At 44.3% G+C, this 121,896-nt stretch overlaps 1 protein-coding gene across 1 annotated transcript; it reads right to left on the reverse strand.

Moving 5' to 3' along the window:
• Positions 1-47,714: 47,714 nt before the first annotated feature.
• C8H12orf75 (chromosome 8 C12orf75 homolog) lies at positions 47,715-106,947 on the reverse strand. Its single transcript, XM_060245578.1, has 7 exons — positions 106,737-106,947; positions 65,498-65,522; positions 57,095-57,130; positions 55,153-55,232; positions 52,466-52,508; positions 50,128-50,218; positions 47,715-48,832 (listed from the first exon to the last, which is right to left on the reverse strand). The coding sequence occupies exons 1-5, from the start codon at positions 106,777-106,779 to the stop codon at positions 52,504-52,506; spliced, it is 189 nt and encodes a 62-aa protein (XP_060101561.1). The 5' UTR covers positions 106,780-106,947; the 3' UTR covers positions 47,715-48,832; positions 50,128-50,218; positions 52,466-52,503.
• Positions 106,948-121,896: the final 14,949 nt, after the last annotated feature.

Genomic DNA, 121,896 nt, shown 5'->3' on the forward strand with positions numbered 1-121,896 from the left:
GCCACTGGCCTGATCCAACAGGGCTTCTCTTATGTTGTTATGTGATGCAGAGTGTTGGACTGGATGGGCCACTGGCCTGATCCAACAGGGCTTCTCTTATGTTATTATGTGACACAGAGTGTTGGACTGGAGGGGCCACTGGCCTGATCCAACAGGGCTTCTCTTATGTGACAATACTGACTTTGGTGGACCCAAGCACTGATTCAGTGTAAGGGAGCTTTGTGTTTGTGTCTTCCAGTGCAATTTTGTTCTCAGATCCTGTATTTACTTCATCAGTATATGGGATAAGGCACTTTCTCAACTGTGCTGCATAATGCAGCCTATTTATTTTGTCCTGTTGGCTCTGTTGGCTCTATCTGCGCCACCTTCATCATTTTCGGGGTGTGGATCCCCCAGTGGAGTGGTCTCCCGACTCCCTCCGCCGGCTGTTTCTGATAGCCCTGCGCCCCCTCTTTCATTTGATATGTGTCCCGTGCGGGTGCCACCCTCCCGCCGGGAGATGCCGCAAAATGAGCCCCCTTGAGGCTTATGGCGGCAGGGCTCGGGGGAAGCGAGCTAGACTGCTGTTCTTTTGAGGGGTTATAGAGTGTTTCGAGCCCGTCCCTGTGGCATCGGTCCCATCATTGTGGGGCCCAGGGGGCCGGCGCAGCGGCACGCTGAAGCAGCCTGTCGGTCACTTCCAGGTTCCTGTCCTGCATCTTGACCGGTGTTATTAGTGACAGGCTGCTTCGGCGTGCCGCTGCGCCGGCCCCCTTGGTCCCACAAGGATGGGACCGATGCCACAGGGACGGGCTCGAAACACTCTATAACCCCTCAAAAGAACAGCAGTCTAGCTCGCTTCCCCCGAGCCCTGCCGCCATAAGCCTCAAGGGGGCTCATTTTGCGGCATCTCCCGGCGGGAGGGTGGCACCCGCACGGGACACATATCAAATGAAAGAGGGGGCGCAGGGCTATCAGAAACAGTCAGCGGAGGGAGTCGGGAGACCACCCCACTGGGGGATCCACACCCCGAAAGTGATGAAGGTGGCGCAGATAGAGCCAACAGAGCCAACAGGACAAAATAAATAGGCTGCATTATGCAGCACAGTTGAGAAAGTGCCTTATCCCATATACTGATGAAGTATATACAGGATTTGAGAACAAAATTGTTTCCGGCGGTGATATTTGGGGGATTTTTGGGGACGTCACAGGAAGTGCTGTGAAGTCACTTCCTGTTTCCGGCAGGTGACGCGGGGGAAATGATGTCACAGGAAGTGATGCCACTTCCTGTTTCCGGTGGTGGCATGACATCACCGGAAGTGACGTCACCGGAAGTGACATCACTTCCTGTTTCCGGCGGCGCACACGCTTCGCGCGCACCCCCCCCCCCCCGTGTCCCTGGCTGGCCTTCAGACATTATGGTCACCCTAGTGTAAAGTACTGGGGTTGGCGCAGTAAGAGACCAGAGTCAGAGAGTGATTTCAGCAAGCTTTACTTCAGGAACATACACACAGACTGAGCTCTATTCAAACTTCCCGCTCTTTTATACAATTCTTGCCCCTTTCTGATTGGTCCTTAACTATCTACATGGATTGGCTATTTACAGGGCCCTAAGGGCCTATCAGGGTACAGTATGAGCCTAGATGTTGATTGGCTACTTATGTTTCAATCCTTCCCCTGATTGGGCACACTTAGGCCTTCTCTGGAACCCTGGTGTGGAGTACAAGCTTTGGCTTGTTCAGCTTCCCTCCAAAAGTAACAGTTCCCTCCAAAAGTAACAGTTCTCCCATTTAAGCCTAGGACACAACACACAGTAACCCTTGATGGGGGGAGGAAGGGGTGCTTTGCCTCTGGGGTTGCCAGGCTCTAGGTGGGGCCTGGAGATCTCCTGCTTTTACAACTGATCTCCAGCTGGCAGAGATCAGCTCCCCTGGAGAAAATGGCTGCTTTGAAGTGTGGGCATTGTACCATGCTGAGGCCCCTCCCCTCCCCAAACCTCACCCTCTCCCAGCTCCACCCCCAAAGTCTCCAGGTATTTTCCAACACAGAACTGGCAGCCCTATTGCCTCACACCTTTACTATTGTGAACCAGGAGAAAGCGTGCAAGCAGTTCACAAGGTGAACACAGGAACACATGAAGCTGCCTTCTACTGAATCGGACCATTGGTCCATCAAGGTCAGTATTGTCTACTCAGATTGACATCAGGCCTCCAGGGTCTCAGGCTGAGGTCTTTCACATCACCTACTGCCTGGTCCTTTTAACTGGAGATGCTGGGGATTGAACCTGGAATCTTCTGCTTGTCAAGCATAGGCTCTGCCACTGAGCCACAGCCCTCAATCTATACCTGCTCACAGCTATGAAAACACAACAATTGTTCTGATTGGGTGCAATTCACCATGAACTATGGCTGGACAACCATAAACCTCGTATGAATGTTCTATATAAGGTATGAGCCTTATTAAATCCATGAGGATTTCATAATGGCAGTGCTTGGTCAGATGGTTCCTTAATCAGCGTTAGGACAGTCCCATGGATGAAAGTGGAATCATGTCCCCAGAGCTGTTAGGCATTGATCACTATGGGAAACATTAATTTTTTCCCCCTCACCAGGTTTTTGAGGTAGTTTGGACTCTTAGCTGCATGAGGTTTTCTCTTTCCCTTATGGACAGTACTGTTTGCCAGTCTCTATTCTCCTACTCCCCTCCCTCTCAGGAATCCCCATGTTTTTTCAGTCCACCTAAAAGGTTGATTCAGAAAAAATGTGGGGAAAACTTGAAGAAAAAACTAAAAAACAATACTGCCTGATGCATTTCTGAAGCTGAGGGGCATAAAAAATCCGGGAGTTAAAAAGCTCATACTTAGTCTCCTCTGGCCTGGTATTTTTACACTATCTGGCTGTGGCTCTCCAAGGTCTCAGGCAGTGACTGGAGTTTGCTCAGTGAACTGAAGAGAACAGGAATTGTGCCAGGGTCTTTCTCCATGCAAAACGTGCCATGGACTATACCTCCCCTCTTAGATTTACATCAAGGGTAGGACTCTAATAATGTTGGGGAAATGTGCTGCCTATTTTGTCTTCAGCCTGAATAGCCCAGACTGCTTTGAGCTGCTTTGAGCTGTCATTGCTAAGGAGAGTTGGCAATGATTAGTTCTTGGATAAGAGACTAACAAGGAAGTTCTTGGGTTGCTGTGCAGAGGAAGGCAACGATAAACCACCTCTGCTCAAATCTTGCCTTGAAAACCACAAGAGGGTACTGTAAGTCAGCTGTGACTTGATGGCACTTTCTTCCACCATTTTTTCATCAGTAGAAAGAGGGCAGTCTTTGGAAATCCAGCCTACACTGAATTGAGTTGGGCACACGAGGCTTTTATATGACAATAGGAGCTGACACAGATGTATAGGCATTTATCCTCTGCTTTATTTTGATGTTACCACTAATATCTAATTTATCTCACAAAAACATCAAGTCTCACTAACTTCTATAAAAATTGCAATTCACAGAACTGGTACCTACCAAATATTGCCTAGTAGTGTGTTGGGATGTCAGTGCAGCAACTAGAGTTACAAATGCCTGGAGGGGGGGGAATTCAATGGAGGATTAATGGCATGTTATGTTATAAGAAAACAAGAGTTACTGGAAAATACAATAATGCTAGAAATTGAAGGCAGGAGGGGAAGGGAAAGGAGAGTGTAAGCTGCTCTGAGACTCCAAGTGAAGGGTGGGGTATAAATCCAGTCTTCTCCTCTATCCTGGTTTTAGGATTGTCACTTACTCAGTTCTTCAGTGGTACGAAGGGGTCGTTTCAGCAATCCAAGTTTGGAGTTTTTCAAGAAATGAAGGAGACTTAATATTGGAATTTGTCAAGTAATGAACAAGATTCTGCATTACAGCCCAAGCACTTTATTCCATTAAGAAATAGGAGTCAAAAAGAATTGTGTATTATTTTGACTTTTTGTATGAATTTTGGGAACATTTATGATGCGTATTTTGTAAACTGGATATGAATTTTTACACCAAAAATATGAACTGAGGGGTTATTGAAATATTGTATTAAGGGTATTCTTGTAGTTATTTTTCATGGTAGTCATTTTGGTATTACTTATTCAGTTCTGGCAGGAACCACCTGCTGATGTTCCCCATCCCCCACCTTCAGTCAATGAAACAGGAGGGAGGAAATGGGGGAGGACAGCATTGATGGACACAGGGATGTTATTTCCTGTTTTGGAACAACAAGTGATACCTGATGCTATAGATAAAAGAAAGTACTTCTTCACCCAAAGGGTGATTAACATGTGGAATTCACTGCCACAGGAGGTGGTAGCGGCTACAAGCACGGACAGCTTCAAGAGGGGAATGGATAAGCATATGAAGCAAAGGTCCATAAGTGGCTATTAGCCACAACTTATTATTGGAACTCTCTGTCTGGGGCAGTGATATTCTGTATTCTGGTGCTTGTGGGGGGGGGGCACAGTGGAAGGGCTTCTAGCCCCACTGGTGGACCTCTTGATAGCACTTGGGTTTGAGGTTTTTTGGCCACTGTGTGACACAGAGTGGTGGACTGGATGGGCCATTGGCGTGATCCAACATGGCTTCTTTTATGTTCTTATGTTCTTATAACTGGAAATTTCTAGAGAGCATCATGATATTGCTTGCTGTTCCAAATCCCTGTGCCCAACAATGCTGTCCCCTCATCAGGATGCTCAAGGAATTTCCAAGTCTCTACAGTTTTTGACATAGAGATTCGTAAATTCCTAGAGTGACATGATGTCATTTCCTGCTTCAAAACAGAAAGTGATATCCCAGCAGTTTCTACCTCCAGTGCTCCTTGGGATTGCCAGCAGAGGACTGGCAACCCTATCTGTTCTTCCAACAATCCAACCTACCTGTGAGAGAATTGTGACTGCCTTTTGTGACCCATAGTGTTAGGAATACCACTTTAAAATTAATGACAACTTTACCTTAGGCCACTCCTGCTAACAGAATCACCTCAGCTTGAGGCTGTTCCTTCATGTCATTTTTCCCTTTTCTCTCCCCCGCCCCCCCCCCCATCATATGTGAAGAACTGATGTGACTGGAGGAAAATTGCAAAGGCATCGAGGGCGCTTAAGGCTGCAGCATTCTGAGATACTTTGCCACCCATCAATGACTGAAGAAAATTTTCCCACCCTATTTAATCATACTTTATACGTGGTGATGAGTGAAGAGTATGACAATTTTGTCTTCATTAAATAACAGTATTATTACGTTATTATTATTTGCTGGCATAGGGCAAATTTTAGAATGCACTGCCTGTTACGTGTGTTTGGCCTTTGGGTAATTTGAAATTTAAAGAGACGACATTATTTTTCATAAGCTTGAACAATAGCTCTTAGATCCATTGGCATATGCTTTTGACAAGGCGCTGGCAGCAGACAGCTTTCAGCAAGCCTTGCCAATGCCTGTATGCATACTTCTAAGAATAACTCAGTGTCCAAGAATTTGGCCTTCCCTATCACAGCCCGTGGCCAGCAGACAGCTGTTTTAAATTAGGGCAGGCTGAACTGATACTGGCTTTATTATGGTTGGACTGACACCCTGCTTTCTCTTAATCGTCTTAATGTTCCCTTTCCCTGCTTGGCTGGCAGCTTGCATGGCACTTATTTATTACACTCTGTGTTTTAAAGACACAAGTGACAGGCTGGTGGGATCATCTTGTACACATGGAACAGGATCAAAGGGAAGCCAATGTAAGCTCCTTTCCCAAGGAGAGCCTGTGGACTGAAAGCCTGGATTTTCTTGGAGAGCAAAACAAAGAGATCTGACTTTTAAACAGGTTCTCTTCTTATTTTTCTTAGGAAAAACACATGTTGTAAACTATTTTCTCATTATTAGTTTTAGTTTCACTTTGAGTTTAGAGGAATTTCATCAAGGGTTTATACTAGGGATCAGCAACTGGGTGGGACCTCCTTGTGTCAAGTCTGACCTTCTAAAGTGTACCTTCTAGCCTCCCCCCACCCCTCCCTCATCTGCCAGCTTCCAACACAGAGGCAAAGGAAATTCATGGAAGAAGTGGTAAGACTGTTAGCTTGCTATTAGCCAACTCTGAAAAGCAATAGTTGGGGAGGGAGAACTCAACTCAGCTCAGCCCCCTCTACTCCCTTGTCCTTTGGTGATGGTGGAAAGTTCCATCAAGTCAGAGCCAATTTATGGTGACCCCATAGGGTTTTCAAGGCAAGAGACAAAAAGAGGTGGTTTTTCACTGCCTGTCTTTGCCTAGCAACCCTGGATTTCCTTGAGGGTCTCCCATCCAAATACTAACCAGGACTCACCCTGCTTAGCTTCTGAGATCTTGTTAGCCAGAACCATTCAGGTCAAGATATTTGCTAGCTGCCCACCACACCACTAAAATATGTTGTGCTAAACATGTATTTATGGATCATGTTCTTGGGATTCAGATTCTTTGGAGCATATCAGGGTAAGGAAAAATATATTTACTTCATTATAGCCTCGCTAAAACTCAAGGCAGATTGAAAAAAGGAAAGGTCCCCTGCGCAAGCACCAGTCGTTTCCGACTCTGGGGTGCTGTTGCTTTCACAATGTTTTCACAGCACACTTTTTTTTTACGGGGTGGTTTGCCATTGCCCTCCCCAGTCAGATTACTAAAGCAGATTACTAAGTAAAAAATCAATCAAACAGATTAAGGTATCCAATAAAAAATGAAACAGGACTAGGATTACAGAACTAGAAAACAAGGGAAGCAAAACAAACAAAAAAATCTAAGAAAGTGACATAGCATCTATAGCAAGCTGTGCCCCATTTAAAGTGTGATTCAAAAATGGAAGTCTTCTCTCTTCCACTGGACTCAATTTGTTCTGTCTTCCACTTTAGCATTCCATCTATCGTGTGCCTTTGGATTGGTGTGGGGCGGGGAGGGAATCTTTAGAAATAGGAGGCTGGTGTTGAATGGCTTGCACAAAGCAACCCAAGATTCATGGCTGAGCAGGGATTTGAATACCAGCCTTTCATGTCAAAACCTAATGCACCTAGTAGATTTGCCAGGTCTCATAAAATGTAAAAATTTCTGGCACTCTGGGCAGGGGTCAGTGCCCTTGGGTCAGGGGGGTAGAGCAGCCTGGTAGACAAGCCAGGGGGAGGGAACACAGATGTTTTTAGTGGGATGGAGCTCAGCAGGTTTCTAGAGAGCTGAAGGCAGGGCTCAGCAGGTATTTAGCAGATCGAGGGGCACAGCTTTGCAAAAAGCTGTTTATTTACTTAAGGTTTACAACTTTAAGAATAACAGCTGAGCACCAAAAGAAAATGAAAAGCCAGACTTGCCTCTTGCCTTTTGGCAATTGGCCCCAAAGCAAAAACAAAAAAGCCAAGCTCTTTCCTTCCCCTTCCAACTCTCTATATTAATACTATACTGGTCTGGAGGGGGGCGGTGGGGTTATAGTTACTGAAATTTGCTAGCATCAGGGCCAAACTAAAGCACCTGAAGCCATAATGAGAAGTGACACAGTCCACCTAGGGTCATAAGACTGCAAGGCTAAACTGGACTGGAAATGTGTCATGCAGGGAGGCCCACCTTTGTTGACCTGGCATGAGCAGAAGGCCAACTTCATGCTGCCTGCCAATGAGACAGGGGCAGATGGGAAAGTAAAAATTGCCTTGGAAAAAAGGCATTGTATTGACCACCTCCGTTACCATTGCATCCAAAACTAGAGAAGCACCTCATCAGTCAGCTATGGGGAAGGACCGCCACCCCCATCCAGTACAACCAAGCTGGCTTGGGGAAGGGCTGTGGCTCAATGGAAGAGTGTTGGATACACAGTGCAAAGAGCAAAGTAAAGCAGCCTCAGACATGTGTGTTTCACTTCTAATAAAAAGTTTACTAAAAGGAAACTAGGGAAGGGTTACATGGGAAGAAGAAACAATAACAGACTAACTCATCTTTCTAGATCTAACTCCCATCTTGTCTTTTTCAGCTTTTCCCTGACTCTGTGTGAGAACAAAGAAGAGGAAGTTTTCCCCCAAAGCTCCATCCCTGCTGTACCTGCCAAACTGCAGGTACCATCACCAATATATTGATTAGCCAATAGTTGATCTTATGGTAGCCTAATTAGGAATAATGCGCCCCCCTTTCTGGCAGAAGAAGAAGAAGAATTGCAGATTTATACCCCACCCTTCTCTCTGAATCAGAGACTCAGAGCGGCTTACAATCTCCCATGTCTTCTCCCCCCACAACAGACACCCTGTGAGGTGGGAGGGGCTGAGAGAGCTCTCCCAGAAGCTGCCCTTTCAAGGACAACTCCTGCAATAGCTATGGCTGACCCAAGGCCATTCCAACAGGTGCAAGTGGAGGAGTGGGGAATCAAACCCGGTTCTCCCAGATAAGAGTCCACATACTTAACCACTACACCAAACAGAATATTCTACTCAACAGCTAATAGGTCTTAAGCTAACTGACTACTTTAAGCATACAGACTAACTCTTTCATGACTGAAGAATAATTTTTTAAATAAATAAATAAATAAATGAAAATATTTTATTGAGATAAAATAATGAATACATGCAAGCAAAATGTAAGAAGCAACATAGTAACTTCTCAGGCAAGGTTTGACTGAAGAATGATGATTCTTGCAAAAACTCAGCAAAGAGTCTGTGGAAAAGGTCCCAGGCTCAGTCTCCAGCATCCCCAGTTAAAAGGACCAGATAGTAGGCAATGTGAAAAACCTCTGCCTGAGACCCAAGAGAACCATTGCCAGACTGAGTAGACAATACTGACTCTGATAGATGAGAAATCTAATTCAGTACAGGACAGCTTCATGTATTCATGTGGAAGGGAAGGAGGCCCAGGCTGGGCTGGCACGTGGGAGTAGGTGAGGTAGGTGGCCACCTAGGGGCCACCTCGTCGCAGGGGTGGGAGGTGGGGGCGGGCACCCCCTCCCCTCCCTGCTCACTCTGACTCTGCCATGTTCTTTCTTCCCTCCAAGTGATTGGAGCGAAGAAAGAACAAGGCAGCCCATGCTCAGCTCCCTCCAAAGCGGGAGGGAGCTGGGCAGGGAGAGAGCAGAGCATTCTTTCTTCGTTCCGGTCGGAGTGAAGAAAGAACACGGCAGCCCCTGCTCAGCTCCCTCTGAAGCAGGCAGGGGACTGGGCAGGGGCACACGCCATGCGCTGTCATGATGATGTCACTTCTGGTTGATGTAATTGTGCCACATGTGCTCTGCATGTGCGATTGGAGTACGTGGGGGAGCAGAGGCGCAGGATTCTATCTGGGGAGGCAGAATCCCTAGTGCCAGGGCTGGGCCCAGCAGCAGCATTACAGCCTTATTGCCTTGGCCACAGCCTGGGATACACAGAGCCAAAGGAGAAAGAGGGAATTTATTCCCTTCCCCACAGTTCTTCATACCCCACCCAGCTGGGTCCCTCTGATAGCAAACATCATGGTCAAGTGCATATCACAAAGGAAGCTGCAGGCAAGGTTAGAGTTTCTTCATATTCTTCATACTTAAAGTTATCCTAAGGTATGCTAAAAATACTCATTTATAAATTTTAAAAGATCCCTACTCCCCTAGCCCAAAAATGACCAATGAGGATTGAATGCGGCTTCTGAGATGGCGTTGTGACTCAGTGGCAGAGTATCTGCTTGACATGCAGAAGGTTTGGATTCAGTCACTGGGGCTGGGTCCACTCTGGCATTTTGAGCTGGCACATGAACGGGGACACAGGCAGACCCAAAAAGCATGACTAAACATGCGCGTCCGCCTCCCATCCCACCCTCAACCCATCAGAAGTGGTAGCTTTTCGTGGCACAACTGGGATGGCCCTTGGATGGGTTGGGGGCAGGAGCAGGACGGGCAGCGGATTTGTGTGTTTAGTCACGCTTTCCTGGTCTGCCCATGTCCCATCCTTGTGCCATTTCAAAATGTTGGTCTAGACCCAGCCTAGCATCTCCAGTTAAAAGGAGCAGGAAGTAGAGGAAAAGCTTGGGAGAGCTGCTGCCAGTTAGAGTAGACGATTCTGACATTGACAGACCAATTGGCTGACTCAGTAGGTCTTTGCAGATGATCTGTCCATGCATTGACTCATTACAAAGGGAGGGAGAGCAGACACACAGTAAGAGGAGGAAACTGTCCTTCTCAAGTCCATAAACGCTTACATTATCCTGGATGGGTTTTTTGGGTCAGTAGGGATTCCCATTTGTTAATCTCCCCTTCCTGTGATTCCTCATTGATTTATACATTCTAGATTAAGCAAACTGATGGTATCATAGGTTTTTGCTGCACTCTAAGGGGAAAGCGTGGCAAAGTTTATAGTGCTTACATTTTGTAGAAGAACAATGTAACAAGGAATGTCTTCAAAAACCCATTCCAGGAGTTTTCTGGCTTTATCAGGGAATTTGGTCTCTCCAGTTCACTGCCTAGTAAAAATAGTTCAGATTTAATAAGGCACAGATGTTGACATACACACTCACCTTCATCATTGCATGGATGCATTTCATACTAAATTTCACCTAAGGAATTTTAGACTTTCAAGATAATAATCAAAAACACTTCTAGTTTCCCTTTGGGATTATTCCTTATATAAGATCAGTGAGGACCCAACAACTTAATGTTTTAGTGGAACGTTAATTTAAAAAAAAAATACTGAAAATGTTTGATACTGTTTTAATTACCGTTATTTTAGTACCTTGGTATTTGACACTTGCTTAGTATCTGTGCCATTGAAATGTATTTCTTTCTTAAACATCCTTCTTTGTTTCTGCTTCTATAATAAAGTTAGGATCCTGTTTCAATATAATTAAATATAGTTCCTTGCTGACTACATTCCAGGGATTCTTTTGGGGAGAAAATGGTACTCTTTTACCGTTGAAAAATCCTGCTGTGTTTAGCGGTACAATCCTAAAGTCCATTCCTAAACAGTTTAGGATGGCAACTGACTCAGACACTGGGCTTATTCTTAGATACACTAGTACAAAGTTGCTTTAGCCTTTTTGATAGCACAGAAATGGGTAGAATTGGGTTTGGTAGGGTTAGTTAGTACACTTAGCCTCCTTTGCCAGCTCCATTCATTAGTGCAACATTATGCCAAATACTAGGGATGGGCACAAACCGGCTCATGAGCCAAAATTCAGCATGAACTTGGGTTTGTTCAGCTGTTTGGGCCATTTAAACCTAACAGCTGAGCAGCAGGAGGAAGTGAAATGGACCGGTGAAATGACTGCCAGCCATTTAAACCCAGGGCCAGCTTGCCCACTAGGCAAACTAGACATTTTTCTAGGGTGCTGAGAGGTGTGCTAAATATGGCTCTCCCCCCCCCCATGCCCAAGACAAATGCCTAGTATACCTACCCCCCATGCTGATGATGCAGATGTGGTTGTCGCCTTGCCTCACCACCTGCCGCCTGCCGCCTCCTCCCTCCCTTCCTTTCTGCAGTGATGCACTCCACCACCCCCCGGCACACTCAGAAGAGTGCTGCTAGAATCGGCCTTACCCACTTAGATGTGGCCAGGGCATCTCAGAGTTCTCTTTTAAGAGAGTGTTGGACAAGGCTTCACTCCCCCCTCACTTCCAGTTCTGGAAAGAATTTATTTATTTATTTATTTATTTATTTATTTATTTATTTATTTATTTATTTATATTAAGATTTATACCCCGCCCTTCTCACCTAGGTGTCTCAGGGGAAGTGAAGGGGAAGTGAAGCCTCTTCCAGCGCTCTCTTAGAAGAGAATGCTGAGATGCCTGGGCCGCATCTAAGTGGGTAGAGTCAATTTTAGCAGTGCTCCTCTGAGCGTACCGGGTGGGCAGGTGGCAGAACGTGGCACCACAGAAGGGAAGGGAGGGAGGGGACCAGCATTTTATCTGCGGGGGGTGCTTTAAAGAGCCCAGGAAGCGTGGCACTCCACCACCCCTTCCTGGGTGGGAGGAAGGGAGGGAGGAGAACGCGCCACAGAGGGTGGTGGCGGGGCGTGGAGGGGGGTGGCAAGTGGCCAGTCTGCCTGGGGTGCCATGTGCCCTAGGGCCAGCCCTGTTTAAACCTAACAGCTTTGAAGCACAGGGAAGCAAAATGGACAGGTAAAATGGCTGGCTGCCATTTAATCCTTCCTGGGCAATCCCGTCTTTCTCCCAGCTGCAGCAAACCACAGTTGGGAGAAAAGGGGATCTGAACTCACTGGTTTGGGGCCTTTTGGCTTGGTTTGGTTCAGGGTTCAGTTCAGGAACCAGCAAAAACCCTGAACAGAACTGGATTTTTTGGGGTCCTGCCCATCGCTACCAAATGAAAGCCCTGGTACAATTTTCATAGAAGTCATTAAGAGTTAAAAAAAAAGTTGACCCTCCATACTGCCTTATACCACTAGGAATGTTGAAATATCCACTAATAGGGTTGCCAACAGGTCTAGGAGAAAATGTTCAACACCTTTAGAGACTTAATATGTGGAAATGGGCATGAAACTTTTTGTGGCATGGAAGTTACCTATATCACCTGGCTTATAACATCCCATTAAGCCTCTATTAAAGGGACAGGAGGGTTTTTTTCCTCCAGGCAGTAGAAACCCTACAAACCAGTTAGGTCATATTCTGTTTGCTAGTCGTGAACAGGGAGTCAATTTTTCATTGATCACTTCAGCAGTTTGCAAACAGTGGAAGCCTGTTCGTAGGGTAAGTTGTGAGCTACATTAGTGTGCTCTGGGGTCATCCTTCCTGAGCTAAGACAAAAATTTGTGAGCTGCAGGCTAAAAATGTGTGAGCTAGCTCACACTAACTCAATTTAGAGAGAAAATTGATGCAGTCCTAATGGCTTTAAAGGTAATAGCCAGCACTTTGAACTGGACTTGGAAGTAAACTGGGGAACAGTGATACTGAGAAAGCATGTAAACAATTTGATCACAGATGGGCTCCTGTCAGTATTCTAGCTACCACCTTCTTTATCCCAAGAAATTTCCTAATTCAGAAACGTCCCCATCTGAAGCTCATTGCAGTAATCTAAACTGGAGGTAACCAAGACATTTGTGACAGGGCCAGATCACTTTTTTATAAGAATGGACATAGTTGGTATACCCACCAAAGCTAAGCGAAGGTGCTGTTGGCTATAACTGCCACATGTGCATACAGAAGCATTGTATTCCCAAGAAAGTATCTTCCAGTGAAATATTTATCTGATTTACCCCACTTGGATTTAAAAAGAAGGCTAAACTGCAGTTAGCTTGTGGCAGATGGAAGAAATTTACTGTTATGAAAGGCAAAAGGTAACCTTACACAACATCTGACTCACTTCACAGAATCCTATTGTATTTCTTAGGAAAAAATGTTTCCAGTCATATTAGAACTGACAAAATGTCCAGTTTATGCAACAGGAGAGAAATTGTTGCTTCTTCTAACAACAATAGACAATAAATTCTTATTATTCAGGCTCTGTCACTGGACATTTTGATGTCGAAAGACTGTGGTAACTGAAGCTGTTTCGGGATGGCAATGCTAATAACATAAGCAGCAGCATAAAGTATTACTTGGCTCTGTACTGTGGCAGTCATGCAATCTAATTTTGGTACTGTTGTGGGGTTTGTATGCCAGGGGAGCCCAAGGCTATGCCTCACAGAGTAGGTGGTGTCTCAGCAAGCTTGTCCTGTGTGGATTTCTGTGGGCACCAAGACTGGCTTTGTTAATTTGAGAATCTGGTGGAAAGAAGGGATACAGTGGACAACCTGATCCAACATATGGCTTACACAGGCACCTTTAAACCCAAAGGAAACCGAGCAAAAGGAAAAAAAAACAAGTGTTTCCAGACTGTTAATGTCACTGAGAGCTTGGTACTGATAAGTCAGCAGCTATAGATGGCAAGCATGGGGGGAGGAATCACAATGAGCATGAAAATTGTACTAACCACCAAAGCAAACTAATAGTGTTAACCTTGTAAACCTTTAAGACAATAGTCTAGATTATTTAAATTGAACTTGATCTGTTACAGTCTCTGGAACAATGAAAGTCAGTCACAAAGCTAGTTACAGATAAAGTGGAAAAGAAAAATTCCTTCTGGTATGAATTGACGGGACCACCTAAAATACACCTAAAACCCACCATGGTTCTCCCTTTTTGTCTGCAAACAGCTGGCAGATTTTTCAGAAATGACAGCAGCTTGCAAGGATGCTCCTTAAATTATTAGGTGAGAAACAAACATTTCAGGCTGTTGTGTTGATCCATTAAAACAACAACAGCAGCCTTGCTGCCTGCCACCCACACCGTGCCCCCTCCCCCATCTGCGGCACCTCCCCCTCCCTCCCAATTTTAATGCCTAGGAACGGGCAGTGAAGCGCTGTGCTCCTGGGGCTCTTTCAAGGCCACCCCCCCCCATGATTAGCTGATCAGCGGGTGAAGCCGTGTGGAGGCCAACAGCTACTATGCCCTCCCTCCAGCATGCTCACTCGTCCTTCCTGCTGCCGCTGCCCCAGCACTGATTGTGAGCGCACTGGAGGGCATAGGAGCTGCCAGCCTCTTTGTGACTTTGCCCACCAATCAGTTGATCACCGGGGGGACAACCCTGAAAGTGCCCCAGGAGCGCGGCACTTCACCACCCTTTCTCAGGCATTAAAATTGGGAGGGAGGGGGAGGCAAAAAGGGATTTGCCTAGGGGAGGGGCAAGGGCCGATTTGCATGCCCCCATCCTGCTGGTGCCCTAGGCAAATGCCTAGTTTGCCTAATGGGTGGGCCAGCTGTGCTCAGCATTGGCAAATGGGATTGGTGGAGGCACAGTGGCTGCTTAGATAGACTCTAGATACCCCTCTCCAAGATACTGAGATAGCTCAATAATTAGTAGAAATGCTGTGCAGAGAAACCCACCCACTTAATGCTGTTCAGATGAAAAATATATAATTCACCTGGTTGGAAAATGTCCCTGTCACATTTCTAGCAAAATCACTTTCTCACACTTCTTTCCTTCTACAGTAGCTTATCATCAGTACATGTTAACACTGCACACACTGAAGTTGCTGAAATATATTTTGAAGTTCAAAATATATTTTAGCAACTTCAATGTGTGCAATGTCAGCATGGTGAATTAGCGTTCACATGAATTAGAGACACACCATGCAATTGTTCAGAGGTATAAATGCCAACCAGGGCTTTTTTTTTTGGGTAGCAGGAACTTCTTTGCATATTAGGCCACACACCCCTGATGTAGTCAATCCTCCTGGAGCTTACAGTAGGCCCTGTACTAAGAGCCTTGTAAGCTCTTGGAGGATTGGCTACATCAGGGGTGTGTGGCCTAATATGCAAAGGAGTTCCTGCTACAAAAACAGCCCTGATGCCAACAGTTCATCAGACCTGTTCCTAGAATAATCTAGAACACACGGGTCCACTGTAAAGCAGAGGCTGCAATCCTTAGAGCCCTTTCCTGGGAGTAAGACCATTGAATTAAGAGGAACTTAGACCTGTTTAGGATTGCTTTTACAGAAAACCTTGAGAATCCTTATATTAACAAAGGTTAATATAGCTTTAAAGAAGGCACTTAGGTAGACAAATAGAGGCCAAACTTGGTAGCATTACCTCATGGTTGGAACATTTTGGGATTAGTTGCCAGTGGAGATAGTGATGGCTGTGAGCACTGAAGGCTTTAAAAGGCATTAAACAAATCCATGAAGGATAGGGACTTCAATGACTTCTAGCCATGGTAACTGAAGGGAGCCTCCATGTCCACAGGCAGCAGACTGGAGAATATCTGTGTTGGGAGTCAATGGCTGGGTCCAGACTGGCATTTTGAGCCAGCACGTGGACAAGATGTAGGCAGACCAGCTTTTTGCGACACGACTGGGACAGCCCTCAGATGGGTTGAGGGCAGGAGTGGGACAGAAGGTGGCTGTGTGCGTTTGGTAGCATTGTTTGGTCTGCCCGTGTCTTGTCCCTGTGTCGGCTTAAAATGCTGGTCTGCCAGCCAGCCTCAGCCAAAGGTCTCTATGTCCTGTTTGTTTTCCCTCCAGGGAAACTGGTTGGGTGCTGTGTGAGACAGGATGCTGGACTAGATGGACTACTGGTCTGATTCTTTGACCTAAATGCCCAAATTGTCCCACCCTTATACAGATACTTGTTTAGGCTTATTACCCAGAACCTGTGGGAAATGCAGGAGCTGTCTTTAAAACCCCTATTAAATGGCACCTTGGGCAGAATAACTTTCAAAACAGAATGGATCTTGTTTAACTGGCAGGGGAATATATATACATATATATATCAGAGAAGTCAAGGATTAGAAACTCTGTGGTAAAACTTTTTCCTATGTATTGTGGCCAGGAGACACTGCCTGCCTCTATAGCGGTACTCCATCTGAATAATGGGGTTCCCAACTAAGGAAAACAAAATGGATTCTGGTCAGAAAACAGGCCAAGGAAGCACACTTCTCTCTACAAAATATCAGAGAAACATGCTGGGGCTTGGCTCTGATTACAACATAGGCATCCTCCTGGTCTGGCTACTCTCCCCCTCCCAACTGAATGATGAGATTATTATGAGTTCAACAGAATTGTGTCTGTCACAATTCTTGGGCCACTGATTATTCAGCTATCTTCCTGACTCCTTTCTGCAACTCAGCTTTCTTTTGTTTACTTCTATGATAATGCCTGCCACCTGGACAAATCCTTTGTTTTCTATGCTTACTCCTCCTCAGGGTATCTCAGACAAATTGATTAAAACATTAACACCTATCCTGATACACCCTGACACATATTACTCAACCTGGGAATCCATTATTGTGCCCAGGAAAGCCTATCATTGCCCATTAAGGAGCAATCATAGCTCTGGGACAGCCTTCAACCCTCCAAACATTATAAAACATGACAGCAAGCCACACCTCCTTGTTCAGTCTGAGCACATGTACACAGATTGTTTCCTCCATTTCTCTAAGTAAGGGGACCCTCAAACATGGCACAATGGCAGAGCATGTTTCCATCTCCAATTTGTAAATGGACCTCTGCACATCTGGACAAATAGTATTGCCTTTATAATAAACCCTAAAATTCCCTACCTCTCACCTCTATTTTTCCTAGCCCTTGAGTGTGTGTATTTTATTGTTTGTGTGTGTGATTGTACCTTTTACATATTTTTCTAGTAAACATTATAAAATATATTTACTCTGGAGTCTTTCTTTATGAAACCAGGCCTCTGTATCATTGCTGAATAAGATCCATGCTCCTAATTTGCTCTGCCTAAGTCTCCCTTTGCTAATTTCCCTATCTAAAAGAGGAGACCCAAGCATTTATAATAACAGTACAGAACTGAAATCTTAAAACATACGAGAATGTTATTGTAGCTTCTTTTCAGAGGTTTATAGTTCTTTTCAGTATGAGGTACTTTTCTTAGTATACTTCAGCAATAAAACAAAATCTTAATAGTGTTTCCTGGTTAATAATTTCTTTCTTAAGATTTCTAGATTTCTCCCCTTAGAAAATTACAGCTTTCCACTAACTTTTGAGGTATCTAAATCTTATTCCCCTTTACCACAGACTTAGGTTCTCCTCAGAGTGCAACCACTTTTTACTCATGGGGATTATTCTTCCTTACTTTAAAGAAGCAATAACAACACTTTACTATATGGCTTGACTGGGAGTTACTGCTTAACCACCCATTTACTCTAGACAAATCTCTCTTCCAGTAACTGTTGTCTGTTTAAGGCAGTATGGGTGCAGTCAGACTACAGGCTTGACTGTGCCTCTAACTTCTCTGGAACTATTTGTGATCACACATACCACCCCAATCCTGCCTCACCCTGTGGTTGTGTGATCAGACTGCTGCTGTGCAGTCACCACAGAGAGGGTGGGCAGTGAGCTTCTTCTTTTTTTTAAGTCTGCTTTGCATGTGTGCATAACTACTTACTCACCACTGGGTAAATATGTGCACATCACTAACAGTGAAAAATGGCAGCCAAGGAGTGGAAGTCAGACCTCCAAAGGGCTCAAGTGCGCTTCAGAGAGATCAGATGTCAGAAGTGCTCAGTAAGAGTGCCTCAAGCAAAGAACACTGGTCTTTATCTGGTGTTGGGAAAGTTGGGATAGGTGGCTGATGAGTAGGGAACAGAGGACATATGTGGCTGTATGGATGAGTGCTTTAGATCTGTTGGGAAGAAGCAATGACAATGGATTGAAGTGCTCATCTGGTTGCACTTTTTTTTTTTTAAAGCTTTCTGGACTCAGAATCACAATTCTCCCTCAGAGTTGTTCTAATAATGAGAAGGCAAAGGAGTCTCTTCCATCTGTAGGAGAACCTTTCTGACTAAGTCTGTCAGAACTCTGACTCCAGTTATCCCTTTTTTTATCAGGAACTGTATTTTTGACTTTCTCACTCCAGATCCACAGACCAAAGATGAACGACCCCTTTTCCCTCCAGAACAGCTGATGTTAAACCTTTTTTAGCGTGAAGAGCAACCAATCACACAAGCTTTCTACTCCAGGGCAGATTAACTCCTGATCTCCCAGCCTCTCTGAAATAGCAGCACTTTAAAATGTGCTTTTCTGTGCAATCCGTCACACCATCGTACCCTGAAATGTGTTTTTCTGTTTGTGCTTTACATGAGTCTACTGAAAAGCACCCAGGGGATCTGAAAACTTATGCTCACTGCTTTGTAATCTTTTAGTTGGCCCTTAAGGTATTACACTACTGTTGCTAATAAAAGATATTATGTTACGAGGATCTTCTGTTTATTCACTCCTGGCACAAGTGACCACGTTAGGTACCATATCTCTCTGTGTGAATGCTGTAAAATACTGTGCACTCTGGTCTATTGAGTGGAGTCCTTTAATGAAGAAGCATTCATAGGCTGAAACAAGTGATCCTCTTGTAAAATAATTCTGTTCTCACTGCAGTCAACAAAGCTCAAGTTGATTTACTTGAGCTGAGAATTTGGCACTGGGAACAAAACCAGGCTAATAATAAGCCATTTTTATTTTCTTTGACTGAGCCTCCGACTGCCTGACTTTGTTTTTCCTGTTTCCATCATGTTGTCAAATGGAATAATCATCAGAATGTTTTTGAATTTAAGCCTCACTCCCAATGGCAAAATAAAAACACCCACTGCTTTATTTCACTGCTTCTTGCCTGCAACAAGGAGCTTAAAAGTTTGCCATTTATCTGGAAGACAGAGCTGGCAGCTGGAGGCGGGGGAAAGATAACATTCTGGACATTTTTCCTCACATTGTTTTACCTGCTCTAACTGTTCACAGATGGTTTCTCAAATTCTAGTTTTATATGTTATTAGAAAGAGATATACATACCTTGAAGACCACACCTCACTTCAGAAGCATTCCAGTTATAACACAATCCTATTCTGTGCCAAAAACAGCTGAAGAATTTACTTTATAGTATCTTCTTTCTTTCCCATTTAGCATCCTTGGAGATCTGGGGGAATAGCCTGTTGCTTGGTGTTCCCTTCAAAGTGAAGCCCATTCCTTGGTTTTGGTTTGAGCTACAATGGCTCATTCAAGAGAACGTTGGTAGTGCTTAAGCCCTTTTGCCATCTGTGGAATTTAAATTTAGTCATGACTAAACTGTCTGAAAAAGTCATGGCATTTAAATTTAGTCATGATTAAACCATTGAGCCTGACCTGGATAGCCCAGGCTAGCTCAATCTCATCAGATCTTGAAAGCTAAGCAGGGCCAGCCCTGGTCAGTATTTGGATGGGAGACCACCAAAGAAATCCAGAGTGGCTAGGCAGAAGCAGGCAATGACAAACCAACCTCTGATTGTCTCCTGCCTTGAAAACTTTCTGGGGTCACCACAAACCAGCTGTGACTTGATGGCAACCACCCCCTAAACTGATTAAACTTGGTTCACCTCCTGTAAATGAATGAGTGGGTGACTTTCATGGAACATAAATGCCTCTAATTCTAGTATATATCTTTCAGCTTTCCCTGTTCATCATGTGCAATCCTAATTTTCTGGTCCAACAAGTATCACTTGAGTGAAATTTACCCTTATCGTATCACTCCACTGAGCAAACTTTATTTAATTAATTAAATAGTTATGCCGCACCTTTCCTTTGGGCTTAACTGTGAAATTTTCTTCTAGTTTAAGGACCTGCCCTCCAAATTAAGTGACTTTTGCACAGGACAAAGCATGACTTAAGTTGAAGCAAGGCTCCTGGAAGAACGTTGGATCCACCCTGGTGTCCTGATTTTATCCCAGTTTTTACCTATGAGGAAAGGAAAGGTCCCCTGTGCAAGCACCAGTCGTTTCCGACTCTGGGGTGACATTGCTTTCACAATGTTTGCACCGCAGACTTTTTACGGTTTGCCATTGCCTTCCCCAGTCATCTACACTCCCCCCCCCCACAGCAAGCTGGGTACTCATTTTACCATCCTCAGAAGGATGGAAGGCTGAGTCAACCTTGAGCCGGCTACCTGAAACCAGCTTCCGCTGGGATCAAACTCAGTTGTGAGCAGAGAGCTCCGACTGCAGTACTGCAGCTTTACCACGCTGTGCTACAGGGCACCTATGAGGATGCCTAATTAAATTTTGCAAATGGGAATTGTCAACATGGTCACCTAGACTTTGGCTCCTATGTACAAGTTAGATCTCTGAATGAGTGGTTGGGTGACATTTCACACACTAACACTGCTGGAGTGGTGCTGATAAGCTAGCTGTGAGATAATTTTGTGTTTCCATATTTTTAACCAAAGGAACAGATAGTCTCTTGACTCTGAAAGTGGTAACAAACAGTGAGTACAGAGTAAATGCAGAGGTAGAGGGGGAGAGTATTCAATAATATGTAGCAGTAGCCCTAAGCCTAAATGGAGTTATTAAGAAGTAAATTCCACTGAGCTCAATGGGGCTTATTTCTGAGTAGACATGTTTAGAATTGCAGAGTTAGTATATATTTTGGGGAGGGTTTAAAGAGTAGGGAAGAGCATGAGAAACAGGGTGTTAGAATTCTTTCCCTGTTTTCATCTGTGAAATATTGGAGGGTTTTTGTTTCAGAGAGGGAAGGTGTATCTTTCTGATTTTTGTTTCAGAAGGGGAAGGTGTATCTTTAATATGCTGAAACCCTTATCAGTAGGGTTGTCAACCTATGGCTGGTGGCTGGAGACCTCCCGCTATTACAACTGATCTCCAGGTGACAGAGATCAGTTCACCTGGAGAAAATGGCTACTTTGGAAGGTTCAAGCTATGGCATTATACCCAATTGTTCTTCCCCAAGCCCCACCCTCCTCAGGCTCCACCCCCAAAATCTCTAGATTAGAGCTGGCAACTCTATTGATCAGGGAGTAAGCCATACCTACTGTGGGAAAAGGAACAAATCATGTTTTCCTTGTTATATAATTCTTACATAGTTGTATAATGTCATATAATAAAACCAAATGAGAATTTCAAGAATATCAGGAAACCAATCAATACTCATTATCTCCTGGGACAGATTCATGGGGGAAATTTCTTTTTTTCTATCTACAGTTATGGTAGAATTAGGTCCTTTTTCCCCAATCCCAAATGCTATATATAGTATTTGCTGGGACAATCTGGTCTCTTAGAATACAATTTATGGCAAAACTATGATTGTTTTGTATTTTTGTTTTTTTTTTTTGCTTGTGTGCATGCCCGCACACATGGAAGTCATGGCAATGTCTGGTGACTGATCTCTGCTGGGGGCCTGGAGGATATTTAGAGAGTTCACTGAATAAAGCCTGCCCTTGTCCTCCTGACTGCTGGTATTTCAAGGAGGTCTCCCATCCAAGTTACTTGCCAGAATTGACCCTGCTTAACTTCTGAGATCTAATGTGATTGAGCTTGCCTGAACTATCCAGGTCACAGCATGGCAATCCTGTACAAATTTCAAATTTTTATGAAGTTTGGGTATAGAAAGGATGAATGTGGGGATACAGAAGCAAAATAAAGGAAGAAAAGGGGGCGGGGACAAGATAGAAAAACAATAGACAGAAAAAGCAGAAAATATATCAGTTACATTTCTACCTCAAAGCATAATACCAAATTCTTTCTACCTGCAAGTCTTTGAATTTTAACCCAATATAACAGTTACATTCTACAGTCTTATTATTTCATTATATACTTTTTACTATTCTATTGCTTATGATATAAATTCAAGCTATTCATCTTCAGTACATACAAACGAGAAAAGCAGGGGGGGAAAACCAACCACAAGAGAGAACTAACCGGTTAACTTTAGCAATATTAAAAATAAGAGCTAATTAGTTAATTTGACAATATTGAGAGTAAACATAAGCAGAAAAGATAAATATAATTTCTTTATCCTTATTTATTTATTCGATTCGTCCTTAATACTAACTTAATTATTTCTAGCAGAAGAGCAAGAAGAAAAACAGAAAACACAGTACTTTGTCTTTTTCGATATAAACAGATTCTCAAATAAAAAATATCAGGAGCAGATCTTCAAAAATCTAAAATATCTATATTGTCTACCTTATTATAAATTGACCCAAATTATTTGTCTATTTTGAATATTTAAGATATTTAAGATTCTTTAAAAACTTTTGGAGATTATAACTCTTATTTTCATATTACTCTAAGAAAAACAAGTTAGATAAGCAATAACAGCCTCATCTCCCACACATATATTTTTGCCTATGGAAGAAATCATACCATCTCTATAACCCAACTCTATTAAATTGCTCTATTTAGCTTTAAAAATATACAGTCCATAGATGAAAATAACAAACAGAAAAGAAATATCCAGATTCTAAAAGTCTCACTTGCTATTTCAAAGTCGCACGCCAGTTTCCTTTTATTAATTCAATGTTGACCAATTACGTAAAAGAGAAGCAGTATATAGTTCCTTCTTTTTGAAAGCTTTCCAAGTCTTGATCTTCTTGATGAAGTCTGCCTCTTCTCCCTTTGGCACATTCATCTGTTTTGCTAAAAGTGATGAGACCTCTACGCCATCACTTGCTCCTGAAACAGTCTTGATTTCCGCCTCCTCTTTGTAACTGCGTACAATGTCTCCCTTTTGATTTCTTTCGGCTCCTTTCCCAACAGATCTTTATCCACTTCTCTCAACTCCATAGACATCACTGGGGTCTCTTTACCACTTTGCTCATGTAAATTTTCAGTTTTGCTATATTTCAAAATAAAAATTTCCACCCTGTTTTGTATCAACTCTGTCAGCAGATTGATTTCCTGCTTCAAGGAGAATATGGTAACCATAACATCTTTTTTATCAAGCGCTTCAAGTTGCAATGGCATGTTCTCCACAGTATAACTAATAATCAAAGTTAAAAAATAACTCAGAGTCCCAGATAGTCTATCTTTCTAAATCTCCTCCAGCCATGTGCTTTTCTCTTACATTCTGGTTGTAATCGTTTCAGTCCCGATCAAGTATCAAATGCATTTCTCTTAAAGGTATATCCAGCTTTTATTCAGACCGTATTGTAATAAAATAATGCTCTCATGATAGCTTTTTTAATTGTAAGCCAAATCCATTCAAATATCTACATTCGGTCCAATTTAAATTATTGATAATTCTTAAGGTTGTTCTTTGTCTTTTTGAAGCCTCCCTTGTGAGGAAGGGGAGGGATATCTTCATCTTCCCCTTTTTTTGGACAGTCTCAATTGGTGTTATAGTAGAAGATCCATTAGTTGGTAGTTATAGTTGGTAGTTATGGTCGGAAGATCCATTAAAAAAAAAGACTTACTTGCATGGTAGTATTTCAATGATTAAAGAAGAAGTATGATGTATTAAAAGCTTGTTAGAAGAGAAAGCAGTAGGGCATTCACCTCTTGCTGCCATCATGACCACCGTGGTGGTGGAGCATCGGAGTGGATAGGAGGAACAGAACCAGCTGCTGCTGTTTCCCTGGCTCCTGTGAAGCCCCTTGCTGTCAGGAGACCCCTCCAGGGTCCCCCTCAAGATGCCACAGCTGTGGCACCCCTCCTCCTGCCTGGTTAGGGGGGCCGCTGAAGGAGAGCTCCGTGGACCCCACCGAGCTCGAGATGCCAAAGTCCACAGGATGGCAATCCTATGAATTAATGACTTCCAGGGCTTTTTTTGAGCAGAAACACACAGGAATGCAGTTCTAGCTGGTTTGGCTAGGACTCTGGCTCAAAAAAAGGTCTCCAGAAGAAGGAAGGCACTAGGCAGCCACACGCTTCCTCTCTGCCACCTCCAGCTTCCAACGGGCTTGCAAGGAGAGTGAGAGACATGGAGCAGCCCATGAGCGTCCCCTCCTGGGAGAAGCTGGGCCTGCTGCTGCCTGCTCCACTGCATGTGGCTCTCTCTCTCCGGCCATGTTCGGAGGGAGGGGTGGACGAAACTAGGTCTCTCATTGGACTGTGTGAGAACACACATCCATGAAATGTAGCTGATGGTATTGTACTGTTCTGTGTCAATATGCAGGTGAACAGGTGACTGAACAGGTGACGTCACTTCCATAATAATATGTCAGGGGGTGTGGGTAATATCCAAATGAGTTTCTGCTGGTATTTTCCCACAAAAAACAACAACATTCTATTGTGAACAACCTTGCTCTGGTCTTGCAAACTGAGGATGTCTTTACTGAGTCAATCCGTCCCATGTTGGATCTTCCTCTTTTCCTGCTGTCGTCATTTTTTCCTGGCATCATTGTCTTTTCCATTGACCATTGCCTTTTCATAATGTAACCAAACTATAATAGTATCACTTTAACTTCTAGGGAGAGCTCGGGCTTGATTTGTTCTAGAAGCCACTTATTTGTCTTTTGGAGGTCCACAGTATCTGTAAAACTCTCCTCCAATACCCCATTTCAAATGAGTCAACTTTCTTCCTACCAGCTTTTGTCACTGTCCTTACTACACCTTTACATTATTCAGTGGGTATTGAGGCTGCTTCTTCCACTCGTTCCCACACACTTCAGCTGTTTCTTTTACCCTGGAGACAGTCTCTGTTTTCTGGTCCTTGTTCTTCATAAATCATGTTTGGTCCCTATTTTTGACTTTGGAGATGCCATGTTTAAAAAAAAAAAAATAGTGTTTGGTCTTTAACTTCTAAAGAGTTATTTACATCCATCAAGGTCCAGCTCTGTTCTCAAGAAGAAAAGTCTCAAAGTGGGAAGTGACTATAAATAAATGAAATAACAAATAAAAACAGAATTCCATGAAAGAACCCAATTTCAGCAACAGGGGGGAAATGAACTGCTGTTTAAAGCTTGGCTAAAAGGGAGATGGTATGAAACTTAATGATGGCTGGATCCAGACAGGCAGTATAAGCTGCCCCAGGGCTGGCTGGCAAACAGATCAAAAAAGCGCATCCAAACATGCACCTCTGGCTCCTGCCTCTGCCCTCACCCCATCCCTACTTGTTGTTTGGCCACCTCAAAAAGGCACCACTTGGCAAGGCATTTCTGAGGCACCTCCCCGGGCCATCTGGATGGCCAGGAAGTGCCTGGGGAATGGTGGACAGGAGTATGAGCACTGTGGACACTCTTCCAGGGTGCCCTTGGCCTGTCTTTGTTCCAGTGGTGGGCTGTGTGCTGTCTGGCCATCCCAGGGCACTTCTGTTTGTGCCAGCTCACTTCTGGGTCAGCACACTGCCGCCCCAAGCCAGCAGTCTGGACTCTGTCAATGAATTCCGATTCAGTTTCACTCTTGGTCCTTTTTTGCTGAGAATGGTGACAGCAGCAGTGTGCCTCTGGGATTAAGAGGTTCTCTCATTGGTTTCTAAATATTGTCATTTTCAATACCAGATTCATGTCCATGTATTCTCTTGCATCAGGATGGACCAGTTTGTCCTTTGGAAAAGCCAGAATGTCACTGCTGACACATGATGTCATCTGTCATGTGCTGTCATGTGATGTCATCTTATCCACTTGCTTAGACGATAAGCAAGTGGATAAGCCCATTATGGCACAATTTATTTTATTATGTTCTATATTATTATTTTTGAAAGGATATGGAAACAGAGTTGCCATTTGGGTTTGTGCAGGGTTTGGTTTCTAGCTTTGTGCCTATGTTAGATTGTTAGGTTGGTGTTGGGACCAGTGGGTCTTAGATATAAGGTAGTCCTTATGTGTCCATCATGTACTACAGTGAACCTGTGTTGTGTGTGCCTTGGTCTAAGAAGCTATAAGCAACTACAGACCTACCATCCAAGGCCTGTGAGACAGGAATGTCATTGTCCTGGAGGAACTATCAATAACTGATGATCTGTTGGACGGGAGAATTTGTTACAGACATGTTGGACTGGTTTGAGCTGGGAGCTAGTACAGGTGATAACCAGTGGTATTCTGTTGTTATTTCTTTGGGACCTGTCTTGTAGTAGTCTATTTTTGTGTACCATTCTGGTCTTGTCAATCTGTTCCTTTGCGTCATTGGTTGGGTATTGTAATCCCAAGAATGTTTGACGTAAATCCTTTAGCCCTGACTCCCTGTCCAAGGAATTAGAGCGCATGTGGTTGTAACGTAGAGCTTGTCTGTTGGCAGTGAATTATATGGTGTACTCAGGGTGGAAGCTGGAAGCATGCTGTAGGTTGGTGTTGGGACCAGTGGGTCTTAGGTATAAGGTAGTCCTTATGTGTCCATCATGTACTACAGTGGACCTGTGTTGTGTGTGGCTTGGTCTAGGCTAAATCTGATGGTTGGGTGAAAATTGTTGAAGTCCTGATGGAATCTCTCAAAACCATCTTTCTCTCCAGATTATTAACACCTTAATGATACATCTCAAATACAAAAGTAGTGCTTGCAGGTAACAGCTAAAGGAAGTACTGTTTGCACACTATGGGGCCAGGTAAGTGACTGTGCCATTACACATGAACATAATAAAACTGTCTTATACTAAATCTGACGATTGGTGCATCAAGGTGAGCACTGTCCACTCCAACTGGCAGGAGTTCTCTAGGGTCTCAGATAGAAGTCTTTCACATCACGTACTACCTAAGCCCTTTAAATGGAGATCCTGGACATTGAACCTGGGACATTCTACATGCAAAGCAGAGACTCTTCCACTGAGCCACAGCCCATCCCCACAGCAACATTTGATCCAACTCTTTCCCAGTATAGATCACACCATCCCAGCACACTGATTCACTGTGCAGGGAGGGAAAGCATTCTGAAAGCAGCATGGCTAGTCACAAGGGTCTTATTATGTCCAGATTTTTCCCCTTGCTTTCTTCATGCACAGCCATCAGGTTTTCTTTTCCATTCTGCATAGATTTTCCTCTCTTCAGCTCTCTGTTCACTTTCTGGTCAGTTTTCCCAGGTTTTCTGAGCATGTTTTTGTGCCAATTTTTCCCTTGTCTCACCTAAAAGCCTAAGATAATGCAAAAGCATACAGATTTCCTCTGATTCCCCCCAACCCTTTTGCTGCCCCTCGAAGATCACTCCCCTGCCCACATCGAGGTCTTCCTGACCACTCTGCACCTTCCACCATCTTCGTCCCTTCATCGGTGTACAAGAACCATTGATTACTTTTTCCCTCATTGTTATAATTTTTTAAATTTTTGGACAAGCAGCATGAATCTAGTGACATGAGATTATGGCTAGTCTTGGACTGCTGATAAAAAGTTTAAAATAAACTGCACAAGGTTTAGTTCCCTGCTGGTATTGACTTGAAAGGGGGATTGGAGAGGCAGCAAATGGCAGCATCCCCAGTGCAAAAAAAAAAAATAAAAAATGGATTTTAGTGCTGCATGCAAACAAAATGGGGAGGGGGGGCTGTCAGCACAGAATGAAATTGATGTGAGATGTAAAAAAAGAAAGACACTGAGATGGAAAGCCTAAAGCTTTGAAAACATTTTTTCCTGTAATGCTTTAGTGAACAAAGTTTAGGAGGAGAGCCATTTTGGCAGTCTCTGGAAGCCTAACATTAAAATGGTAGCTAAGTCACATGGACCTCCTGCAAACTGCTAAACTTAATCACTTGGGATTGATCCATTTGGAGGGGAAAGTGCAATGTGCACAGGAGAATCTTTTAAAAACTGCCAAGTTCATGACTAGCGCGCACGATCAAATTAGAGAATCACAAAGAGAAAACCATGCAAATTTGCAAGGCAGGGCAGGAACTTTTCATTATTATACAATTACTGTACAGCTGCTATAATACCATTTTTTAAAATTTAGTGGCAAAAGACTAAAAAAGCTCTCCAGAGCTTCTACCAAAGGACTCTTCCCCCATACAAATTGCAGCGCTGTGTAAAGTGTGGTGAATTTGCAGCCAGCTTTGAGCAGATGTGCATGTACACACACACACACACACACACACGTTGTGAATAATCAAAGCTTGCAATGCCAGTGCCATTGGGTTTTACTGTGCATTCTGTACACTTAGTGTGTTCCCCCATATTATGAGATTGTGTGACTCTTACCCATTTTTTGCAGTGGCCAATAACACAGCAGAAAATCCCCTAGTGCTTGGCAATATGGAAAACAGCTGCTTGTCAGTTTCAAAACTAGTCTTGCCAGTTTCAATATTGAGTTTTCACTCCTTTGCCTTCCTTCCTTTGTGTTCCCTTTCATTCAATGAACTAACACTAAAATGCATGCACAAAACCTGAATCACAAAGATTGAAATAGAAGATGCTTGCTGGAGATCATTGCACAGCATTGATAGGGCAACTGTGTAAATTTTAAAACTTTGGATGCCACCCTACCCGCCCCCCACACACACCACAAGTAATGTTCCCACCCCAATTTAGAAAAGTGCATTTTTAAATTGTAGTTGCACAATAGATACACTGGAGGAAAAATAATTGTAAGTAAGGTGGGCACAGAATCCGAAGAAGCTTGAAGGCTTAAAAGGGGAAATGGCCACTTTCTCTAGGCAGCTGCACTCTACAGATGATGCAGCAATCCTGCAGCAGCATGGGGTGGTTCCAGCACACGTGTGCCTGCTCTCCTGCCACACATGGTGGGTCAATGCATCCAAGGGGGGTGGTGCCTGTACCAGGCTTGTGTCAAAACAAAAACAAGTGGAATTGTGCACCTAGAGCAATCAGCTTGAAATAAAAATAGATTTTTATGTGGGTCAGGACTGGCCCGTCCATTAGGCAGCCCTAGGTGGCTGCCTAGAGTGCAGCCCTGGGGGGTGTCAAGTAGGGCCCTCCCGCCCACCCTTGTCTCCTTGGCAAGAGAAATGGGTCAGTGTGGTATGGCTCCTGTGCCTCTCAGCTCATGCATCACCCAGCAGTCATCGCTCAACCTCCAGGAGCTGTGCTTCTGGAAGCTTCCAGAAGATGTTTGTCTTCTTTGGGGCTCTTTTTAAAAACATTGATGAGAATGTCCTCTTTTTAGATTGGAAGGTTAGAAATATTCCTAGCTAATAGCAATTATCTCCACTTAAGTATTAGGGGTATTTAAAATGAGATTTGTCATAGTGATCACTTGTTTGAGGTAGTCAGTCAGGAAATATGTCCACTTTTGTGCTTTTCAAAATATGGTAGCCCTATTTGAACTGTAAGCCAGCCACTATGGGAATCAATCAAGCAGCAAAGTGACTTGTAAATACATTAAATATATTAAATAATCCTAACTGGAGACCACATGATAGTTTTTATTAGAGAATGTACTCAAAATGGAATGAGAGTGTGGCCAGTAATGAGTCACACATATGCAACTTGTGTCATAATTAGCTGAATTGTTTTTTTGTGTGTTTTTTGAAAAGCTTTCTAAGAATAGAATTCTCGGGGAAAGTTCTGGGTCTTTCAAAGTATTCTCAGAGAAAACTCAGAAAGACTGTGCTGGTTAGAAGAGTAGTCATGGGGGAGAGAAGCGTTGTGCCGCTACCTTATCTTTTCCGAACACACAATTGGCAAAGCTAGCAGAAAATACACTGGCTGGTTAAGTTTTTATTATTTATTTGTAGCACAGTACTTACCCCCAAGTGTGCATGGACCATGATGTTTTGCATTTGCATATGTACTCAGAATGCAGAGTTAATTGGGGTTAGAATTTCATGCTCCTTGGGGACTAATTCACCTTTTAGTCAGGTTAAAGGCTGAGCTGTTTGCAGAGCTGCATCAAATTAGCCTCAGGAATTAGATCTTGGTAAAAACAAACTCCCCAGCTGGCACCAACACCTTTGGGTTGGTAATTTATTCATGGTGAAGTTGACTCTAATTGCTCAAACTGTTGCTCAAAACACACAACAGTTTTTATAGTCAGGCAGAACTGAACAATGCAGAGGGGAAAGGGAAAAGCCATCAACACTCAAAATAAAAAGAGACAAAACATAAACTAATGGTTGGATGGTCACCAACTGGTTTCCATGGGTTCTGAATCTACTCTTCAGATCAGAGCTTACTGAACTCTGACAAGGATCTCAGTTTTAATGGAAATGGTGGGTTTTAAAAAATCTCTTAAATAAAATAAAAATAATTAAATAGCACATAAGAGCAGTGCCATTTTGTGCACAGAGGATGGAAGTAGACATCATTAGACCTTTGCAAAGTGATTTGATCCCTTAAAACCTTTGGATTAACTTGTAAGAACTGGATGTCTTCTAAGCCAAAGACTGTTCACATATTCCAGGCTTCATTGTACAGACCTTGAGGACCACAAAACAGACTATATTGCTGAGGAATGCCTCAGTTTCTCTGTCATCTGTGAAATCTATTAAACTCTACTACTGGGTGGCATGTCTAGTGATTTACGTCACATCATGGACATAATAAAGATTTGTGGGGCTCCTTATTTATTTATTTATTTTATATCCCGCCCTCCCCACCGAAGGCAGGCTCAGGGCGGCTCACAGGTTAGGGTCAAAAAATGACCAAACAAGATAAAAACATCCATAATACATAAAACAACATTAAAATATCAGTTAAAACAATATGACAATAGATGCTAGTACAATGATTCATGATGCAAGTTTTGATGGTAGCAGTATGACTGGATAGTCAATGTTAGATGTTCCAAGGGACCCCAAATTGCCATACCGTGGTAGGAGGACCAGCTGGGTGTTCACAGTGGCATTGGTTTAGAACATTTATATGCCACCTCTCCAGAGACCTGCCCACAACAGCTTGTGAAGTAAAAATCATACAGTGAAATAATAAAACCAACAACAAAAGAAATTATTTTTAAAAACCACAGACCACTTTAACAAAGCAAGGTGGGGCATAAAAACATTCAGTGGCCTACACCGATATTCATAAAATGGGCTAGAAGCAGGCCTTGAATTCAGCAGGAGCTCCTGAACCTTTCTTAGGCTCCCTCTCCTCTTTCCCACCTACCTACCTTGTCCATTGAATAGTAGGTGCAACTGCATAACAATCCCTGGATGAGCTCCACCACCTATTTTTCTAGAAAACAACCCCTGGCTAGAAGCATTGAGGTATCATTTCCCTGGGATAACTTTTAATATTCCTTTGGGCCTGTGTAGTTTTAGCAGCTCATTGCTCTGATTCATGTCTTCCCATCATGATTGGACAGCATTGCCCTTATATTAACTTGGCAGCCAGAATAGCCTAGCTTAACTGGGGCTCATCTGAGTTAGGGAGCTAAGCAGACCAGGTTCAGACACAGTCAGTACTTGGATGGAAAACCACCATGAAGACTGGAGTTGCTATTTGGAGGAAGGCAATGGGCAATCAGCTGTGCTCTTCTCTTGCCTGGAATGGTCCATGGATGGAGTTGCCACAAGTCAGTTGCAACTCAACAGCATGTTCTCCTCCTGTAAGTTGTCTTTATCTGTCTATCAGAGCCACTGAGTACTTGTAGCTCACAGGCTCCTCTTCTCACTCTGCCCTTGCTTATTGCTTCTTCACTGTTGCATATTTTTCTCTGGTTTCTCAGTCCTGCTGATCCTTCACCTTGTCTCTTTGACTCCAATTTTGCCTAAGATTCCAGGGTCAATGAGTTTGCTGAAAAAAAGACCAGCTTTACAGAAAGGCAGATTATTGCTCTTGAAAAGCCATGATCCGGGGTGGGGGGGGGAAGAGAGGTAGGGGACCCCTCCAGTGTTTGGAATTACAATTTTATAATGACTTTACTTCGAACATGATTGGGGCATATTCACTTAACATTTCAGGTCTTGTTTGATCCTGAAGTGGCTTTGCAGAGTTTTCAAGTGTGATTGAAACAAAGGTTTACAGAAAATGACTGCACCTTAATATAATTATTATGCTCATAAATACCTTGCCACCTTAGAAGAAAAACAGACATGCAGAAACTGGATTTTCATGCATAGTTTAAAAGCACAACTATTGCATGATCACAGACTACAACTCTAATATATTCATTTCCTCAGCTTTGTTTTAGTCTTAAGTACTCTTCTGTGACCCTGCCTCTCTCCTTTACCATATTGCAGGTTTTTAAGACTTCTATACAAAGAAATAAAAGACACTTGATGATTTAAAGACAGTGGAAGTATTCTTTGTAATGTAAAAAACCCTCGTAAAGCTAGAAGGCAGCCAAGTCATTGTTTTAAAAGCCAAGTTTTTATTGTGAGTTGTTATTGGAATTCAGGGTGGTCTTGCTTCTCCACCAAATGTTGGACTTTCTAGCTGCAAACTTTATTAAATGCAACTTGGAATCCAAAATGGTCATATCGCAGATTGTGGGCTTCGACCTTATTCAGACATAATTGGATCTAGTCCACCCAAGAAAAATTGAGTTGTGATTGACTGCTTTAGCACAAGAATAAGCACAATATGCAATGATGTGTGGGTGCAGCTAAGCTAAGCTAAGCAGCTAAGGTTGAGATTGCATGTTACATTCACCTGAATGCACATTGAGAACTGGGACCCTTGGTTGTGGAAGTAGCAGGTGTATGGTCTAGGGAAACAGTTGCTTCTTCAGTTCTCCTAGGGCCCATCCTGCCCTCTGACCATCCATGGTTGCACTGCTGTTTGGGGAAGGAGGAGGAGATGATGATGATGATACTGGATTTATATCCCGCCTTTCACTCTGAATCTCAGAGTCTCAGAGTGGCCTACAATCTCCTTTAGCTTCCTCCTCCACAACAGACACCCTGTGAGATAGGTGGGGCTGAGAGAGCTCTCCCAGAAGCTGCCATTTCAAGAGCTATGGCTGATCTAAGGCCATTTCAGCAGCTGCAAGTGGAGGAGTGAGGAATCAAACCCGGTTCTCCCAGATAAGAGTCCATGCACTTAACCACTGCACTAAACAGAAGACATGGATGAAGGCTCTGGCATTATTAGCTGTAGGAGGAGAGGCTGTGGTTCAAGGTGGCATTGCTTGCACAAGGTTCAAGCAGAGTTGCTTCATCCAATGCATAAAAAGTGCACAGCTATTGTGTGTGTAAGAAAGAGAATTAACAGATGAAGCTCCTGCCATCTGATGAGTCACACTGTTGGCCTATGTTTGTAACCCTATCTCTACATTGTTGACGGTATGCTGTTGGCCTATCTTTGTAACCTAATCTCTACATTGTTGATGGTATGCCATGCCTTAGATAGTTTTCTGTTTGCATCATTTTCTAATTCTGTCCTGCTAGTCCTGATGCATTGTTCACTGAATGTTTTATGCTAACAGATTGATCTGTTTATATATTTTGTTATAATAATCTGCCTTGAATCTCAGCCTGAAAGACAGAGAAATGAAATAAACAAATGCATATTAAGATTGGCATTTTCTACTCTGACCAGCAGTAGCTCTCCAGGGTCTCAAGCAATGGTTTTTCAGGTCACTTGCTAATGGGTCCTTCTAGCTAGAAATGCCAGGGATTGACCCTCAGAACCTTCTAGAGGCAAAGCAGATTCTCTACCATTCTGAGAGAGAGGCCCAGAACATAGCGCATATAGCATACAGAGCAATGTGTGTAGAAAGCATGAATGTGTATGTTGCTCCCACTTCCTTTGCACATTCTCCTGAACACAGGCACAGGACAATGATGACTAGTTTTTAATTAACAGAAGTGTTGATATGCTGCTCTTCATACATGATCTCAATAATCCTTAGAGCAAGTTACAACAGCCCTGAAAGGTAGTACAGGAGATGTAGGCTGATTGTAGCTTGCCTACATGCATATAGTGAGCTTGTGGCTGAGGTGAGATTTGCATTGGGAGATTTCCAGTGTATGCTCATAGCCACTGAACCATTCCATCTCTGATAAACTAAAATCACTGTGAATATGGCTTTCGTGCTGCTCTCGGATCCAGCCTTCCATCTCTCAGACACCCTTGCTACACCTTTTCTCCCCTCTGTCCAGGATCTTTAAAAGAGAAAGACTTTAATGGCAATGCTAACAATTGCAAGTTCTGGAACAGAAAAGATAGAACAAATTCTGTAATCAAGATACAGCAAATTCTGCAATCAAGCCCAATGATTTGTATTAAGTAACTGGGGGGGGGGGGAGGATGTCAGAACTATAATATTGCCTTCTTTGGAGGTTTTTAATGACCATCTGACATCAATGCTGGTTCTGTAAACTTGGGCAGATCATGAGAGGGAGAGCAGGAAGGGTTGCATCGGTGCCTAGTTCTCCTAGGAAAAAGCCCAGGAAAATGCTGATCACTACTTTGAGGTCAGGAAGCAATCTTTCTTCAGGCCAGTTTGGCCAGGGATCCTGGAGGAGTTTTGCCATCTTCTGGGCATGGAGCAGAGCTAGGTGGTGTGGAGGTGTGTGTGTGCGTGGGGATATTTGTGAATTTCCTGCGTTGTGCTGGAGGTTGGACTAGATAACCCTGGAGGTCCCTTCCAACTCTATTATTCCATTGATTCCATTGTCGTAAAAATTGGCTTTTCTAATTACATTAATATAGATTTTTCATTTTCTTGGCACCCTATTGAACACATTAAAGCATTTGGATTGTTAGTTGTTGTCATTGTTATCAATGTAAAAGGAACTGCCTGGCCCCTTACATGAAAAAAAAATTAAAGCAGGCAGAATGAATTCAATTCGCTCTAATTCTCCAAAGCCGTTTCTTCTTTGTGCTTTGGCAAAGCAAGACAGCTAGCAGAGCTATTCTGCCCTCTGCTGGACATTAGAAGAATGCATGTTCAAAACTTGTCAGGTCCCGGTTGGATGAAAATATGTGAAAGGGAGATGTTAAAATGTTTTCTTGTGTGGCAAAAGATTTGAATTCATACCTTCATCAATTGCCAAACACTCTGCTTGCTTGTTATGATTACTTCTTATCAGATGGATATGGCAAGCCTGAGAGGCTCCAAGATTTTGGCAGACCTTAGGCAGGATTTCATCAATTCTCCCCACTACATGACCTTTTTGTGGATTTCCATGTCACCCACAAGCCTTTAAACTTTAAACTCATGTTTCTGCAGAGCTGCCAAAATACTTATTTATTCTTATTTATTTTTAATGGATTGTTTTCCTTAGGAATTCAGTAGTCTCTCAGTAGTAACAGGGTGTTGCACATTGAATCTCATAATAGAGTTTGCATGATCATCACAAACAAACATGGCTACTATTCTGGAACTTTTCACACATGTAAGATTATTGCTTGGTGGCTGCAACATTGCAGTAATTAGCTCACTCGTGATCATTTTGAGATGACAACTGATGTCATGAATCTATTCCACGAAGCAATTTGTGTGGTGATCTGATGCCTCCCAACCATGATTAGATTGGGACTTTCTGGTTCAGCCCAAAGCAACTTTGGATATAAAAGTCCCCTGTAGTTAAGCCAACTTCACGTTGCTTTCCCTGTTCAGTTAGTGGTGTGACATTGTGGTGCCCAATACTGTGCAACTTCATTAGGGTTTGTAGAATCTTTCGGGCTCAAGTGCCGTGTTCTACTGGAGAAAGTTTTCCTTCCAGACGTTTTGTTCTCAGCTGCGGAGAACATCCTCGGTGGCGTTGCAGCCGGAGCAGGCGCTCTGACCTTGAGATGCACAGCAGCCAAGGTCAGAGCGCCTGCTCCGGCTGCAACGCCACTGAGGATGTTCTCCGCAGCTGAGAACGAAATGTCTGGAAGGAAAACTTTCTCCAGTAGAACACGGCACTTGAGCCCGAAAGATTCTACAAACCCTAATGATGTTACCAGCCGTGAAAACCTGAAATCTTTGATAACTGTGCAACTTCCTTTGGCAAATTCCCCTTTATATGTTATGAACAAGTGCTTCAAATGGAAGACAGTGGTTGGTGTTATATCAGGACTTAGAGGGATCCAGGTTTAATTCTCCATTAAGCCATGAAGTTCATAGTGTTTTTGTCTTCTCAGCCTAACCTACCTCAAAAGGTTATTGTGAGGATAAAATGAACAGTGTATATTATCCTGAGCTCCTTGAGAAGACAAGGATAAAAGTGTATTAACAGTGTAAATGCAGAAATGAACACACATTCTTTACTAGATTCTTTACACACTCACACATTATATTGAATTATATTGAAAGAACACATTATATTGAATCAGACCCTTGATCCACCGAAGGCAGTTTAGTCTCCTCAGACTGGCTGCAGCTCTCCAGGGTCTCAGGCTGAGATCTTTCACAGCACCTTCTACCTGAACCTTTTAACTGGAGATGCCAGGGATTGAACCTTGGACCTTCTGCATGCCAAGCAGCTGCTCTGCTGGTGAGCCACAGCCCCTCTCCTACCATGAAATTAGTCACGTGCATAGGGTGGCCATAATATCTGCAGACCAGCCAGGGACACCTTGAGGGGGGAAGGAATGTGTGTGCGCGCGCGCGCCGACGGAAACAGGAAGTGACGTCACTTCCGGTGACATCATTTCCCCCGCGCCACCTGCCGGAAGCAGGAAGTGACATCACTTCCTGTGACATCATTTCCCCCGCACCACCTGCCGGAAGCAGGAAGTGACATCACTTCCCGTGACATCATTTCCCCCGCGCCACCTGCCAGAAGCAGGAAGTGACTTCACAGCACTTCCTGTGACATCCCCAAAAATCCCCCAAATATCACCGCCGGAAACACCAAGATTATTTATAGAGAGGGAAAGGGGGAAATAAAGTTAAATAAAACTCTTTTTTTACTTTTTTCAAAGTGAGAACACTAGAGAGAACAGGTTCCACGCTGAGAAGCCAGTCAGATTCCAGTGAGATTCCAGTGAGACTGTGCTGCATAATGCAGCCTATTTATTTTGTCCTGTTTGCTCTGTTGGCTCTATCTGCGCCACCTTCATCACTTTTGGGGTGTGGATCCCCCAGTGGGGTGGTCTCCCGACTCCCTCCGCCAGCTGTTTCTGATAGCCCTGCGCCCCCTCTTTCATTTGATATGTGTCCCATGCGGGTGCCACCCTCCCGCCGGGAGATGCCGCAAAATGAGCCCCCTTGAGGCTTATGGCGGCAGGGCTTGGGGGAAGCGAGCTAGACTGCTGTTCTTTTGAGGGGTTAAAGAGTGTTTCGAGCCTGTCCCTGTGGCATCAGTCCCATCGTTGTGGGACCCAGGGGGCCGGCGCAGCGGCCCACCGAAGCAGCCTGTCACTAATAACACAGATCGAGATGCAGGACAGGAACCCGGAAGTGACCGACAGGCTGCTTCAGCGGGCCGCTGCGCCGGCCCCCTAGGTCCCACAACGATGGGACTGATGCCACAGGGACGGGCTCGAAACACTCTATAACCCCTCAAAAGAACAGCAGTCCAGCTCGCTTCCCCCAAGCCCTGCCGCCATAAGCCTCAAGGGGGCTCATTTTGCGGCATCTCCCGGCGGGAGGGTGGCACCCGCACGGGACACATATCAAATGAAAGAGGGGGCGCAGGGCTATCAGAAACAGCTGGCGGAGGGAGTCGGGAGCCCACCGCACTGGGGGATCCACACCCCGAAAGTGATGAAGGTGGCGCAGATAGAGCCAACAGAGCAAACAGGACAAAATAAATAGGCTGCATTATGCAGCACAGTTGAGAAAGTGCCTTATCCCATATACTGATGAAGTAAATACAGGATTTGAGAACAAAATTGCACCAGAAGACACAAACACAAAGCTCCCTTACACTGAATCAGTGCTTGGGTCCACCAGAGTCAGTATTGTCTACTCCAGGGGTGGCCAGAGTTGCTTAACAAAAGAGCAACACAGAATAAAAGTCAGATGTTTGAGAGCCGCAAGACATGAACATCGGATATTTGAGAGCCAAGGAAGGAAGGAAGGAAGGAAGGAAGGAAGGAAGGAGGGAGGGAGGGAGGGAGGGAGGAAGAAAGGGAGGGAGGGAGGGAGGGAGGAAGGAAGGGAGGGAGGGAGGGAAGGAGGGAGGGAGGGAGGAAGAAAGGGAGGAAGGAAGGAAGGAGGGAAGGAAGGAGGGAAGGAGGGAGGAAGGAAGAAAGGGAGGAAGGAAGGAGGGAGGGAAGGAAGGAAGGGAAGGAAGGGAGGAGGAAGGGAGGAGGGAGGGAAGGAAGGGAGGGAAGGAGGGAGGAAGGAAGAAAGGAAGGAAGGAGGAAGGGAAAAGGGAGGGAGGGAAGGAGGGAGGGAGGGAAGGAGGGAGGAAGGAAGAAAGGGAGGAAGGAAGGGGGGAAGGGAGGGAGGAGGGAGGGAGGGAAGGAGGGAGGAAGGAAGGAAGAAAGGGAGGAAGGAGGGAGGGAAGGAAGGGAGGAGGGAAGGAAGGAAGGAAGGAGGGAAGGAGGGAGGAAGGAAGAAAGGGAGGAAGGAAGGAGGGAGGGAAGGAAGGGAGGGAGGAGGAAGGGAAGGAGGGAAGGAAGGGTGGAGGGAGGGAAGGGAGGGAGGAGGAAGGAGGGAGGGAGGGAAGAAGGAGGGAGGGAGGGAAGGAGGGAGGAAGGAAGAAAGGGAGGAAGGAAGGAGGGAGGGAGGGAAGGGAGGAGGGAGGGAGGGAAGAAGGGAAGGAAGGGAGGAGGGAGGAAGGAAGAAAGGGAGGAAGGAGGGAGGGAGGGAAGGAGGGAGGAAGGAAGAAAGGGAGGAAGGAGGGAGGGAAGGAAGGGAGGAGGGAGGGAGGGAAGGAAGGAAGGAGGGAAGGAGGGAGGAAGGAAGGAAGAAAGGGAGGACGGAAGGAGGGAGAGAAGGAATGGAGGAGGGAGGGAGGGAAGGAAGGGAGGAGGGAAGGAGGGAGGAAGGAAGAAAGGAAGGAAGGAGGGAGGGAGGGAAGAAGGAGGGAGGGAAGGAGGGAGGGAGGAAGGAAGGAAGAAAGGAAGGAGGAAGGAAGGAGGGAGGGAGGGAAGGAGGGAGGGAAGGAAGGAAGGAAGGGAGGAGGGAAGGAGGGAGGAAGGAGGGAGGGAAGGAAGGAGGGAGGGAGGGAAGGAAGGCCGGCCGCCCCCCCGCCAGCCGCTTCCCCCGCTTTTGGCCCCCTTACCTTCTCCCAGGGCACGGCCTCCCCTCCGGGCGGGCGGGCAGGCTGGCCAGGAGGCGCAGCGGCGGCTGGTGCTGCTGGCGGCGCTGCTGGCGGGGCTGGCGGCGGCCGAGCCCACTGACCCGGGGACTCCCGCCACGCCGCCTCCCCCTCTGCCGCCAGCGAGAGGAGCCGGCGGGCCGCGCGTGCGCGGTCGGGGAAGGTGGCGAGTGAGGGACCGAGCGTCCCTGCGCGTGCGCACGGTGGTGTGGCGGGCCCTACGCTGCCCACTCTCCTGGCCCCGCGCATGCGCAGAGCCCGCCACACCACCATGCGCATGCGCAGGGACGCTCAGTCCCTCACTCGCCACCTTCCCCGACGGCACACGCGGCCCGCCAGCTCCCCGCTGGCTAAACCGGGACCTCTAATGGTCCCGGTATAGCCAGCCCGGGAGGCGGGGATTGGGGGCCAGAATCGGGACTTTCCCGGGCAACCAGGACGATCTGGCCACCCTACACATGCATGGGACTACCATGTATGAAGTCAACCACTGTATTTCATAAGGGAAGCCAGGGTATGGGTAGTTCCAGGCTTCCTGCGACAAATGTAATTCTTTAAAAATCCTTTGGGATGGCTTCATTGTCAATGATCATTTTGGGGGAACACATAAAACAGTCTCCATGTGAATTTTACTTTTAGTTGCTTTCTGTAGGTTAACTGGTGGGTTTTGAACTTGAAGTGTTCTGGACTCACACAAGTCTGTGTTTCTTTTGGGTTTTCCCCTACATAATACAATTTTCTCTTTTACTGAGCACAATTAAAAGCTCCACTAAAAGTAAGGAGACTGACTTCTGTAGGATTATTTTCTTTTCCTCCTGCATCTTCTTGTACTCCATGAATAAAACTTCAAAAAAGTCTGATCATCCCTGGTATGACAATCACAAACACTTCAGGAGGAGAAAAGAGATATTTCTTATTGGATAAGAAATCAAAGATGCCCTTGAAAGTAAAGCAGTTAAAGGAGACAGATATACATATTGCAGACCGGCCTCTTAGAAGAGTCTTCAAAGCGTGTTAAATCGCAGGGCATATTTGTCATACTCTTGTTCCAGAACCTATAACTGGGATTAGAGTTTATCATTGCATCACTGAAAGCATAACTAGGAGATGAAGGGCAGTTTGTTGCTCCGCCTTAGGGGAGTTTGGACTCCCTCATTCAAATATTTCAAGGGTTACTGTCTAAAATATGGTTCTGCTTCTGTGTTGCCATAAATCAGATATACACATTCCAGTCATCTAGGTTTTTCTTCTTTGGTATCTCTCTGCAAACCACTGCTAAATAGACAGTAAAAACGTCTGGGAAAGTACAGGATGCAAATTCTTCATAATGTTAGAGAATGTACGATTTACGGCTGGCCTATTTCACTCACTGGCGAGAATTTCTCTCTCTTTTAATCAAATCACCCCTTCTTAAAGGTTTCCTCTAATCTGACATTCCTTTATAGCTTTCAGTACAGAACAAAGTTTGAGTCCAGTGGCACCTTAAGTTTAATTCTGGGTATAAGCTTATCTGAAGAAGTGTGCACGCACATGGAAGCTTAGATCCAAAATTAAACTTTGTTGGTCTTAAAGGTGCCACTGGGCTCAAACTTTGTTCTGTTGTTTCAGACCAACATGGCTACCCACCTGAGTCTAGCTTTCAGCATAAAACAAGAAGTTATCCCATCCCCGCAGTTTTTGAATGTTTTGTTGTCCAGTTTTCTAAACCCTGTTGTCACGGCTGGCAAGACTGGGCAAGTAACCAAACAATCATTTGGTGCAGCCAATGACACAAGGAAAGGCACTCCCTGTTGGAATCTCTTGGACCACAAGGGATCCTGGGAAGCGCCTCTTGGGTGGCACATGGCTAGCTAGCTACTGCAGCAGAATGTCTCAGGCCAGAATTGGTTGTTGGATACTGTCTTAGCTTTTCTCGATAACTGACACCATATTGTTATTAACCAGTATCAGCTGTAAGGTCTTTGCCAGCATATGCTTAAAATGTGGACATGTGCTGTTTAGTTGCCACTTACCCACTGCCAGGCCTGGCTGCAGAGCAAATCAAGGGGATTTCCTTACTTGTCATGCTTTGGTTTCTTTTATACAGGCTCTTTGACCACTTCAGGTTAGAGAGGGTTAAACAACACCACATGAAAGGGACCATTGTGTTTATTCATTTAGTACTTTCTTATCCTGCTCTGCCTTCTGAAAACTTATAATTCTCTTCTCCTTCATTTTATCCTTAATAGTGGTAGTGATTAGGTGTTTTGTCAATGTTTTCTAATGATACAGGCTCCAAGTCTGGTGGCTGAAAAGAAAGATGAGGGTGGGAGGGCCAGAGAGCAGGAGGGAGGAAGGAAGGAAGGACAGGACAGGAACTTCACAGTTAACTTTCTCCAACACTGAACAACTTGCCAGAAATATCTGCAGTTTCTCTGTCCTGTACATTTAAAAGGCATACAAGTAGGTTAGGCTGAAAGGGGCCGAGGCACCAGCCCAGGGTCCTTTAGCAAGCTTTATGCCAGAGTGAGGATTTAAAACTGGGTCTTCCAGCTCCTAGCCCAGCACACTGATCACTACTCAATATATTTTTAAACCATCTGCTCTTTGCTTTGCCTAACTGCAAATTAGGAACAACAAAATAAAATAATTTGCTTTGGCCCCAGGCTAGCACAGAGGTAGGCCTTCTTCAGCCAAGAGATTTCAGTTGCTTCAAATGTGCCTCTGTGTAGTCAGAATGAGGAAATTTCAGGGGCAAGAATGAATGGGAAGACACTGAAATCTGAAGTGAGGCAAAGGGCTACTGAAGCTATTTGTGCCTCAAAGGTGCATCAAATGTAAGGCAGAGATGAAGACTAAAGGAAGGAAGCCCCCAGTCATTTGCCAGAAAACCTGAGGCTCCAGATTCCCTATTGTCATTAGAATCTGTTCAAAATGTTATCGGAGTAATGTGATTGCTAACCCCATATAGTTGTATCCCTCCCTCCCACTGCCATGGTTTGAAATGCAAAAGCCAGGTAACAGAAAGGAATGCCACAATCATATTGTATAGCTGCTGGCATGGGAAGTAACCACATCACATACCCCCCCATCACTGATTCTTCTTTATGCCTTTCCAGCATGGCAGGAAATGGTAGTTGATGTGGCCATGCCAATTCACATTCTTCATGTTAACCTCATAACATGCCTTGCTCTTTCAGGAGCTGCCTTTCTCAGCTGCATTTGGATGTCTCAAAAACACATGAAACTGCCTTATCCTTATCCTGTCTGTCAAGGCCAATACTGTCTACTTTGGCTGAGAGCACCTGTCCAGCATTTCTGCTGAAGAGCTTTCACATCACCTGTCACATATTTTTAACTGGAGAAGCTAGGGATTGAACCTGGGATCTTCTGCAGGCTAAGCAAATATTCTACTGCTTAGACGGGGTGCTTTGCTACCATGTTCAAGAGCAGGGGTGTCAAACATGCGGCCTGGGGGCCAAATCAGCCCCCCTGGAGGGCTTCTATCAGGCCTCCAAGCAACTGGCTCTTGTCTGATTCCTTTTCCTTCTCTCTTACTTCCTTCTGCATCTCAAATTGCTTTGCTAGGCTTGCTCAATCATACAGGAGCTACAGAGCAAAAACTCAATTTTCTCCATTGGTTGAGGCTCCTCCCCTTCCTGGTCCCCTAGGAAGGGAGGGAAAGAGCCAGAGCGTCCTTTGCCCAGTTCCCTCAATCCCATGGGGAAAATACAAAGAAAGCACCTTTAAGACTAACGAGTGCTAATGTTTTAAGCATGCTTTATTATTTTTTTTTAAAAAAATCTTTAGTCGTGTTTGTCTGTGTCCTTTAAAAAGTTCATATCTCTGCTACCCAATTTTAAATAGTTACACACTATTTGGCCCAGCCCAGCTCAACAAAGTCTCATTTGTGTCAGATCCGGCCCTCATAACAAATGAGTTCGACACTCCTGTTCAAGAGCATGCCTGTCCAGGTATAGAATCCTGACTTGTGGGAAGTAAATAAACTCTGATTCCCCGCCTTCCCCACCCAGGCTCCTGTGTTCGCAGGGGTGGATTAACCATTAAGCAGACTAAGCATGTGCTTAGGGTACCAGGGTCAAAGGGGGCACCACAAAGTTGGGAAAAGGGTGAAAAGGAAAAAAAAGAATCAAGTTTTGTAAATATATATATATATATATATTTATAAAATTGAAGAATGAAGTTATGTAAATATATATATATATATATATATATATATATATATATATATATATATATATATTTAATAAAACTAGTGCAAATTGATCATGGTGCATCCTAGGGTTATCTTCTATTTTTTGTTGGCAAGGTGCAGTGTCATAGGCTATGTTTAAAAGTCAAATGCATGTGTTTAAAAGTAAAATGATGGAGCCAAATTCAGTTGTCATGACAGTCATTTCAATGATCCTCTCCGCCCCTTTTTAATTTCAGCCCCATGTAAACGTAAAAAATGAAGCGTGTTCAGTTGAGCGGTGTGCAAAAGAGAAAATGTGCAAAAGAGAATGAGCAAAAGAATTTGTCTGTTGTAGTCAAGACAGGAAAGCTGACAGATTTCTTCTTACAAACTGCAGAGAAAGATGATCTAGATCAAAACCAGTGTCAGTCTTCAGAGACAGGAAAAGAATCGAATCTATCTCCTTCATCAGAAACAGGCAGTGTTGATGCAAGGCCAGATTTTCATGATGACGTTGCACATGATGAAGTGCCACAACCTGGACCTACTTCCACGACAAGATGTGTAAATGCTTTTGAGCTGTACAAGGAGTTTAGAGAACTGACCAAGGATGAAATGAACAAAGCTAAGGACCCAGGGTTATGGGATGAATTTTATGGTGATGATGTGATTTACTGGGTTGCTTGTGGACCCAGTGAATGTCAGCACCACAATGGACCATTTGACAAATCGTGTTGCGATTTCGTCAGTGGGAAGCCAAAGAGATACTGTTCGCAGATATTTTTTGGAATAAAAGCCAATGGTGAACATTACAAGAGAGAATGTTTACTGTTTTGTTTGTAAACTATTTGTGCCCAAAGGGTCAACGCATTTTGCTAGAAATGAGGGATTCAGTGACTGGTGAAACACTGCTGTAGTTGACAGTTGTAGAGCCGGTTTGGTGTAGTGGTTAAGTGTGCAGACTCTTATCTGGGAGAACCGGGTTTGATTCCCCACTCCTCTACTTGCACCTGCTAGCATGGCCTTGGGTCCGCCATAGCTCTGACAGAGGTTGTCCTTGAAAGGGCAGCTGCTGTGAGAGCCCTCTCCAGCCCCCCCCCACCTCACAGGGTGTCTGTTGTGCGGGGGGAAAGTAAAGGAGATTGTGAGCCGCTCTGGGACTCTTCGGAGTGGAGGGCGGGATAGAAATCCAATATCTTCTTCTTCTATCTTCTACATGGAAGCACATGCTGTGGCAACTGCAGCAATTATCAACTCTTTCTTCAAGATTCTGGAAGCTTTAAAAGATTTATCAGATGACCAGTTGCAAAAAGGTGACACTAGAAGGGAGGCAAAGAATATTGCAAACAAGATGCAAGAACTGGAATTTATGTTCATGCTGAATTTTTGGAATGAAACTTTAGAAAAGTTTCTAAATGACCTCTGGTGCATTTCCATCGTTTCCATTATTTAGAAAAGTTTCATAGAACAAGTTAACTTCTTCAAAATGAAAATGTGATCTTGCAAACATGTGCAGATTTGTATTCATCATTGGCAGACCAGTTGCACACATCAAGAGATGAGTTTGAGAGATCTGAATCACTTGCAAAGGACATGCTCCCTGATGTAGAATACAAAGCAACTCAAATGCGAAAGCGTATAAAAAAGATAATGTCCAACGATGGAAATGCACCAGAGGTCATTCTCAGTGCCAGAGACAAATCCTGTATCTCCACTTTTTATGTAATTGTTGAAGTTAGAAACGGAAATGTGGAGACGAAATGTGTACACTGAAATAGACAGATTCTCTTGTCTGACAGATGCCACCCAACGAGGTGCTAATTCCCAATTATCAGAAAGTGAAAGGTTCTCAAAGACTTATCAGACACTCATTGATGCTTATCCAGATGACATGACTTTGTATACAGAGCTTCAGCAGTTCCATTCATATGTTCTTCATAAGTTTAAAACAACCAAGAAAACATCTTTCACTCACATGGAACACAATTACAGAAGACAAATTAGAGAGCGCCTTTCCAAATGTTGAAATTGCCTTAAGAATATTTTTAACATTAATGGTCACCAACGGCACAACAGAGAGGTCTTTCTCACAACTGGAACGTGTAAAAAACCCAAATAGATCAGTTATGCTTCAAGAAAGACTCAACTCACTGTGTATATTAACAATTGAAGCAGACATTCTGAGTAGTATTAATTTCGAGGATGTTATCAGTGATTTTGCAAAAATGAAATGTAAAAAAATGCCTTTCAGGTCATTAATATTGGAACTTTGATACGTTTAACTTGTGAAAAATTAAAATAGATGTTGTATTGCATTTTTGTAGAACTTTATGTAGCCCAAGCTTGGCTTAGTTTGTACAGTATATTGTGTTATTATAAGAATAAATTTTTGTATTGCTGCAACCTGCATTGTATATCTGGTCAGACAGGTCAACAACTAAAATGGCCTGGGTCAGTGTGGAAAGGAGGGGCGCACCAAGATTGGTCAGTGCTTAGGGCACCAGTGAGCCTTAATCCGCCCCTGTGTGTTCCCACTGCAGTTTGTTTCAGTCCAGGAATCCTTGATCATTGTCCATGTGCACACTAACATGATAATCAGATGTAAACAGAAAATAAATCAAAGTTCACCTTGGCTGAATTGCAGCTTGTTGTGACATCGTTGTTGTGAATGTAGCCTGTATGTAATACTTGACAGTTCCTCACTCTGATTTCTTCCCCCACATGCTTTAGCTTCACTCTGTGCCACCTGCTCTGCATTTCTGCTCAAGATTCATCTGGTGGTGAAGAGCACTGTAATAAAAAACAACCAGGCTATTTGAGAATCATCATGTCCATTACAAGAGTGATTTGGTGGGACAAGGGTCACTACTTTCTTCTTGAAATATGTAGTGCTGCCACCAGGAATTTAATTCCAAAAACTTTATGGAGGTGGAATGCGCACGCTCTAAAGAGAAGAAGCCTCGGCTCGCCCCTCTCCGGATAAGAAAAGAGATTAGGACCGAAAGATAAGTAAATATTGAAGTTTTTGGGGTCATAATATTTGGCAGTGAGGCTAGAGAGTCAAAGAGGTAAAAGGTGTGCTCAGAAGAGAGCTAGCAGTGAGAAAAAGGGAGTATTTTGGCAAAACAGATAAGAAGCGGAGGCAGTGATTAGCAGCATAGAAATGGCTGCCATTACAGTGAAACAGCTTTCGGAACAAATAGCACAATTTCAGGCTTTAATGATGCAATATCAGAACAAGATAGAGGAAACTGTTGCTGAAATAAAAAATGAAGTTAGTCAGATAAACAAGGAACTGCAAGATATTAGGCAGCTGGCCAACAAGTCAGATAAGACAGCTTCAACAAATAAGAAGGCTATAGTTCATTTAAAGGAACAGATTAAGAGCCTCTCTGACAGAGCAAGAAGGGCAAACCTTATCGTCCATGGTATTTCAGAAGACATTGACTCACGACACTTGGAAGACGGGATAATAAATTGGCTTTCAGAACAGCAAACAGGTGTTATGATTAATGCTGACCAGGTTGAAAGAGTTCATAGGCTTAGAACCAGAAGATCAGGAGGAGATCCTAGACAAGTGATTGTTAAATTCACAAGAGAAAAAGTGCAGCAGCAAGTGTTTGGGGCTTTGAAGAAAAAGAAGGGACTGGAATTTAAAGGGAAAAGGGTATATGTGAGACAAGACTTTTGCAGTGAGACACTGGAAGAAAAAAGACAAATGAAGCCATTTGCAGATAAACTCTTTCAGAACAATTCCAAAAACTTTATTTAACGTTCTCCACTGAATTGTGCCCAAGCTCTAAGGCTTCTTCTTTGGCCCTGAGGATAAGACTCATAGGACTCCAGGTTAATATAAAACAAAATAAACTTTATTTGTACAATAAGTATATTGGTTTCAAGATGTTTATAGCTCAGTTCTTCAGCAAATAATAATAACTTCTGACTGAGGTGTCACTCTTTCACTTCACACACTCTTCACTCTCAAATCCTCCTTTCTCTTCCAACTCAACTTTCTGACAGCTTCTGTCACTCACACTCTTATAATACTCTGACAATATTAGGTTTTGACTCTCTATCTAGCCCCTAATGTGTCCTCTAAAGTATTCTATTTTTCTTCCCTAGAATCTTAATGCCTTTCACAGCACTATATGGGATCCTAATCAGAAGACTGCTTCTCATGCTCTGTAGACTGCTGACTGACCACAACTGTTAACTCCTGTCACTCTGCTGAGAGTTCATTGATGACTGACTTCTGTGTGTGTGTGTGTCCTCACCCACATACTTCTTAGCTCCGCCCACACACTCTCAGTCAGCAACCAATCACCTCACTCACTCATTCCCCCTCTTTCACCCCCCTTTCTCTACTGCAACTTACCATCAATTAAAGGAACACACATATATAAATTCAAATAATTACAGGCCACCTTTTTTAAAAAAAGGAGAACCGCACAAATGTTATGAAAAACATTTCAATAGTTTAATAACATTTCAGTCACATAGAGACACTGATTGGTGTTGTGTTGACGATGTTCACTATGAACTTAATGGCATTTAGAAACATAACTGGACTCGTCACAGTATGGCATACAGAAGGGACATATGAGTCCATCTCTTATTTATATCCATGCATGTGATGTTGCTATTAGCACAAAAGGTATAAAACTTTGAGATGCCTGCATATTTAAAACCTGTGCAGAACCGGAGGTTGGATCAGCCCTGCCTGGGGCACCAAAGAATCCATATATTGCTGGATAATATGCTATTGTAATCATTCACCTCCTGGATATTAATAATTTCAGCAGTGCAAGAGACAACCACATGTGGATCAGGCTAACTGTAGTCCATCAACCACTGCTGCTGAGCAAATGTTATTTATTTGAATGAGGCTTGCATGGCACTCTTGTGTGAGTGCCTCAGAAATGAGTGGCAGTGATTGCATTCTTTGACTGAAAGGGGCATCACCACCAATACCCCCCAAAAACCCCCATCAAGAAATAAATAAATATTGCAAATGAAGTACGCCCATCCCTGGTGAAAGAAATGTTCTTAAGCAATTCAATATATTATTTAAAAAAATCAATTTCAGTAGTTGGTTCATTGCAAGAAAAAGCAAAATGCAGTAATTGGTGAAATCTGCCTATGCCTGCATCCAAATCCCTGAAGCAATAGCTTAAAAAAAAATTAAGCAATGTCAAATATATTACTTTAGAATAAACTGACTACTGAATCAACCATTCATTTACACCCCTGCCTAGTGAACAGTATTAGTAATGACCTCATTGTATAAAACTCATCAAGAGTCACTAGAAGAAAACTGGCATGAAATCTGCAGTATGTCCAGTGCCGGCTATCAGCAGTGTGTATCCGCCATAACCTGTCAATCAGTGATGACATCCTAATGAGAACAACAATCCAAACCCAATCCTCAATTGCATTCTGAGCATTCATCTTGTCCTGCAGTTGTAACTTCCATCATAAAGCATTTCTGTGGCCTCAGCTTCCTGGCTTTTTGGACGGCTATACAAATCTTCAGCAAAAAGACAGCTCTCCGTTCAGTTGCAGGATGTTGATAACTGATTGAAAGATGTGAGAAATTGCTTCTAATTATGCACCATTAACTGACAATTCTAAATTTGAGAAACAAGCCTTATAAGCACAAATTTAGGATGTATTCAGACATCACAAACAAACCATGATGCACTCATGTCTCTCTGCCCCTTCCTCCATCCGTGTCTTGCCTCACTGAAACTGAATATCCAAGCAACTAATGCAACTAATAAATATTTTCATATCCTTAAGCTATGGACTGGTATGTGTCCAACAAGCACAACAGACAACACACTTGGGGCACAACAGACAACACATCTAGGGTAAAATTGTGGCTTGCAGGAGAAAATAAGGAAGGCAGTGGTTTCAGATGTGGAAATGAGGTTTGAACGTCCAAAGAGCAACTTTGAAGATTTTGAAGATGTATTTTGAATCCAGAGAGTATGTCAGTAGCTGTTTTGCTGGGGTGACACATACCAGTCCACAACTGAAGAAAAAGATATGAAAATTAGCTTCTCACTGAGTGAGAACTGATAGACCGTTTTCGCACACAGCTTACCTCGCAGTCACAATCCTGTTCCCTCCGCAGCATCGGGTCGGATTTCCCACCATCTGCGCCGAAGTTACAGGAAGTGCCGCGGCTTTTGCGTAGCAAACGTAAACTGCTAAAACCCAGTTTACGTTTACTACGCAAAAGCTGCAGCACTTCCTGTAACTCCGGCACAGATGGTGGGAAATCCAACCCGATGCTGTGGAGGGAATAGGATTGTGACTGCGAGGTAAACTGTGTGCGAAAACGGTAATAGTCTTGACAGCAATTAAACTAAGCAAGTGCACCCTCTAATGGACATTTGGAGTGGATAGTTGACCCTTGTTAACTATATTGTAAATGTTAAATGGAATGTATAACAAGTTATTACTTTGAAAACTATATAGATGTAAGATATTTGATCACTGAAACTGAAAACTGGTTTTAGATAATTTGTTGTGTACTTCAGAGAGGAAGCTTGTACAAGCGGTAGTTTGTTTTGTTTTTATAAACCAGGATTCAGTCACAATTTGGAGCCTTATCTTACAGGCAAGAAATAAATCAGAGTTTGTTATAACACCTCAGCAATGAATTGTGGTTTGTCTGAAACCAGGAAGTCTAATCTTGGTGCAGGACACAAGGGAATGGTGAGGAAGCATGAGAGTCTGAAGACTTCTGCACCGTTTTCATTGTGAATACACCACAGTTTGCTCCTGATGTCTGTTTCATTCATAGTTGCTATAATAATGTCAGAAAGATGTGTGCAGCATAAAACTCCATGAGGTTACTTACTTGAATTTGGATCTGAGTGAATTTTATACAAGGGTGAGAGGGATAAACTGTGTTGCCAACTTTGTCTCTGGTAGAGGCTCCGAGTTGGTGGCTGAAAAGTGAGATACAAATAGAAGTAGTAAGGAATGAATAAGAATTGAAGGAAAGACAAGAAATCCAGCAGAGCCTTTTCCTCTTCTTAGTTTCACAGCCATGCCCAGGAATATCAGCATCTGTTGAATTCCTCTCTGTCCTACAGGTTTTTGAAGCACAGAACCTTTACCAGGCAAACTGTTTGCAACACCAGAGGCAGAAATGCAGTTTGTATGTTAGACATAATCCAGATTTCACACTGCATTGTAGGTGTCAATTCACACAGCACCTCTTTCTCTCTCTTGTTCACAATACATATTGTCCTAGATACCATATCTGGCCCAGGCTAGCCCAATCTCATCAGTTCCTGAAAGCTAATCAGGGTTGTCCCTGGTTAGTGTTTGGATGGGAGACAGCCAAAGAAGTCCAGGGTTGCTATGCAGAGGCAGGCAATGGCAAACCACCTCTCAACATCTCTTGCCTTGAACACCCTATGGGGTTGCCATAAGTCAGCTGTGACTTGACGGCACTTTACATACACACAGAGATACTACAGAAGCACAAGGAGATCCTTCCTTATCTTCTCCTTCCTCAAAAATCCTCTGCACTCCCTGAAAATACCCTGTTGAGGGTCAGGTAAGCTTGGGGAACAAAATGCACCACAGCACAGGGAGCTGCAGTGAAGAGAGGAAATTAGGCCAGATTGTTCTGACGTCTCTCTTTCTTTCCAAATTGTTCCAGCATCTCACTTTCTTTCCTGTGCTTCCTCTGCCAGGAGGAGGAGGAGGAGGGCAGGGCAGTTTTGTATACATATCTCTCCTCAATGAAGCTCACTAGACATTTTGTTTATGAGGGTCCCTCAGCCCTCCTCAGAGACTTTTCAGGTGAGTCATGGGGTGAAGGAAAGGTGAAAGATTTGTCCCTGTGAGTGGTCTGCTTGTACTTCTGTAGGATCTATACAGCATGCATGCACTGCATGGGCTTATAGGGATAAGGAAAGTGACTTCTACTGAATCACTACTTACTATGTAGTTCATAAAGGCAATGAAGAAAAGGTGAAAACATCAGCAACAGCAGGGGTGTGTATGCATGTAATTCAGTTTTCACACATCTGTCCAAGCTCTCAAAGTAATTAGAGAATGTTGAGAAATTAGAACAAGTTGGTGTGGAAAACATATAATTGACGAAGTCCCTTCTGAGAACAGTGAGGGATGCCCACAAAGTTATCCACTGCCAAATTTTGCCTACAATACCTTATTTTGTTTGACAAGCAAAACTACTGTGTTAGAGGGCTACCATTCTTCTATTTTTGCTGTCTGGACTTTGTCTAGTCCCCTGAGTATACAGTGTTTGGCATAGTTTTCTTCTGGAGTATTCTTCTTCTTACAGGTTATGAAATGGGTATGGGCATATATATACATTGCAAAGAGAAGTCCCATTGCCATTGTACGAACACATCAAGATTTGTGTGCATTCTGGGATTCAGTCAACACATATGTGACCACATACAGGGTCGCCCTTCCAGCAATATGTATATTATTCATACCCAACAATATTGATTTGAGGGGGGAAGTGTGAACTGTAAACTACAATGGAGCCAGAAATTAATTTTAGAAATTTCCCAGACTAAACTGGAAGGAAAGTGGAGAGGAATGTGGAGCACAGTCAGTTCATGAAATAATAACAAAGTAGAACCGGAACATCCAATCATCCACTTTGTGACTAGCACTTTGATTCAAGAGGAGGGATTGAGAACATCTGCTTGTTGCTGTAAGACCTTGTAGCTCTGCGCCCACTTCTTTCTTGCAGGTAACCCTTTAAAGCCCCAGGTGACCTGTATGTATGAACCAGCAGTGAGCCAAAGGGCTCTGAGCTTAAAAGAGCTTGGAGCTGGGAGGAAGACCTGCTCAGTCTGTGAGACTCTCTGACTCTCACAATTTTTTAAAAAAACTTTCCCTGCTTGTTTCAATTGTATTTTTGTAAAATAAGTCACTTTGGGTCCCCACTGGGCAGAAAAGTGGCATATAAGTACTTAAAAAAAACAAACACCGTGGGCCTTATTCCAACACCCTCATTCCCATCTACAGTGTGTAGCAACATTTATTTTAAGCGTCCAAAACTTGAACTAAATTTCATGATCAGGGGACTCTTTAGACCATAAATGAAGTTTCACAGAGTCCTTGTGGTGACTTAAGATGCATGCGTACACAGCATGATAACAAAAGGAATACATACAGCTCAAAAAATAAATTATACCATACTTTACCTCCTACTAGTCAAAGCATTCTGTGTGTTCACAGTCTTCTAATCTTAAAGGGGGAAACATTTACAAAAGAATTAATATGATTTACATTAACATACGGATTCCCTGACCTTATATTCTGCAAGGGTTCCAGTGCAGGACACCCTGTCCCTTTGCCCAGGGGTACAACCCCATGACCCCTATGATGAACAGGCAACTCTTCCATCAGTGATTCAGCAAGGCTTATGTGATACAGCTATTCTTGAGAGAGGGAAAATATGACATCTCATCTCAAGCATCAATTATACTACATATAAGCAGTCTGCAATCCACCACACCAACCATCCAGACCCATGAAGAGTTTGTATGGGTGCCATGCAACTTGTGCTAAATGAGATCGTTGAACTACAGGCCTCCCCACACACCGCAAAAGTGGGCATGCTCATAGAGCACATCTTTATATAAATGCCATCTTAGTCAAAGTTCCAGGAAGGCTGTACATTTGTTTTTAAAAACAAAAGGAAAAAGCACAGAAAGAGCCCCACTTGTAATTGTTATAAATAAAAACATGTGGGATAAAAGGAAACAAATGACAAATCAACGAAAGATCTCATTCATTTCATGTTTCATCCATTTTTTATTAATTCCTTTAGATTACAGGAGGGAGGCATCTGGCACTGGCTACATGGGCTGGAAGAGCATGCAGAGTTCACAGAAAAGGAACGGGGAGAGCAGCATGATTGGCTTGAAAACTCTCCAACCTGCTGCAAAGAAAAACCTGAGCAATGAAACCTGTGAGATGCACACCTTCTTTAATTGCCTCTAAAATAAGCACCTCTTTGTTGTACCTCCCTGAAATCTGGCAGGTCTGATACTTTAAAGCAGTAGTAGAATACCTGAAAATTTAAAGTATTAGCTATCACATACAAGCCCTTCATAGCCTTGGACCCTCATAGCTGTGTGACCACCTCTCCCTACATAAGAGAAGCCATGTTAGATCAGGCCAATGGCCCATCCAGTCCAACACTCTGTGTCACACAGTGGCAAAAAAATTATATACACACACACACACTGTGGCTAATAGCCACTGATGGACCTCTGCTCCATATGTTTATCTAAACCCCTCTTGAAGGTGACTATGCTTGTGGCCGCCACCACCTCCTGTGGCAGTGAATTCCACATGTTAAGCATCCTTTGGGTGAAGAAGTACTTCCTTTTATCCGTTTTAACCTGTCTGCTCAGCAATTTCATTGAATGCCCACAAGTTCTTGTATTGTGAGAAAGGGAGAAAAGTACTTCTTTCTCTGCTTTCTCCATCCCATGCATTAACTTGTAAACCTCTATCATGTCACCCCGCAGTCGACGTTTCTCCAAGCTAAAGAGTCCCAAGCGTTTCAACCTTTCTTCATAGGGAAAGTGTTCCAGCCCTTTAATCATTCTAGTTGCCCTTTTCTGGACTTTCTCCAATGCTGTAATATCCTTTTTGAGGTGCGGCAACCAGAACTGCACACAGTACTCCAAATGAGACCGCACCATCAATTTATACAGGGGCATTGTATTGTAGACTGCAAAGGAAAATTTGGAACATCAGGGAAGGCAATGGAACAAGAGGGGAAGGCAGAGTCCCCCATCATATCCTTGAAGACTGGAAGACCTCATACTTGTATGTATCCCTGGTGACTACGGTTGACAGTCAATCAAGAAAGCCAATAGCCCTGAGGAACACTGTGCTCTCTCTCTCTCCCTCTGCCTTTATGAGGAAAATATGAGCTGCCTTGTAAAAGTGAAACCAAAAGAGGCAGAGACTGCAATAACAAACCAAAATAAAAACTGGTTTTTTCCTCCCTTATTACAGGATGCTTAGATGCCAAATTCATTGTTTTCCTATCCATTATGAAACACTAAATTTTTGTAATTCTGATAATTAACAATAAAAGAAACTCACAAGGCTAATTATCAGAGAAAGTGGACAGCTTCAGGTTTCCAGCTTGACAGTTTCCTTAAGTATACTCCCCTTTACTTTCTCACATGCAAAATGACGGCCCAAAAAGTGATACGCTATAGGGGGGGCAAAGCCCACTCAGTACCTCTCTACAGGGACAGCTTAGCCACAGTGGGCACATTGGGCACACAGGGCACAAAGGGCTTCCTTGAGGATCTGGAATACACATGCCCTCCTTCCATACATACTTAAATGCTAGGTATTTTGCTAGAGATGCATTCCAGTGACTAAACATGGAAACAAGAGGACTAGCCCATAATGAAGACCTTTGTATATGTCATTAGAAATGATGCTTAGCACTACACAAAGCTACATTTGCTGATGCATTGCTTTTGATATGTCTTTCCCTAATTATATAGTAAGGAGTATTCTCATGATAATGCTGTCACTCTTCTTTTTTTAAAGAAAAGTTATAACAACATCACTTAAGGAATTCTTTGAAGATTTGGCATGAATAGACCAGGAACAAGAAACAAGAATGTATTAAGATTAACAGGATTTAAACAGTGTTAAAGTTATTGCAGGACCATAAATAATTCTATAACAGCTTGCCTATATTATATAAGGTTGAATGATTTCATACATGAAATGAAACCACTGAGAAAATTATGCTGAACTTGTCTATTGAAAGAAAGCCTCACATAATTTTTACAACACACTGCCATTAAAATGCATTGGAGCCAGTCAAATATACAGTTTTTAAAAGTACCTTTAGGAGCAGTCTTGGTCTTACTAGAAATCTTAGTGGCAGCATCAGCTGGTAGACCAACATACACACCCCCATAATTCCTTAAGAAAAAACATAAACATGAAACACGAAATAAGGTATATACAAATAAGGTATATACAAAGTATATATGTCCAGGCAATGGCTTCCATTGGCATGGTCTCAAGGGACTGACTACTGCAAACAGCGCTGGCACATCCATTAGGCAGCCTGAGGCAGCTGCCTGAAGCACGTCTCTCCCACACTCCCACCCATCCTCACCTCTGAGGCAAGGGAAATTGTTAGCTCAGCAGCAACTGCCATGGGGCTTCCAGCCTCAATGCGCATGCTTGCTGCTCGCTTGCTGTCACTCCATCCCTCATGTCCGTGCTTCCAAGCACAGATGCGAGGGATGGAGAGCCAGCACACACATGCACTGAGCCTGGAAGCTCCATGGCCGAGCTCAATCTCCCCAAGGAGGCAAGGGGCAGTGGGGGTGCCTGGGGCGGCAGCCTTGCACAGGCTCTCTAGCACTGGTGCTGACTGTAAAATAGTGAAGGCCATCAGTTTACACTGCTTTCTAAAAGCACGACAAAAATTTACAGAGGATAGTTTTAAAAGTATAAAGGACAATATAGGGTTCTGTTTGTGGAATTTATCAGCCGCTTTTCACAAAAGTTTAACATAATTTTAAAAGAACAGTAAGAAAACAAAAGCAAAACACATATCAAGATCAAAACACCCATCATGAAGCAAAATAACAAAGAGCCATATGAGTTTCTCGAGGGAAGAAATTCCATAGCTTCAGGGCAACCACTGAAAAGGCCTTGCTCTGAGTTGTTGTCAATTTAGTACCCATAGCAGATGTAACTTGAAGCGGGTCCACTTGTAACTTGAAGCTAACCATAGATTGTGAAGGAGATCATCCAAGATTAAGTAGCCCTTGACATTAGAAACTGGCTTATTCTTTTCTCTCTTTAAGAGGTGCTTGACTAGGGTTCCCAGAGCCCACCAGAGTGCCTCTCCCAGCACTAGTCAGTGGGCCAATGAGGGGACTTACAAGAAGCAAATGGAGGCTTAGGATGATATTGCCAGCAGTACAGCATTATCACTGCTGGCATGCACTGGAAATGATGCCATCGTATCACCTGCAACATAGGGATGCTCTGGTATTTGGGCGAAAACTCTATGGTAAAAATGACTTCTACTATAGAAATACCAGAGTGATGATGTGGCATTGCTAGCAACACTTGTCTAGGGCTCCGTTTGCAGCTGATGAGTCCCCAGCAAATCCCACACCCCACTTGCCAGGGGTACATGGCAACTGTACGTCTGACAATCACTTCCTTGAAAGTGGCCTGCAGGAGACCCCACTCCTCCCAAAAAGAAAAAGAAAAAAAGACAAACATTATTTATTTATCAGTCTAATAAAATAGGCAAGTCCGGATAAATGGTGTAAGCCATGAAGGACAAGGATCAAGGGAACTAGTGCTAGTAGCATGAGCCAGTCCAGATGTCTTGTCTGGATCCTTAGGAAATCAGCAGCAGGGGTGGGGGAAGCCAACACCAGCTATGGCAGAGAGTTTCTGACAATTCCTAGAGGTATCTATATCACTTCCTCTTTTTTTAACCACAAAGTGATGGGATACTGCAGCCAACATCATAGGCCCCTATATCCCTGCACATAGTCTTCATGCTAGACTGGTAACCTTAGAATATTCCTGTTTTCACTAAATGGTTGTGACAAGGAATGCAAAACAAAGAATCTCTGCCATGTGGATTTGACTATATCTAAAACTCTGAGACGCTCCACCTTAGTCAACAATCCAAGGCACAGCAATTGATGTAGAATCATAACCCAGATCATTCCTGTTTTCTCTTCCCTGTGAAAGGCCGATCCATTGTCTTTTTACTAACAACTTCAGGTCAATCCACTACAACATACCTCCTTTTGTCATCTTCTGACACTGATTCTTCTGTTCTGCAATAACAAAAAGAAGACAGATTCAGGTGGGCAGCCATGTTGGTCTAAAGCAACAGGACAAAGTCTGAGTCCAGTGGCACTTTTAAGACCCATAAAGTTTAATTCTGGGTACAAGTTTGGTTTTAGAAATGGCTTGTTTTAAATTTGTACGGACAACTTATGATTATTTTATGGTGCTTTAGCTGATAACATTCTTTATCCTTTACAACCTCAAGTAGGACTCTGGAGGAAGTAAAGAGAGGAGGAAGCAATGGCTTAAAATGATAATCTGATATTGTTTCAGAGCTAGTACAGCACAGTGGTTGCAAGTGTTACAATAAGAAATAACCATTTACTACTAATGGTCTCACTAGATCTGAGATTTTAATATATTGTTTACTCTTATTATTCTTTTTTAGTATGTCCCTATCATCCTATTTCACTGTAAATTGTTCCAGGGGCCTTCTTTTATTTGTTGGCTTGGAAAGGGCTTATAAATGTGAGTAGGATCATGGCCAGCATGAGGCTAATGGGCACATTTCCTCATCTAAAGCACTGATTTGTCCCACCTAAGAATTTTTTTTAAAAAATTGACACCTTGCATTTAAAGAAGAGCTCATTTCTCTAATAAGGAAAAAAATGGTTTTAAAAAGTAGAGACTGGTGCCCAAAAAAGGGTAGCGCTCCAAGCTTCATCTCCATGTTGGGGCAGGGGATCCCCTGGTTTGTAGGCCCTCCCCCAGCTTCAGGGTTATCAGAAAGGGGGGGGGAGGGAAATGTCCACTGAGCATTCCATTATGCCCTATGGAGACTAGTCCCCACAAGATATGATGAAAAATCAATCCACTGGTAGCTGGGGCCCTGGGGGGGCTGTTTTTTGAGGTAGAGGCACCAAATTTTCAGCATAGCATTTAGTGTCTCTCCTAAAAAAACAAGTTTCAAAAAAATTAGACCAGGGGGTCCAATGCTATGAGCCCCAAAAGAAGGTGCCCCATCCTCCATTATTTCCAATGAAGGGAAGGCATTTTAAAGGAGTGCATTCCCTTTAAATGTGATGACAAAAACTCCTTTGAAGTTCAGTCATGCTTGTCACAACCTTGCTCCTGGCTCAACACCCAAAGTCCCCAGATATTTCCTGAGCTGGACCTGGCAACCCTATCCCTGTGACTTGCTCAGCTCAGCCCACCCAATATTTCTCTTGGTACTTTCATCCTTCTCACACTTAAATTATCCTGTAGAAAAAACTTTAAGTACTAAGACTCCCATGTAGCAAGGTGCTTATTAAAAAAATAAGAAGTTACCTTAAGACAACTGTTAACGAATTGCGGTCATTAGAAGTAGGCAACGGTTTAGAAGCACAGGGGAAAAGAGTTCTCATTCCATTAACAATTAATAGAGAATAAATTACCCATGGGCATATATGCTTAGCGAGTGGGTTATAGAGTTTCTGCTGTTCTATTCATTTCTTTCAAGTCCCACTTGGAAATGTGACAACACCACTAGGCAAGGAGGGCTTGCTGAAACCATGAATTTAAGTGCTGAGGGCAGGGCTTTCTTTGTAGAAAAAGCCTATTATAAACTCATTTGCATATTAGGCCACACCCCTGACACCAAGCCAGTCGGAACTGCGTTTCTGTGCATTCCTGCTTAGAAAAAGCCCTGGCTGAGGGTCAAAACAGCTGAGATGCTGATCAGATCCTGGCATTGCCAGTGTTTTTAAAAACTACACTGCAGGCACATGTGGCTGGGTGAGGAAGCCACTTCCCCCAAAAGCTGCCCGTGGCTTCAGAAGAGAAAAAAGATAGGCACCATTAAAAAAAAAAAAAGCATTTAAATTAATAAGGGAATAAATACAAAACCTGGACAGTAGATGGTGCTAAATTCTAGAGCATTCTAGAAAATCTAGGGTGAACAAACATTTCACCTTCCAAGGCACATCAGGTCCTCATGTATTTTTGAGAGTTAAATGGTGGCCCTTCCTGTTTCTAACAGCAAATTGCTTGATGTGGAAACATCAAACTTGGAGTGCTCCAGAGAAGGCAGACAGACACCTTCTCTCCCACTCTTAATGGCATTCAGCCCTTAAGCTTGATTATCTGTTTTGGGGAGTATAAGCCAAGTAAGCAATGCTGCAGTATGATGGATCAACATTCCTGACTGCTTGTTTAGCCGCTAAAAAAGGTCCCACGGGCTAGAATTCTGCTTTAATATAATGGGCTATAATTCTAGGCAAGATAAGCATTTTTACACCCAGGCTTAAATCTCTTCCAATGAAATCAGTGGCATTTAACTTCAGCTGATCTATGCTGCCTCGGTCAAAAACAAGATATATATGCTTGCCTCGCTTTAGATTTTCACACATGCTAGGTTAAGTCTGTCCTGTTTTTAAAAGTGTTCTCTTTTTTAAGGTCTTCGCCATCACCTCCTTCTGTTATTGCTTGCATCATGGCAATCTGACTGCCAGAGTTTTACTGTATTGTCTTTGTTGCTGCTGAAAAAGCTGTTGGTGCCTGTGCAGGGAGAAATGCTAAAGGGATATTTCTTAAAATAAAAATGCAAAATTAACCTTGGGAGTGGACAGATACTTTCTCTTCTTTGTGGGATAGCTATGTTAAGAGTCTGATTAAAGATGCACTTCTCCAGTTCCTTAGAAACCACAGTGTTAGATAGATAAGAAGAACGCCTGTGGTTAAAGATTATGTAAACACACCTCATGTGGTGTGACCACAAAGCACATGCTGTGATTACAAATCAGGTGCAGGGACATGCCCTCAGAACAACCTCTGAATCATGTTGATGGTCCGTCCCCCCCCCACCCCGTCCCCCTTCTTGGTAACATTTATCACTTCCCAAAGTTAGCAATTAGAATTGCATGAAAGAACTTACTTGCAGACTAATTCTATGCATGTTTAGTCAGGGGATAAATCCTACTTCATTCTATATGACTTGCTCTCAAGCAATTTTCCCTCTAAACTCAGTTAGTGTGAACTAGCTCATGGTTTTTTAGCCTCCAGCTCACACATTTTTGTCTTAGCTCAGATGAATAGCCTTAGAGCGACCTATTTATGCAGTAGCCAAATTGCTCTCTCACAACTTTAATGCCAGTAGCTCACAAAGTAGAATTTTTGCTCACAAAACTCCACAGCTTAGAGGGAGCATTGCTCTCAAGTATGTGTTTTAGAAAAAGAAGTCTATACAATTGTCAGTCCTAACAACTTAGTATATTGTAAATCTATTTTTAATTTGACAGTTTCTTTCTGATCTTCCCAGTGCTCAGGGGGTAGAAGACATTACTCCTGATTTTCACAGAATAGTTGGCTAACATATCCATTACATGATCAGAATTTATGTCACTTTTTTCTTGTATTTGGTGAATACACACAAAACAAAATTGGATCCCATGTTGGATTGAAGCTGAAAAGCTTTCCAACAGAAGCAAAAGCTTGGTTTTACTTTTTAAAGTTTTGTGTCTGTGATTTGAATGATCTTTTAAAACAATCCAGATATTACTTTAAGAATTACTACTATAATAATCTGAAAGCAGGTAAGGACACAATCCTCCTTGAGTCTCAGTGAGAAAGGAAGATTTCCAAATTAATACATTTTTAACTGCAGTGGGAAAGCTAGGATGGAATAGAAAGGGATTCTGGGGCAAGAGGACAACTGGCAAGGAAGCAAGAACAGGTGCTTATCCCCTCCATACACACACACCAAAATATCCTTTCAAATCTCCCCCTCCCCTCCGACTATTTTCCCTCAGATATGCTTGGTTCTGGTTTGGAGTGCAGTTGTAGGGACATTATTAAATGCAGTTGTGGGGAAGAATTATCCAGCAGAGGAAAATCATACATATTCCCTTCTATCAGCTGTTCTCATTGCAATGTCCCCTTCCCACATGGCTTTACACGCTAATTGCATAATGGAGAACATGCAGTTGAACTCTGAAGCACCAATTTCATTCTTTTCCACGGAATTCATAGTAGATGCTGCCCAGCTGTATGTTTACTTGTAAATAAGCACTGTGGAGCTCAGTTGGGTCAACAGAGAATGCATGTACTCCAGCAGACATCATTCATGCATTAAGTGAACTTTGCTCCATTTACCCTTGTTTTCAGTCATAAACTGGTAATATTTTCACTTTGCTTTCAATATTTATGGTTTTATTGCTTTTTACTTGCTGGTACCTGTTTTGTTCTCAGACAACAGCACAGTTTCTTTGTCATGGAGTCTATAGCCATTATGTCCTACTATCCCCAGGCCTGTTGCCAGCATGGCAGCAGCACATGCTCAATTAAGGTGCAAAAAGAGGAAGAAGTTTGGATTTATACCCCATCTTTCACTCAGAGTGGCTTACAATCTCCTTTCCCTTCCTCTCCCCACAAAAGACACCCTGTGAGGTAGGTGGGAATGAGAGAGCTCTCAGAGAACTGCTCTTGAAATAACAGCTCTGCCAGAACCGTAGCTGATCCAAGGTCACCCAGCAGCTGCATATGGAGGAGTGGGGAATGAAACCCGGTTCTGCTGCGCTTAACCACTACACCAAACTGTCTCTCAAGTACTGAGAGGGGGGGGGGGTTGCTTGATCATCATAGGTTTACATGTTATAGCATAGCCCTGCCTGTGATTCCACTGTCAGCATACCTTTCAAAGGTCCAGAAGTCTTGTTGCATCAAGGGTATAGCTCAGTTCTGCTTTGCAGTTATGCCTTGCATTCATAACACCATTCCTAATACTGTTCAGTAAATATCTGAATTGTTTCACAGCTGTTGTTGTTTTAATGTGGTTTGGTAGACAAGGGATCTGCGGCTACCTTCTGTTCCTTACTAACCTCAATTGTCTTCAAAGTGGGACTAGGAGGGGTTGAGAAGGTGCTCCAATGTCCATGTACCTATGCTCCAGTATGGGGGAGGTGTGGGCTCCTGCAGGTCCTCAGTCCCCCAGATCACATCCCCAATAGGGAAAGAGGAACAGAGAACAAGGGACTACGGTAGGATAACTAACAGCAGGTAGCAGTAATGAACTTTATAAATCCAGAGGAAAGACTGATACATGAAAAGGTGCTAAGCAAAATAACTGAAGTCTGGGGTTGCCCAGCAGGATGACTGGGTTTCTCCAGTGACTGGGTTTGATGGTACCAAATATCATCTGTGCTTGGGGTTCCTAGGACTGTCTTGTAGTCAGTCCCACTAAAGTTTGAAGCAGGGACCTCCTGCAAAGTATATGCTGATAGTAGTATGTCCTTCTCTACGATCTTTTTTACCTTGGTTTATATTAATGGTTTCAACATTAACAGAGGATTCCAAACACCTTAACCCGAACACCTTTTTCTGCTGTGTCCAGCTAGGTTTGTGGTTAAAGCAATACTCAGTCTATGTGGAACATAGGTTCTTGTCCTGCCCCTTCCTTCTAGTTTGCTGCTGATTGGGTTGTTCCTAGCCAAAAGGTGTGCTTTGCCTTATTCCTGGTTTCCCACTTGGTGGAATTTAAGCTTCTTTATTCCCCAAAGTGCTTTTCTCTGGTGAGATATTGAGAAGATGATTGGAATGTCTTTTCTGAATGTTCTGTTGTGTATTTTAAAGACTGCTGTCCTAGTGCTGCTCCAGATGGAGCATGCTCCTTGGTGGATGTGCTTGGGATCACTCTAGGTGAGCAAGGTGGTGGGGTCCCCTTCACCTTTTGTTTTTGCTGCTGCCTCGAAGGGGGATCTGTGCCTTTAACAGGGTGGGGCCGCTTCTCCCCACCTCTCAGCTCACATGTCCCTGTGGCTGCTATTCTGTGATTGACTGGTCCACCCTGTCCATCCCAGCCACTCTATGGCACCCCTATGATGTCTTGTGAGTGTGACAGTGCAGTTGCCAGGGTCACTGATGCAGCTGCAGCCCATTTGTCCCCCGTGCTGGGTCATTTGCCTAGTCCCCAGCCTCTGTGGATTCCTATTCGGGAACAGACCAATGGCATTACTGTTGCACCAGCAGCTAGTCACCCCTGCAGCACTCAAGATTATGCTATAATTGTGCCATCCTAGGCAGAGTTACTGTATATCCTTCTAAGTCCATTGACTTCAAGAAAGTTAGAAGGGTGTAACTTTGCTCAAGATGGCACTGCTGAATGCCAATACAAATGTCAATGGATGAGTGCATTCATAGTGATGAGAAGCTACAGATTTCCTCCAATGACAACGCAGATGTAGATGATACTGTGGGAAGCTGTAGGAACTCAAGGGAGTTCTAAATAAAAGAACAAATTGTTTTTGCAAAGAAAACACATTATACAAAACTTGAATGCATTGCAGATGGTAATATGCAGAATATTACTTTATAGAAACAGGAAAATAACACCAAGATGGCATAAATGCTCTGTTATAAAATAGGTGGATAGCTATTGTTATCCTTCATCTACCGCAACTTGCCCATGGGGGTTTACAGTATTTTTTAAAAATAAAAACAATTAAAATCCAGCCTTAAAAATTCAGCTCAGCATAAAAACACAGACCATAAAAACAGACCACTGACAGCTTAAAACAACAGCATCCAGACTACAATGGTATTTTTAAAAGTCAATCCCTTAATTAAAAAAAGAAAAGAAAACCATTTTGGCCTGGGACCTAAAAGAAACCAATGTAGGCACCAAGCAAGCCTCAAGGAGAAGGGAATTCCATAAATAAGGTACCACTGCTGAAAATGCCCTGTCTCTGGTTGCCGCCACCTTCACCTCTGAAGGAGGGGCACAGACATCAAAGCCTGCAAGGCAGATCTTAACCAGCAGGCCAAACAATATGGGAGGATGTGGTCCTTCAGGTATCCTGGCCCCCAAACCATTTAAGGCTTTAAAGAATAAGAACCAGCACTTTGAACTGTCCCTGTAAACACTTGGGGCAGCCAATGCAGAACTTTCAGCACTGGGGGTGATACTATCCCTAAATATCATCTCTAGCAATACTCTCACTGCTGCATTTTGGATGAACTGGAGTTTCTGGATTATTTTCAAAGACAGCCAGCCTCATGTAAAGCACATTACAGGAATATAACTTGGACGAAGGGCTTTTTTTTTTTAAGCTGGAACACACAGGAATACAGTTCCGGCTGGTGTGGCATCGGGGTGTGGCCAAATATGCAAATGAGTTCCTGCTGGGCTTTTTCTACCGAAAAAGCTCTGCTTGGATGTAATCAGCTCATGGATCACTGAAACCAGATCATGCTTTTCAAGGAATAGCTCTAGCTGGTGTATCAGCCAAAATGACAAAAAGCGCAATGATCTCGGCCTCCAACTGTAGGCCAAAATCCAGCAAGACTCCCAAGGTACAAATCTTCTCCTTTAGGGGAGTGCAACCCCATCCCCTGACAGGCTGACAGCTAAGCCCTTGAGCATTGTTGCCACTGAAAAGCAGCACCTCAGTCTTGTCTTGAGCTTCACTTACTGGCCCTCAACCATCCTGTTACCCTCTCCAGGTGCCTATTCAGGACTTCCACAGACCCACCTGACTCACCTGTTAAAGAGAAGCAGAGCTGGGTGTCATCTACATATTGGTGGTACCCAGGGGTGGAATTCTAGTGGGAGCTCCTTTGCATATTAGGCCACACACCCCTGATGTAGCCAATCTTCCAAGAGCTTACAAAAAAGAGCCTTGTAAGCTCCTGGAGCATTGGCTACATCAGGGGTGTGTGGCCTAATATGCAAAGGAGCTCCTGCTAGAATTCCACCCCTGGTGGTACCTTACTCCAGATCTCCTGATGTTCTCTCCCCACAGTTTCATGAGCACCACTTTATCCATACTATATTCCTGTGAGGCTGGTTGGGCTGAGAGAAAGTCACTGGCTCAAGGTCATCCAGAGAGCTCCATGGCTGAGCAAGGATTTGACTCTGGTTCTTTCCAGTAAGAACCTACAGCCACCAGGGCTGGCCCTAGACTCTCTGGCACCCTAGGCAAGGCTAACGTCTTCTCTCCCCCCCCCCCCGGTACTGATAACGTCTTTGAGTCACATTGTGTCCAATATGGTACCCCCAGAAGCCAGCACCCTAGGCAATCACCTAGTTTGCCTAGCAGCACAGCCAACCCCGACAGCCACTGCAACACCTTTCTTTGACAAGATTTTTCTCCATGCTTCTTTTGTCTTCAGTTAGAAGCCCTATTACCCCTGCACAGGAGCTACCGCTACGCAGGATTAAGCTGCTATATGTAAGGGGAGCACTAGAAGGAGAGAACAACCTGATGACAAGCAGTCAAGGCTTCTTCCCTCTCTCCTCAGATCCTGTTATCCAGTTCAGCAATCTGACTTCCCCTTGTTTATGTGATACAAGGGTTTCTTGTTTCAAGGGGAGGAAGGTGGGAGAAACCCCAGGTGCCTCATCCTAATACAGCAGTTTATATATACATGTAAACACTTACCCATCTTTGGCCGTCCCTGCAGTCCCTAGAATAAAAGAAAAGTGTGAAGATATGACTATATATCTACTTAAAACAAGCAACACCAGTATACCTCTTTGCTGTCCCTCATCTCAGTCCCTGGCAGTGCTGGGATCAACAGGGTTGCACTAGTCCCCTCCCCCAACAGGTCCAACTTTCCCCACTACCACATTTCCATGCCAGGATTAGCTTACTTGTTGCATTTGTGCCTGTCATACAGCAGTCATGCACAGAATCCTCAGGGTGGGGGTGGTGAAGACAGCCCTGTCTAGGATCAACCTATTTTCTCATCCTGATGGAGGCTGCTGTACTCACAGCTTTGGCAAGACCACCTTTTCCACCTTCTCTGCCCAGGCTCCACCCTGGTAGAACTCTGCCAAATTCCATCCGGGACCCTGTGAAACCTATTATGGTTCTGCAGGGCCTGTAAGGCAGAAATGTACCGCCAGGCGCTCGGCTGAGGACAGCTATGGTTTCCATCTTGGCACTCTCATTTCCAATTTCACTCCCCCTCCTGCAAGTTAACAGCATTACCAGGATTCTGACACTATCTTTTTCCGGGGGGTGGGGGAAGAGAACTGTAAAAGTTTATGGTTTTATTTATTCTGGCTTTTATTGTTTGTAATTATAATCTTGTTAACTGCCCTGAGCCCAGCTATTGGGAAGGGCAGTCAAAAATCCAACAAAACAAATAAATAAAAAATAATATAAGAACCAAATCATTTTGAATTATGCTCTGGAATCTGGATGGCTGCTGCCATCTGCTGTACAACAGATCTTCCCCTCCTTTCTCCCCCACTGTTCTTTAGTGACTGGTACTGTAAATATACTTGCATGTGCAGGAAATAAGCAGCACATTATGGAGAAGGCTGGAAATGGTAGTGTGTATCTTCCCTACTGAAATTTAAGCTCCATTCTGAACCACTGTGGCAAAGGAGCAGCTGGCTTTTAACCTGACAAAGACACTATTTTAATTGAGTTTTCAAAAATCTCATTGTATACTTGACCCTATGTTTTAAAAAAATGGGATTTGTTTTAATGCCATATATTTAGAAAATAACAACCACAAACAAGTCTTTCAGAGGAAAGACACAGAAAGTCTGTGGGAACCCTTCAACTCTGCTAAACAAAAAGCAAAAAAAAAATCCATATTGTTACTCTATTGGCAATTGGCTTTTCATGACTCACTCAACCATTAAGTGCAAGGAAGAGAAGAATCAATTAAGGTTGACCTGTTTTGTTCTCCCACGTAACCCTCCCCCCCTCCCTCCCCCCACACACACTTTCATTGAATCAGCCCCAGAAGCAGTGGCGGACTGGGTCTAAAACTATTGGTTGCCAGGAGACATGGGGGGCCCACCCACAACTATAAGGCTATCATTTAATTTGTATAAGAAATAAATAAAATGTTTAAAAAACACATAAGTGAAAAAAGGTACCATTAAAACTTTAGCGAAATAAATGTATATATATATTAGTAATTACAGTGTACATATATTGTACATTTTACTGGTAGTATGCAGTAGATATTAAATGTAAATATAGATTGCATTTTCTCAAGGGGAGCTGATCTCTGCCAGCTGGAAATCAGTTGTAAAAGTGAGAGATCCCCGGGCCTCACCTGGAGGCTGGCAACCCTAAATACAATGTAAATTTTAGTTGCATTACAGTAATAGTATTGGAACTTCTATTATATTTTCAGGCTACTAAAAGGACATTAACATTTTTAACATATTGTCTAATGTTTAAGGGGGCTCACTTGCCATTGGGCAAGCTGACACCCTGGCCAGTCCACCACTGCCTAGAAGTTACTTAGGCTTAGAAACTTCTTGGGGGGGGGGGACCTTTAACAGTTTATTCAATAATAAATTTGGTATGAAGTGTAACGGTTTTCATTTTGATTTTAAAATTTCATACATTGCCCATGTGGTCATGTGTAGTGACTGTATAATGCACAGAGTTTGTGCTTCTTCACAAACCTTGTTGAAATTAATAGGCCTTGCTTGTGGTTTCATGCTGACTATTTGTGGTGGTGGGAAGTGCTGTGAAGTCACAGCTAACTTATGGTGACCCCAGTAGGGTTTTCAAGGCAAGAGATATTCAGAGATGGTTTGCAGTTCCCTGACTCTGCACAGTGAGCGACCCTGGAATTCCTTGGTGGGCCCCACATGCAAAAATGCCCTGCTTAGCTTCCCTGAGCATGGCCCGCTTAGCTTCCCTGAGCCATCCAGGTCAGGACAGTGGTTTGAAGCTATTCAAAAGCAACAAGCTTTGAAAGGTTATGTCACAGAAAAATGGAGAAGATGGCAGAGCAAATAAAATCCAAGCAGTGGACATGGGAAAAACTCCAGATGGTCAGTCCTCATTAATCAGAACTTGTTTTTTAATCTCCATCCAACAGTGCCATCCTAAACAGGGTTCTAACTTTCAATGTCCATTGAAGACAGTGCACTTCAAAGGGTATAATTCTATTTGGGATGGCATTATGAGCCCTAGTTGCTTTAATCGCTATGAACAAGCAAACTGGATTCTTGTAGCAATTCTGCTGTAACAGACTAACAGATCTAGTCCAGCAGAACAGGATTTATTTAAAATTTATTTAGCATGCTGCTTTGCTGCATGGCTTGTGACCATAAATTACATCAGGACACTCATTTAAGAACTCATTTCAAGTTATTTTCAGTATACACGTTGCATACCAGTACTTATTCCTGTGCATACTTGATGCTTCTTTAACAGTTCTGGGTCAGACTAATCCAAGTTTTGTGATCACAATAAATTAAGTATATCTGTATTCCACCATGCATTTAGTTTATTTAAAATAGTTATACCTTGCCTTTTCATCCTGGGGATTTCCAAGATAGTTCCAATAGCAATATTAATACATTTTAAAATAGCAACCAAAATCACAACACATCTGCATAGGGACAACCAATTATATACTGTCCCAAATGTCTCTAAAACAGAAGATTCTTAATCTCACAACTGAACCTCTGGTGCATCTGCATGGGGGGGACAAAGAACCACAGTTCAGGTGCTACCACTGAAAACCCCTGTTTTTGCATTGCTACACACTGTATTTCAAATGGGATAGCTGATATAAACTAGGACTTCAGAGGACTACCTAAAGAAGAATGTAGGTTCAGAGTTTTTTTCAGTTGTGACACCTGATGCTGAATTCATGGCATAGTATAAAGAACTATCACATGCAATGAGCCATCCTGATACATAGCTACCATTGGCCAATACACAGCTACAATTGACTTCAGATTTCAGAAGACGGGTCCCTGTGTTTACAAACTGATCTCTACAATCCCTAAAGACCTTTTTGAGAACCTGTAAAGCCAAACTGCCAATCAGATTAGACAGAACTGAGCAAGGTATGAGTCAGCTTCATGTATGTACCTCACACAAGTAAACTTTATTTTATTTTATTTTATTCGATTTATATCCCGCCCTACCTCACCGAGGTGGGCTCAGGGCGGCTCACAACACAAAAAACTAACAAAATCAATTTAAAATACATTAATAATACATGAATAATTATAATTATTGGAGGAAACGAAATTACGGCCAACTCTCCCTTATACTTGCTCTCCAGCTTCCTTAGGTCTTTATGCTTTTTGTGGCCAAATGCCCAATTATCTATCAGACCTAACCACTCCAAGTCATCGCAGGGCATTTATGTTGGCCAGACTAAACGCGTTTCCCTCCAAAGTTTTACAAGGGAGATATCAGCGAGTCCCTTTAGCCGACAGACTTTGCTCCTGTGGAGCGAATACCCCTGACTCAATCCAGCATATATTGCTTGATTGTTCTTTTTACCATAACCTCCGTAAAGATTTATTTGGCAAGCTTTCTTTTTCTCCAGATTTGTCTATTCTGCCACCCTGTTATTATTTATTGAGTGATACTGAGGGGGTGGTTAGTGAGGCTGTGGCAAAATTTCTGGCTGACATCCTTAAATTTAATTCTGACCATGTTTGAATGTATCTGTAAGCTCGGTTTTATTTTGATTTTATCTCCAATGTTTAAATTTTTATATTCTGTGTATTTTTATCTGAATCTATTATGCCATTAAAGGTTTGGTATGGTATTATAATTATACAATAAAATACATAAAATACTTATAAAATACATAAAAACACGTAAAACTCACTTCAGTATGTACTATGCTACCTTCCTTAAATCAATTCTTCAATATTCCAGTATTGAATAATCTGATGTTCGAGATTTGAATGTTCAGGCATTCCGATAACAATTAATTATATGCCAACTGGAAGAGGGCTGTTTTGCAGGCCCTGCGGAACTGTTCAAGGTTCCGCAGGGCCCTCACCTCCTCCGGGAGCTGATTCCACCAACAGGGAGCTGCAATCGAGAAGGCCCTGTCTCTGGTCACTTTCAGACGGGCCTCCTTTGGCCCAGGGATTGTAAGAAGGTTTTGAGACCCCGATCTCAGCACTCTCTGGGGAACATGTGGGGAGAGACGGTCCCTAAGGTAGGCAGGTCCCAGGCCATAAAGGGCTTTAAAGGTCATAACCAGCACCTTGTACCGAACTCGGTATGTTATCGGCAGCCAGTGCAGTCCCCGAAGCCCCGGCTGAATGTGCTCCTGTCTAGGGAGCCCTAACAACAGCCGGGCAGCGGCATTCTGCACTAGCTGCAACTTCCGGGTTTGGCACAGGGGCAGCCCCATGTAGAGGGCATTGCAGTAGTCCAACCTCGAGGTGACCGTTGCATGGATCACTGTTGCCAGGTCGTCGTCCTCCAGGAAAGGAGCCAACTGCCTTGCCCGCCTAAGATGAAAAAATGCAGACTTGGAAGTGGCTGCTATCTGGGCCTCCATAGTTAAAGTAGGCTCCAATAGCACCCCCAGGCTCCTAACCCTGTGCGCCGCTGACAGAGGCACACCATCGAGGGCCGGTAAGGGAATCTCCCTCCCCGGACCACGGCTACCCAGGCAAAGGACCTCTGTCTTCGACGGATTTAGCTTCAGCCCGCTCAGCCTGAGCCATCTAGATACGGCCTGCAATGCCAGGTCCAGGTTTTCTGGGACACAGGCAGGCCGGCCGTCCATAAGTAGATAGAGCTGGGTGTCATCAGCATACTGGTGGCAACCCAGCCCATATCTCCGGGCAATCTGGGCAAGAGGGCGCATGTAGATGTTAAACAATCCAGCGGGTACCTCCGGGACAGTTCACCCCCAATCGCCACTCTTTGTCCCCGACCTTTGAGGAAAGAGGTAAGCCATTGTAAGGCCAACCCCTGAATCCCCACATCGGCAAGACGGCAAGTCAGCAACCAATGGTCAACCATATCGAACGCTGCCGATAGGTCTAACAACATCAGTACCGCCGAGCCGCCTCGGTCCAGATGCCGCTGGAGATCATCCACTAGGGCAACCAGCACTGTCTCCATCCCATGACCCAGGGGAAAGCTTGGTACAAAGTTAAGTCAAGTTTAGTCAGGAGCTATTTGGCTATTCTTCTCCCTGTGAGGAGAATAGAATTGCTTGTCCATCACCATGCAGGAAAGCAACATAAAACATTTGAGTCATCACTCTACAATATGATTCACCAATTGGTGGGTGGCTCTCATGCCAAATATGGCCTCCTGAGAGGCACTACCTGGCTCCTAAGTCAACATTCTCATTTAAATCTGCCAAATGCCCCCCAACAACCACCTCATGCAACAAAAAGGGCTGGGGGAGAACAAATGAAAAGCAGAAAGCAAGAAGAGGTGGCAGTTTTCATGGTCTAGGACAGGGGAGGCGACAGAATCAGACAGAAAGGGAAGGAGGGGGTGAGCACAGCGGGCCTGGGGGGTGGTTTGAAGCACTTTCGGGGGTGCCTGCCTGGGACACAACCCCAGCCTTAAAATGGAAAAAATGGGGAGGGGAGAGGTGACGAGGCTGCATGGGGGGGCAAGGAAGAAAATGGGGGGAGGGGAGGAGGATAGATCCAGGTGGGCAACCGTGTTGGTCTGAAGCAGTAGAACAAAGTAGGAGTCAAGGTGCACCTTTAAGAGGTGGCAAGGCTGCGGGGGGGGGGAGGAGAGAGGAGGAAAATGGGGGGAGAAGGAAGCGGTAAGGCTGTACAGGGGGGGCCAGGGAGGGAGGAGGGAAATGGGGGAGGAAAACAGGAGGGAGGAGGCACCACGGGGGGGAGGCTGAATTGGGTCCCCCCACCCTGCCTGCTCTGGGCTGCAGTCGGCGGGCTGGCCCTGGAGTCTGTCCCTGGGGCCAAAAAGGTTGGGGACCACTGGTCTAGGATCTCCAGGTGCTCCGGTTATGTTCCTGACACATTGACAGAAATCAGAGAGAAAAACATGCAAATAGGGTATTACAGTTTAGACAACATTTGCTCATCTTTAATCACAGTTATTCATTGCAGAGGAAAACAGTGGATCATTCTCTTTTACTGCACCCATCAGTTTATATTCTGGTTTGGGCCTCAGGTTGCCAACTGCCAGGTGGTGTCCAGAGAGGCAATTATCATATTTACTAGAAAATCTAATATTGGGATGGACTTCATCCATCCATTTTTTTAAAAAAGGCTCAGCATTCCTATTATCTTTCAAAATAACAAACACATTATCAATGTATCTTTTATATAACAATATAACATCATGAAATGGATTACGTTCACTATGACCAGGGCTTTTTTTGTAGGAGGAACTCCTTTGTATATTAGGCCGCACACCCCTGATGTAGCCAATCCTTCAAGAGCTTACAGGGGTCTTCTTACAGGGCCTACTGTAAGCTCTTGGAAGATTGGCCACATCAGGGGTGCATTGCCTAATATGCCAAGGAGTTCCTCGTACAAAAAAAGCCCTGACTGACAAATGATCTTCTCTAGAACTTCCATAAACAGGTTAGCAACACTAGGAGAGAAGGCCCTGCCCATTGATACCCCCTTGATCTGGAAATAAACCAAAAATAATTCTTTTCAAGAATTATATCCACAGGGCCCTGATCTCATATGGGAATGTGTTCCACCAGGCGGAAAAAGCCCTGTCCCTGTTCGAAACTAAGCAGATGTCTTTCCAGCCAGGGACTACCTGGGCTCTACAATTTCTGCTTCTCCAGCAGTTCCTATTTTGACAATAACCAGTTTGCCCCCTAAAAGCCAAAAACAGACCATGCTTAAAGCAATCAGAGAAGCCTTACAGCTCATGCCGTCGATGAGCAAAGAGAATTCACAGAACTTGGCTCCATTAAGAGTAGGAGAAACAATACCTCTCTGTGTGTGGTCTACATATTTAAATAACCACGACCTTGCATGGGAGGCCATGGCTGCATTCTAGTCCAAAATAAAATAACTCTTACACAGTCTTTTTACAAATGTGGAAGAATAAACAGAGGTTTCACCCTTGGAAATAAAAGGGAGCATTCAGACAAATCCACTACATAGCTATGAATACAAAGTCCCCCCATAATCGACTTGTTTACTGCAATAATAAATTGATATTTGATAGCCCTGCTGACAGTTGCCAAATGCACTCTGAACAGAAAACATTGTTTGAAATCTTCCAGAGCTATGATGCATATTTATCTGAGCTAAAGAGATGCACATGAATGACTCCAGAGGCAAAATGATGAAAAGTACAATAAGTAACAGTATAATTCTAAACCCACTGAAGTCAATAAGCTTTGAAGGATGTAATTCTGTTTAGGATTACACTGAATGTGTCTAAAAAAAATAATGCATTAATATTAAAACACATAAAATTACTACTACTACTATGACTATATGTAATACTAATGGCTTAACTCCACACCAGTTTCAATGTAACAGAATTCAGCAAACCAAATAAATTACTACTACTACTAAGTCTGTAATACTAACATCGCTTTACTTCTCACCAACTGCAAACCATGACACAACAGGTGTGTATTTACATAGGGTATTCAACAGGTATATGTAAAATATACCTTTGGATGGTTTTTTTTTTTGCAGGGGGGGGGTCTTTTAGTTACTTACAATTGGTGGAAAACTACATATACCCCTGGAGACATGAATGTTAAAAGCAGCTGAGACTCAATTAAAGGGGGGGGGGAAGGAACGTAATTAATAATTTCTTGAAAAGAGTTTTCCAGTAAAATTGCCAAGGCAGTGAACAGTTTTTTTTTTAAAAAAAAATTACACAATATATAAGCCACCTTGAACCAGAAGGAAAGGTGAGGTATAAATGTTTTGATAAATTAATTAATAAATGCTATCAAGCTCAACTCCATAAATATTAAAATAAAGTTTTCTCAACTGAATCCAGGTGAACCAAGTACCAACTTTGCATAGTGCTGGACAGGCAAAAGATATTGCCTCAGAGGGACCTCTGAAGGAAAACTATTCCAAAATCATGCCACCACCACTAAGAAAGCCCTGTCCATGGTGGCCATCTACCTCCATCATGTTAGCAGGGGCACCAAGAACTAGCTTACAACAAAGAACCTGAAAGCTTACAGGATCGTAGAGGGGAAAATGCAAACACTTCAAATTGCTCCCCCCCCCCCAATTCTTTGTGATGCTTAGAGATGTGAAGGCCTGTGGGCAGGTAGAGAAAATAAGGGGCGGGGTTCCCCACTCTATTAAAAGGACAGGATATTTTTTACTCAAGGTAGTTGTCAACCTTATGTAAAATAAGATTATCTTCTTTTAAACTGGTCCCTTTAGCTGTTCCTCTATTGCCATTTGAGGTGCAAGCAATTCTCAGGTGATGTTACTTCTCTTCATGCCAAGAAATACTTTAGCTACCCTTGTCCACTCATTAAAGGAACAGGAACCCACCCCCCTGCAGACACACACAACTGGCAACTTTAATGTAAACATATGATTTTCCCTGACCCAAATTCTACCTTTCCTTCAATGATCAATGGATTGGATACAATGACTCCCTTCCACCATATTGGATCCAAGGTCTCCCTTTTGCTAAATCTTCCTCAGATGAAGAAAGTCTAAAAGGAGTGAGGTGTTGTAGTAATCCACACTGTGGAGATATTTGTAATTATATGTGGGACTGCATTTTTGTTTTAAAGCATTTTTTCCTGTTATGGTTGTAGTATAATGGCCCCCACAGGTGACTTCACTTTACTGAAGAGATGAAGCTGGCCCAAGTCATGAGTTAATAGATCTTCATGAGGAGTCAACCTCTCCCATCTCACTCTGCCCTTCACCATGGATATAAGATTCTTTCACCATTTGTCACCAGTAGCATATATAGACATAACAGCTGTCTCCTTCTGGAAGCCAAAACAAGACTGCTTTATTTATTTTTATTTTATTACATTTTTAATCCACCCTCCCCTGACGGGCTCAGGGTGGCTAACAACATAATGCTAAAATAAAATCACAATGAAATAATTAAACATTTCATATAATTTTGTACAATTTAAAACAATTCTGTTTCAGTTTCATTCCCTAGGGTCATAAGAACATAAGAGAAGCCATGTTGGATCAGGCCAATGGCCCATCCAGTCCAACACTGTGTCACACAGTGGCCAAAAAAATTATATACACACACACACACGCACACAAACATATATATATATATACACACTGTGGCTAATAGCCACTGATGTACCTCTGCTCCATATTTTTATCTAACCCCCTCTTGAAGCTGTCTATGCTTGTAGCCGCCACCACCTCCTGTGGCAGTGAATTCCACATGTTAATCGCCCTTTGGGTGAAGAAGTACTTCCTTTTATCCGTTTTAACCTGACTGCTCAGCAATTTCATCGAATGCCCAAGAGTTCTTGTATTGAGAGAAAGGGAGAAAAGTACTTCTTTCTCTACTTTCTCCATACCATGCATTATCTTGTAAACCTCTATCATGTCACCCCGCAGTCAATGTTTCTCCAAGCTAAAGTGCCCCAAGCATTTTAACCTTTCTTCATAGGAAAAGTGTTCCAACCCTTTAATCATTCTAGTTGCCCTTTTCTGGACTTAATGAGCTAAGTCCAAGATGGCGTGGTTAGTTCTTATTAATAATTCAAATAGACAGCAAGAATTTCCACACCTTCCCTTTGTACCTTCTTATGTGTGTTCTTCATCTAAGTCTTCTACATTGGATAGCTTCTAATTTGACACAATTTGTAGTACTATGTCAGGGTTGTTTAAAACCTAGAGCTGATCTGCACTTAGCACATTCTACTTGTTTACCATGGTTTGAATACCTTCAACTTCAAGATTTTTTGACACGACATAACTCCCCCCCCCTTTAAGAGCCCAGCTTACTACATATGAACGTTTTCTTTACTCAGATGACATTCCTTTTAAAGGAATGATTGCTAAGCTGTACACCTTGCTTTTACATTCTAATTCTTCATCTTTACCATCTTATTGTACAGCTTGGCAGAACGACTTGAACTTCTCATTGTCGGAGGATCAATGGCAGGATATCTGGTGTTCACTGACCTTGAAATCTAAATCACTAAATATTAATTTGCAGGAATTTTTTGGCCAGGTGGTACGTAACGCCGGCTCATCTGGCTCACATGTTGTCTACTATTTCTTCCACATGCTGGAAGGGTTGCAGCCAGGTTGGAACCTATCTGCACAACTGGTGAACTTGTCCAGCTGTAAAAACTTTTTGGCAAACAGTTCTACAGCACATTCAGCAGATCATGGGTGCCTTACTTGCCACAAGTGGGTGCCTTACTTGCCACAAGTTCTTCTACTGAATCTATGGGAATATCTACAGCTAACACAGCCTCAAAAGGAGTTGCTCTCGACTATGTCTACAGCAGCTAAACATTCTATTGCTATTAAATGGAAGACACCTGATTCACCTTTGATTAAAACGTGGCTGTTTAAGTTATGGAAATATTTCTTGCTAGACAAAATAACCGACAATAAACTTGTTTCTGACATCCCGCAAGCCCATTCTTTTTTTCTCCACAAGTGGGAAACTTTCCTTTCATGGAATATGGGCTCTCCAGTTCAATGCGGTTTGATATCATCTACAGGCTATCATTCTCTACTAGCATTGCACTAATCTCCTCTGTCCTTTCATTTCTATTCCCCTCTCTCCTTAACCCCCTTCCCCTTCTTTTTCTTTTTAAGTTGTGTTTGTATACAAATAAAAATGAGTAATAGACCCATTTTCCCAGACCAAATAAATATGTTAAATATACATTAAACATGCTGAAGAGTTTCTAAAATTGTTGATAATCTCTTACACTTAATCTTAGACACTTTGATTTCCTTTAATTAAATTAAAGAGATGGATGACCAAGATATCTAAAGTGGAAGGCCATATCAGTGATATTTTAAACAGGCTGGATCCAAATGCAATCTGGCCCTCATAGCTCAAGTCTTCCATTACTGGAATAATTCCCTCTGTAAGCAGACGTACCTTTGAATTCAAGTCATTTTTTTTTTCTGACAGGAAAACCAAGACCTCAATAGAAGAGAATTCTGCAAACCGAATTAGTGGGAATAGAAGGGACATGGACTTCTAATAACTAATGTCTTGATCCCTGGAGGCCAATAACCTTTTGCAATGTAATTGTTACCAGAATGCCTATGGGAGCTATTATTATACTTGCTAAGCAGATGCTTTAAATTACAGATACTCATTCCTAAGCAAAATTTCTAATGACCTTGGTGTAGGGTTGCCAAAATGGTTTGGCTTGACTACATGTCTTTAACAGCACTTAATATGCAGAAATCAGCAAATGAAGGGGATTTTTTTCTCTCTGCTGCATGGGCATAAGTATAATTCACCAGTGCCTGCTGTTGAAAGCACAGAAGCAGGGGCCAGTAAAGCCACAGTGAGAAATCTGCTTAAAGAAAGGACTCAGTTTGAAAACCAAATATGTCCTTTTGAGAAATTCAGCACTTATCTCAGACAGAACCTATATTAGAAAATATTACAACTTACTTGCATTGTATTTGGGCCCACAGCCACAGTGGGGCATCTTGGGGCCACACCAACTTTCCAGCCATGCCGCACAAGTTTTCAGTCAGAAGTCTTCTTCTAGCATCTGCAGCTGACTCTGGCTGCAGAAGCTAGAAGAAAACCCAGTGAGCCCGCACCTCTTGGACATTCAGAGAGGCACAGGGGAGGAAGGTCTTTTTCTCCCCCCACCTTCTCCCCCAGATTTCCCAATGCCCCGCCACCCAAACTTTTCTGGCAGATTGTATTTCATGCTAGTTGGTTTAAGGAAGTGTCATGTTATTCAGTGGGGCTTACTTCCAGGAAAGTGTCCTTAGCTTTAGTCATCTTACTTCCAGGAAAGTGTCCTTAGCTTAAGTCATCTGTCTCTCAACTACAGCTTAGTCATTAACTTTCATTTAAAATGAAGTGGACTGACAAGTCAGAAAATGCAGCACTGATGGTAAATAAGGCTGAAAACAGAACAGAAGCACCACATTTTCACTCCCAAGTAATTCAGGGGGAAAACAAAGGCTATCGCTATAAGAATGCAAGATCCCTGCTGGATCAGACTAGTGGTCCATCTAGTCCCACATCTTGTCTTGCACTGTTGCCAACTAGTTCCTCTGGAGGGTCAATAGTAGGGAATAGGATTTGTGGTCTTTCTCTTATGTTGCTTCCTGGTACCAGGATTCAGAGGTTGACTGCCTTTGAACATAGAGGTTTCCTTGGGTCTGTAGCAGGAAAACAACAGAGCCCCACACATGCTGGTATGAAATGATTTTACTCTGGCACCAAAGCAGAACTTAGCAAGGCATAAGCCTTCAAAATGACTAAGTTAAAGTTATTTTCATACAAGCCGTTTTTATTCAACCCCAAAACAAGCAGCCAAGCCTCCAGCCTTATCTACTCAACATGCCCCACCGCCTTGCTTTCCTTCCAGTATTTTTCCATTCCTTGTTCCTCTGCGTTATCAGTTTTAACAAGAAGCTTCTTAGAGGGGCCTCTTTTATCTACTTTTTACAACCTTGAATTCACACCCATTTGGGCTGTGTGGCCTCTAACAGTTACTTTAAACATTGCATCAGGCACCCTCTTCTGAAGGCCAAAAAAACATATTTTCATTTATTATTATAGGGGTATTCATTAATTATTCAGGGGCTGCCCCTTCAGGTCACCATGGCTAGTAGCCACTGATAGAACTATCCTTCATGAATCTATCTGATCTCCTTTTAAAGCTTCCTGTGGCCATCACTTTGAGAAAAAGATATAGCTTGGAAAATGATAGGAGACTGCAGCACAGTAGCTTCACACATACTTCTTCTATTGAGGCTTCATAATGCAGCAATTTTTAATCTTCAAAATGTGTTATAATAGGGTATATTAATCTTTGCTCCTTTCCATAAAGGACATGTGTTTTTTTTTTTTACTTTAGCAACTATTTTAAATCAGGGCTGGGCAGGATCTGCATCCCAGGGGCCAGTCTATCTGTTTGATCCACAGTGCATTTCGCCACACAAATTGTTCCATCTGGCTTCAGAAATAGGTTATATAAGCTGATGTCATCTAGCAGCAAGACTTTCACTCTTATACTGTGCAATTAAAAAACAAAAAGGTATAGCAATGAAATGTGGGATCTCCCTGCTTTCTACAGCTTGGAAGTGTTTGAGTGAATCTGTGTCAACTGTTTACTGTGAAAGGCTGGGTAAAATTGTTCTGTAGTTTTTAATCAGGTATCAGGTCAATGTTTATCTGTTTTATAGATTCTGAATTTGTTTTTAACTTTTCAAAGGAAATTGCATCATAAAGCTAAAATGAAGGTAATTTTCACCAGTGGGCATATTTTCTCTGTTATGTAACATAAGCCAATGGCAATTTGACATCTTGAGGCAATGAACAAATCAGTGCGACAAAACTGTTATCTTCTGTATGACCCTGATGACCATTTTCAATACTGCCAGACTGTAGCTGTCAGCTAACAAGTGCAAATTATATAACATGTTTGCAAATGCAAATCTGTGAAGCTCCATGAACAATTTTCTAAAGATAAATAGGTTTCCTACAAATGAGGTTCATGTGATAATCCAGATGGAGATTTATGAAGTATTTCACTTTCCCAAGTCAGTAAAAACCTCCTGGCCTTTGCAAACTGCAAATATATGTCTACAAAGAAGTGTTTCTAATTTAGTCTCTGTCCCAATGAGATCAGAGTCCATGTGGTAATGGTCTTTTTACCAAATGAGTGCTATAAAGACAAGGTAAGTGAATGCTACTCTGAGCCTCTTTCTTTGACAGAGTAACAGCTGCAGAGGAGTTTTCTCAATAAGTAAATACTGGGAGACCTTTCCTGTCCTGCACAGGTTCAAATGACTCAGGCCCAGAATATAGTGCTATTACTGATGGAACTCAGATGTCAGGGAACTAAAACCTAAGTACATCTCTGGAGCTGCCTAACTGATCCAGTTGTGGCCCCATGGCTATCTGGGCTTGCAATAAGAATAGAGTTGATCTGTGGGATTCTTTAATTACCTCACTCTTCCTTTTCTACTCTGTGCCCCTGTATTTATTAAATTAATGGCATGCAGCCTCAGCAAAGATTGAAATGTGAAAAAATATGGCAATTAGAGGGTCCTCCCTCCCACTTTATTCTGCATTCATATTTTTCTTCCCCACTTCATGCTGCATTCACATTCTTACTTAATTGGTTGTGAAAAGTACCATCAAATTGCAACCAACTTAAGGCAACCCCATAGGGTTTTTAAGGAAAGAGATATTGAGAAGAGGTTTGTCATTATCTGCCTCTGCATACTGACCCTGAATTTCATTGGTGGTCCCCCATCAGAGCCAACTCTGCTTACTTTCTGAGATCAGGCTAGCCTGGTCCATCCAGCAAAGAGCCTTACTTAATTACAGCAACATAAAAATCTGCACAAATCCAGGTTTGTTGCCAGGCTTATGAACTGTACATTATTCCTATTTCTGGAAAGAGAATTGCAGTTAACCATTAGCCAGTTACGTATAACCTATGCATGTAGGCATGTTGGTTAGCCAGAGTTAATTTCTCCCCCCTTACAAACCAGAGTTAAAACTCTGGTTTAGGGTGAGGAGGGGGGGGGATAGAGTTGCCACCTGTCAGGTTGGGAAATATGCGAAAATTTTGTGGGTGGAACCTGGGGACAGCAGGGCTTGGAGATGCCATAGAGCCCTTTAAATGGCCCTTTAAAGTAGCCATTTTCCCCAAGGCAACTGATCTTGCTCATCTGGAGATGAATTGTAATAGCAGGAGTCCAGGGGGCAACCTGGAACTTGTAAACCAGAGCAAGGGATGGTTCAGAGACTTACTCTGGTTAACTTGTTTGCCTGTATTAATAATGTCCTGAGTAGCTGGATTAACTTTTTAACCACAGTCCTCATGTTAAAAAAGAGGGAAGATGAATGCATACATTATCCTGAACCATCTACCACATGCAGTTTTCATTTAATACTATCTGGTGCTGATCTGCTGAAAAGGGAGGGTTATGTAGCACCAGTTCCTCTCAAATTCAACAGTTCTTAAAGTCTTCCTGTGTAAATTTTACTTCAGAGGAGCAGGAACAATGCACAGTTTAATCTTTCAAGTGTCACACTCCTGTCCTTCTCAAATGGGTTTTATTCCAAATGAGAAAAAATGACAGGAGACTTGAAAAGTTGATTCAGAAGGACCAATTCCTCCTGCACCACTGATAACAGTTGTTCTCTAGTAGTACTCAAGCTTATCTTTATCCTGACACAAGTGCTACCTTACATCACAAAATGAGCCCAAAATAATTCAACATAAAAGAGAAATTTACTTCTGAGGAGTGAATGCTTTTTTTTTGCATCTACTAGTACATTGTTTTTAAAAACATGTTTTCCTCTAATGGAAAATGGTCAGATTAAAACAAAAAAAGAGTGAGAAACATATCAAGTGTATGCTGGAAACAAATCTAATCCAAACAAATGTAAATAAACATATAATCCAAATAAGATAATTGCTCATGACAGATAAATAATATCCCCAATACTAATTAAGTTTACTAAGTAGTCCCTTATATCCAGGGCTTTTTTTAAATAAAAAAAAATCAGGAATGTACAGGAATGCAGTTCCAGCTGGCTTGGTGTCAGGGGATGTGGCCTAATATGCAAATGAGTTCATGCTGGACTTTTTCTACAAACCCCACCCCTGCTTATATCACAAATCTGAATTAAGCAAATCTCAGTACTGCGTTCCTTCAGGGACTATGCATTGTCATATTGACTGACTGTATTCATTTTGGATGCAGACCTTTTTGGATTTTTGGCACTTAAAGTGTATGTGTGTAATCAGGGCTTTTTTGGTCAAAAAAGGCCACCAGGAACTCATTTGCATCTTAGGCCACACCCTCTGATCCCACCATTGTTTTGTGCGGGGGGGGGGTTGTAAAAAAAGCCCAGCTGAACTTATTTGCATATCCTAACCTAACACACAACCTAACACCAAACCAGCTGGAACTCCATTCCTGCTCCAAAAAAGCCCTGTTTGTAATAATAGTCAAGTGTAGGCCTATCTACAGATATCTAAATCCATCCAGTAAGCAGATGTTTCTGCAAATTTGAGGAACCCCCCAGGTTTGCAGAAAAATCTGAAACTTTAAAAAGTGAGGGTTTAAATCACCCCAAAACAATACCATTGTCTGTGCATGCACAATGACACCCATGAACTTGCCTGGCAGTGGAGCAGTCTTTTTTCCCTGTTATTAATCCCACTGCTTTGTTTTTGATGGATTAATTACAATTAATTGTTCTTTTGCCAGTATATTTCACCCAATGGAATGTGATGGTATAAGCATCTTAAGAAATTCAGTTCTATTTTTCTGACTGTTACTCAGTGTAAATTAGTGTCTTTCTCCTCTCCCCATAAAGCCCCATAAGAATGATTGAAAAGGCATAGTTTAATGGGATATTGATATATTTATATTCTTGATAATTTTCTTTGTTTTCATCTGTGTATATTTATATTTATGAAAAGAATGTGTTATAGACCATTGAAAAAGACTATTCAGTTGAAATGCATTTGGTCTTTTATGATTTTTCATGCGAATCGGCTTTTTTGAGCAGGAACGGACAGGAACACAGGCTTGGTGTGAGGGGTGTGACCTAATATGCAAATGAGTTTCTGCAAAAAGCCCTGCACAAAACAATGATGACGTTAGGGAGCGTGGCCTAATATGCAAATGAGTTTCTGCTGGGCTTTTTCTACAAAAAAAGTCCTGATGAGAATGCATTCTTATTTATCATATCTTGTATTAGATGCATTGGTTACAGGTTTATCTTACTTTGAGGGGTTATCTTCTAGAAAATGATCAGCCACAGCATTCACTAGCTTTTAGGCACACTATCAAAATCACAATGCATAAGAGCTAAACAACATATCATATTGGAATTCCATGACTAGAATTCCCAATGTATTAATTTAGGAAGCAACCCTGGGGCAGGCAGCATACACATTTGGATTGAGGCCACAGTTGGATTAATTCTTCACCATGTCATTTCCTTTTCCCCTACAAGGGCATAAAGCACTATGGAGGGGTGGATTTCTGATCAGGGAAACAGCATGGGGGTATTAAAAGCCCTTTCCCCAGCATAGCATCTCTGGTCAAGGTGCACCCCCCTTAACTGTTTTTTAGGGTCATATTACACATTGGCAGTACCAGTTATGGACTTTCAGCAGCACATGTCATTTGCCCCTAAGCTACATAATGAACTACATACGGCAGAACAAGAGAAACCTGGACTCCTGTTACACAATTGCAGCAAAAAGGTAAAAAATTGTAATGTCCTTTTGTATAAACATAAGAAGAAGAATAGCAAATAATATGTCTTGCAAAAGTTCATAAAGTGTATGTTCGTGTTTATGCGGATGCATTTTGTCACCTGATAGTTCCTGAACAGAGTTGCATCCTTCTAAATCCATTGAAGTTAATGGGGTAAGAAGGGTGTAAGCAGGAGTGGAATTCTAGCAGGACCTTCTTTGCATATTAGGCCACACACCCCTGATTTAGCCAATTCTCCAAGAGCTTACAAGGTTCTTTTTTGTAAGTTCTTGGAGGATTGGCTACTAGGGATGTGCATTCAATTTGGCTGAAGCGAATAAAGCTCCAAATCCCCCCTGATTTGGAAGTATACAGCGCCGTATACTTCTGAATCCAATTAGAAGCCGTTATAGGGGAAGTCATATACGGCTCCCTTTACTCATCTCTCCCACAGCCTCCCTGGGATCAGGGAGGGAGGGGGAGAGGAGCCCCAGCAGCCAATCCAAAGCATGCATTTGCAAAATGAACTGCAAATGCATGCTTTGCAGGGCTGTTGTGTAGCTAATCCCCCAGCCATCAGCAACATTGTTGTTCATAAGAACATAAGAACAAAAGAGAAGCCATGTTACAACAGGCCAATGGCCCATCCAGTCCAACATTCTGTGTCACACAGTGGACAAAAAATTATATATATATATATACATACACACTCACACACACACACATACACACTGTGGCTAATAGCCACTGATGGACCTCTGCTCCATATTTTTATCTAACCCCCTCTTGAAGGTGGCTATGCTTGTGGCTGCCACCACCTCCTGTGACAGTGAATTCCACATGTTAATCACCCTTTGGGTGAAGAAGTACTTCCTTTTATCCATTTTAACTTGTCTGCTCAGCAATTTCATCTTTTGTTCTTTTGTTTACTTGGGTATCCAAGTAAACAGTGTTCTCTGGCCAATCACAGAGCAGTGATATTTTTTGAAACTGCTCTGTGTAGGGCCAGAGAGCCTTTTTAAGGAGTCTGCCTGGCTGGACTCCATTTCATTGCTGCTGTGTTGGTGTTGGTGTGAGAGAGAGATTGTGCTGTGCTGTGTCAAAATAGACTGATTCTGCTCAAAGACTGATGGGTCCAGCCTGTCAAAGCAGGCCTGGTTAAAATCATCCTGGACCAAATGCTGCTAGTTTATTTCCCTGTAATGACCCCTCTCTCCTTTATGACTGGCAATTGTTGTGAATCAAGTAGATTGTTCCTTCCCAGACAATGGTGTGAGGGAGTGAAAGCCTTCTAAGGAAAGCAAGGCCAAACGGTGTAATAACTGGTCTGGGAATGTATCTTTGTAGTTGCGTGTGAATGTTCCCTCACTACCCTCCCTGTAGGAATTTCTTTGAAGTGTATCTTATAACTCCTCTATCAATGTTTTGGTTTCATTCCACTCAAGCTATCGGCTTGAGCCACAGTAACGGTTAATCAATAAATGAAGTCTTTGTATCAAAGTTGACTCCTTGTTGAATCCATCTACTTGACACGCTCGCCCTTAGCCTCAGCTGCTGCTGCTCTCTCTCAGCCTTGCTTGACCTGCCTGGAGAAGATAAGACATCTAAGGTAAAACAGTCTTGGGGTTCTTGTTTTTATTTTAGTTAGTAAAAGGACTTTTTAAGACTCAGAGTCCCTTTACTTACCCAGATTTGGGTGAGTGGTACTGGCTAGCTTATTTGGGGCTAGGGAGTTCTGCTGGGGATGGGGACCTGGGGTGGGGGGGTTGCCAATTTGCCTATATCTTACTTTAGTGAGAGGACTTTTAAAAGTGCAGTGTCCTTTTACTTTTCCTGATTTGGGTGGCTTGGATTTCTTGGGGTTAGGGTGAAGGTTTTTTGGGGGGGAGGGGTTGGTAAAGTTCCTGTATTGTTAAAAGTCAAGTTTTTTACTGTTTTAAAAGAATTCTGTGTTTGATTTGTTGCTACTGTGTTGTGCTGCTGTTGTTCCTTTTCTCTTCTGGTTCTAGTTCTTGGGGGGGGGGCGAGCTGTTTGGACTAATTTTCATTGTTAAAACATCAATTTTTTTTAACATCCTGTCCTGTTGTCCCTTTTCCTGGTTCTGGTTGGGAGGGGGGTGTTGTTGACTGATTTGGCCTAAGGTTTTTTATTGTTAAAACATCAGTTTTTTAACAGTTGAATTTCTTGGCCTTTTCTCAGTGATCTGTTTGGATCTGTTGTTGTTGGTTTTCCATCCTGTCCTGTTGTCCCTTTTCCTGGTTCTGGTTTTGGGGGGGGGGTGTTAAAAGTTAAGTTTCTTTCTGTCATGTTTTGGTTTTTTTAAATTACCTTTGGTTGGTGGGTGGGCTGTGTGGGGTGGGTCAATTTCATGTTTTTATATAGTTATTTTTGGAGTCTGAGAGTGCTTTCAGTTTGGCTAGGGCCACTAAATAGGCTGCCCCACTAATAAGGTGTTTTTAGGAATTGTGTTTTTTGAAATTTTTTAAATTTCAGGGCTTTATCTTCTTTCAAAATTCAACTAGGTCAGATAGGGGCAATTTAAAAAGATTTTAGGTTTCTCATAAAAGGCAGCATGACTACTAGGCCACATCAGGCTCCCTTTTAAAGAGACTAGGGTTGCAGTGCATCTTGCTTTCAACCACTGAAAGCCGGTGCATCCTTAGATTTCCATAGGGTAAACTAAGCTTCTCTCTAGTTATAGGGATTTCTAGTTTGCAAGGAAATCCGGTTTCCTCCAGGATCTAGTTAGGAGAAGTTTAACTAGGAGGATATAACAAGGACTGCCTTCATCTCAAGGTAACCTTTTAAAAACTGTAGCCAGATACAGGCAGGATCACCTAGTCTCCTAAACTTTACCAGACTACTACTACCCCAACCCAAAGAAGGACAGGTTAGGGACCAAAAAAAAAACCAAAACAAATTTTGGTGGGAGGGTTTTTAAAAAGAAGTCAGGGCACCTGTTGGTTCAGAGTACAGTGTAGTGAGTTAGGTTTGTAAAAAATCACACTCTCAGTTCAGGTTGTGTGAGACTAGGGTGGCCAGACCGTCCCGGTCTCCCAGGACTTTCCCGGATCTGGCCCCCAATTCCCGGCTCCCGGGCTGGGTATACCGGGACCATTTTGAGGTCCCGGTTTAGCCAGGCAGAGAGCCGGGGGCAGCGCGCGCGGGCGGGGAAGGCGGCGAGTGAGGGAGGGAGCGACCCTGCGCGTGCGCAGATCGCCCTGCGCACGCGCAGGGACGCTCCCTCCCTCACTCCCCGCCTTCCCCGCCCGCGCACGAGGGCGTCGGAAAGGCCCGCGCTGGTTGCTGGAGGGCCTCCAGCAACCACCGCGGGCCTTTCCGAGGCTTCCCGGGCCTCTTCCACCCCCCCCCCCGTGCTCCTCCGCCCGGGAGGGCGTCGGAAAGGCCCGCGCTGGTCGCTGGAGGGCCTCCAGCGACCACCGCGGGCCTTTCCAAGGCTTCCCGGGCCTCTTCCACCCCCCCCCCGTGCTCCTCTGCCCGGGAGGGCGTCGGAAAGGCCCGCGGTGGTCGCTGGAGGACCTCCAGCGACCACCGCGGGCCTTTCTGAGGCTTCCCGGGCCTCTTCCACCCCCCCCGTGCTCCTCCGCCCGGGAGGGCGTCGGAAAGGCCCACGGTGGTCGCTGGAGGGCCTCCAGCGACCACCGCGGGCCTTTCCGAGGCTTCCCGGGCCTCTTCCACAACCCCCCGTGCTCCTCTGCCCGGGAGGGCGTCGGAAAGGCCCGCGGTGGTCGCTGGAGGACCTCCAGCGACCACCGTGGGCCTTTCCGAGGCTTCCCGGGCCTTTTCCACCCCCCCGTGTTCCTCCGCCCGGGGGGGCGTCGGAAAGGCCCGCGGTGGTCGCTGGAGGACCTCCAGCGACCACCGCGGGCCTTTCCGAGGCTTCCTGGGCCTCTTCCACCCCCCCCGGGCTCCTCCGCCCGGGAGGGCGTCGGAAAGGTCCGCGGTGGTCGCTGGAGGGCCTCCAGCGACCACCGCGGGCCTTTCCGAGGCTTCCCCGGCCTCTTCCACCCCCCCGTGCTCCTCCGCCCGGGAGGGCGTCGGAAAGGCCCGCGGTGGTCGCTGGAGGGCCTCCAGCGACCACCGCGGGCCTTTCCGAGGCTTCCCCGGCCTCTACCCCCCCCCCCCGTGCTGGCGGAGGCCCGGGAGGGCGTCGGAAAGGCCTCGCCGCCGCCGCTGGACTCGCCGCCACCGTAGGTAAGGGGGCCGAAAGCGGGGGGGGGGGGGCTGGCGGGAGGGGGTGGCCTTCCTTCCTTCCCTCCTTCCTTCCTTCCTTCCTTCCCTCCTTCCTTCCTTCCTTCCTTCCTTCCTTCCTTCCTTCCTTCCTTCCTTCCTTCCTTCCTTCCTTCCTTCCTCCCTTCCCTCCCTTCCTTCCTTTCTTCCCTTCTTCCCTCCCTTTCTCCCTTCCTTCCTTCCTTCCCTCCCTCCCTCCTTATGTTCTTATGTGACACAGAGTGTTGGACTGGATGGGCCACTGGCCTGATCCAACAGGGCTTCTCTTATGTTCTTATGTGACGCAGAGTGTTGGACTGGATGGGCCACTGGCCTGATCCAACAGGGCTTCTCTTATGTTCTTATGTGACGCAGAGTGTTGGACTGGATGGGCCACTGGCCTGATCCAACAGGGCTTCTCTTATGTTCTTATGTGACACAGAGTGTTGGACTGGATGGGCCACTGGCCTGATCCAACAGGGCTTCTCTTATGTTCTTATGTGACGCAGAGTGTTGGACTGGATGGGCCACTGGCCTGATCCAACAGGGCTTCTCTTATGTTCTTATGTGACGCAGAGTGTTGGACTGGATGGGCCACTGGCCTGATCCAACAGGGCTTCTCTTATGTTCTTATGTGACGCAGAGTGTTGGACTGGATGGGCCACTGGCCTGATCCAACAGGGCTTCTCTTATGTTCTTATGTGACACAGAGTGTTGGACTGGATGGGCCACTGGCCTGATCCAACAGGGCTTCTCTTATGTGACAATACTGACTTTGGTGGACCCAAGCACTGATTCAGTGTAAGGGAGCTTTGTGTTTGTGACTGGAGTAGACAATACTGACTTTGGTGGACCCAAGCACTGATTCAGTGTAAGGGAGCTTTGTGTTTGTGTCTTCTAGTGCAATTTTGTTCTCAGATCCTGTATTTACTTCATCAGTATATGGGATAAGGCACTTTCTCAACTGTGCTGCATAATGCAGCCTATTTATTTTGTCCTGTTGGCTCTGTTGGCTCTATCTGCGCCACCTTCATCACTTTCGGGGTGTGGATCCCCCAGTGGAGTGGTCTCCCGACTCCCTCCACCGGCTGTTTCTGATAGCCCTGCGCCCCCTCTTTCATTTGATATGTGTCCCGTGCGGGTGCCACCCTCCCGCCAGGAGATGCCGCAAAATGAGCCCCCTTGAGGCTTATGGCGGCAGGGCTCGGGGGAAGCGAGCTAGACTGCTGTTCTTTTCAGGGGTTATAGAGTGTTTCGAGCCCGTCCCTGTGGCATCGGTCCCATCATTGTGGGGCCCAGGGGGCCGGCGCAGCGGCACGCTGAAGCAGCCTGTCGGTCACTTCCAGGTTCCTGTCCTGCATCTCGACCTGTCTTATTAGTGACAGGCTGCTTCGGCGTGCCGCTGCGCCGGCCCCCTGGGCCCCACAACGATGGGACCGATGCCACAGGGACGGGCTCGAAACACTCTATAACCCCTCAAAAGAACAGCAGTCTAGCTCGCTTCCCCCGAGCCCTGCCGCCATAAGCCTCAAGGGGGCTCATTTTGCGGCATCTCCCGGCGGGAGGGTGGCACCCGCATGGGACACATATCAAATGAAAGAGGGGGCGCAGGGCTATCAGAAACAGCCGGCGGAGGGAGTCGGGAGACCACCCCACTGGGGGATCCACACCCCGAAAGTGATGAAGGTGGCGCAGATAGAGCCAACAGAGCAAACAGGACAAAATAAATAGGCTGCATTATGCAGCACAGTTGAGAAAGTGCCTTATCCCATATACTGATGAAGTATATACAGGATTTCAGAACAAAATTGTTTCCGGCAGTGATATTTGGGGGATTTTTGGGGATGTCACAGGAAGTGCTGTGAAGTCACTTCCTGTTTCCGGCAGTGGCATTTGGGGGAAATGATGTCATTTGGGGGAAATGATGTCACAGGAAGTGATGTCACTTCCCATTTCCAGCGGGTGACGCGGGGGAAATGATGTCACAGGAAGTGATGTCACTTCCTGTTTCCTGTGGTGGCATGCCGTCACCGGAAGTGACGTCACTTCCTGTTTCCGGCGGCACACGCGCTTCGCGCGCGCGCACCCCTACCTTCCCCCCCCCCCCCAACGTGTCCCTGGCTGGCATTCAGACATTATGGTCACCCTATGTGAGACTGGCCAAGGGTGACATGAGTGACAGGCAGCAGAAGAGGGGCCCTGGGGGCAAGGTAAAGGAGAAGACTAGAGGGCTGGAGGGGAGGGGGAGGACCCAGTTTCCCCACCACCACCACCTGTGCGTAGGGCCACTTCACAGCCACCTTCCAGCACTCCGACCTCTGGCCGGAGTGTGATGAAGAAGGCCCGCCTTGGGCCCTTCATCGAGGATGCTGCTGGGGCGCCCCCAGCAGAGGTGCCATTAGGTGCTGGCACTGAGCAGGGGTTTGCTGCTTGGGCAGTCTCTCCTCCAGCTGATGTTGCTCGGCCTCAGCAGCCGGAGGAGGGGCAGCAAGAGCAGCCCTCCTTGGAGATGAGCTTTGGGGACAGTTTTCTGTCCAAACAATCACCCCAAGGAGGGTGCAGAGTGTCATACAGGAGCTGGAAGAAAAGCTGGTTGAGGAGGACCAGCCCCCTTCTTCGGTTTGTTCGGGCACCAGCAGTCCTTCAGGGGATGGCCAGAAGGGGAGGCCGCATGGGGTGAAGGGGGAAGAAATGGAGACACACGAGGTGCCTCCATCTCTGCCCACTTCCCCCCGGTGGCCAGCCCCTCCTGCCACCCCGAGACACGATGTGTCTGCCCCGAGCACCTCACAGGAGGTGGCTCTGGACACCCAAGCTGCCAGTCAGCTTGGGCATCCATACACCTCCGAAGTCTGGAAGCATTTCTGACTTATGGAGAATCCACGCTATGCGCAGTGCCAGCTATGCAGGGTCCGGATCAGTCGTGGGCTGGACCCTGCCCACCTGACTCCGGGGGGGGGGGTGCAGAACCACCTGCAGAAGCACCACCAGGTGGTGTTTCTTAAGGGGGAGAAGCAGGCTGGTGCTGGGGTGCCCAAGCGGCCAACGCCACCCAGCCATAAGGTCCGTCCCATTGCGACTACCTCCAGAGCTCTCCAGGAGAGTTCCGTGACAGGGCAGGGACGCCAGCCATCTCTGCCTGAGATGTTTGGTGGGGGTGGCACCTGTGTGCCAAGAGGGGAAATCAGGTACAGCAGGAGGGTTATCGCCTGGAACCTTTCCAGGTCAGCTGCCCATGGGCTTCCATTTTCAGTGGTCGAGAATCCTGGGGTGCTAGGGTTGCTCAAGTACCTGGCGCCCTGGTACAAAGTTCCTGCTAGAACCACCAATAGCAGGACTATTGTGCCATCTGTTTTCAGGGTGACCAGATCTGTGGTGAAGGAGCATTTGTCCCGTGCTGTCGGGGGGACTGTTCATTTCACCTCAGATATCTGGAGCTCCCAACATGCGTTTGAGGGGTATCTCTCCCTGACTGCGCATTGGTGGCAATCCAGTGAGCTGCAGGGTGGGGGTGGCAGTAGTGGCAGGTAGGGTCAGGGCTGCCAGGCTGGCTATTGCTGGGCCTTGCTGCACGCCAAAGCAGTAGACGCGCTGCACATGGCGGACACTCTCGGAGCCATCCTCTCGCAGCAGTTAGAGGGCTGGGTAGGCAGCAGGGACGCCATGGACTTCGTGGTGACTGACAGTGGCTCCAACATCAAGGTGGCTGTCCAGCGCCTTCTTTGTGTGGCCCACCTTCTCCACCTCGTGATTAAGGACGCATTGGGCCAGACAAAAAACCAGGATCGTCGGTATCTAGCCGCGACCCATGAGTACTGACTTCTGCTCCAGGAGTGTCGGCGCATCACAGGTCACTTCTCTACATACTCGTATCTGCTGCATGAGAAACAGACACTGATAGGTGTGCCAGGGCACCACCTGATAGGTGACGTCAGCACACGCTGGAACGCCACCTGTGCCATGCTGGAGCGCATGGTGGAGCAGAGAGCAGCCCTGGATGCCTTTGTCTCTGAGACGAGGGTCTTTCGGGATGAGAACCGTCTCACCCACAAGGATTGGGTGGTCATTTCTCAAGACTGTGGAGGTTCTTGGGCCTTTCAAGACCCACACAGAAATGCTCTCGTCTGACAAGGCGAGCATCGCACTGGTCGTCCCCATGGTCCACATGGCCCATGAGGACCTGGCCTAATTGCTAGTGCCAGCTCAAGGCCATGCAGATGTTCTTCCAGTGGTGCTTGCCCTGGTTGTTAGGCTGCAGAAAGGGCTTGAGGCCCACTTTCAGACTTTCACCCAGGATAAAGTCTAGATGATGGCGACCATGTTAGACCCGCACCTTAAGGGCACGATCGCTGAGTGGGCCAACTAGCTCAATCACTGGCAAGACGAGCTCTTCCAGAAAGTCGAGTGCTGCAGAGTCAGGGCGGACCCAGTGCCGGTAGCTGAGGAGGAGGGGGATGGAAGCAGCTCATCTGCCACTTCCACTGCTGTTCATCCCCAACCTCCCCGGCTAGGCAGTGTTTCCCACCAGACTCACACCAAGAAGAGTGCCAAGATGACATTCATCGGGTGGCTTGTTGGCCCCTCTGGGAGCGGTAGGCCCCTGAGAGCAGAGACGGGTGCTGCGATGGTGAGGGACTATCTTTCGGAGTCCAACAAGTTGCAAGCAATGTCTCCTTTGGACTACTGGGTCATGAAGGAGGGGGTCTGGACAGCCCTCTCCTCCATGGCCAAGGCATTCCTCTCATGCCCACCAATGAGCATGCAGAGCGAGCACGTCTTTTCATGTATGGGTGACATTGTCTGCCCACATTACAATCACCTGCAACCCTGGACAGTTGAGCAGTTGGTCTTCCTGAAGGTCAACTTGCCTCTGTTCGGCTCCCCAAACATAGACTTTGAGAGTGAATTAAGTGAGCACCTACTTGTGCCTGCATCCTCTCTTGGCCAGCGCTTGGAAGGTGGTTGTAAAATGCTCTCCCACTAAACATAGACCAAAGACAGCCCAAAAACTCACTCACAAATTGATTGGCAGTGCACCCCCCCCCCCACCCCTCATCCATCCTCAAACCAAAAGTGAATGCTGGTTAAATATCTGCAAAGCAATCCAAATTTCCCCAGTCCCCATCCACACATGCCTAATAATAGTGAAAGGGCCACTGAAGCCCCCAACTGTAACCGACAGCACCTACAGGCCCAGCCAGGATAACTCAGGTTTTTTTTTCAGGGGCAGGAGGAAGAAAGAGGGAGATGCCAGTGATGATGACAGACAGCCAGCAGCCATACCAATGCTGAGGTCCCTCTAATGGGACAGTGATAGCTGGTGTGTTGCTGCTGAACTGAGAGAGAAGGAATGGTTCCCTTCCTCTCACACAATCTGAGGCCCTCCCAGTGATCTTCCTCATTTGGGGTGCAACTCTGGCTTGCCTCCTCATGGTACACCCTGGGTAATGCAAAAGACCAGCCAACCATCCATCACTCAAGGTAAGTCTAAATGCGTCTTGCTTTGTGTCAGATACAGAATGATGTGGAGCTAGGTGTGGTCCACCACTTCTCTTGTTTGAGAATTGTGTTGTTTGGGACAGGGCTGGAAAATTGGCATCTGTAGATTGTGTGTTCTGTGGCAGGGAAGCTGGCATCTGGGTGAGAGACCAGAACCAGCATACTTGTTGTGCTTGGCCAGCTCTCCCCGTGTTGTTTGGGGCAGGGCTGGAGAGCTGGCATCTGGGCTTGCTGCAGCCAGGTCTGCAGAGCAGACCTTGAGCAGATTGTGTTTTGTGTGGCAGTGATGTTGGCAACTGGGTTTATATTGGTTCCAGGCCAGCAGGGTTCATAGAGTAGATAGATGGATGTAGTGCATTTGGGTTCTATAGAGATTCTCTGGTGTGAAGTTAGGTTTGGCTTTGGGTGCCCCAGGAATTAGACCCCCTGGGCCAATTTTTTTTGGCCTTGTGGGTTTTGTGTAGGACAGTGCCCTGAAGCTGCACAGCAGTTTGGGGGGCTCTCCTCAAAAACCCCTGCTCCCCAGAGCCACTTTTCCCACGACAATTACAGTGGGGGAAGTGGCTCTAATTAGTTTTTTCTAACCATTGGGAACAGTGTTCCTTTTGGGGTGTCCACAGATGGGTGCAGTCTTTTGGGGCCAGGGGGGTTGCATGCAGGGGAGTCCCCTGAAGCTGCCCTGCAGTTTTGAGGCCTCTCCCTCAAACCCCCCTCTGGCTAGAGCCACTTTCCCCACAGCAATTATAGTGGAGAAAGTGGCTAATTGGGCTTTCCCCAGCACTGGTGGCAATGGGCCTTTTGGAGATCCCATAGACAGGGACCCCCTAGCCCAATCTTTTTGGAACTTGGGGGTTTTGTAGGGGAGAGTCCCCTGCAGTTTTGGGGGCTCTCCCTCAAACCCCCTGTCCCCTCTGATTATGCCCTATGTTGTGATTGATTTCAATGGCCCATAGGGTATAATGGTGGAATAGGGGCACCCTCTTTGGGTGCCCCTGGAACGGGAACCCCTGGCCCAATCTTTTTGGGATGTGGTTCATAGGGGAGAGTCCCCTGCAGGTCCGCTACAAATTTGGGGGCTCTCACTCAAACCCCCTTTCCTCCAGGCAGCTTCCAATATACCCTATTTTGCCATTGATTTCAGTGGCCCTTAGGGTATAATGAGGCCGTATATTCGGAAATAGCCATATATCTCCAGTATATATGGCTATTCCGAGTACCAGTATTCAGAAATATACGGTATTCCAAATATTTTGGTGCCGTATATTTCCGAATCCAATTATTTCCGAATTTTTTTTTGCACACCCCTATTGGCTACACCAGGGTGGTGTGGTGGCCTAATATGCAAAGGAGCTCCTGCTAGAATTCCACTGCTGGGTGTAAATCCACTTAGGACTGCACTGCAAAGTCTTGTTCTTTCCAACTTATTTGAGTGTTGAGTCAATGCACACCAGAACCCAATAACATTTCTTTTCTTTGATATATGTCAAGTTATTTAGGACCATGAGGCAAATACCTTCTATCAGAACTGTTCACTTGTAAATAGTTAATTTTTAGTTCCATGTTATCAGAAATTACTGAAACATGTGCTTTGGACAGTTGTTTGTATCCATAGTGCTTTTATTTTTATGCATGACAGAAAGCACTATGGATATAAAAAGTTGTGCATTTAAAATAGTAAAAATTCATCTAAAAGCAATAAAATCATCACAACAACTTTATTTAGGAATGAGTGTCATGGAATTCATTGAGAGGAGTAAACCTGGATTATGTTGGATTACAAATCTTTATTCACACACACACACACACAATGAACCAAGTGTTTGAGACACAGTGCTGTAATCTTGGAGTGTGATTTTTTCAGTTTAGGATCTGTTCTGCGCTGATTTTAAGATTATAGAAATGTGAAAATGTTGAGAATTGAAAAGATCATAATAACAATTTGCAATGCAATCCTAAATTACATCCTTCTAAGAATGGTGTAACTCTGTTGAATAGCTACCAATAAATATGCCAGCATGAAAACCAGCATGGTGCAGTTGTGTCTGAATAGGTTCTGGGAGACTGGATCAATCCCTACTCTGTGGGGGAAAGTGCATGTGTGTGAAAGAACTTGCCCCCCTCCCTTCCTTCTGGATAGGGTAGCATTCAACCACTCAAGCTGTGTCCTTCCTTTTTCTACCTTTGGCTCGAGGCACAGACAGGGCTAAGTACATCTGGGTGTTTGCCTCACATACCCCCTCCCCCCTGGCCAGCTAAACGTCTATAACCCAGTCAGGAATTGTACGGAATGAACCATCAGACACATAGGTGAGATTTTTGACCACAGCATGAGATCTTCAAAAAGGAAACAATCTTTATTCACTAAAATAGATTCTAATTCTTTGGAGCATAAGGCACTGGAAAAGTTTGTCAAAACACTACAGGGTATTACAGGCTAAGAAAATAGATAAAACTTATGTGGCTAACGAATGCACTGCTGTTACCTTGGCATTCCCTTCCTTCGATGGACACAAGCCCCATAGAAACAACACAAAGGATGGTCAAGACATATTTAACTCCATTTGCTCTCTTTCTTCCCTGGAGCTTTGCTTGTGCACTGTTGATAGGGTGGTCAGACCTCTGAACCCTTCCTGATCAAACTGGGCAGGATTCACATTAACCTATCATGAAATTTGGAGTAGGGCCCATATGTACCATTCTGCACCCCCTTTCTCCAATCCAATCAAGGTGCAGGTCCCAAACTTTTTATGACTCCATTCACTATATCCAAATAGCCATTTGTCTTGCTTCTTCCTGGCAGGTAGGCATATGGCCATACACATTTGCCTATTTGTCTTCATTAACTATAGAGGCTCAAGTCACGAATATTGCTAGGTTGGTGTTTCTATACCAGGCTTGACAATTAGCCCCTTTCTTGTCATGCCCTGACCTAGCTACAGTAATCCATGCAATGGTCACCTCCAGGCTAGACCACTGTAACTTGCTCTATGTTGGCCTGCCCTTGAGACTGACCCAGAAACTCCAATTGATCCAGAATGCAGTGGCACGAGTCCTGATCAGAAAGCCACAGAAGGCACATATACAACCTGTGCTGTGCCAGCTACACTGGCTTCCAATGGAGTACTGAGTCACATTAAAGGTTTTGGTATTGACCTTTAAGCACTTATATCTTCAGGACCATCTCTTCTGGTATGTTTCCAGGAGAGCGTTGTGCTTTCTTGAGAACAACTTACTGGTGATCTCCAGCTCTAAAGATGTCTAACTGTGTTTGACCAGGGCTTTCTTAATCCTGACTCCAACCTGGTGAAACTCTCTGCCCAAATACAACTAGGGTCCTGTGGGACTTAATGCAATTCTGCAGGGCTGTAAGGCAGAGATGTTCAACCAGGCTTTCGGTTGAAGACAGCAATGCTTTTTATCATGGCTAGCACCCTCCTTTTTCTATTTTCCTCCTCCTTACCCTGCCCTTGAGGTGAAGACACAGTCCAGAATCAGCACGAAATTATACAGTGAAGCCATCTGGAATCTTTTACTGTATGTATTTCAATTCTGGTTTTAGTGTGCTTTTTACTTACTTTGTATATTGGCCAGCGCCCTGTGTATAAAGGGGCTAGACGATTCACAAATCCAATTAATAATACTAATATTAATAATGGAAACTTACCTCTGCTCAGCTGGCAATTTGAAACATTTTCAGCACCTTTCCCAGAGAAAGAATGTTTCTCCAAGATCAGGGCCTTCCTGAGGATTAATCAAGGGATCCTGCATCTCTCTATCACAACAGCATTGGGCTAGTCTCTTTGTCAGCCTGTCCTAACTCATAGGGGTTGTTGCTGTTGTGAGGATAAAATGGAGGAGATGACAATATTATAAGCTGCTTTGGATCCCCATTGCAGAGAAAAGTGAAGTATAAATATCTAAATATAATAAATAATCCTTGCAGCTGGATACCCGGCAAACTCCTCCTAGATGTCCCCCCATGAGAACATCTATACAACTTTGATTCAAACCTAGTTTTTATGTGGTGGATATTAGATCACATTTTTGGTTAGATCATCTTCTTTCTGCAGACTTGAATCCTGAGGATTACAGAGATAAACTTAAATATCACTCGAGACAAAGTTCTCATACAAAACAAGCACACTACTGTGAAGTCCATTATTCCTGCCCAGTGCTATCTGCATTTTAAGCAGCTGAAAAGAAAAAGGCTTTTGTACTGGGGGGGGGGGGGGGTGCATTATTCAAGGGTCAGTCACAAATCACAAAAATAGTTTTTGAGAAGATATGTCATAAATCAGCTGTATAAGCTGCATGTTTCCAGTCAGCTTCTTCTATTCCTAGTCTTGTTCACATTCCTAGTAAATCCAGAACTATTCATTACAGCGCTTAACAGTGAACAGAGGAATAACTCTCCAAAGCAGTCTGCATCACTTTACAGGATATATAGATTTTTCAAGAGAAAGCCACTGAAGCTGTTGAAGAGGCCTGGAGAACTCTCTGTTTTGGGCTGTTATGTATGTGGACTCAAGGGAAGACTTTGGTGTTTCTGCCTAGCTCATTGGAGCCATACGGTCTGAGCTTGGGGACTTGGAAACAAAGGGCTGTAGAATTCAAAACCCCTCAGCCCAGGACCAATCACAAGCCCCCGTCAGTTTGAATGACCCAATAACGTGCTTGCACGGGAACCAGAGATGTACATAAGTTTGGCCCGTAGGCCCCAACACCAGTCTTGTATTGTAACCTTTCACTATGTGATTCCTATTAAAGAGCTTGTTATCACTACTCCGAGACTCTGCCATGCTTAGAACCCACTATATTATAGTGGCGACGAAGGTGGGATCTGGATGAGTGAGGCCCAGGGCACCCCAGCACCGCCAAGCACACCAAGCTCCAGCACCGCCGCTCAACGGGCACCACCGCCCTGCCCAATCATGGCCACCGTATTCGGATCGCAAAACTCCATTCCGGAGTTCAACGTGGCACAGCCCAAGGCCTGGGAAGCCTGGGTCAAAAGACTCAAGTACCACCTCGTGGCAAAGCGAATCAAGGAGGATGAACACGAAATCAAGAAGGTCATCCTGCTGAGCAACTGCGGCATTGCCCCGCTACAGCTAGCGGAGGGCCTGGTCATGCCAGAAACGCTCTAGGTGTCTTCCTTCGACAAGATCATCAAGGCGCTGACCAGCCATTTCGTCCCAAAGCCTCCTCTCCTCACCCAGAAGCTACAGTTCCTCGATTTTTACAATTTTTATTGATTTTAACTACAGAAAGAAGAAACGCAAGCATAGATACATTAAAGAGGGGAAGGGGTGGTTACAAGTTGGGAAAAACAGAAACAAAGAAAAATACAAATATGTCAGTTACAATTCTATCTCCAAATGAAATACCCAATTCTTTCTACATGCAAGTATGAGGTTCTCCCCATATATTTTACCATCTTTATCTTACATTATAAATTTTTTTACTAAACTATTGCTTCAAATACAAGTCTAAACAATTCTTCTTCAGCATGTATAAATATAAAAGAGTCAAAACAGTCTCAACACAGAGCTAGCTGGCTGGCTGGTTGACTGGCTGGCTAAGTTTAACCATATTGAAAGCACAGAATAACTTGTTAGTTTAACCATATCATCATTAAAATAAGCATATAAAACAGGTATCTTTATTCCTAACAAGCTAAAAATAAAACATAATAGTTTATCTGTCTCAATATAAACAGTTTCTCCAAACATACACGCTAAGAACACATCTACCAAATTACAAGATAATTGTGCTGTCTGCCTTCTTAACAATTGGCCCAAATTAACTATTTATTTATATAACATTTTTGCAAAACTTTTCCATCCTTAAGATCTCACTTACCCTTTTAAAATCGCCTATAAGTTCTTATTAAGAATTCCATATATAATTACCCACAGAGGGAACAACAGTTCAAAAACCCTTCTTCCTAAAAGATTTCCACATCCTAATTTTTTGCTGCTCAACTCAACCATATTGCAAATACAGAATAACTTGTTAGTTTAACAATATCATCATTAAAATAAGAATAAGAAACAAATATCTTTATCTATTAAGAACAAGTTTACCAAATTATAAGAACATTATGTGTCTGCCTTCTTAAAAGTTAATCCAAGTTAACTATTTATTTACATAACATTCTTTTCAAAACTTTTCAGTCCTTTAGCTCTTATATCCATATTACTCTAGTTGAAGCAACTTAATATAGCACAAAAATCTCAGCCTTTTAAAATCGCATGTCAGTTCTTATCGAGAGTTCCATGTCCAACTATCCACAGAGAGAGAGACAATTCAAAAATCCTTCTTCCTCAAAAATTTCCACATCTTGATTTTTTGGCTGAGATGCACCTTCTCTCTCCTTAATACAGCCATCCCTCTTGGTAAAAGTAGGAAGAATTCCACACCATTTGTTCCGCTCGACAAAACTTCAATCAGTCTCGATTTCTGGTCTTTCTTTTTAGCTATGCCATAGGGATCCATTTGGTTTTCTTTTGTTCATTTCCCAGCGGATCACTCTCCCTTTCCAATTCCACAGACATCTTTTAACATTCTGCTCTCTTTAACATTCTGCTCATGTAGATTTGAGATTTCGCTAGCTTTCAGCATAAAAGCTCCCATTTGTTTTTTAATCAACTGTGTTAATGAACCAAGATCCTGCTTCAGAGAAATTATGCTACATAATATGTCTTTTTTATAAAACATTTCGCTTGGCAATGCCATTTTTTTCTGTCAACAAACTCAGTCTATTAATCCAAGTTGAAAAGTAGCTCAGAGAACCAGTTAGTCCGCCTTTTCAAATCTCCTCCAGCTGTGATTTTAAATGTTACCATTTCAGTTGTAATCAGACGACAAAGGGAGATCTCTCTAGAATCTATCTCATTTTTGTTCAGACCATATTGCAGCCAAATAATAGTCTCTTTAACACATATCCAATTATAATTCAGGTCGATTTATGTATCTATATTCAATCTAATTCAGATTGTTGCCGATGCTTAAAGTTGTTCTTAAACTTTTCGAAGCCTCATTCACAGGGAAAGTGTAGATAAAATCAACCTCTTTCCCTTCCTTTTAACCGGCACTTGTTATGTAAAACGACCCATTAGCCAGTGGTATTGAAAGCACACTTACTTACCTAGTAGAATTGCCATGCTTGAGGTAGGAAAGCAATACACCAGAAGCTTATGAAGAGGGGGGGAAAGCAAGCTGTCGGGCGTTCACCTTTTGCTGCTGTGATAGCTATCATGGCGTTGGAGCTTTGGGGCATACAAGAAGGACAGGAACAGCCATCGCTGTGCCCCTGGCTTCCTGCAAAAGTCCCATGCCGAAACAAAACCCCTCCAGGGTCTCCTTGGGGGTGCTACATCTATGGCACCCCTCCAGCCCCTTGATTCAGAAGGGCCACAGGAGAGACGATCTGCAGACCCCTGCTGAGTTCAAGGTGACATAGCCCAGAAGTCTGGAAGCTACAGTTCCTCAACAACTTCCAGGAGCCGAACGAGACCATAGTGACCTTCCTAGCCCGCCTGCAAGACTTGTGCAGGAAGGCAGAGTACGGCGCACAATTGGAGGAGAACCTGCTCATGAAGTTCACTCATGGCCTCAAGGACGGGAAGGCACGTTGGAAAATTGTGACAGAATCAAAGCTGACCTTGGAGAAGGCTCTACAATTAGCCACCGCCACCGAGGATGTGCACAAAGAAAAGGCCCGCCGCACTGGGACCAGCGACCACCAGCTGCAACCGGCCGTAGAATCAGACAACTCAGACGAAGACAACGCCCTCAAGCAGCATTAGGCGACCCAACAAAAGCCTAGGCCGCGAGCAATAGAATTGACTACCCCCAAGACCTGCGCCAGCTATGGGGAGCCACACGAGCGGTGCACATGCAAGTTCAGGAACATGACCTGCCATACATGCGGAAAGGCCGGGCACATAGCTCGGGTGTGCCGGTCAGCAGCGCTGCACCAAGGAAAACTTCCTCGCCAACAGAATGGTTGCCGCCACGAGGTCGCACTAGTGGATGACATCCAGGCACTCACCACTTCGAGGACCCAGATATGCCAGTTGCCCATTCCCTCCCCGGATAAATACGATGTGACTGTGTTCATGGAAAGCATGCCCTGCAAAATGGAGGTAGACTCCGGGGCAGGCCAGACAGTCATTTGGGGGGAGGGGAAGCTCAATTAAAACCAACCTCATTCCTTGTCTGGGACTTTCAAAAGCAGGAGGTTGCAGTCCGGGGAGTGGGCCTGTTCCATGTTAGGTATGGCAAGTTCAAGGGCGAGCTCCCCCTCATTGTGGTGGAGGGCGATCTGTGCAGCCTCCTAAGTCGGTCCTGGTTCCAGGCACTGGGCATCCAAGTGATGGGGGTTCCATTACACCCCCGTTCAAAGGGACTTTCAAAGGGTGTGCGAAGAGTTCCCCACGGTTTTCGATGGAACTCTGGGGACATACACCGAGGCCCCCTTAGCCTTACAACTAGACCCCAACAGGCAGCCCATACAGCTGAAGGCCAGGCAGGTGCCACTAGCTCTCAGGCCCAAGATCGAAGAGGAGCTTGGCGTGGCCCAAGGGGTTCTGGAACCAGTCGCTAATGCAAAGTGGGAGACTCCCATAGTAACCCCGATCAAACCCAATGACAGCATACGCATCTGCGCTGACTATAAATGCATGATAAATAAGGTGTTGCAGGGCCATGCATACCCCGTTCCAGTGGTGAGTCCTAGCGGGAGCAAAAATATTTGGGAAACTGGATTTGACACAAGCATATCAACAGCTCCCTGTGGATGCAACCACAGCAGAAGCGCAAACTATCGTAACGCACCGGGGGGCCTTCAAAGTTAGACGCTTGCAGTTCAGGGTCAGCGCGCTCTGGGACTGTTTCAAAACTTAATGGATTCCCTTCTTAAAGGCATCCCTGGGGTATAGCCATTCTTTGACTATGTGCTGATTGTGGCAGCCACCAAAGACAAATTTGGTGACCCCCTCCAAATGGTGTTACAGCATTTGGAGGGGGCAAGGCTAAAGGTAAAATGGGAAAAATGTGTATTGGGGATGCCCACCATAGATATTCTGGGGTATATGGTGGACGCGAGCGGCATTCATCCGGCCCAGGACAAAATAAAGGCCATTTGTGATGCACCAGCTCCCACCAACAAGGCAGAGTTACAATCATTCTTGGGAATTCTCAATTTCTACCATGCCTTCCTTCCTCACAAGGCAGCAGTAGCAGAGCCCTTACACAGACTGCTGGACAAAAGAGCATTGTAGGTTTGGGGTCGTCGGCAAGTCGCCGTTTTCCAGGCGGTAAAAGACATTTTGACTTCTAATAGCTTGCTGGTGCACTTTGACGAGCGGCTACCTGTCGTGCTTGCGTGCAACACATCGCCTTACGGATTTGGCGCCATGTTGGCCTATAGGCTGCCGGATGGGCGTGAGGTCCCAGTAGCCTATTATTCAAGGACCTTACAAAAACCAGAGCGAAACTATGCTCAAATAGACAAAGAGGGCCTGGCGATCATGGCAGGGGTAAAAAAATTCCATGATTACCTGTATGGCCAGCCCTTCACTATCTTGACGAACCACAAGCCCCTGCTGGGCCTGTTCATCCCTGACCGACAGACGCCCCAAATGCTTTCACCGTGGGTGCTGAGGTAGTCCATCTTCCTGGCAGGTTACCTGTACGACCTTAAAAACTACCCTGGGAAAGCGATAGGTCACGCTGATGCTTTGAACTGCCTGCCGCTGCCCTCCATGGACCCAGACCCGGCTTTCCAGATCATGTCACTGGAAGCCCTCCTGGACCGCCCAGTGCATGCGAAGGACATTGTCCTCTGCTCTTCCAAGGACAAAACTCTCTCCCGAGTTCTGAACTGGGTGTGGAGGGGGTGGCCAGAAGGATGGGTGGGCTTGGAATTCTCTGCGTTTGCGTCCCGCCGGGATGAACTATCTGTGCATAAAGGCTGCCTGTTGTGGGGAAGTAGGGTTGTGGTGTCCCCGGTACTGCGGCAGCGAGTCCTAACAGCACTGCACAAAACCTTCCAGGGCAGGGGTCCTTCCAGGGGCATATATTCTTCCTTATTGTGGACTCCTACTCCAAATGGCTAGAGGTAGTGCCAGTGGCCTCCACCTCTTCTAGGGTGGTGTTAGGGGCGCTACGCAGGGTATTCGCCACACATGGCCTCCCTGACACGTTGGTATCTGACAATGGGACAGCCTTCACCTCGGCCGAGTTTCGGGATTTCTGTGGCCGAAATTTAATAAAATACATAAGGTCAGCCCCCTTCCACCCAGCCACAAATGGCCAAGTGGAAAGAATGGTGCGGGCTACGAAGGAAACGCTCCACCAAATCATATACGAGGAGTGGGCAGCACGCCTCGCTGAGTGCCTTAGCGCAACCAGTGGCGTAGCTAGGGCTTTTGGGGCCCGGGGCCCAAGATTTATGTGGGCCCCCCTATGTGTGTGCACGCCTCCAGAAACAGGATATGATGTCACTTCCGGTGATGTCACTTCCACAAGATGGCCACCACTTGCGAGGGATCCCTGCTGGAAACAGGAAGTGATGTAACTTCCCCAAAATGGCCACCACTTGTGGGGGGGGAACAGGAAGTGGTGTCACTTTGGGGGCGGCACCCCCCCCCCCCCAAGATGGCATACAGTGTCTCATTTACACATATTGTGTGGCTCTCAAAGCCCCCACTGACCTATTGGCTGGCTTGGAGAAGGCATTTGTCTCTTTAAATCACATCTCCAAGCCAAGCCAGCAGGCAGCTTGGACTTAGGAGAATTCATCCAAAGTGAAAGTTGCTTTCTTTCCACTTCTCCCTCCCTCTCTCCATCGATTTGCCTTCCTTCCTTCCTTCCTTCCTTCCCATTGCTGAAGAGCTACAGAGCATGACATGTGAGAGCCTTGGTCAATGTCTTAAACTCCTTCAAGAACTAATTCTGGTGGTAACAGCCTTCTGTAGTCAGTTAATGCAGGCATTCTGCAACAAGCTTTTAAGAGCCAGTGTAGTGTAGGGATTAGAGTTTCAGACTAGGTTTAGGAAGGAAAAGGAAAGGTCCCCTGTGCAAGCACCAGTCGTTTCCGACTCTGGGGTGACGTTGCTTTCACAACGTTTTCACGGCAGACTTTTTTTACGGGGTGGTTTGCCATTGCAAAGGTTTAGGAAGACTCTGATTCAAATCCTTCCTCTGCCATCAAGGTCACTATGTAACCTTGGGCCAAATATACTCGCTCAGTCTAGCCTCCTTCAGAGGGTTGCTGAGAGGCTGCATTCCAAAGAAGACCAATGCAATCTGTCCTGAGCTCCTTGGAGGAAAACAAGATAACACAGTAGGTAGATCGTGTGATGGCCTTGGCTTCTTTTTCTGTCAGCATCTCATTTAGAGCCTTTCCATCCTTAAACTATCAAGGGTGTTCCAAGTCGGAGGGAATTCCAAACGGGAGGAGCCACTACTAAGACAACCCTGTCTCTAGTTGGCCACCCACTTCACCTCTGCAGGTGAGGATAGAGCAGGGTTTGGGCAGAGGATCTTAATTAGCAGACTGGACAGTGCAAGATAAACCTTGACCACATAGAAAATCAGAAAGGGAAGCTCTGTGGCAGCATTCAAACCCTGCTCCTTTCTCATGCATATTGCCCTTAGGATAGGCTCTCAAAACTTTGACTTTCCAGCCTAATTGTTTAAAGGGAGGGGACATGATTCATTTAGACATTTAGAGTGTCTTAGAGCTGTAGAAAAGCTGCCTGTTCTTTATTATTATTTTCAACCTTTGTTTGTATCTTGCCTTTCTCCCCAGTGGGGACCTGAAGGGGCTTATATTATTCTCCTTCCCTCCAATTTATCCTCACACCCGCTTGCGTGAGAGAGAGGGGGGGGGAAAGGGGGAGGGGGGGAAGGGAAGGGAACAAGGAGCCCCAACGTGCGCCCGCGCGCCCCTCCCCACCACACCCCCTTCCAAGTTCCTCCGCCGTGCGCCGTGTGCACCCCCTCGCTGTCGCCGTCCACTCCCCTCCCCCCGCCGCGGGAGATGCCCGAGAAGGAGGCTGGTGCACACGCGCGCCTTCTGAGGCGAGGGACCGAGGGAGGAGAAAAAGCGACGCGCCTTTCAGCCGCTTGCGTGAGAGAGGGGGGGGGGGAAGGGGGAGGGGGGAAGGGAACGAGGAGCCCCGACGTGCACGCGCGCGCCCCTCTCCGCCACACCCCCTTCCTCCGCGCACGCTCCCCCTCGCTGTCGGGCACCTCCATTCTTTTTCTCCCCTCCTCGCAGCGCAGCAACACCAACACGGCCATTGTTTGGGGGCCCCCCTTGCCAATGCGGGGACCCCCAGACATGGGGCGACCCGCCCTTCCTGCCCCCCCCTCCCTACGCCACTGAGCGCAACATTTTACCCCCAGTACGGTCATCGGCTGCAGCCCAGCAGAGCTTCTCATGGGCCAGGAGCATACAACTCTCCTGGATCGAATGCATCCGGACCACGCACCCGACCTGCAAGAGGTACCAGAGGCGGTCCAGGCCCCACGGGGGTTCGACACAGGGAACTTAGTGTATGCCAAAAACTTCAGGGGGAAGCCAGCATGGATACCAGCGTGAGTATCCAGAGTACTAGGGGCCATCATGTACAAAGTCACCTCAGAAGGGGGATTCACAATTAGGCGACACATTGATCAAATACGTGCGTGAGAGGCGCCCAGGGGGAATGATGAGAACGCAACCTCTCGGATCCTGTTCGTGCTGAAACAACTCCTGAGCTGGAGGAAGTAGAAGAGACAGCAGATACACCAATGGAACAAATGGGACCACCATCAGTGCCAGACACTTCGGAGGACCCAGTCCAGCCGGCGGATTCCCCCTCGGCACCAGGGCCTCTGCCAGCAACACCCAAAGCAGAAACCGCAATGCCAGTGCTCAGGCGGTCGATGCGAAAGCACCGCAAGCCCACATACCTAAAACACTATGTCCACTAGGGGCTTGCGAACTAAGGGGGGAGGAATGTTATGTACGTGGACTCAAGGGAAGACTTTGGTGTTTCCGCCTGGCTCATTGGAACCATATGGACTGAGCTTGGGGACTTGGAAACAAAGGGCTGTAGGATTCAAACCCCTGCGGCCCAGGACCAATCACAAGCCCCCGCCGATTTGAATGACCAAATAATGTGCTTGCGCGGGAACCAGAGATGTATATAAGTTCAGCCGTGGGCCCCAACACCAGTCTTGTATTGCAACCTTTTACTATGTGATTCCTATAAAAGAGCTTGTTATCACTACTCTGAGACTCTGCCATGCTTAGAACTATATTATACTGGCCCTAACCAAAAGTGTTGCATGGATATGAACCATTATTTTTCAGCAGATGTTTGTTTCTACAGCCTGCTCAGTTTCCAGCAATTAAATAAAAGAGCTGAACACATTTTGTGGGCTGTTCTCAGCCAAGGCGGGGCGGGGGGGGGCTTCGGTATGCTTGTATCCTCCTCGACATTTCACTGAACCGAGTTCAGGCTGAGAAAAATGAAGTTTCCACCCAGTTCTAGAAGTACTCCGTCTGCCACAAAAGCAAAGAAGCATCTTCTCTCTCCTGGAGGCTATGCCTAAATGCTGCTTCTAGCTCACGTCCTCTTCATAGCCCTTGCCTCCAGCTCTCCTCTGCCTTTCCCTTCCCTCCTCACGTGTTGTCCCCCCCCCCCCCCAGCGCTGCCTTCCTACCCTTTCCTTGCAAGCTCCTTTCCTGCCCCTTCTCCTTCTTTCTCCAGCCTTCCACTCCCCGCATCCCCACTTTGTCTCTTACCTCTACTACCGCCGCTGGAGGCTGTGGAGTTCCCGCAGCCCATTTCCCTGCAGACCGTCCGACTGCCGAGGCTCTATGCAAGAGAAGGCAGGGCTTCCCCCTCCCCTCCCTTTAGAAGCCTCGGGAAAGGATGCAGCAGCCTTGAAGTGCGTCCTTAGAGGCTGTTGGCGGAGGAGGAGGACAGAATAGAGGAGGGGGCGGGGGAGAAAACGTGGAGGGGTCCCCTCCTCCTCCCTCCCTCCCCGTCGCCTTGGCAACCGAGGAGCCAATCAACGACTCACGCATCTTAAACAGCAGCCTCCCGTTGGCTGGCGCTGAAGAGCGCGCGGACTTTCAATAGGGAAAAGAATGGAGGTTGACTCAGAATCTCTTGGCTGAACTTCTCAGGATCTGAGGACTCCAGGCGGCTGGCGCCCCCCTCTTCTCTTTCAATCCATCAAGCAGCATTTTATGAGGACTGAGAAAATGAAACAGAAGTAAATCCAAATGTACTTCCATATAAAAGGCAGGTATGTTTAGGAGTCCTCTTTTGGACAGTTGTCTCTACAGTGTTCCTGTTATGTCGTTTTCCCCTTTTCTCATTTAGTTTTTCAAAAGCAGTGTGTGTATGTGTAAATTTCTTTTAGATATTTGTGAATGTGGTGCAAATATAAAAAAAGAGGGTAGAAAAGTTCTGATGAGAAAGAGGGAAATATTAGGTAAAGATGACACATCAGCTTTATATTATCTTAGGACGAATTGTCTGCCCAAAGCACATTTCTATTGTAATTTCACAATGACTAACAATACATTGCTAAGCAGAGTTAAATCCTTCTAAGCACATTGAAGTCAATGGGTTTAGAAGGATGTAAGTCTGTTTAGGATTGCACAGAAGGTTGTTAATTATTATCTTTGTTAAAATGAGGAGGAACCCTTCTATAAATTAATAAATGAAAATGATGAAAACTTTTCTTAAATGAGTCTACCATGGCCAAACTTTTAAAAGAAAGCTTATGAATCACTCTGATGTATTAAAACTATGCTTACCTTAGACCTGACAGACCAAAATTATATTTCCCTCATATGCCTGTTGACTCAGAATAATTTCCTGTAAATCTATTTAGTTTTTAGAAAATTAGACTTTTTAAAAGGTTTATTTTTATTAAACATATTACTGTTGACCAGCAGAATAACAACAAAAGCAGAGTCTGTAGAAAATAAGTTACAGAAGGTTCCTGCTTATCAAAATCCTCCCTCTACAGTAGCAAGTGTAATTGCAGGAATTATACGGTGCAGAAATATTGCTTTCCTGGCTTAAATGCCACATACATCCACAACATTATTTGTTCAAGATTGTTTATCACTACAGAGTGTTCAGTAGTTACATGCTTTCTCTGCCTTATTTTGAACTGCATCCTTCTCTCGAATTCCCCCCCTCCACTAGCTCTGTACTGCCATCCTAATCCATGTGAATTGTTACCATGTACTCCCTCCTGCATTCTCCGTTCATTCTACACAACTTCTCTTGCCCCTGTGCTCACAGATTCCTCTCCTGAACATCCAGATCACTGAAGGGTTATATTTGATGTAGTAGTTAAGTGCGCAGACTCTAATCTAGGAGAACCAAGTTTGATTCCTCACTCCTCTACATTGACCTGCTGGGTGACCATGGGTCAGTCACAGTTCTTGAAAGAGCTGCTCTCCCAAAAACAGTTCTTGAAAAGAGCTCTCTCAGCCCCAGCTACCTCACAGGGTGACTGTTGTGGGGAGATGAAGGGAAAGGAGATTGTAAGCCACTCTGAGACTTCGAGTGAAGGGTGGAGTATAAATCCAATCTCCTCCTTCTCCTCCTCTTCGTCAAAAGGTCTTGCCAGGGGTCTTTGTTTCTGGTATACTTCAGTTCACCCAAGGTAACTGGCAGAAAACCATTTTCCGACCCGATTACTTCTCATTGGTCCTTTCTGTACATGGACCTCAGACTGGGTTTTCTTTGAGTTCGACTTGCAGCCATTTACCTTGCAGTTCTTTCTGGTTATTTTGTATTTTCTGCACTGTTTGTCCTGCCCCAAATAGTTTGCTTGTCCGAGGTTATAAATTCTACATTGTGAGCTCAAAATCCAGGTTCAACCTGATGGTTCTCGCCTTGTTCTTCAGGCTTATGTGGTGGGGCTGTGAGCCAACTTTTATTGACCTGACAATCTGGAAGTGGTGATTGGTCATTGCGCCCAACCATCTCTACCCTTTCCTGCTAGTGCTCAGTGGAAGAAAAGTCTATCCAAGGGCACCGTCATCAATCTGCCCCACACAGTTTCTGATCTGCAAGAAGCAGTGATTAGTCAATTTTTGCAGGAGATGTGTCCAGGGCAATCTTTATATTGTAGAGCAAATCTTCTGACTCTTTGGGCTGCAAGGAAGTGTGAGAGAAGCCCTGTGTGCATAATCCATGTTTCCTCTTCCCTCTGGCTGGCCCGGGTCACCAATGGCTGGTGGGAGATCATGGTGATGGCAGCATGGGTTCTGCAGGATTGGGTTGCCCACTTCAGAGTGGATAAGTCAACTTTCAGTTACATTGTTGGTGCTTTGAGAGCTAGATTAATGACAGAAAGTTACCACTTTCCTGAGTGACTTCCAGTCAACAAGTGTGTTGGCATTGCACTTTCCTTCATGGCACAAGGAGGTGACATCCTAGAGATCATAGAAACTGACTCATGGGTGGATCCCAGGAGACTCCACTATATGCACTCTGCTGTCTATGGCTTGTTTCTGTCAGTTATTTCCCCTTTGCAAAATGGCTGTAGGATGCAACATGTGGCTCCAGCACCATGCCAGAGAGTGCAAGAGGAAAGGTGGCCTAGTGACTCATGCAGATATGTGACACCGCTCCTGTTCCCCTGGCATCAGGGATTCTTAGAATCGGGAGGTAGTAATTATTTTTATTGTTATTTAGATAGTTTAACAACCTGCCAAATATCGGGCCATGCAGCCACCATTTTGTAGTTGTGCCTAGGGTTGCCAATCTCCAGGTGGCACCTTCAAATCTTCCATTATTACATTTGACCTCCAGGTGACCAAGATCAGTTTCCCTGGAGAAAATGGCTGCTCTGGAGAAGGACTTTATGGCATTAGGCCCTGCTGAGGCCCCTCCCTTCCCCAAGCCCCACCCTCCTCTGACATCACCCCAAAGCTCCAGGAATTTGCCAAACTGGAGTTGGCAATCCTAGCTGTGCCCACCGCCATGTGTCAGAATTCCAGTATTTCCCATAGGCTCAAAAAGGTTGGGGAGTGGGGACCCCTGCAGTAGACAGTGTTCCAATGCTCTTTTCATATGTGGGATTTTAAAAAAAGATATAATTTGATTTTCATTTGACTGTCATCGAAGGGGCTTGCTCCCAGATATACACAACATTTCAGCCTTACTATGCCATGATTAAAAGAATCACAGCCTTCTAGCCTCACTACTTTCAGTAGACTTAAAAGACTGAAGTTCTGCTTTTGTCTGCACTGTTCATTTCTCCTAGGGTTTTTTTTCCTTTTACATCTGAAATGTCTTGGTCTTCATCTTTCCTGGGCATGGGAAGAATGGGGCACTCACCGTGGCCAAAGCTTGGGGGATGTTTGAATCAGTGTCTGTGCTGGCAGCAGATGCCTCCCTGTATGTGATGCTTGAGGCGAGTCACAACGATCAGGAAAGTTCTGTGAGATCATTCACTTTGGAGACAGCAGTTTAAGCTATTTTGTTCCTAGCAGTCTTCAGGAATGGAGCAAACAAGGAATGGACCAAGTGGCCAATATTCTGCTGAGTTAGCATACATTTGTCCCCTTTATTTCTTCATCTCAGAACTTTCTCATGTTGTTAAACATGCAGCAGCCAAAAAGGAAGCACAGTGCCATATGTTTTTGTAGAACAAAATTGGATTCCAGTAGCGCCTTGTCCAATCTTTTTGAAACTTGGCAGGTGTTTTGAGCAGAGGCACTGGACACTATGTTGAAAATTTGGTGCCTCTGCCTCAAACAAAGCCCCCCAGAGCCCCAGATACTCACAGATCAATTCTCCATTATACCCTATGGCAGGGGTGGCCAACGGTAGCTCTCCAGATGCTTTTTGCCTACAACTCCCATCAGCCTCAGCCAGCATGGCCAATGGCTAGGGCTGATGAGAGTTGTAGGCAAAAAACATCTGGAGAGCTACCGTTGGCCACCCCTGCCCTATGGGAATCAGTCTCCATAGAGAATAATAGTGCCCAGCAGACATTTCCTCCCCCCACCCCCACTTTCTAATGACCCTGAAGCAGGGGGAGGTCCTCCAAACCAGGGGATCCCCTGTCCCCAACTGGGGATTGTCAACCCTATCAGAATGTAAGTTTTTGTATGCTTTTAGCACACTTCTTTAGTATGGGATGGAATTAGGACTGCTAATGGTGATGTGCTCACAAAAATTTACATTCTGAATAAAACTTTGTTGGTCTTAAAGGTGCTACTGAACTCCAACTTTGTTTATTACTTCAGACCAAGTATGGATTATAAGAATCAGAGTCAAGAGCTCTAGTAGCTCTCATAATTGTAAATAGTTATCAGAATACCATCTTTCCTGAAAAATTCTTATGTGTATTAGCCAACACAGTAAACTCTCTAATTATGTATGTACATGTGTATATGGGTATGTGGGTGTAAAATTAGCTTTACACACAAGTTTGCGTTATTTATGTATTATTTAATTCATTTGTGCCACATGTATGCATGTATGAGATTTATTATATCCTGCCCTCCCCACCAGAGCAGGTTCAGGGTGGCTTACAGGCCAATAGACAATAATACCCTGCCTTTCTCCCCATGGGGACCCCAAGTGGCTTACATTGTTCTCCCCTCCTCCATTTTATCCACACAATGCTGTGAGGTAGGTTAGGCTGAGAAGAGTGTGACTGGACCAAGGTCACCCAGCAGGCTTCCATGGTAGAGTGGGGATTTGCATCCCAGTTACTAGTCTGCCATGCTTAACTGCTACACCACACTGGATCTCTATTATATTGAGTTAGACAATTGGTCCACCTAGCTCACTGCCTGGCAGTAGCTCTCTTGTGTCTCAAGCAAAGAAAGGTCTTTCTCAGCACATCCTACCTGAGATATCAGAGACTGAACCTGGGACCTTCTGATTGTTCCTTTTGAAATCAAATCCCTTTTGTTGTCTTAACATCAAAGTAATAAAGCATATGCCATTTTTGAAAATGTAAGCCTCATTTAAGGAATAGACTAGCTTTACTTTATATGTTCACAATTATTTTTAAGTAGGGAAAGTTGCATGGGATGCCAGAGGAAGTGGGAGGTTGTTCTTTTGCTACTAAAAGGATCAGTTGGAGAAAGCAGTATGGGGTTCTGTGGACTCAAGCTAGAGGGCACGTTTTTGGGGCTCCAGTCAACACCAACAATTCTCTCTAGGACCCAAAGGATCATTGGTATGTATGTGTGGCTGGGCAGAAAATTACGCCCAAGGAAGGATCCCTTTGGTGTTAAAACAGTCCCAATTTGCTGCCTACAGGACAAGATAGAGTGATTCTGGGGCCCTAGACCAAAGTCCAGGAATGAAGGATCCCCAGACTGGTACCCTACACTGTCCTCCACTGCATCTATTCTCTGCCGCTGGGGTTCTACAGCTGCCAGTGGAAGCTAGCTGCCTAAGCCTCTGGTAGGTGGATGCAAGCAGCTATCACCACCAAGCCTGCTGCCCACCTTCATTGGGAAAGTGGAGTTGTGGACAGTCACCCCAACCCTGTTGGACCATCCCTGTCAAAGGAGCAGCTATAGGGAACTTTTGCCTAGAAGCTACAGAGAAATTTTAATTATGGCACAAAAAATGATGTATTTGAAACAAACCCCTTTTTACCCAGTTTCAAAAACAACTACCTCACTTCCAGCAAAGGTAAATGTGTCTGTATGTCTTGCATACAGTTTTGTGTCATTTTAATAAAATACATTGTGTGGATTTTGCTTTGGACCAAAGTAGCTACCTGCAACTTATAAGTTGTCCTGTGTCATTCAGCTATCTTCTCATCATGATACAAAAGCGTAATTGGCAACATATCTGCAGATTTTTAAAGGAAAGAGGATACAGTCACACAAAAGAAAAGAGGGGGACCAAGTACATACAAATGTAAATGCACAGCCACAAACACTCATATGAGGGTAGAGAATCAGGAAGAGCCAGAGCAAATTCCACTAGCTAAAAAGTTTTAATTGTAGTTGACAAAAGATTCATGTTTAAATATCCTCCCCCACCCAGTTAAACAACAGCTGAAGGGAGCCCTGATTTTGATCTGGGTGACAGTATTCAGAAAATGGGAAATCACTTTCCTCCCAAGCAAATATACAGGCTGCCTATATTGCACCTGTATCATTCCCCCAACAGAGCAAACAGCAGCTCTGAGAGCTCATTTGAGGCCAACAAAATGGTGCAAGAGAGGGAGAGGACAAATCTCCTGTGCTGAGGCAGTTATTACCTGACGTAGGCTTAGCATGTGCACTTAAAACACACACACACACACAGCTGAGACACCCAATCTTCCAGTACATTATCTGATTTCACAATTAATAGGATCTAATTGAATCTCTTGTTCAGAATGGGAAGGACAAGAGATCTCTTCAAGAAAATTGGAGAAATCAAGGGAACGTTTCATGCAAAGATGGCCATGATAAAGGCCAAAAACGGTACGGACCTAACAGAAGCAGAAGAGATCAGGAAAAGGTGGCAAGAATACACAGAAGAAAGCAGACACCGGTGGAGGTCACAAAAAGGGGAGGGGAGGGAGGTGGAAAATGTAATGTATTGGTACTAATTTTTTAATAATAGGTGAGTATTAATATAATATATTGCAGAATAATAAAATTGTTTTCACAGAAGAGCCTGCCTCGGCGGGGAGGGCGGGATATAAATAAAAGTTTATTATTATTATTATTATTAGAAGAAGAATACACAGAAGAATTATACAAGAAGGATCTCAATGTACTTGACAACCATGACAGTGAAATCAATGACCTTGAGCCAGACATTCTGGAGTATGAAGTCAAATGGGCCTTAAAAAGCATTACTAACAACAAAGCGAGCGGAGATGACGGTATCCCAATTAAGCTTTTCAGAGTCCTAAAAGATGATGCTGTTAAGTTATAAACACATTATGACAACAAATCTGGAAAACGCAACAGTGGCCACAGGATTGGAAAAGATCAGTTTATATTCCAATCCCAAAGAAGGGTAATGCCAAGGAATGTTCAAACTATTGCACCATTGCATTCATTTCACATGCCAGCAAGGTCATGTTAAAGATTCTACAAGCTAGGCTTCAGCAGTATGTAGATCAGGAACTACCAGAAGTTCAAGCTGGGTTTCAGAGAGGTAGAGGAACTAGAGATCAAATTGCCAACATTTGCTGGATTATGGAGAAATCATAGGAATATCAGAAAACCGTCTATTTCTGTTTCATTAAATACTCTAAAGCCTTTGATTGTGTGGATCACAACAAACTGTGCAAGTCCTTAAAGAGATGGGAGTACCAGACCACCTCACATGTCTCCTGAGAAACCTGTATAAGGGTTAAGAAGCAACTGTTAGAACGGGATATGGAACAACTGAATAATTTAGAATCGGAAAAGGAGTTCGACAAGGATGTATATTGTCACCCTGCTTATTTAATTTATATGCAGAGTACATCATGCGGAATGCTGGCCTGGATGAAGCACAAACCGGAATTAAGATTGCTGGGAAAAACATCAACCTGGCAAACCTGGGCAGTATAATAAAAAGTAGAGACATCAGCCTGCCAGCAAAAGTCCATATAGTCAAAGTAATGGTATTCCCAGTGGTAATGTATGGCTGTGAGAGCTGGACCATAAGGAAGGCCGAGCGCCGAAGAATAGATGCTTTTAAGCTGTGGTGCTAGAGAAGAATTTTGAGAGTCCCTTGGACTACAAGAAGATCAAATCAGTCAGTCCTAAGGGAAATCAACCCACACTGTGCCCTGGAAAGTCAGATGGTGAAGCAGAAGCTCAAATACTTTGGCCACCAAATGAGAAAGGAGCACTCACTGGAGAAAATCCTGATGCTTGGAAAGACAGAAGGCAAAAGAAGACGGTGACGGCGAAAGATGAGATGGTTGGTCAGTGTTACTGATGTAACAAACATGAATTTGAGCAGACTTCGGAGGATGGTGGAAGACAGGAGGGCCTGGCGTGACTTTGTCCATGGGGTCGCAAAGAGTCGGACTCGACTGTGCGACTGAACAACAACAATTAAACCCTCCTAAAAATAGATTCCAGAATTTTTCAAAGCTTGTAATTTTCTAATTTATCCCACTGTGACAGGTAGAAGGCACTCTGTCTCACAAATGTATGAAACTACCAATCATTTGTGAGAAGCTAAGGTGGCTAGAATGCTGTTCTAAAATCCTCGTGTGAGAGAGTTTGAATGTTCAGGAGTGTAGCAGCAGCAGATGGTTCATGGACGAAAGCAGGAGTTTGAGGCTTGCTGTACCTCAGGAGTTCAAAGGGAACGTTCACTGTACCCCGGGAGCATGACAGTTCTAGGCCTGTCTCTGATTATGAGCAGACCTATAAAAGTCTGACTCTTGAGGCAGAGGCTAATGAGATTACAGCCCCACCGTGAGAAAGGGTCTTGTTGGGTGTAAGGGAGCCTGACAGAAACCTACCTGCTTTTCTGGAAAGACCGTGAGTGATAAATGTCTAAATAAATATAATTCAGGGGTAGTTGAAAGCTGAAAATCTCAGTGATTCTAATGTTTGTATTTACTAAAGCTGTAACTATGGTAGGTCATAAGGCATTAAATGCCTCAGCCAGTTTATTCCTTTTGGAAGCCTGTGCCTGCTGAAGTGTTTAAAGAACTCCTTAAGTTAAATAAACCATTTGTGGTTGTTCTCTTTTACTTTGCCTTAAAGGTCTCACTATCCTCCTGCAGTAATTCAAATTACCTCACAACAGTGAATCCTGTGGTATACAGTTCAAATTGGGGAAGTGCAATTGTAAGTTCAAATTGAGAAAGACGTATGGGGAAGACTCATAACAAGACCTCATGCCCCAAAATTATAGGAGGCTGTCTCAAAAGGCTTCCACACCTACCTTCCCCAAACTTCCCTTTAGGCAAAATTATCTTCAAGGTGGTTTCTAACATATTAAATTCAATACAAAAGAACAAAATAAAGATTTTGTAAGGCCAATTTACCATTTTTAAAAAACAAACTTTATTTTATGTTTACAATTACTACCATGACATGCCCATACAGTTCACATAGTCAAGATCAATCTAATGTTGAAAACAAACTACAAGGTCTAAAAGTAAGTTGTGCAGAATATACAAAATAACTCCAAATCAAAAATAAATCAGTTTTCTGTAAAATGAATTCTGAGGTACAATATCATGTTCCATTAGATATGATATTAAAGGAAACCAAACAGAAACAACACATCTTTCATACTGCTTTAAATTCATTATTTCTTTTATCACATGACTTGGTATTTCTTGGGGTGGGGGAGATATGGTTGCCAACCTTCAGGTGGTGAATGGACAATCTGCATATACCAGCTGGTTTAATCCTTAAATCTTACTTACTGACTTACTTCAGGAACTGGTTGGTTTTGATGAAAGGCGTTTTTGCTGTTCATATCTATATGTGTTGCTGAATGGATTATTAATGTTTGGATATATTGTTTCTTGAAAATCATCTATGCTGAATATTGTGAAACTGTACAAAGAATACACAAAAAAATTATTAAAATAGAAAAAAAATTATTCAAATATCTCTATAGTGGTGTAAATAGGATATTACACAGTATCATTGTTCTGTTTGTTGTTATAGTACTGTTATAGTACCCCCTCTGTAGCTTGTAACCTCCAGGCAATAGCTGGAGATCTGCTACTATTATAACTGGTCTCCAGGCAACAGGGATTAATTCACCTGGGGAAAATGGCTGCGTTGGAAGGATGGCATTGTACTTCATTGAAGTCCCACCCCTCCCCAAACCCTGCCCCCCTCAGGACTCCCCTCTCCAAAATCTCCAGGTATTTTCTAAGCTGGAGCAGGCACTCCTACAGGGAGATGACCTTGGCTTTTCTTGCTTGTTGTACCAGATATTTGGGAATAAGTATGGCATGATAGAACCAAGATGGCTAAGACCAAGTAAAGGTTCACAGTTTTGGAATGTAGCAATGATGAAAGTCTAGAACCATTAAGGTCTTGACAACCACAAAGACTGCAGAAAGGCTGGTACACCATCCCCAGAACTCTTGGGAAATGAAGATCTTCCCAGCCAGCAGTGCCATGTGATGACAGAAGTACAATTTCCATCTTTACAAATTCTGATTTTTTTTTCCTGCTGCCCCTACTGTAGTTATAGACCCTCACCAGTCCTGAAGAATCCATTTCTGCCCCCAGTCTATGTTTGCTAGGTATATTTGCATAGCAATTTTAGATATTCACATATATTATCTGTAAATAAGAACTATGTAAATAACAGCTATCAGGCTGTATGTTCAGTACACAAAAAAGTTCATGGGGGAAAAGATGTCTCAGGACATGATTGGGAGGTGGTTCTACACATGATTGGGAGAGCCAGTTTGGTGTAGTGGTTAAGTGTGCGGACTCTTATCTGGGAGAACCGGGTTTGATTCCCCACTCCTCCACTTGCACCTGCTAGAATGGCCTTGGGTCAGCCATAGCTCTGGCAGAGGTTGTCCTTGAAAGGGCAGCTGCTGTGAGAGCCCTCTCCAGCCCCACCCACCTCACAGGGTGTCTGTTGTGGGGGAGGAAGGTAAAGGAGATTGTGAGCCGCTCTGAGACTCTTCGGAGTGGAGGGCGGGATATAAATCCAATATCATCTTCTTCTTCTTCTTCTTCTTCTTCTTCTTCTTCTTCTTCTTCTTCTTCTTCTTCTTCTTCTTCTTCTTCTTCTTCTTCATTGCAGACTTCACTGCCTTAGAAAATGCCGGGTGCAAAACAGGTTTCATGACTCACCCAAAGGACAGGGGATTTAAAAAGAAAGTTTACTTCTCTTGTCAGCCAAGTAACACAAGGAAAATGTGGGCAAGGAATAGCAACCACATTTGGTGCACATGCTGGAAAAAAAAATGCAATATCAACCTGTGATCTGGATGGCTCAGGCTAGCTCAATCTTGTCTGATTTTGGAAGCTAAATTTGGTCAGCCTTGGTTAATACTTGGATGGGAGACCACCAAGAAAGTCTGGGATCCACTACACAGAGGCCTTGAAAACTCTATGGGGTTGTCATAAGTTGTCTGTCACAATGGCACGTTCTCTACTAATCATCTGTTAAAATGTTGCTGTGCTAGCAAATAAAACTGGAGGCAGGTATAATTGGAGAAGCACTGGGAACAAACTAAGCCCCAGTAGGCTGCCAGCATATTAAGGATTTGCCTTGTTCACCTCTGGGATATGACGATGAGTATTAGCCCTGCCTGTTGCCTTCTCCCATACTGCTGACCCCAGCAGTATGGCCAATGCCTTAGGCTTAGATGCTTGGGTGAAGATCTGGCCCTGGTTGCTAAGCAACAGGGTATGGAGGTACTGCTGTTACATATGAACATATGAAGCTGCCTTATACTGAATCAGACCCTCGGTCCATCAAAGTCAGTATTGCCTACTCAGACTGGCAGCAGCTCTCCAGGATCTCAAGCTAAAGTTTTCACACCTACAGTATTTGCCTGGACCCGTTTTTAGTGGAGATGCCAGGGGTTGAACCTGGGACCTTCTGCTTACCAAGCAGATGCTCTACCACTGAACCACTGTCCCTCCCCTTAATGCATGCTACACCTTAAAGATCAACACACCTACATCTAGTCTTTATTCATTATTTGAACAGTCCATACAAGTTTTGTAAAGTCAAGCAGTATTATTGTCTCCATATTTGAAAGGGGAGAGCAGTGAGGCAGAAACAGTCAAGATCATGGCTGAATGACAGCCTTGCTCAAATTCTTTATACTACATCAGTTATGAAATGAGTTTTCTGGCTTAGTTTTTAAACAGCTTATCTAACCTTCTGTACCCTGAATTATAAGATACTGACATTATGCATTAAAATGAGGTGGAGGGATGAAACCCTGGACTATTCTTCCGGTTCCTGTTTGAATGTTTAAGTACTTTGAATTGTGTTTTTTTCAAAACTAGTAGAACCGGTCACATCCAATAAAAGCACAGGACAGATTATAGCTGGAACAACTGGTTTCTAGGCTTGATTCACAGATGAAACAATACCACTCCAAAGTAGGACCTTTTGGCCAACAGTTGTACATAAGAGTATAAAAGTTGAGAAACAAAATAGATGGGTGTTGGCTTGGTTTACAAAGATTGCTTTGAATGGGAAGATCTATAAGCATCCCAATTTATAAGCATCCTGAAACTATTAATGAGGTAATATACTGCAATGACAGTGAAAACTTGCGGTCTATCTATATAAATTTCAATATATTATTATTATTATTATTATTAATATATGTGCATCACAGCCAGCGTGATGTACTGTTTAAAGTGTCAGACTATGATCTGGGAAACCCATAATTTTGGGCCAGTCACTCTTTTTCAGCCTAACCCACCTCATAGGTCTGTGAAGATAAAATGAAGGAAGGCAAGTAAGCTACTGGGGTCCCCACTGGGCAGAAAAACAAAGTATACTAATCTAAAAAATAAAACGCAGGGTAAATTACAGAGTTCTAGCTCAAGATTATAGGGGATCATAAAAAGGCCATCAGTGACCCCCACACATACTTTATCTGAAAAATATTCTGCCCTGTCCTTTGCAATAGACATACTATTCCACCAGGGAGAGGTTTAACCTTCAACATTCTCTGCCTCAAACTCTTGTCCTCCCTCTCATTTCAGGCAGCTGTTCATGCCTTTGTGAGGTCAAGGGGACCATTCTCTAACATTAAACATAATCTACCCTCAAAGTTTTGAAGCAGATGGTATTTAGGTTTGAAGGGAAAGGAAACTTGCCTAATTTGATAGCTCCTTCCTCTGTAATTATGTTTTCAGGTCACTCCCTGCCCCCCCTCCTGCTTATCCTAGAATCCTCTCAAATGCAATTTAGCATTTAAAATCTATTTTGGTGTTGCTATTTTAAAACACCTGATATACTGAATGAGCGTTGCCCCCAATATTTTATGGAAGGCTCGCTGCCTGGCTTCGTTCTCTCATAGGGTCTCTCTTCCTGAAAAACAAAGTGACATGAGGGCAACAATCTTGTTTGTGGATCTTAATTAAGAGACTGAAACAGAGAGTTCCAGCTCAGCACTGGCAGAGCAGAGCCATGCCAAGGCTGGCTTAGCACACTAGGTTAAAGGGTCACATCCCAAACTTCATTTGTAATATTAATCAAAGTCAAAGCTATATAACCCCCCAAAATGACATTCTTTAGCCAGCAACATTGTGACTGGGTTGCATTTAGTGACCCTTACTTCAAACAAAGCAATCTTTAATCGTTTCCTTGCCTGCATATCACAGGTATTATTTAGATGGGCAAGGACAAATTCAGTCCTTACAATCTCTCAACCATGGTTAAGACATCAAGAACTGATAGCGTTCTTTCCTCCACAGCCAAGCCCTTGTCATAGGAAATTCCTCCTGGTCCTTCTACTGTGGGCCTCAACCAAGGCCAAACATTACATCAGCACTGATGTTCACCATAGTGAACCCTAACCAGGGTTATCTGCATAATCCTCAACTAGAAAATTTCTTACATTTCTTATGCTGATCATGAGGTGCCCTATGATAATTCTGCAAAGCCTTTATTCCCTATTGGAAAGCAAAGTAGCAGAAAATGCAATTTTATGTATGTTTACTGATAAGTAAGTCCCACTTTCAACTGAGCTTGCTCCTAAGGAACAGAGCAAAGAATGCTAATCTTATATTAGCAATTTCTATTTATGATGTAATTGGAGCAACATTTATAACAAGATAGATCCCATCTAATGAGTAATGGTATCACATATCTTATGGTGCTGGTGCATATTTTAGCATTAAAATAGTTTTGATAAACTGCTGTAATTCCAATCATTATTAAAATTTATTTATTTTACATACATTCTGTATACTTGACTATATTTTATTATGTATTTTTTCCTATAACGACCAAACAGGAGGTGAGAGGTAGTGTGTTTGGAGGTAGTAGTTAGACCCTTCTAAGACCATGGATTTACAATGGTGCGTGTAACTCTGCTTATGATTGTCCTATTGAGGTGCTACTGGCCAGAATGAACACATGAAGCTGGCTTATACTGAATCATACTATCAGTCTATCAAGTTCAGTATTGCCTACTCAGACTGGCAGCAGTTCTCCAGGGTCTCAGGCTGAGGTTTCTTGGCACCATGATTATTGTAAAGAAATTTGTCCCACAGCCTCAAAATGGAGAGGAAAAAGAGAAGTACCTGCAAGAAACTGAGTGATTGGCAACACAGATGACACACCCCTGTGAAGAACTAGGGTCATCAGTTTGGTGTAGAGACAGCTTGGTGTAGCAGTTAAGAGCATGGACTCCTGTCTGGGAGAACCAGGTTTAAATCTTCACTCCTTCACATGCAGCTGTTGGAGTGAACTTGGGTCAGTCACAAGTTCTCTCAGAGCTGTTCTCTCATAAGTAATTCTCTCAGAGCTCTCTCAGCTCCACCTACCTCACAGGGTGTCTGTTGGGGAGAGGGAAAGGGAAAGGAGACTGAAGCTGCTCCGAGACTCCAAGTGAAGGGTAGGGTATAAATCCAGTCTCTTCCTCTTCATCAGTTTTTCTGATCATCTATAGATGTTTTCTTTATTGCTTTTTTTACATTTAAATCTCCAAGAGCTGTATGCTTGTATTTCATGCAAATACCATGGGTTGGATCCTATGAAATACTCATGAAAGGAACTGATGAAGCTGATGTTTCTGTTCATAGATTTGTTTTGATGAATACACATATGTGTGTGTGTGTGTTTTTAAAGCTAGATTCAGGTAGGTAGCTGTGTTGATCTGGAGAAGTGTGCATGCACATGAAAGCTTGTACCTTAAACAAAACTTTGTCTTAAAGGTGCCACTGGACTTGGACTTTGTTCTGTTTTTAAAAAGCTGGTTTTATTGTTTTTGATTGTTCGCCTTGGATGCCCTAACTCGTGTGTAAAAAAGGGTAAAGGCAGTTC

The sequence above is a fragment of the Heteronotia binoei genome, chromosome 8 (genome assembly GCF_032191835.1).
Source record: "Heteronotia binoei isolate CCM8104 ecotype False Entrance Well chromosome 8, APGP_CSIRO_Hbin_v1, whole genome shotgun sequence".
NCBI classification, from domain to species: Eukaryota; Metazoa; Chordata; class Lepidosauria; order Squamata; family Gekkonidae; genus Heteronotia; species Heteronotia binoei.

Bases quoted from the DNA above. Each gene is read 5' to 3' on its own strand.
- C8H12orf75 (XM_060245578.1), bottom strand. From the start codon at position 106,779: ATGGGCTGCGGGAACTCCACAGCCTCCAGCGGCGGTAGTAGAG. The intron at 65,523-106,736 runs GTAAGAGACAAA...CTTTTATTCTAG, and splicing joins CTCCAGCGGCGGTAGTAGAG to GGACTGCAGGGACGGCCAAA. The intron at 57,131-65,497 runs GTAAGTGTTTAC...TTGTTATTGCAG, and splicing joins GCAGGGACGGCCAAAGATGG to AACAGAAGAATCAGTGTCAG.